The 144,179-nt window shown below is 39.7% G+C and overlaps 5 protein-coding genes across 5 annotated transcripts in view; 2 read left to right on the top strand and 3 right to left on the bottom strand.

Moving 5' to 3' along the window:
• GNL2 (GNOM-like 2) overlaps positions 1-5,121 on the bottom strand; it is a 6,220-nt gene extending 1,099 nt beyond the window's left edge. The window contains exons 1-3 of the mRNA XM_077374368.1: positions 4,452-5,121; positions 3,489-3,917; positions 1-2,119 (exon numbers count right to left, since the gene is read on the bottom strand). The exon at positions 1-2,119 is cut by the window's left edge and continues 1,099 nt beyond it. Of these exons, the coding sequence (XP_077230483.1) occupies positions 1-2,119; positions 3,489-3,917; positions 4,452-5,101 (3,198 nt within the window). The 5' untranslated portion in view covers positions 5,102-5,121. The remainder of the gene's footprint in view (positions 2,120-3,488; positions 3,918-4,451) is intronic.
• Positions 5,122-12,398: 7,277 nt separating this feature from the next.
• On the top strand, positions 12,399-105,500 carry LOC143856698 (U5 small nuclear ribonucleoprotein helicase). Its single transcript, XM_077366969.1, has 47 exons — positions 12,399-12,582; positions 15,033-15,420; positions 15,575-15,640; positions 16,028-16,132; positions 16,247-16,540; positions 22,296-22,412; positions 22,529-22,588; positions 22,765-22,836; positions 22,915-23,031; positions 23,128-23,289; positions 28,599-28,664; positions 28,781-28,933; positions 29,042-29,125; positions 30,475-30,552; positions 30,661-30,792; positions 30,877-30,942; positions 45,095-45,160; positions 45,283-45,405; positions 51,621-51,770; positions 56,243-56,455; positions 56,744-56,899; positions 56,995-57,219; positions 57,335-57,436; positions 57,555-57,635; positions 57,736-57,816; positions 63,689-63,892; positions 63,994-64,110; positions 64,229-64,351; positions 64,708-64,797; positions 64,879-65,004; positions 65,144-65,206; positions 78,307-78,395; positions 82,390-82,480; positions 84,023-84,172; positions 84,952-85,143; positions 85,474-85,539; positions 85,631-85,786; positions 85,866-86,009; positions 89,827-89,894; positions 89,997-90,162; positions 90,280-90,342; positions 93,200-93,295; positions 93,452-93,619; positions 96,468-96,638; positions 99,561-99,710; positions 99,779-99,910; positions 105,044-105,500. Exons 1-47 carry the CDS (start codon positions 12,476-12,478, stop codon positions 105,107-105,109), a joined length of 5,955 nt encoding a protein of 1,984 aa, XP_077223084.1. The 5' UTR covers positions 12,399-12,475; the 3' UTR covers positions 105,110-105,500.
• On the bottom strand, positions 36,729-38,123 carry LOC143858831 (uncharacterized). The gene is made up of 2 exons (XM_077369546.1): positions 37,358-38,123; positions 36,729-37,274 (listed from the first exon to the last, which is right to left on the bottom strand). Exons 1-2 carry the CDS (start codon positions 38,121-38,123, stop codon positions 36,805-36,807), a joined length of 1,236 nt encoding a protein of 411 aa, XP_077225661.1. The 3' UTR covers positions 36,729-36,804.
• A 611-nt stretch (positions 105,501-106,111) lies between the features above and the next one.
• LOC143856706 (protein CANDIDATE G-PROTEIN COUPLED RECEPTOR 2-like) lies at positions 106,112-120,133 on the bottom strand. The gene is made up of 6 exons (XM_077366979.1): positions 119,527-120,133; positions 108,436-108,627; positions 107,444-107,603; positions 107,232-107,334; positions 107,043-107,124; positions 106,112-106,320 (listed from the first exon to the last, which is right to left on the bottom strand). Exons 1-6 carry the CDS (start codon positions 119,803-119,805, stop codon positions 106,243-106,245), a joined length of 894 nt encoding a protein of 297 aa, XP_077223094.1. The 5' UTR covers positions 119,806-120,133; the 3' UTR covers positions 106,112-106,242.
• Positions 120,134-142,574: 22,441 nt separating this feature from the next.
• Positions 142,575-144,179, top strand: part of TT7 (Cytochrome P450 superfamily protein) — a 4,506-nt gene continuing 2,901 nt past the window's right edge. Inside the window, exons 1-2 of the mRNA XM_077366991.1 lie at positions 142,575-143,120; positions 144,037-144,179. The exon at positions 144,037-144,179 is cut by the window's right edge and continues 235 nt beyond it. Coding sequence (XP_077223106.1) covers positions 142,617-143,120; positions 144,037-144,179 — 647 coding nt within the window. The 5' untranslated portion in view covers positions 142,575-142,616. The remainder of the gene's footprint in view (positions 143,121-144,036) is intronic.

A 144,179-nucleotide genomic window follows, 5' to 3' on the forward strand; every position in this document is an offset into this window, starting at 1 on the left:
ACATGTATCGAGAATTTCTTTATCTAGCTTCCATGTCTGGTTTATGGACTTGAAGATCAGCTCCTCGGCGAACTTATCAGATTGGGGAGAAGAGAGAATTTTGAGGCTGATCTTGAAGAGTCCCACAATGGCCTTCTCTGCAAATGGGCATGGGGAGAAGAGTGGGAATTGAGCAACTATCACCAGATAATCATGGAAAGAAGGCCAAACGGTTAGAAATCTGTGAAGATTGGCACAAGTAATTGTGATAAGAAGCTCCCAACAGAACCCAACTGTTTCCTCTTCTTCAACGGGGGTGCTAAATTTTTGTCCCTTTCCCGCCGCCGCAAAGATCAGAGCCCTCCCAAGATTTAGCAATGATTCATCTGGCAAGTTTGAACTCTCACTAAAGATGTTCCCAATCTTACATTGCTGGATTATCTTTAGATTCTGCTCAAACTCACTTCCAACATGAGCCATGGAGTCGTCGCCACTGTCTAGTGATAGAAACTGCGAGAACCGTCCGATCATGCCCGAAATCTGTCGACCGCTGCTGAATCCAAGGTGAAAAGAAGGGAAGATAACACATGATTCTGACTTTGAGTGCTGAGATAAATCATTTAAAGAGGTGGACGTAGTATCTGGTTCAATTACGGACTGAGGCAATAGCTTGAGCCTCTTGAGTTTTAGCAAGCAGTCTACTATGTTCCTCCATCCCCCTCGGATTGAGTCTCCAAACTTGTTAGCAATGGTGAAAATTGCAAGTGTTGCCATTCTCGGCTTCAAGTCATTGCTAAATACAAAAAGGGTCTCTTCTGCGGTGGAATATGGATTTAAGAGAGTGGTAAATTTTGAGAATGAAGCAACAAGTTCATCCAGTACATCTTCCAATCCATACCGAGCGATTCTCGCAACTGAGAATAGCCCTTCAGTGCATTCATGGAGGATTTCTTCATCATCGGCATGTTCGAAAATTGCAGAGAGAGCTGAAACTGAAGGTCCAGAGATGACAGCGAATAGTTCTCGACAAAGGCGATGCTCAAAGTTGCATAGGATGAATGGCTCAATAACTTTGGCTCTCTTGATCAAATTCATCCATCTGTTTGGATTCATTTCAACAGGCGTGCCAGTTTGGCCAAAGAGTGTGATTGCATTATTCAAAATGGATTGAAAGAGTTCAGAAAGATATTCTCTAGGAAGATCATTTCCCCCATTAATGGCTCGATTGTTCCTTATAAACTCTTCTTCTGTCATCTTTTTCTTCACCTGCGGATTGTGTTGGTCAGTGTTGAGCATGATCAGAGAGTAGCAAAGAATGAACACAACATCCTTGCTGACAAAAATTTCAGATGACTGTTGTTCATAAAATTTCTCGGAGAATGCTTCGAGAATCCTTTGAATCTTTTGTGATTCTCCTGGCAGTCGGAAAGTCTCGAGGAAAGTTCGGAGAGCAGTGTCGAGGATTACACCAGAAAATTCAAATGCATCGGTAAACTCTTTGAGGACCTCAACGTGGAACTCGTCAGGATCACCGAGATAATCCCCAATCTTGTTCTTGTCCAAACCAGGCGTGTAACGGTAAAAGTATGCAATGCTCTTAGGATCTGGAGGATTAGGAACCAGATTTGAGAACTTTAAGAACTCTAGACCTTTCTTCTCATCTCTATTGTAATGGTTTGCCGCAATCATTATCTTTTTCTTCTGCAATTTTCTTGTTCTAATGAAGTCCACCCAAGTCTCTGGATCTTCATAATTATCACACTTCTCTACCCAAAAAGGTATGTACTCAGAAAGCTCAATTGGTTGGAACATTTGGTTTGGATTCTCATCATTGTCTATGTTATCTGCAATGTTATTGATTACAGCGACTAGGCCTTCAAAGGCCTGAACCTGCATACTAGATAATGGACTACTCGTCGGGAATGCATTCTTGCATAGCAACTTCCCAATCTCTTCAAACACATTTCTGCAAACTGGGTCACAGTCAAAGTTGACATACATTTCAATTATGAAAGTGGGTTGTCTGCAAAAACTTATAATTCCTTCGATTGCAACTTCCTGAAGCTGAGGTGAGCCCCCTCTCGCGGCAATTCTGAACAGCACAAAAGTGAAGAATGCTTCTAGTTGGAGCCGAATGGATCTGTTAAACAAAATAAACCATTTTGTTATTGATGAAGTATAAATGACTAAATAAAACCAACTCTAACAGCTTAAGCTTTTGGAGTCATTGGTTGTTTCACATGGCATCAAAAGTATTGACTTACCGCAGGCCTTGGGTTCAAAACCCAACAACTCCTTGATAATTAAAATCCACGTGTATGGCCATCCCAAAAAAAGGGGCTATCCAAAGGAGGGTCTACATGTGACACGTGTATGGCCAACCCAAAAAAAGAGGGGCCACGTGTGAGGAGTATTGAAGTATAAATGATCAAATAAAACCAACTCTAATAGCTTAAGCTTTAGGAGTAATTGGTTGTTTCACATGGTAACAGAGCTATTGCCTCACGGCAAGTCTTAGATTCGAAATCCAACAACTCCTTTATATTAAAAATCCACTTTGTATGGCCAACCCAGAAAGAGGGGCTACATGTGACACATGTATGGCCACTCCAAAAAAGGAGGGGCCACGCATGAGGGGGAGTGTTGAAGTATAATAGATTAAGTGCGTGAAACGCCGTTTGAAACACCGTTTTGAACGGAGTTTTTGTGCTGTGGGTTTTTACATGTTTGCCCTCACCAAAACCCATTTTTACATATATGCGTGCGACTTTATGCGTTACGTCAAATACCAAAAAAGTGGGGGTATTAGTATCATTCTTGAGGACACAAATTTGTTAAATTGTTAATATTTAATTCAAAACAATGGGGCTGCTGATATCATTATATGATCTCTTAATTTTGATTTTTTAAAGACAAAAGAATTAAAAGAAACCCTAGTTTCTTACTTTCTTCATCTACTTTACAAAGTTGCAAACCCACTCGTCTGCCTCACTGCCTCAGCGCCTCCACTCATCCTTCAAATCCGGCCGTTAAGAAGAAGAAGGAGAAGAACCCCAAAGGTATAGCCTTTTTTTTTTTTTTGGCAATGATGTTTAATTTTAATAGTGTTTGAATGAGATCCTAATGACCTTTTAATATTGGACCTAATGAGAGAGTAGTTGAGTTCCATTGAGGCCAACCAAACAATGCCCTTTTTGGTCATTTTACCACTAAAACTCCGTTTTGGGGCATTTGCAACCAAACACACAATACCTCCGTTTGCTGTTTAAAATGCCGTTTTGATCTGGCGAACCAAACATAAAAACGCCGTTTGGCAAAATGTCGTTTTGAACCAAAACACCGTTTTGCAAAACGGCGTTTTAAACGCTATTTCAAACGGTATGCCAAACACAACCTAAATAAAACCAACTCTAACAGCTTAAGCTTTTTGAGTAATTGGTTGTTTCACAGTTATCTTACTGTTCTTTATTCTTCTACTTATGATATAAGACTATAAGATTCAAGATTACCTGCGTAGAAAGTGATACAGGTTAAGAACAATACTGCAAATCATCGACAAAACGAGCAGGCTACAATACGTTCCGTAGTGGATTAAATGGTGGAAGAGATCATCTTGGATCATCCTTAGAAGCTTTCGATGCTTTCCAACTCCTTCTCCTCCCAATTCAATCGCGGAATTGATCAAGACCAAAGCAAAGAGCTGAACATCTTCGTCTGTATTTGTGGTCGTCAACCCCTCAGCATCAACCACCTCCACCACATTCAGCAAAGAACAGAGGAATTGAAAGATATCAACCATACAATGAGCCCCATAACCAGAGCCGACATTTTCTGTGATATCACAATCGTCGATATCGGATTCTGAAACTCCCCCATCTGAAGTTTCAATTTCTGGCAATCGGGTAAAGATCACTTGTATCAATTCGTGCATTGTGTACCTATTGAAGAATAAATGATTAAATAACACCAACTTTAACAGATTAAGCTTTTAGAGTAAATGGTTGTTTCACATGGTATCGACAGGTCCTAGCTTCAAAACCCAACAATTTCTTGATATTAAAATTCCATATGTACTGCCAACCATAGTTAGCAAAACATGATTAGGGAAACAAATGGGACGGGGAAAAATTCGAGTTTAACACTATTGGTGAAAAAAACGTAGTAACAAAATGGAAACACACAAAATGTGTTCAAAATTATTGGGGTAAGATTATAAAGTTGGCCAAAAAATGCATTTAATACGTCTAAAACGTGTTTAAAACGTTTTCTACAAAAAAAGAGAGTTTATTCACTGTGACAATAAAACAATTCTCTTTTATAAAAAAAATTGCTGTTTAAAACGACCTTCTGCTAACTAAGCTGCCAACTCAAAAGAGGGGCCACACGTGAGGGAGAGTGTTGAAGTATAAAAGATTAAATAACAACAACTCCAACAACTTAAGCTTTTGGACTAATTATTTGTTTCACAATACCGCGCAGTTCTCTGAAGCAAATCCCCTCTGCTCGCGGACTGTTGAACGACCTGAAAGCACGTATTCACGACAGTACAAACAGTATGATCAGTCAATAAAACCGAAGCCGGGTTCTTCATAATAGCCATTAAAACTTGCAAAATCCTCATCAAAACCGCATCTTCCGATACGGGGTCAGTCTTTTCGAGACGACAATTCATAATCCCAGACACAACTGAGTGTAATGCTTCGCCTGCCCCCGGAGTCTTTTCGTCAAATATTTCGAGTTTGATGATTTTGAGGATCGCCGAGAGGGCGACACCTGTCGCGGGGGCAGGGATCTCGTCACTCTGGATCACGTCGAGGAACGGAGAGAGGTATATTGAAGGGTCGATGGCTCGCCATTCTTGTTGAGGATTGAAGATGAGAGCGCGAAGAGATTTGAGGGAATTCAAGAGGGAGGCATCTAAATGCTCTTCTGGGGGAGGAAGGAATTGGGAATTGAGATATGGGATTCGTCGAATAACCGCCAAAACCGCACTCACTTCTGTGTTCAACATACAAGCTAAGCCTAAATCTTTTTGGAGTTTGGATTTTTTCTTCTTGGTCATTTGTCCACTTTGTTTAGTATCTTCTTCTTCTTCTTCTTTTTGTTCTATTTCTTTCGCCATTTTTTCTCTTCCTTTGAAAAGATAGTAGTAACTGTTTTTGTCATGTGTTTGAAAAACGGTTAGAGAAGGATAATAGACATGGGTTGCCGGGTAAAATGGCTAAACAAATGATGGGTCTTTTTTTAGTGTAAATTTTGACAACCTTTTTTTAAGTACTTTGACCATTTCTTCTCATTTCCTTTTCCATGGTAATAGTATTTCCAATCATAACTTAGGAACTCTCTCTCTCTCTCTCTCTCTCTCTGTCTGCATGAATCTCAGCCGTCCGTTTGCCACAATGAAAACATCCCATCCTTTTGGATCCTAATGCTGTGTTCATATACAAGGATAAACTGCCGGGACCTAACAATCTCTTATGGAGATTGGGGTTTCATCTCTATCACACAAAATTGGGGTTTTGTTCGTCTCTTCAATTTCTTGTTCCATGTGATCTCTCAATTGAAGGAGCCATCTCACTGACTATTTTTATTGAGTCTGTGAGTGTGTTGATATGATTCACCATGGAAATCATTTCATTCAGTTGATGATCCAACTGGTTTGGTAATTGACATTGCAAAAATTAAAATATCTGATGACAGAAGAGGAAGCTCCATTGATATGGAAGACCCACAATAATGGGAATGGGTGATTCTCTAAACCAAATTCAAAAGGCCCTGCTTTTCAATCTTAAGTTCTGTTTCAGAATTTTTCAGAATGGTTTGCAGATTTGATGGGCTCTGACCAAACCCAATAATGTTAAAAATTATAATCTTGATATGGAAAATATGATGGGTGAATTAAACGTTTTGTTTTTTGGTAAAAATATGGGATCTTCATCTATTGAAATTAGGATTTTTTTATTTTTTTTTTTGGGAAGATTTCCTCTAGAATCTGGGATATTTCTTTACATAAGAAAATGGAATTTTCATGGGCTGATGTTAGACTTTTTTTTTCAAACTCAAACCTATGTGGGTTACTCAGAAAAAATAAAAGACAGAATTTTATTGGGTTTTTTTTTTTTTTTTTTTTGCTTATAAAAATGGCATTTTTTTTTTGTTGGGCATTCGAGTCCTGTTGAAGAATAGGGCAATTGAAGAAATATGGGAAGAGATTCTATCAGAAAAGATGTTATTTTGAGAAATAGAGGAATAGAGAAGCCAAAGAAAGGGTAGAATTTCAATTTGAGTGCAAGTTAATGATCAGATGGCTAGGATTGATTGAATTGTAGGTACTTTAGACGGTTGAGATTGGAGCAAAATACTTGAATTTGTAGTCCTTGGACTACCAAATTGGGCCTCCCATTTAGATCAGTCTCTTCCACATCAAGGAAGAGTCTTAGATTTTTTCCTTCATTCCTGATATTTGATATTGATGTAACTTGGGCTTTGTCAGTAGGGAAAATAAGGGAGTGTCGATATCATTTTCCTATATAAAATGTATAATCCATGGAAAACAACATTTGAATTGGTGATATCGTTACAGGAATTCATACTATGCTGGAGTGGGAGGGCTGTGTGTGACAGAAATAAGGGCCTGTTTGGATGCCGAGAAGATTTTGATTTGGAATTCTCACATTTGCAGCCCTTTTTGTGTTGACATTTGGATCCCGATCAAATCCTTGAATTCCAATTCAGTGGCTGACAGTGAAAAAAAATCAGATTTCCAAATAAGTTGTGGAAATAAGTAATCGGAAATCTACAAATCTGGCACTTTCATTCAGCCTCTTTGCTCCTCAACTTCTCCCTGCAGTAGGAAGTACCTCCATCCCTCTGTCTCTTTCAACATGAGCTGGCGGATCTATTCATTTTATACTAAAAACTCAATTCCAAAATCAAATACAAAATATGAGGTATCCAAACAGGCCCTAAATGATCTTGAATTGAATTTCCTGTTTTTCAAGCTAATCTAGAGAGGGAAGTGGGCATGTGAGGAGGAGGCAGACTCAAAGATGATGGAATTGCAGAGATCAAACTATTGTTTTTTGCATAAATGGTGTGATCAGTAAAGGAGGGATTGGATTTCTGCCAATAACAAAACTGAATGAGGTTACAGTGGCAGAAGTAGGGGTGCAACTTGGGCTGGGTTGGGTTATGGTTGGGTCGGGGCTAAAAAAAAAGAAACAAAATATAGAAGGAGATTTTATATGGTGCCCGGCCATGAAGTCCAGTGTGGGCGATACCACTTTTTAAGAGTATGATGTTGGATCAGATATCAAGGGCAGAGCTTTTATCGTACTGCCCACATTGGACTTCACAGCCAGGCACCATATAATCTCTCAATTTCTTTTTTTTTGAAATGGCAAGATGAATTCAATAAAAAGGAAGGGGACCGAGGTGGGCCTCAACCAAAATTACAAAAAAAATAAAACAACAATAACAAGAAAGACAAATCTCAGGGAGGAAGGAAGTCAAACCACTCCAACTCCAACCTCCTAACCCCACTTCTAGCCAAGGAGTCCGCCTCCCCATTAGCAGATCGCCGAACATGATTGAAAACAATAGATGAGCCCGCAATTAAATCATCTATTTCATCAAAAATAGAAGAAAATCTCCAAGGAGGCGACACCAACCCCTTCAACCATTTAATCACATTCAAAGAATCTCCCTCCACAATAGTGATATCCATGCTATCTCTCTCAAGCCTTTTTATGCCATGATAAACCGCCCTCACCTCGGCCTCCGAGGCATCACAAACTCCAAGAGGGCCAGCAAAAGCCCATATAACTTCACCACAAGCATCCCGACACAACCCACCAACACCGGCCGGGCCCGGGTTCCCAATACTCGACCCATCAAAGTTAATTTTGAACATTTCAATAGGCGGAGCCTCCCATCTCTGAACAATCGGATGCCGGATCTTCCTACTAAAGCAAACAATCCTCCAACCCTCCCATAAGTCAAAGGCCGATACAAAACGGAAAGCCAGTAATCTCTCAATTTCTCATATATAAGTAACCATGAATCTAAGATTTTGAAAATCGCGATAAAATTGTGGTGTGTGTGTGTGTGGGGGGGGGGGGGGGGGGGGGGGTGTACACCAATACGCTTGACTCAGGCATCAGAGAGTTCCCCCGGAGTTGGCGCTTGACTTAGGCATGTGAGAGAGAGTCCCCATCGGAGTCCAACTCCGGCTCTCCTTCCAACGCATTTCTGTAAGGGGGGTAGCTGCCCTGTTGAGTTGGGCCAAACTCCTTAATAGGCCCAATTCATTGGGCTAAGCTCCCTTTAAAATTTCAGGCCTGCCCCCCTTATGTATAAAGCCTGGATCTGCCACTGCCTCCAAAGCCAGCTCAGCACATGTCCTCTCCCGAGAGTCGGTCCGGATTCCAGTGGTCGGTGGCAACATACCTTACGAAGAGTTACGTATGATCAATTTGCAGGGAAGAGAGAAATAATCAATAGTAAGAAAACTGGGAGTAAATGGCGTAAGTTGCAGCTCCAATTTTCGAAGAAGTTCATGTTACAAGGACTATAATAGGGAAAATAAAAGCAGCTCAAAAAATATATAGATATATTGGCCTTATTCCAATAGGCTTATGTTTCTTTCAACATAAAGTGAGTGTAAAACAAATTCTACGCCCATTTTTTCCCTTATAATTATTAGTAAAAATTATTTTACGCAGTTGAAAGTGAGTGTAAGAGGGCGAGGTGGTCACGAGTAGGGTTGCTCCATTTTTGACATAGTGGTCATGAGTTCGAGTCACGAAAACAGCCTCTCTGCAAAGCAGAGGAAAGGCTGCGTACATCTAGTCCTCTCCAGACTCCGCAATGGCGGAAGCCTCGTGTACTGGGCTGTCGTTGAAAGTGAGTGTAAAAACAAATTTTACGCCTATTTCCCCTTAAAAATGTCAGTAAAACTTATTTTACGCCCAAAAAGAAATGGAAGCCTTGAATGAAATGATGTTACTAGACATCATTAGTTGGTCCGTTTGGATGTACGCCATGTAGAAGTGGGAGGCGTGGGAAATAGATTCCCATTTCTTTACTTTCATTCTCTTCAATAGGGGATTTGCTAGCGTCCATCACGTAAGGCATTTTACGGATGGCCTGTTGTATCTCAGAGCAGCCACCTCATGAATGAAGACAAATCTGCTGAAAAGTGAGCCCATGCGGCTGCTCTGACATTCAACAGGCCATCCGTGAAATGCCTTATGCGATGGATGCTAGCAAATCCCATCTACTAGAGGGGGCTGTCCCAAGTTAAAAAAAAGGGGCAAAACTAACACTTCCCAACGAATATGTCTTTTTACTCAAATTTTCTAAATATTAGGTGCAACCAAAAAAAAACTTAGTGAAATTAAATATTTGCCCCCTATTCTTCCTCAAGTGCCTGACATCTTCAAGGATTTCCCAAGAAAAAAAAAGTACTTTCTTCTACTTTATAAAATGTACTTGTCTTCAACTTTATGGTGCGTGGTTGCTAATGTAGCATTGAAAACTTTGGAGACTACCAGATAAGTTCCAGAGGTAATAATTGCATGTTTGGTAATGTGACATCAATGTCTTCTCATACTTTCCAAGCCAAAATTCTCAAAAAAAAAGGAATTTGGCTTCGAAAATTTTGCCTTTTCGCGTTTTTTCTCTTTTGTCTCTCTTCTCTTTCTATATTGGTAATAACACCCCTCCCACTGCCCTACGAGGTTGGCAACCAAACACTACTTCTAATGGTGTAGCTACCTACCGGAATTTGGCTATGCTTTGTTGCAAGTAGTTACCTTGTAGAATAACGGTGTAAGCAGTCAACATGGAGGAGACAAGCCTTGTAGTTACCTGGAACTTACCTCGTAGAATAGTGGTAGAGAATGCCATTACCACTATAGAGAGAATAAAGAAAGAGAGAAAAAGCATCATTCAAATTCAAATCACAATCTGCTCTAAAATATTCCTTGGATCCTACCGTCGGTGTTTAGGTACAAGTTCATTTCATTGTAAGTAATTTTCTTGTTAGTTATTCCGGGATGTGTTGAAAGGTGATGTCTCCCTCTTGTACGTTTTAACCTATTAATAAAATTTTTAGGTGTTTCCCCCGATTTTGTAGATAATTTCGTGATTAAAAAACTTCATTCAGAATCGGACTGTTTGTCAGACCGTTTAGGATCCGACAACAAAATAAAAAACTATTATAGTTCCATTTCATAGATTATGAATGCATTTTAAGATACAATGCAACGAGTGAATATTTACATATTTGTTATGAAAATTACTAAATTAAAATCACTTTTAATTTATGTTGATCCATTACAAGGTTGTTTTTAAAAAATTTTGAAACCTAAGGGTGGGTTTGAGAAAACCTTTCTAGGTAGGGACCTTGTCGCCATATTCTTTGCCATCACTGAGAAGAGGGAAAGAATACTGTTTCCCCCAAAACTAGGGGTGTCCATGGTTTCAAATTTCGACCGAAATCCGAAATTTTGGATTTCGGTCAGCCCCGATACCGAAATGGCGAAATGGCTAATACCTGAAATGTTATTTTTTTCGGCTGAAATTTCGTCCAAAATTTAAGAAAAATCTGCCAAAAAAATCTTGAATTTTTTAATTAAATAATATTTTCTTGACATTTCGGCAAAAATTACCGAAATTTCAGTAATTTTGGTTGAAATTATGCATTGAAATAAAATATTACTTTTTAACTTTTCGTCGGATTTCGACCAAAATTTCAGTTTCGGTGAGGGCCGAAACACATAACTAGACTGAAATTTAACACCATGGGGGTGTCAACGGATCCACTTTGGTCCGGATCCACCTGTCATAGCCACGATCCATTAAAAATCTCTTATTGGTCGGATCATATTCGAAGTGTTATTCGGATCCTACTTCCTGTGTCTTGGTCACGATCCATTTCAAATCGGACTGTCCATCGGAGTCTCCTAGTAGGTCCTACTTACATTTTACATAGTTAAAATTCTTAGAAGACGGTGACTGCAGACTATGACCAAAATCTGCGAGGGTGAGCCACGACGACGTCAGAGCATTGGGCTGTCCATCGGAGTATCCTTGAGACTTGAGAGAGATGAATTGAAAAAAATACTAAAATTAGAAATCATTTTAAGAGGTGCATATGACTTATTTTTACTAGAATACCCCGAAAATAACACTTGTAGTTATAAACAATAAGAGGGCATTTTCATAAAATGGTAGAATAATATCGGATTAGGACTGCCCCATGGGCTTTTGTTGGCTGTTTGGATCGATAGCTAATAATTTTGGATCCTACGCTAGTGTCCCCTCCAGAAACATTAGGGTCATGAAGTTCTTGTTACATAAGAGTCTTTCATGGATCATCTGTGTCCGTTGTTTTCCATATCTAGCGTGTCTCAAGTATAGGGATGATGATTTTCAATCTTAAATGTATCATCTTCCTTTTCATTTAATAAACCCCCGAACCCCAACTTACCTACCGAAAAAAGGTCCAAAATATGTCCATAATGTGTCCAAATCATGTCCATTTAAGTTGTGATTCGGAGAGTCCATCGGATGGTCTGGGTCTATTGACACCCCCTACCAACATCTATTTTAATCTGATCGGATCCTAATAATTAGGGCTGCAACATGGGTTGGGTTTTACCCGACCCGCATCAATCCGGTTTAGAAATCATGGGTCTTGGGTAGGTTAGTGTTTTAAATTGGAAAACCCAGTTCAATCTTGAGTAGGGGCCGGGTTTAAGAAAAAAAAAAAAACCAAAAACTAGTAAATTATTAAGTATCTCTTGAATAACATAGTAAATTATTTTCCAATATATTGATACAATTGTTTTCACTGAGGTGATCTTGTCTATTATGTGAAAAATCTAGTATCCTTAAATTTATACACTTGATGAAATAAATTTAGAGATTTTTGGTGTTAAGATTTTTTTATTTTTTTTTCTTTTTTCTCTACATTCTTTAAAATTATTCACTACCCTACTATAAAAAAATAAAACCCGACCCGATAAACTATCCTGAGTAGGGTCGGGTTTACGAATCTCATGTTTTCCTCTAAAAAAATAGACCAGACCAAAAAACGACCTGAAATAATTCTCCCGGAAAATAAATCCTATAAACTTAGGGTAGCAATGGTTCGATTTCTGTTCGGTTCGACCCCCAAACCGAACCGAACCTAAATTTGAATCGGTTTGGTAAACGAAACTGAATTTTCGGTTCGGTTTTAGTTCGGTTCCGCCAATTTTGCCACCCCTTACTCATAATCATTGGAAATATTCGGTTTCGGTCGAACCGAAATTTGAATCGGTTTGGTTAAACCAAACCGAAACCGAATTTTCGATTCGGTTCCGGCTCGGTTCGGCCAATTTTGCCACCCCTATAATAAACGTCTCTCTGTCTCTCTCTCTCTCTCCTCGGAAGGTCTATTGCTGCTGAACCTTCTTCCCCAAGTTTAAGTTTTGTTAGGGTTTCAATAATGCTGGTTCCTCTCCCGCGCTTAGCCAGTTCTCTAAGAGATCCTTACGATATCGATGAGGCCTATCTTCAACGCAAAATCATACTCCAAAATCACAATACTCAAAGGTATTCTCCCCCCTCTTCCCTCTCTTTTTCATTTTTTTTTGTTAATTTTGTTTTATTTCTTGAATGGTTTTGGCTATTTTTTTTTGTGGGATTCTTTACTAAAATCGTCTGTTCCAATTCTGCAACTGGGTCGGTGTCCGTTCAGTTCCCCATACACGAATTCGAATTCTGTAAACTTGTTAATAAAGTATAAAAGATTAAATAACGTGTTACGAACCCGATCCGGTTTGCAACGGATTGATCTTCTTAGAGGGAAGATCGGCCTCTTGACTCTCTTCGAGGGAAGGGTCGTCCTCCTTTGTGCACAAACACAGTTTCTGGGATAAATTCTGCATGCCTTTATTGATATTTCCTTCTCTCTTTATACATTAAGCCACACTTGTATCTCACGTACGGAACACTTGCACAAAAGTAGGAGAAAGAATAGGCAAATCCTAACTTAATGGACTCTTGATAACTCCTAACTAATTGATCTTGATAGCTCCTAACTTAATGGACTCTAATTAATTGCTATTGATTAAAACGGCTAATATTATTCTAACGGAAAATCAGAAAAATCTGCGCGTAACATAACGCCTTCTCCAATGGCGTAAGCTTTTGGAGTAACTTGTTGTTTCATATGGTATCTGATACATATATGTTATGGTGTATGGGAAGAGTTGCGAGGTAGTTATTGTAAGGATTTGCATTTTAGGTTAGTGGGTATGTGGTTTTGAGTTATGGGTGTTAGTTTTTATGATGTGTCATGTTAGTGGTAAGTGGGTTGATGATATGGCATTCTCATTGTACTTGTATTTAAGTTTATGTATTTCAATGAAAGGGAGTGAATAAGAAATTTACAGCACAAAGGAAACTTTGTTCTAGGAGAGTCATGGTTCCTCTCAATTTGAGCCATTAGGAGGTCCCGTTGCCTCGAATCAACCGCTCTCCCCCCCTTTTCCACCTTTCCTTTTGGTTATTTGCGTTACGGCCGATTAGGCACGTAACAGTATCAGAGCGCGATGGTTCTGAGTTCAAAACTCCTTGATATTAAAATTCCACATGTAATGGCCAACCTAAGAGAGGGGCCACATGTGCCACGTGTAGGCCAACACTAAAATTAAATAATGCCTTCTCCAACTGCTTAAACTTTTGGAGAAGAGAAAAGAGAAGAGATGAAGAGGAAAAGAGAAGAGAGTAGAATAGCTCTCCTTCTCATAACATGTAATATACACATATATGTATATGTATATATATGTGTGTGTCACGAGGGTTACAATTACAATATCAGAAATACCCCTAATCGGGTATGCAATTGCACCGCTTCGGCTAACACTCTCCCTCAACCTGGAGTGTATATGTCATATAACTCTAGCTTGGTACACATATCATTTAACTACGCTTTGCCTAGTGGTTTGATAAATATGTCGGTTGCCTGATCTCATGATCTAGTGAACACAATACATATTTTTCCCCTTTTGAATCTTCTCACGAATGAATTGGCAATCCATCTCAATGTGTTTCGTTCTCTCTTGTAAGTTTGTTATTGATATACTATATTAATATGTGCTACATAATTATATTTAGGGATTTGCTGGCATCCATTGCAGAAGGCATTTCGTGGTGGCCTGTTGCATGTGAGAGCAGCCACCTCATGAATGACGACAAAATCTGCTGAAAAGTGAGCCTGTGTGGCTGCTCTCACTTGCAACGGGCCATCAACGAAATGTCTTCTGCGATGGACGCTAGCAAATCCCTTATATTTATATGAATTACATGTGAAATATGGTATATGTATTATGTATAAATATTTATATGAATTGCATGTGAACTGTGATATGTACTGAATTATTACACATGTGACAAGCATGTTACTACTTGGTGTTCGATGTTGTTAAACGGTTAAACCATTACGGATTTATATCTTGCTGATTTGTTGGTTTAGACGTGTGCATCTGTGCTTATTCTAGCTTTTCCTGAAGTTTCATCTTAAATTTCTATCATTTGCAAATGTTTCCATACATTTCCCCTATTTTTTCAAGATTTCCAATTTTCCACTGAAATTTACAACCAAAACCGAAACGTTTCTGTTTCCGTGCCAACCGAAACCAAAATCAAAACCAAAATTTAAAACCTTGGAGGACCATTGCCATCACCATCGCTTCGAGACCGAAGAAAACTGGATCCAATAAAAAACTCCTTCCACACATCTTCTCAATATTTTCATGGCCGATGGCTCACATTTGGACGTTTCTGGAGTGGGTACAATGTCCATTACCCCAAACGGGGGACAGACAAGGACTCTTTCAATTGGTATTGTGTGAGCTCTTAGATTTGAAGTTTCTGATTTTGCAACTTATGTGCAGTTCCAAATTGAGAATTTGCTTGAGCTCTTAGATTTGTAGTTTTCTGATTTTTGCAACTTATGCGCAGTTCCTAATTGTGATATTGTTTGGTAAATATGTAATCAGGGTAGAATTGCAGAGTTCTCTAGGTTACTCTGCTTCAGAGTCTAGTCTCCGCGAAAGTCAAACAAATGGATGTCTTGATAATTTGAGCGAATTTGGCACTGATCTCAATTTCCAAGAACCACCCCGGTTTCTTGTTGACATACCTCTTGAAAATTGTGTATCTCTGACTAATGAAACTTATCTGACATCCGCTTCACTACCTGACGAATGGTCTTATGACTCTGATTCTACACATCAACATTCTGGTGCCGAGAAAGGAGCTGTGAATTTGAGATGGCTAAAAGATGCGTGTGATCTGATAGTCAAGAAAGGCTGTTCACAGCTTTCTGGTGATGAACTTGCAATGGCCCTTTGTCGGGTTCTTGATTCGGACAAAGCGGGTGATGAGGTACTGTCGATCAGCTCTTTTATGCTGTATTTATTTTGCATAGCTTGTGTACGCCAATACCACCAAGTTACATCAGAAAAGGTGGTAACTGTGGTCATTATTTTGTTGATGTGTTCTTCGAATTCTTATTGCCTCCAAATTTTCTGTTTTTTAGATAGCCGGTGATTTGTTGGATCTTGTTGGGGATAGTGCCTTTGAGACAGTACAGGATCTCTTATCGGTAAGGATCATTGATCATTTTACTCATATGGTTATTTCCATTAAATAGACTACTAGTCTACTAGTAGTTTTTATTTCTTAATTGGTATTTTGCATATGTTTCCGTATCGCAGCCGTCTTGTTTTTTGGTTTGTTTTATGTTTTTCATCCATGCTTCAAGTCTCAGTAGTTTTTCCATACCAATTAGTGTATTGGAGAGTCCGGGCTTCCTATTTTGAGTCTCAAGTCATACTATACTTGAAGGCTACATTTTTACTCAGGTAAAATGATGGATTAAATTCAAATAGGCTGTAGTCATTGGTTCAAACCGTTAATAAAATGTGCCATGTGTACCGTTCTACTTGTTTGAGTTATTTGTGAAATTTTATTTTGTTGCATACTTTTGCAGAACCGTAAAGAACTTGTTGATGCCATTCGTCGTGGGTTGCTTGTTCTAAAATCTGAGAAAACGCCCTCAAACACCCAACCACGTATGCCTAGCTATGGCACTCAGGTATTAATGTATTAATGTGTTATAGGAGTACGTTTATTCTGTCAGACTTATTAAAATATCAACCATCATTGGACTTGACAGATCATCAATCAATTAGTTATACTCTTTATCCAGGTTACAATTCAAACAGAATCTGAACGGCAAATTGATAAAATTCGGCGCAAGGAAGAAAAAAGACATAAACGTGGGACAGAACATGGGGTTGATCAGGATATGTTTGCAGGAAACTTTTCATCATTACTTCAAGCAAGTGAGAAGAAACGTCCGTTTGATGATCTGATTGGGAGTGGCCAAGGGTTGTCAACGACTGCTCTCCCTCAAGGAACTCTCAGGAAGCATTTTAAGGGATATGAGGAAGTCAGTATCCCCGCCACACCAACAGCACAAATGAAACCTGGGGAGAAGCTGGTACATTTTAGTTTCATATTTCTTACTATCTAATTCCAGTTTTATATCCATATGGAAATATCATCACAAGACCTCTGCCTTTTACTGTAGTTTTTTTTCTTTTTCAATTTTTCAACAATTCCAAGTATTGATGATAGTTTATTTTAATAACCTGTTGGTATTAATAATTGTTTTTCTATCCTTGCTTTATTATACTATACAAGTTTACTAACAGTGACCTTTATTTTAATTGTAATTCTTATCATTCTTTTTTTTTTCCACATCCTTTACCACAAATCTTAGATCAAAACGCCTTAGTGTCGCACAACATTTACACTGGTAGCATTTATGCTGCTATGACATTTCATTTATCTCAGATCAAAACCCCTTTGCATCACACAACATTTACATCGGTACCCTTTATGCTTCCTTGGCATTTCATTTATTTGTTTAATTTCTTAAATCATTGCATTAGAATGCTGCAAATCAATGTCAAAGGTTTTTGGGAGCGTGTGATATAACCGGTTTCTCTTCCAACATCAACATTTTTTCATTACATCACCTAATGTTTCTGTATTGTGTAGTTGCACACTGCCATCATCACCGATGATTATTACTAATTTCATTGAGAGCCCTGATTTGTAGTCTTACTATTATCAATCATGATTTATCTTCCTTGTGTGAAGCTTATTGTTTCACATTCAGCCACCATGAGAAATCTTGGGGCTGTGGTAACATATATTCCTCTTAATTTTTTTACTGATTGTTTTTCCCTGATGTCAAGACAAGGTTTCTTAATTGAGTTTCTCTGATTGGCCAATGTTTAAACATGGACTTAACAAAACATTGGGGAGCTTTTCTCTTCTATATTGAGGCTTGTTCTTCTTGATAGTTATTTGATTCTTTTATGTTTCAAGTGGTTAGTAGACAACAACCATGTTTAGAAAACCATTACTGGAGCTTTTTTTTTTTTTTTTTTTCCATATTGTTGATTTGTGGGCACACTCTAGTAAGTTTGTGGGTGTACAGCTGTGTTGCATGGATTCTTTGGCCCCCCTCCCCCTCTCTGCCGAATCCGTGTTGACATGTTTCAACATGCGAATCAGACATGGATTCGCGTGGGACACACCCGGATTCTTTTTGTAGCCGTGTCCAGCATGAATCCTATTTTTTGGGTGAATTTGACACATTGTTGTCTCTTTTAAAATGTGAATCCTATATATTTTCACTTTAAATGTGTTTTCTTCTTAGTTTTTTTTTATATAAAAGCACAACCTGCCATCTCTTAGTAAAAACCCTATCGCCTTGACCCTCCACCCTCGAACGCCAATCCCCCTTCTCCCTGTTGTTTGACTCTCTTAATAAAAACTCTTAACACCTCTACCCTCCACTCTAAAAAATTTCATGAATACACACACACACACATATATATATATATATATATATATATATATATATATATATATATATGAGAACATTTCCTACACACTTGTGTAGGTAAGTTACCTACACACTACCTTAAAATACAGTGGGGGCCCACATTGTTTGGGTGATCCAAACAATTCATTTGAATGGTCCTCACATAGATAAGGTGTCCACAAAAAATCAGATCCATAGGATCATCCTAACCATTCAAACTATGGAGGCAAAAAATGGACTAATTTGTGAAGGTTTATACACGTCCATTTTACCTCCACAAATCGTAGGGTTGGGATGATCCTATGGATCTGATTTTTTGTGGACACCCTATCTATGTGAGGACCATTCAAATGAATTGTTTGGATCACCCAAGCAATGTGGGTCCCCACTGTATTTTAAGGTAGTGTGTAGGTAACTTACCTACACAAGTGTGTAGGAAATGTTCTATCTCTCTCTCTCTCTCTCTCTCTCTATATATATATATATATATATATATATATATATATATATATAGGGAAATGATATCTGCGCCAAGGTGTTTTGATAAACATGCACTCCACTTGTCTGTCGTGTAGTATTTAAAGGGATGTCCGAGGATATTACGGTTCTCAAAAAGCTCTTAAAGCCCTTTAAATACTACACGACAAACAAGTGGAGCGCATGTTTATCAAAACACTTTGGCGCAGATATCATTTCCCTATATATATAGGGATTTTGCAAGGGTCCATCGCAGAAGGCATTTCGCGGCTGGCCTGTTGCATGTCAGACCAGCCACCTTGTCTCCATGCACGAGGTGGCTGGTCTGTCGTGCTACAGACCAGCCGTGAAATGCCTTTTGCGATGGACACTAGCAATTCCCATATATATATATATATTTAAATTTTATTTTATTTAATAAAAATTACCGAATCCTCGAATCCCACTTTTTGGGATTAGCAGACTCCGACACTGCGAATCCGTGTTGGATCCCGACACGTAGATCCGAATCCATGCAACATACAGAAATAGAGAGGGGGAGCTGTGTGTTGGTAACTTGGTATCAGAGTATATAATGGAGGCTATTGTATGCGTCCACATCTCGTATTCTCCTTTTTTTTTGGGAGGCATATCGTGTACCTTCTCTTGGTGTATGTACTTTTTTCTATCAATCAGTAAGTACAAAACATGAGAATGCTATATTTTGGAATATCTGAATTGACTGAATTTAATCATTTGAATTAGAAATGTTGAAGTGTAGTTAGGGTAATTTAGTCATTACTGTGTACGTGAGGGGTATATGGTCATTGTACTTGGTTGCCCTAGCTTGGGCCTATATATACATCGTATGTGTGTGGAGCTCCCTAGTGGAGACTTCCCATCTTCTCTACTCTTCTTCTTCCTCTTTCTTACCCTATCTCATTTCTAACATGGTATCAGAGCAAGATCCAAGGGAAGACAGAGAAGGAAAAGAAGAGCTATCTCTCCACAGTCCACGCCATCATCTCTCTCTCTCTCTCTCTCTCTCTCTCTCTCTCTCTCTCGCTCATCTCTCCGTCTCAATCTCGCGTCTTTCTCTCTCTCATATCTTTCTCTCTCACTAATCTATCCCCTAGATTTTCTCTATTTCTTGCAATCTCTCTCACACATTTGTGGTTTGCGCAAATGTGCAAACCCTTTTTTTTCAAAACCTATTCTCCGGTTGCCGTAACCCACATCTCCACAATCTCTTTGTGGCTTGCACATCCTCTTCTCCTCATTTCTTTGCTGTAAACACTCACAACAAGAAAAAAAGGAAGCCATATGCCGTAAACCCATTTTCATGCGATTAACATTCTCAGCCCTCTCCTTGTGATTAATCTCAGATTTACCATCTTGCGATTAGATCATCTGTAGTCTCATTCTTCCAAAATCTCTCCTCCAAATTCTTTTTTTTCCATCCCCAAATCTCTCATATCTCAACCCAAATCCCCTTTTGGACCATACTTTCTCACCACCATCCCATTTGGGGAAGGCAAATGGCTCCCAAGAATCTCAATCTCAACTCACAATCCCAAATCCCCTTTTGAACCATACTTTCTCACCACCATCCCATTTGGGAAAGCCAAATGGCTCCTAATACACCCAAACTCCCTCCAAATCTCTTTATTTTCTCTTCCTTTTGGTTGTTATTCAAGACGCACCCCAAGTGTTTGATAAAAAAAAAAAAATCTCGTGAAACTCTTCTTTTCATTTCAACCGGCCTTCAACTTGAGGGGGAGTGTTGTCATCTTCTTCTTTCCATTGTTTTCTATATCATTTGTGTTGATGTCATCTCTTTCTTCCCATTGTCTAGTGTTGTTTGTGTTTTTCTAGGTCCTTTATGTTGTTCTTCAGGGCGCACACCAAGTGTTAGATGAAATGTCTGAGAGAAGTTTCGTTCCTTGTTTGTCTTCATTTTTCGTTGCAAGTTGAAGGGATCAACCTTCAGCTTAAAGGGGAGTGTTGTCATGTTTTTCTTGGAGTTGTTCCTTTCATCCTGTCTTTTCTTGTGATGTCTTTTCTTTTAAGGGAATGTTGTCTACTTTGTTGTCTTTTCGTTAGGGCGAGCGTGGTCCTCTTTGTTGTCCTCTACCGTCTTTGTCTTCTTGGGGAGTGCTGTCTTGTTTCCATGTCTTGTTTTTCATGTCTGTTCGTGTTGTCCAACTTTATGCCTTATCTCTTCATGTTGTCTTCTCCTTCATGTCTTCTCTTGGCGTAGTTTTACGCATTCATCATTCTTTCCGGCTTTATGCCTTATCGGAATCGAGCGATGGTTTATCCGTCGTTGGTCAATTATCTTCTTTTGTTTCTTCTTCTTATCTTCAGGTGACGGTTTCCCGGTTGACCTCTCATTAGGCGACGATGTTCATGCCGTCGACCTTCATTCCACACGATGGTGTCCCCATCGTTGGTTGGCTCTCTTTAGGCGACGGCTTTTCCATTGACCTCTCTTCAGGCGACGAGACCTCTCTTCCGGCGATGATGTTCATGCCGTCGACCTTGTCTCCAGACGATGGTTTCCCCTTTGTTGGTTGGTTATCCTTTATCTCTCCATCCCTTCTCTTTAAACGACGGTTTCCTATCGACTTTGTCTCCGATGGTTTCCCCATCGGTTGTTATCCTCTTCACTTAACGTTGTGCTACTTCGTCGATGTTCGCTGTGTGCACGCAGTTGTTCCTACCATGACGCCTCCATTGTTCGATGATATGCGGATTTGTTCACCATGCTCTCATTCAAGGGGAGGCCTTGTTTGATTGCTCTCGTCGTTGTGCTACTTCAGGGGAGCTGCTCTTTTTGATGGCCGTTGATCTCGATGTTGTTCACTGTGGCCGTTGCTGTCTTTTATTTTATTTTATTATGCTTTCATTATGTATTCACCACACCAGCTTGATGAGTGTTATACCAAGCTGGATGTGTGTATGGGCGTATTGTACTTTTTGATGTATGGTCTTTTGTTGTACCTTTTTGGTTGTTGTTGTAGTCTCCCTTGTAGCAAGCTGGAGTTCCGTAGTGTATACACTTCAGCTTGAGGGGGAGTGGTGAAGTGTAGTTAGGGTAGTTTAGTCATTACTGTGTATGTGAGGGGTATTATGGTCATTGTACTTGGTTACCCTAGTTTGGGCCTATTTATACATCGTATGTGTGTGGAGCTCCCTAGTGGAGACTTCCCATCTTCTCCACTCCTCCTCTTCTTCCTCTCTCTCTTACCTTCTAGCAAGAAACAATTCTGAAAATGATCTTTTTCCGTTGATAAGAAAAAATTCTAATGGGTTCCATTTGATTGACATTCTTGAGAATCATATAGCCATAGGAGCATACAACACTTCTTTTGACCATGGATGTTCTTACAAATCTTTCTTTGAATGACTATAAGCTTGTACACAGAAGAAAGAATAACAAATTTGGAAACTTTTTCGACTAATTTGGTATCTGGATTTGACAGCTGTTGATCTGAGTCTCACGTGAATGCAAGTATTGGTTAAAAATATTATTTACTTTCTAGATAGGATAGTTAGATTTGCCATGGGTATGTAATCATTGGCTACTGAAATCCAATGCATATACTGCAAGTCAAATACAAACATTGTATTAGATGTTGCAGAGTATTTTTGAATGAATATATGTAGTAGATGGTATATGTTCATATTATCTGGCTTAAAAACTTATACCCAATGGGTGATACACATCAGCATAGGATAATGCTTAAATACCATGGGATCTGGTTCGATTCATGTCATACTGACATCTTCAGTGGGTGCTGTTATGAATGACTAATAATTTCTGGCCTTATTTTTGAAGTAGTTGTTCATTGCTTGTTTTCATCATTAACAATTATGTCCTACTGCTTTCTGTTGTCAGATTGAGATAAAAGAGTTAGATGACTTTGCTCAGGCTGCTTTTCACGGCTACAAATCCCTTAACCGTATTCAGAGCCGTATATTTCAAGCCACATATCACACAAATGAGAATATACTTGTAACCCTTTTCCTTTTTATCTTTTTTTTTTTTTTTCAATTTATAATCGGTCGCTTTTTTTTTTCCAATTTATTATCCGTCACCGCCTGCTTAGTTATCCTCATTCATACTTGCAGGTTTGCGCACCAACTGGAGCTGGAAAGACAAATATTGCTATGATTGCTGTTTTGCATGAGGTGGGTAATTGAATATATGCTCTACTTTGTGGGATTGAGCCTTGCTAAGGTTCTTGGGAAAACCTTATGTTGCCATGCTATTTGAAATGCTCTTGTTTAAACTATGGATTTATTTCCACCTACTTTCTATAGTTCAACCTTTATTTGGTTCACTGAAGTAGAGTCATGTTTTGCAGATTGCACAACACTTTAAGGATGGTTTTCTTCACAAAGAAGAATTTAAAATTGTTTATGTTGCTCCAATGAAGGTATATGCTTTGATCCACATTTTATTCTAATATTTGATTATTTGGTGGATTGATTGTTCCTTTTATACTTCTTGGTAGGCATTAGCTGCAGAAGTCACATCAACCTTTGGTCATCGTTTGTCTCCGTTGAATTTGACTGTGAAAGAACTTACTGGGGACATGCAACTTTCTAGAAAAGAGCTTGAAGAGACTCAGGTTGTTTTATTTTCTTGTTACAACGGAGTATTCATTTGGTTGTGGAAACAAACAAGAGTTAATAATAATGGCTTCACGTTTTGGTATATCACTCAGATGATAGTGACAACACCGGAGAAATGGGATGTTATTACTCGCAAAAGCAGTGACATGTCTCTGTCAATGCTTGTCAAGCTCTTAATAATTGATGAAGTACACCTGCTGAATGATGATAGAGGCCCTGTAATAGAGGCATTAGTTGCTCGGACACTTCGTCAGGTAAGTTTCTAAAGAGGCATTATTTATTCTTCATCTTGATAAGTTTCTTCCTGTTTCTCAACATTGAAGGTTGATAGCAGCCATATTATGCAACATACATTTGTCTGATGGGTTTCCACAATCTGTTTTTCTCATTCTTTAATCCTTGGATATTGGTATGCCCATCCATGGTTTTAAATTTCGGTTGAAATCTGAAATTTCGGATTTCGGTTGGGACCGAAACCGAAATCCGAAATTTTGCGAAATCCAAAATTTCGGATTGAAAAATTGTTGTTTTTTTTTTTAAATTTAGCTGACCCCAACTGGTTTGGGACAAAGGCTTAGTTGAGTTGAGTTTTTTTAAATTTAGTATTATTCTGAAATTTCGGCCAAATTACCAAAATTTTGGCAATTTCGGCCAAAATTTGTGAATTAATAAAAGGGTTTTGTTAACGAGTGCCCCGGGGGCACTCGTTAAGGTGCATTGAAAATGTAAATTTACAATAAATTTACATAGGGATTAAGAGTTTTACATGGCTTTTGAGTCTTTTTTCTCAAACAATGTGTAGATTTACATTTTCAATGCACCTTAACGAGTGCCCCCGGGGCACTCGTTAACAAAACCCTTAATAAAAGTAATACTTTTTTTATTACCAGATTTCGGCCGAAACTGAAACCAAAATTTAAATCCATATGCCCATCTACAAAAAATCAGTGGTCAAAAGCAGCATAAGCATGCTCACTATTTTTTTACTGGATGGATTTTCACCTCTATGATTGAGTTGCTTTAGAAGTATAATTAGTAATCACCAAAAGCATGAACAAACTATGAGGCGCATAGAGGAAAAATCAAAACCCGCATTCATGAGTCTCGAATCTTGCTAACAAACTGGACAAAGGGAAGAGAAGAAGGAACTGCAATATTCTAGGGCACTCTTGCGAAAGAAGAGCTCCCAACTCCCGAGTGCTACAGCCGTTTCATCTCCAAAACAATTGCATTACTTTAAGAGGACAGCCAACCCCTTTTTATGGATGGGAGGGAGCAAGGAGGGGCTCTAAACACAGGTGCAATCATTGTCCACTAACTTCCCAATTAGGAAACATAAAACATAACAAAGGATATAAGACATGATATGAATCTTATTAAAATAAATATAGCTAAGTGTAAGACATCAAACATTACTAACTATGTTGGTTAACCCTATCAAAACATGATGAAAGTAGGGTATAGCCTAGAACCTGGAAGGGAAATTTTGTAACAACTCATTGACCTCCTGAGATGGACATCAATACTTAGTATATATAGGTCACAACACCTACTTTATTTCAAACATTTGTATGTGATCAATTTCCGTCCTTAGACTAACCTAAATAAAGCCCAAATTTCTATTTTAAAGCAACCTAAGTTAAAAAGGAAAGTGTTACATGCTCCTGTCCTAAAAGCACAATTCAACTTTTATCAGATAGGGCCCACCAAAACTTACTCTGTTAAAGTATAAAAGAATAAATAATGCCTTTCTCCAATAGGTTAAGCTTTTGTAGTAATTGATAGTTCCACATGATATCAGAGCAAAGGTCCTGAGTTCAAATCTCCTTGATGTAAAAAATAAAATAAAAATCCACATGCAATGGTCGACCTAAAAGTGGGGCCACATGTGCCACGTGTAGGCCAACCCAAAAAAAGAGGGCCCACATGTGAGGTTGAGTGTTAAAGTATAAAAGATTAAATAACGCCTTCTCCAACAGTTTAAGCTTTTGGAGTTACTGGTAGTTTAACATACTCAAACTTTGTTCAAAAAATAAATAAAAATTAGTGCAAATCATTATAAATGACCATAACTATGCTTGCCAATTTTTCATGATGAATGGGTCCCTGCAAGGCCCACTATTGATGTTTGCATAATATTGCGGATGCATCAAATCTTCATTTGAAGAATTTATGCAATGCCTGCTTCAATAATTCCTAGACGCCTCATCGTTTTGTATTACACATTCCTTTGTTGCTCACACACACACACACATGTGTGTGTGTGTGTATAAGGAAAGGGTTCCTCTTACCTGCTAACGTTAGCGTAAAACAAGGTGGGCCCACATTGTTGGGTGGATCCAAAGCATTCATTTGGAAGGCCCTTTCATGGATAGGGTCTCCACAAAAAATCAGCTCCATTGGATCATCTTAGGGTGTCCATTTGTGGGGTGAAAAATGGGCAGATTAGTGGACAAACGGTATCTGTCCATTTTCTCCCCCACAAATGGACATCATATGATGATCCAATGAAGCTGATTTTTGGTACACACCCCATCCATGATGTGGCCTTTCAAATGAATGCTTAGGATCAGCCCAACAATGTGGCCCACCCTTGTTTTATGCTAACGTTAGCAGCTAAGGTAGTTGCTAATGTAAGCAGGAACCCTTTCCTCTCTCTCTCTCTCTCTCTCTACACACACACACACACACACACACACACACTAGTAAAAAACCCCGTGCGATGCACGGGCCGACAAAGAGCTGTACGGACCACATCATAGGTTGATCCAAACCGTCCATGTGATGGAACACAACAGAAAGAGGTTGTGCCCGTAAAATCATTTCCATATGCTGATCCTAGCCCTCCAATCTATAGAGGTTTCCATAAGGTGCCCGGAATTCGTCAATATTTTGAAAGGCGTCTTGAATTTTTAGTATTATGTAATATGTACACAAAAATCCGTAGTATTATGTAACATATGTACCCAATCCGTAATTTTGCAAAGAAAAAACGTCCCTATGTTGACTTTGTCCACTTTTTTTATTACAAAAGCATAAAGGAGAGGGGTAGGATTGAAATTATGTGGCTTTAATGGGTGCCTTTGTTAAAAAGCATAAAGGAGGGGGTAGGATTGAAAATATGTGGGTTGAATGGGTGCCTTTGTTAAAAAAAGTAAAAAAAAGTGATGTGTAATTCTATTGGAATTTTGAGAGAAATTCAAATAATTCTCTCCTTTCTCTTCTGCTATATATATATACTAGTAAAAAACCCCGTGCGATGCACGGGCCTACAAAGAACTGTACGGACCACATCATAGGTTGATCCAAACCGTCCATGTGATGGAACACAACATCAATAGGTTGTGCCCGTGAAATCATTTCCATAGGCTTATCCTAGCCCTCCAATCTATAGTGGTTTCCATAATTTGTTGTTCATCTGAAGGTGCCCGGAATTTGTAAATATTTTTACAGGTGTGCCGAATTCGTAATATCGTCAAAAAATTAGTAAGGAAAAGTAGTTTTTCCGTAATTGTCATATTTTGATACATCTTTGTAGTTTTTTCCGTAATTGTCATATCCAGGTACCCGTTATCCATAATTTCCCTCCCAAACTTTACTACGTAATGATTATTATTGCTAGCTTCGTTCTTTACGTATTACTGCTAGCAACCTTTCAAGAAATAGTATTTCCGTGCAGTTTTTCATCACATCTAATATGACAAATCTCTGAATACATACAATTGCAAAGGATGGGCGAGACATAGCGTTTGGAGAAGGTGGCTAGCAAATTAAGATTCGAAATTACCACGTAATATCCTCAAAAAATTAATAAGGAAAAGTAGTTTTTCCGTAATTGTCATATTTTGATACATCTTCTTTGTAGTTTTTTCCGTAATTGTCATATCCAGGTACCCGTTGTCCATAATTTCCCTCCCAAACTTTACTACGTAATGATTATTATTGCTAGCTTCCTTCTTTACGTATTACTGCTAGCAACCTTTCAAGAAATAGTATTTCCGTTCAGTTTTTCATCACATCTAATAAGACAAATCTCTGAATACATACAATTGCAAAGGATGGGTGAGACATACCGTTTGGAGAACGTGGCTAGCAAATCAAGATTCGAAATTACCAGCGAGGTGTTAATGCCACAGATTTTGCAAATAATTCCGAACATTCATTCCTTTTTTACCCTCACATAGATAGTATGTACAGATATGTGGGAGGGCAAAAAACGGTAAAAATCATCCACATTAACTTGTTAAATGGACAAAATTCTCTCCTTTTCTCTTATATATATATATATATATATATATATATATATGAGGAAAGTGTTTATACTCGGTCCCCTAGATAAGCTTATCTACTCCTCCCTTTAAAAAAATACAGTGGGCCCACGCTGTTTGGATGATCCAAAGCATTCATTTGATAGGTCTTAACATAGATAGGGTGTGCCCAAAAAATCAGCACCAAAGGGTCATCCTAGCCCTTCGTTTTGTTGGGCACACCGTGTCCAAAATGGACGCATATAAACGTGGACGTTTATATGTGTCCATTCTGGGCACCACAAGGCACTACAAAACGAAGGGCTAGGATGACCCTTTGGTGCTGATTTTTTGGGCACACCCTATCTATGTTAAGACCTATCAAATGAATGCTTTGGATCATCCAAACAGCGTGGGCCCACTGTATTTTTTTAAAGGGAGGAGTAGATAAGCTTATCTAGGGGACCGAGTAGAAACACTTTCCTCTATATATATATATATATATATATATATATATATATATATATATATGAGAAAACTGTTGGTGCGCTTAAGCTCACCATTTTTTTGGTGCTCTTAAGTTGTTATAACGCCTCCCATTCATTTAAATGTTTGGGTCCCGCTGGTCCCGCTTAAGTGCACCAATGGGAGGCATTATAACAACTTAAGCGCACCAAAAAAATGGTGCGCTTAAGCTCACCAACAGTTTTCTCTATATATATGTGTGTGTGTGTGTGTGTGAGGAAATGAAGTATGTGCAGCTGCACAGATAAGCTACCTGTGCATGGCTGCACAAACCATAGTGGGGGCCACATTTTTGGGGGGATCCAAAGCATTCATTTGGAAGGCCCTTCCATGGATAGGGTGTGTACCAAAAATCAGCCTTTTAGGATCATCCTAACCCTGCCATTTGTGGAGGGAAAAAATGGGCAGAAACAGTGTCTGTCCATTTTCCCCTCCAACTTTGATTGGGTTAGGATGATCCTATAGGGCTGATTTTTGCTACACACCCTATCCATGGAAGGGCCTTCCAAATGAATGCTTTGGATCTCCCAAAAATGTGGCCCCCACTATGGTTTATGCAGCCATGCACAGATAGGTTATCTGTGCAGCTGCACATACTTCATTTCCTCTCTCTCTCTCTCTCTCTCTTTATATATATATATATATGACTCGAAAACATTATCTTACTCTTTTAGATATTAATGTGGTCTACCCTTGCTGATATTTTCTATTTTGTGGGTTTTACTGCTGTATGCCTGTTGGTCTTGTAATCATTTTTCATTTTTAAGATATTTTGTTCTACTTTCTGACAGGTTGAATCCACCCAGACTATGATCCGCATTGTGGGCCTTTCAGCCACTTTACCTAATTATTTGGAGGTTTTCTCTAATTAAATTGATTTCTTTGATATTGTTTTGAGATTAGCCTCACTTCCATTTCTTGCTCCTTTGCTGTTAACAATTTTAAAGTGCCAGGCTTCTTTGATAACATACAGGCGGCACACTTTTTGAGGGTGAACCCTGAAACTGGGCTATTCTTTTTTGATTCTAGCTACCGTCCAGTGCCTCTTGCACAACAATATATTGGAATAAGTGAGCAAAACTTTGCTGCTCGCAACACCCTGTTGAATGAGATATGCTATAATAAGGTCGTTTCTCTGACATTGATGTCGTTATTACGATGCTGTTTATTGTCATAATTGTTGATTGCACTTTTGTTTTCTCTTTCTCGGCAACTGATAGAACATTGACATCAGGTTGCAGAGTCATTAAAGCAAGGGCATCAGGCCATGGTTTTTGTTCATTCACGAAAGGATACAGGAAAAACAGCAAAAACATTGGTAATTGTTTTTAACTTATTTCTACGTGCGTGAGTGATTTGCTAGAAAGTTTCGCAAAATGCCATTTTGCGGCTGATTTTTGCGTGTGAGAGCAGCCACTCAGGCTCACTTTTTAGCAGATTTTTTCTTATCCATTTGATTCATTTAACTCACTTTTCAGCTGGCTCACTATATGAAAAAAATGTTTTTTCTTTTTTAAAATTATTTTTTAATATTTTATAAAAATTACAACGATACAACAGTGAGATGATCCAACGTAAATTTTATTTATAACAGAGCATGGCTGTTAAAATGTGCAAAGAAAGGTCGCTTTAAGCCCCATGTTTGTGATTGTACGTTACTGAATTTTTTAAAATGGTGGTGTCCACAACAAGTCTATTCCATTGCAGCTGGTTCCTCCAAATAGGATGCTCCTAGTCCTAGAACCTTGACCAATAAAGGGTCTTCAAGAGCCCTCCAAAAGAAGTTACTTATTGATTTTTGTTGACATTGATTTTACAAATGGGGGTGTGCATGTTTCATGAGACCAAGATCATGTAGGTCGCCTCATGTGGATGCCCATCCACCAATTCAGTGGTCTTGATCATACACGTGTACTACGTTGGACCCAAGCTTGATCATTGAGATCATATCTTAACATTGGTCTCTTGGATAATAAACACACATATTTTCTCTCTTGGTTCTTACCATTTCTATCTTTACCTCATAAAAATCTTGGTTACCTCATAAAAATTTTAGGTATAAAGCTCATATTTTTTGCCTAAATCATGTTCGCGCATAGCATGTGCTGTTTTCTTGTCAAATTCAAGCTAAAATTGGAGCTAGTGGTGATGCTTACCACTTCTACTTCCCAAGTGTATTTGGACAATTCAATATCTGCATTGACAACCATCTTTACAAGGACCACTCAGTAAGCACAACAAAAATATGTCAGTCCCTTTGGCTATCTTGTCACTAGACCATAAGGTCGACATGCACCATCAGATGAAGCCTATATTTGTCGATAGCGCAGTTTTACTTCTATCTTGCTTGATTCCGTTGCGGGCTCGGCTTTATGCCATTTTTGTTTTATCTACCTTTGTATTTTTTCCGCAATTTTCACATAGGATGTCTATTTATCTTAATTGAATTCTGCATGTACGGATGCATGCTTCCACAAGCACGTGGGCACACACCCGTTTTGTAATAAGTCTTGTCATTGCTCAATTAGCTCGAAGTTTACCTGGGAAATGGTTCTATTTAACAATTTAGGATGCTTTTTCCTAGTTAAAAAAAATTGTATTGCAATTTCTGTCGTGCATTCATGGAACATTTCATGATCATATTTATGATGTGACATGTTAAAGCAGATTGAAATTGCTCAAAGAGTGGATGAGGTGGAGTTATTTCAGAATGATGATACACATCCGCAATTGTCCCTGAAAAAAGTAAGCCACTTGCTGAATTCTTTTTTTTGAATGGCTACTGAAATCTTTATCATTTGTTTCATTTTTGACTAAATTTTTTTTTATGAATGACCATTTTTATATTTGCAGAAAGAAGTACAGAAGTCCAGAAACAAGGAACTTGTTGAGTTATTTGAATATGGCTTTGGTATTCACCATGCTGGGATGTTACGTGCTGACAGAGGCCTCACTGAGCGCCTTTTCTCTGATGGCCTCCTGAAAGTACACTCTTGTTTCCTTTTGTGCGTTGTTGTTTAATGAAATGTATGGAGGTTTAGTACAATTTTGTTACTACTGCACCTACAGGTCCTTGTGTGCACTGCAACCTTGGCATGGGGAGTTAATCTACCTGCTCACACTGTTGTGATTAAGGTTGGTGTAGTAAATTTACTTAGGCGTTGGTTTTGAATTTATTATTATGATTCTGTTCAAACAAATATGAATGACCTTGCATTTTCATTTATCTTGAAGCCTCAGATTTTAGGGACTATCGTATTTACCCCTGTTAAAGTATAAAGGATTAAATAACGCGGTCTCCAATAGCTTAAGCTTTTGGAGTTACTGGTAGTTTCACATGGTATCAGAGCAAATGCCTGGGTCTCCTTGACAGCGAAATCCACATGCAATAGCCAAACCCAAAAGTAGGGGCCACATGTGCCACGTGTAGGCCAACCCAAAGAAAGAGGGGCTACACGTGAGGGGGAGTGTTATAGTATAAAAGATTAAATAACGCCTTCTCCAACAGCTTAAGCTTTTGGAGTTACTGGTAGTTTCACAACCCCATTTCCCCTCGTTCATATTCTGTTAGCCTTGCCTTATCTATCTCTTGTTTTTAAGGCCTAGGTAAATATGTTTCTTAGTGATGACTGAACTTATTCATTTATTCAACATTCATTCCCTATTTGGCACATCAGATGCTGCTACGTATGGAAATTTTGGGTTCTCTGATAGAATCTCATTCAATCATCCTCTTCGCCCACGGACCTCGAAAAACACAATGGAGATGGGGTTATGCTCCAATTCAGTTTTTTTTGTTAACCTGTGCACATAATGAATGTAAGTTGACAAGTGAGGAACGTGCAAGATGGTTGGAAGGGAAAATGATAATGAACTAGGAATGATTCCCTTAATCGAGATTTGGTTAGGGTTCCGTTTGGTAGTTTTGCATTACCAACGCTGTTAGAATAAGCCTAGTAAGGGCAGTCTCGTCATTGTGCTTGTTCTCTTATTATATAAATGCTTTAGTGAGGGGGAGCCTAGCTCTAACTCACTTTTTCCTCTTCATCTTCTCTCCAACATGGTATCAAAGCCCTAGGGTTTTGACTTTTGATCCCTAGGGACCACCATCGTCACCCTTCTTCCCAACCTCTCTCCATCCCTCTCCCATCTTTCAGCCAAGGTTTAAAATTTCGGTTTCGGTAACCGTTTTGGACCCCACCAAAAACCCAAATTTCAAAATTTCGGACCGAAATTTTGTATCACTTTTTTTTTTAGTAAATATTGTCATTAAACCGAAATTTCGGACCGAAATTACCGAAATTTCGTAAAGGGCGAAAAATGGAATTTCGGAAAATTCCGGTTTCGGTCCCCACCGGTATCCGAAAGTTCGGATTTCGGTCAAAATTTTAAACCATGCTTTCAGCCATATCCCTCCCCTCCTCTCACCGTAACCCTCTCTCGTACCCATCCTGTAACCTACGGTAATACCCCCTCCCAGCCTCCCAGCCTCCCGTACCCTTCACCCAACTCCCAACCAGCTTCTTTCGTAACCTATTTCGTAACCTACGGTAATACCCCCTCCCCCGTATTAACCCCCCACGCCTTCCGCAACCTACCGTAATATCCCCTACCCCGTAACACACCCCCCACTCCCCACGCCTCTTCGGTAATACCCCCTAACCCCCAAACCTCCTGTGCCTACACCTCGCAACAGAATGGTGTAGTCGAGTGGAAATTGCGATATTTCCTCGAGGTGGCCCACACCGTGCTTTTTCAGGTGGGGTGCCTAAATCTTTTTGGGGTGAGGCTATTCTGACCGCGTGTTTTCTGGCGAATCGCCTTCCGTCCTTTGTACTGTGTGGTGATTCCCCGTATCACACCTTATATCCGCAGCTGGATCTTTTTCCCCTTTACGCCTTGTGTCTTTGGGTGCGTATGTCTTGTCCATCATTTACGTCCTGGTCGGGACAAACTCGATCCTCGGTCGGAACAATGTATCTTTTTGGGCTATTCTCGTACCCAGAAAGGCTACCGCTGTTACAATACCTGTCTGCGTAGGTGATTTGTGTCAGCCAATGTTACATTTTTTAAGTCAGAGCCCTTCTTTAGTCCTCTGTCAGTCCCTAGTTCCTCCAGGCTGGAGCCCGAGGTGTCGTTACTCTCCTTGTGCTTCCAGACATTGGTCCGGCCCCATTACCATCACTTTTTGATTGTCCTGTTGGTCAAGTTGACTCATGTGCTCCCCAATTGCATCCACCGGCTACTACAAAGCACTATCAGCGACGCCAGTGGCAGGATCGACCTCCTCCTTCTCGACCCGAGACATCACCTTCACAGGAAGAGATCTCTTTACCCTCTTCCAAGGTATCCTCTCTTCCCTCTCCTATATTTGTATCTGACTCGCCTATTTCCTCTCGTACTCGCTCTCATTCTACTGCATACCCTATATCTAATTTTGTTTCCTATGATCGTCTAACTCCATTCAAAAGTTTTGTGCTCTCTATGTCTTCTGCTGTGTTACCACAGTCTTTGGATGAGGCTCTAGATCACTCAGGGTGGTGTGCTGCCATAGACCTTGAGATGGGTGCTCTACATTCCAACCAGACGTGGGATCTGGTTTCACTTTCTTCTGGTGCTAGACCTGTTGGCTGCCGATGGGTATTCTCCATAAAATATTTGCCAGATGGTACTGTTGAGCGTTTGAAAGCTCGTCTCGTACATAAAGGCTATACTCAGACGCTTGGTGTTGATTACAATGAAACATTCTCTCTAGTTGCAAAGATACTATCTGTTTGCGTTCTCCTGTCACTTGCAGTCAATCATGGTTGGCATCTTCATCAATTAGATGTGAAAAATGCTTTTCTGCATGGCGACCTCCATAAAGAGGTGTATATGGAGCCAAGGTTTAAAATTTTGGTTTCGGTACCGGTTTCGGACCCTGAAATTTCGAAATTTCGACCGAAATTTCGGTCGAAATCTCGTACAAAAATGGAAACTAATATTTTATTCAATATTAAATTTCAGTAATTTCGGCCGAAATTTCGGTGAAATATTAAATTAATTAAAAAAAAAAACAGATTTTTTGGGTCAAATTTTGGAAAAACCGAAATTTCGGCCGAAATAAATGACTGTTTTGGGTTTTGGTGGTTTCGGTGTCGGTCTCCACCAAAATCCGAAATTTCGGATTTCGGTCGAAATTTAAAACCATGCATGGAGCAACTTGCAGGGTATGTTGCTCAGGAGGAGATGTCCTCTTCTGTCTGTCGCCTCAGGAAATCTCTATGGCTCTGTTTGGTTAGATGAGATTTTAGTGGAAGTAGTAGTCAACAAGGAGGTGACAAGGGTGGGATATGTGTAGACTTGTCAAGAGAAGATTAGAGGGAATTTTGGGGAATTTTGGTAGTGTGTTTGGTTAGATGTCAAAGCATGTGGGAGAATGGAGGGGTGTCATTAACAAAATAAATAGTAGAAGAGAGAGAAAGAGGAGAGAGAAAGAGAGAAAAAAGTAATGCTTACACATGGTATATCATATTCTACTCTTCTCCCCTCTAAAATTTACCAAAAACAAGGTTTGGCATTGGAAAAGTAGGGGAGGGGACAATCCCGCCACATAGGTGCCACCTAAGCAAAAAGCTAATAATTATGTCTCTCCCATGTCTAGAAGTCCAATGGGATTTGAGCTAAAAAATGACAACCAAACAACATTTGGTATTTCATATTCCTAGAAATGCTCAGCCGTCTTTCCTACTTTTTGCAACCAAACAGAGCCTATATGTCTTGAAGCAGTCTCCATGAGCATGGTTTGGCAGGTTCAGTGAGGCCGTTATGCGGTTTGGTTTGAGTCAGTGTCCTGTAGATCATTCGGTATTCAGTCATCAGTCCTCAGCAGGGTGCATTATATTGATTGCATATGTTGACGATATCATCATCACAGGTGGTAATTCAGGGGGAATCCAGAAACTGAAGACCTTCTTACACAGAGAGTTCACTACAAAAGACTTGGGACGCCTCAGATATTTTCTTGGGATAGAGGTAGCATACTCCTCTACCGCCTTCTCTATCATAGAGGAAGTATGTTTTTGATCTGTCGGAGGAGACAGGGAATCTTGGCGTAAAACCTGTGTCTGCACCTATGGATCCCAATGTAAAACTAGTTCCAGAAGAAGGAGACCTGTTGGAGGATCCTGGGAGGTATAGAAGACTTGTGGGCAAGCTCATATACCTTACCGTTATTTGTCCTGATATATCTTATGCTGTAGGGTAGTCAGTCATTACATGAGCTCACCATGTACCTCACATTGGAGTGTAGTGATTCAGATTCTTAAATACCTGAAGGGTGCACCAAAAAAAGGCCTATTATTTAAGAGACATGGTCATATGCGAATTGAGGGATTCTCTGATGCTGATTGGGCTGGATCTCCTGCAGACATGAGATCAACTACTGGATATTGTACCTTTGTAGGAAGTAACCTGGTGTCATGGAAAAGCAAGAAGCAGGACTTCATTGCAAAGTCAAGTGCTGAGGCAGAATACAGAGCGATGACACACATGAGTACAAAGATTATATGGTTGAGATCACTTCTGTTTGGGATTGGTATTGTATCTTCTTCGCCTTCACAGGTGTACTGTGACAACAAGGTCGCCGTCGATATTGCGACAAACCCAATCTTCCATGAGCGAACAAAGCACGTCGAAGTCGACTGCCACTTCATTCGTCAGAGAATTCAGAAGGGGGAGATATGCATTGTATTCACTCGTTTTGCAGATCAGTTGGCTGATATGTTCACAAAGCCATTGAATAATGCAAAGTTGAGCGATATTTGTAACAAGCTAGGAATGTGTATAATTTATACATTCCAGCTTGAGGGGGAGTGTTAGAATAAGCCTAGTAGGGGCAATCTCATCATTGTACTTGTTCTCTTATTATATAAATGCTTTAGTGAGGGGGAGCCTAGCTCTAACTCACTTTTTCCTCTTCATCTTTTTTTTTTGAAATGGCAGAAGTATATTCTGAAAGGGAAGGGGACCGAGATGGACCGCACCCAAAATTACACGAAAAAACAACAACAAAGAAACAAAAAAACATAAAAATAAAAATAAAAAACGAAAACAGCATAATCTACTACGGAGGGAGAAAATCGAACCACTCCAACTCCAAACGGTCAACCCCACTTCTAGCCAACCCATCCGCCTCCCCATTAGCACTCCTCCCCACGTGATCGAAAGTAACAGACGAACCGGATATTAGATCCTCAATTTCATCAAAAAAGGATAAAAATCTCCAAGGAGGCAACACTACTCTTTTCAACCATCGAATCACATTGAAGGAATCACTCTCCACAATGGTATTATCCAAACACTCACTATCTAATCGCTTAATACCATGATACGCCGCCATCACTTCTGCCTCCGAGGCATCACATCTCCCCAAAGGGCCGGAGTAGGCCCACACAATTCCAGCACTTTCATTACGAAGTAACTCGCCAACCCCAGCCGGACCCAAGTTTCCAAAACTCGAACCATCAAAATTCAATTTCCATTTCCCAAAAGGAGGAGCCTCCCAACGCTGAATAATCCGAGCCCGATTTTCCTTACTGAAGCAAACTACCCTCCATCCCTCCCATAGATCAAATGCCGATACAAATCGGAAGGATGGAAGACATTTCACCCAAGATATCGATAGGGCAATAAGGGTGTGTTGGCGTACCGTTTGAAATAGCGTTTGAAACGGCGTTTTGGTGTTTGGTTGGCCAGATCAAAACGGCGTTTTAAACGGCAAACGGAGGTATTGTGTGTTTGGTTGCAAATGCCCCAAATCGGAGTTTTAGTGGTAAAATGACCAAAAAGGGTATTGTTTGGTTGGCCTCAATGTAACTCAACTACTCTCTCATTAGGCCCAATATTAGAAGGTCATTAGGATCTCATTCAATACAATTAAAATTAAACATCATTGTCATAAATAGTTATACTATTGTTCACAAAAAAATAAATTTAAAAAGTGGCACAATGAGTAATTTATATAGAACATAATTCATCACGAATGCGGTCCCGAACCGAACCCATGAAAGCATCATCATGTGCATAGTCAAATGTATCATTCTGATCCATAGCATGATCATAACCCAAACCAACATTAACAGTAGGCATATATGTATCATCATGGTCAGCTCTATCGAACTCCTCATCACGACTTGCATGCTTTCTGATGTAGTTGTGCAGTGACATTGATGCTACAATTAGTTGTATCTGGGTTTTTAAATCGAATTTAGGCATTCTGGATAGCAAGGCCCATCTATTTTTCCATACACCAAATGTGCGCTCTATAATGTTCCTAAGAGAGGCGTGTGCTTGATTAAATTGCTCATTTGAACCACTTATTGGTTGAGTACCATGTCGAAAAGCTGGAACATGTGACCTTTCTCCCTTGTACGGGGCCAAGTATCCCTTCATATTGGGGTAGCCGGCATCAACCACATAATATTTATCTACATCAAAATTTGAAAAGAAAGTTATGTAAGATATTATATATTATATTATATTAAATTTATAGTATTATTTGTGCACTTACCTCCCCTTGGGTGAGGAAAATTAAGATCCGGCGTACGCAGTGCCTCTGAAAAAATCCTTGTGTCATGAGCAGCACCTTCCCATCCTGCCCATGTAAAGGTGAAGCACATGTCAAAGTCACAGCATGCCATGACATTTGTTGAGGTGTAACCTTTCCTTCCTCGATATGGAATTTGCTCTGCTTGAGGCACAATCACTTGAATGTGGGTGCCATCAATAGCTCCAATACAATCTTTGAAGTATGGATAAAATTTTACCCTATTTTGGATGTATGCAGGAATAATATCATTGTAATTAGGCTCTGGCTTAATCATATCAGACGAAAATCGCATTGCACAAGTTAAGATTTTATGAAATTGCCGGCTAATTGTCTCTCCAGAATGTTGGAACCGCTCCTGCATATACCTATTAGAAACGCCATGTCCTAATGTCATCAGAAACATTGCCATTATCTCCTCAATAGACATTGCTTTCGTTGGTGTTAACCCATATCTTGTTTTGAATAAATTACACAAGTTCCTAAATACATGTTTCTCCATACGAAGTTGCTCATAGCATCGGTTTGGTGCACCATCTAATAGGTCCATGATAAATTTATGCCCAGTGTATTTACTTGTTCGGCAAGGTGTCTTGCAAAAATACATAGAATAATACCTAATTGCATCTTGCACACCTTCAACAACCATGGCCATCAAATCTTCATCATCATAATCTTCGTCACTGTCAATTGATTCAATTGATGCATCTGACCCATCTCCTGAATCCATATTCTCTGCAAATAAAAAACCAACAAGTAGCATATTCAAATCCCGTATGGCACACCAAGGGAAGATGTTACTGGTATGCTCCAGGCCTCTATAGTGTAAAAACAGTTCAAAATAAATTGTATACGAATGAAAAAGTTATACATTGTCTTGAGCTTGTTCAACTAACATATAAAAACCAACCAGTTCAAAATAAAAGTAACAACCAACAAGTTGCAATACCCAAAAAACTATCAGAAGTTCACAACCATCGATCACAAGATAAAAAATAACGTCACTTGTCAACATCCAAGTAACACAAGTTCACAACCAACAGATAGAAAACTAATCAATGGGCTGGGGATAGTAAACATCGTCATCATCGAATGACGGTTGCAATGGGACTCCCAATTCATAATGTAGCCAACCAATCTTTGTTTTGTCATCTCCCATAGCCACCCACAATGCACGATTCTCTTTCACCTTGAACAATTTGCAAGCGGCATAAAAATTTAGTGACCCCCTCTCATAACCTGGCAACAAGGCTAATTGCCTCACGATTTTAGTCATGTCAGCATCAAACTTCTCCATACGGACAGATGTAGTCGTGCTCCTGCTTTCCACTGCAGTCGCGAGACGCTCTAAGTTTTTGGAAATATGATTTGCAACCGATCTTCTTTTTGCAACCCTTTCTTTTACTTTAGGCTCTTTCTTCCTTGCTACTACATCTGGTTCCGTCTCATCTTCACCATAAACAGGCTCATTCGAAGATACTGGTGTGCCTACATCTTCATCTCCCTCTTCCTCTATATCAAATGGGGTAGATGGTTTGCTATTTTGCGTCTCAACATGGCTTGCAGAAGGAGAAAATGCAAGTCTTCCAGTTGCAGAAACATCTAAGAACAACTCCTCAAGATCCCAGCACCTTTCCAAGGCTCGACTCCTAAAGCACGCATACTTTTTATTTCTCTACACAAAACAAAAAAAGAAACATTATCGTTTTACTGAAATGGAAAAAAAACTTATAATAAAAATAAATTAAGTTTAAGTTTATTGATTACCTTAATTTGAGTATCCCACCAATCGTCTGATGCATCTATGCAATGCTTCGCATGATCAAAACCCAAACCAGTTGCACCGGTCAACAAAGAATGCCACAACTGCCACTCCTTTTTAGTCGAGTCCCAATGATTTTTCATTTGTTCCTTAGTGAATCCCTTGCCCGTCTTCTCATTAAAACCATCAGTTGCTAGCGCCCACCCTTCCTTAATCAAGTGTGAACCGGGTCTAAATCCCCTCCTAACTAAGTCCTTACATATGTCAATCCAAGCATAATGGCTATCAGTGTCCCATTGAGCTTTCTTAATAATCTCTTTTCCATTTGCCTTCCCTTTTGTAGTCTGGGAAGATTTTTTTGCTTGATCACTTTCCATCTAAAAAATTCAAAGCGTAAGCAAGAAATTCTCTACACAACTCTACAAGGTCAAGCAACAATAGAGAGTATAAACACAAAAAGCTAAATATAGCAGGTATCCTGGATTTGTTATTTTTGTTGGCTAGTGCTAATAGTTAGACACATTGAGATTACTTATAAGCAATGATATCGCATAGTATCCATTTTGGCCATAGGCATGAACTTGGGGTGCTTATCTATTACAGAAGTTGTCAAGGAGAGAAATGCAATGACATTTTATTCAGTGTATATGATGTCTACTTGTGATTAATCTTTCAAAATCATTGCTTCTTACACACAAAAGTAGTATGTGGACTGTGGCTTAGTATGTGGGGTTGTGTGTGGACTGTGGCTTAGTATGACAGGTTTTAGGTGCAGTGAACCTGCGACAGTCAAGAAGGGTTGGTCGATGGGTTTCTAAGGGGATTAGGGACTGGTGTAGGGGAGTAGGAGCAGGGCAGACGTGGAGGGATGGTTTTAAAACAGGTTTCTGGGGTCTGTAATAGGCCAAGAAAGGTACTGGCGTATGGGTTATAATCTCTGGGCAGTTGGGTATTCGAAGGATGCATTAGGGTATATGGAGAGGTTTAGGACAGGTTAACCCGTAGCATGTCAAGAATGTGGGTTAGTGTTGGGATTTAAACTTGGTAATGTTGCAGGGCTATAGCTGGTTGTTGAAATAGAGTGGAGTTTCAAGGATGCAGGCCGGAGTTTTGAGAACAGATCTTGAATCTGTAACAGATTTAGGGCAGTTCAAACTAGGAAATTGTAAGGTAGGCTGACGGTAGTATGGGTTTATGAAAAGTGGGTTGTGGAGGGGGTAAGGGGTGGCAGGTTAGGGAACAAAGGTTCAATCTTGGGATGTATTTCTCAAACAAAATTAATGGATGGAGAGCTGAGATCGGAAATTGAAATTAAAATAAATTAAGCAAGAAAGATATAGGAAAGTAAAACCTATAATCACTTTGTGTTCTAGGCATCTCACCTAGGATTTTGAAGCATCACACCTCAAGAGTAATCAATCTCAAGTTTATTCAAATCATCATTCCATAGGTTCAATGGCCAAATGCCTTGAAAAACAGAACATGTGCAGTAGAAAGCTTGAAATCCCAAAACTCCTTCAAAGCAAGCAAAATAAAACCTAAAAATCCATAAAATTAAAAAAATAATAATGTGTTGTATAAGTCCACTGAGGGCTTTTATCAAACAGAACATGTGCAATACAAACCTTCAAATCCCAAAAATTCTTCTCAAAGTAAGCAAACTAAAACCTAAAAATCCATAAAATTAAAAAAATACCTCTGCAGAGCAAAACCCAAGAACCAGACGTGTGCCTAGGATCAAATGATGCCATTTTTCTCTTCACAACAGAATTTCATAAACTCATCCACTAAAATCTGAAACTACCCACAAAATCCAATTTTCGGTTTTTAGAAACCCTATTTTCTGAGATTTAACAAGATTAAAAAAAGGAAAAATGAGTGGAAAGGAGAGAGAGAGATCCGTACCTGCTATGAAGCTTGGAGATTCGTTGCTTGGGAGATGTCTGGAGGTTGAAGACAAGTATCGTGTCTTCTTTTTTTGGAGCACAGCAAGAGTCGGGAAAGAATGGTGAAAATTGTCGTTTTAACTTCTGTCAAAAAAACAAAGGTGTAATAATGGGTTTCGTGAGGGTAAACATGTAAAATTCCACAACCTAAAAACTCCGTTCAAAACGGCGTTTTGCAAACGGACCTCCCCCCCTCCGTTTGCAAAACGCCGTTTTGAGGGTTCAAAACGGTGTTTCAAACGGCGTTTCAAACGGTGGCTGCGCACCCAAACACTCCCAAACGGCCGTTTGGCCCCAAAACGGTGTTTCAAACGCCAAACGGAGTTTTAAACGGTACCCCAAACACGCACTAAAGCCAATGAGGCGATTTAGCAATCCCTTAAAAAACTCTAGAATTTCTTTCTTTCCAAATCACCCACCACACCGCAAGCAAACATATATTCCACAAAGTTTTTCCTTTCTTACTCCATGGCACACAACCCCATTGCTGCAACATACTTGGAATAGAGAATGGGAACACCCAAGCAATACCAAACCTCATAAATAGGAAAGCCCATATCTAACGCGTGAATGAACAATGCATGAAAAGATGAGCCACAGATTCCCCATCTTCCAAGCATAGAGGGCAATGGTCAATAAGCAACATACCACGCTTTCGAAGGAAGTTAACTGTTTGAATCCGATCACGGCTTACTGCCCACCCGAAGAAACAAACTCTTGGTGGACATTGAAATTTCCATACCTTGGATGAGATGGAGGATACACCATTAGGCATTAAGATAAGATAGAAAGATTTGACGGAGAAGATGCCCGAAGATTCCGCGGTCCATATTCTTTTATCCAAACCGTTCCTCTTAATGTAACACCCATCAAGAAGCTCAAGAAAACGGGATGCCGACTCTAACTCCCTATCAAAGAAATTCCTCCTGAAAACCAGTGTCCAAACAACTACACCCCCAATAAGGGCAAAACAGTCCCTCACTAAAGCCTCTTTATCGGAAGCAACTCTATACAAATCTGGGAACAAATCCATAAGAGGCTTCTCCGCACACCACACATCATTCCAAAATTTTATCCTATCCCCTGAATAGACCCTAAATCTAATGTTCAAATTAAAAGAATGAGCCATTTTCAAAATATCCCGCCACACTGTCAAACCTTTCTTCTTAAAGCAATCATCTGATTCCCATGACCCGGCAACCAACCATATTTACTCCCAATCACTCTTACCCACAATTGAGAGCGTTCATTGCCAAACCTCTATAACCATTTACCCAACAGAGCATGGTTAAATTCTTTAACTCTCCTAATACCCAAACCACCATTTTTAATGGGAAGGCAAACTTTATTCCAACTCACTAATGGAATACCTTTTTTTTCATCATTTCCTCCCCATAAAAATCTCCTTTGAATTTGTTCAATCCTCAATGCTACACTAATTGGGCACTTGAATAGAGACAAAAAATAAATTGGGATATTGGCCAACACCGCCTTGACCAACACAAGCCTTCCCCCTCTAGAAACCAGATTCCTTTTCCATGTGTCCAACCTCCTATCAATTCTTTCAACAATTGGTTCCCATAAGAATTTATTAGTTCTACTAACCCCCAAAGGAAGACCCAAATATGAGGACGGTAACTGATCCAACTTACATCCGAGAATTTTTGCCAATTTAACAGCATACATCCTGTAGAATGTTAACAGCATACTTTTTCCTCTTCATCTTCTCTCCAACAAACGCAATTTAAGCTCTCAAAGGAAGGAAAACGTGGGACTTACCACACTTGATTGGCAGTGATAGTCCGCTACCCCATGGGATATGAGAGGGATAGATGAGCATTATGAGCTGATGAAGTACCTGATTTTGCGAGAGAGGCGGCTTGGGCAGTGGAGATACCCCTAAGGCGTTTCATTTCTTGGACCGTATAATTGTAATCAGCTTGGGACATGTTGATCATATCACCATCTCTAGGCCTTAAAGAGCATCTGGAGTCGTATTGATCTGAAAAGTACTAGACACACTAGAATATGTAGATATACTGTGGTCCATAGAGGACAACTTCTCATAGAGATCTCAACATGTCTCTCTAGTATGTTTATTCCTGCTACAAAAGGAATACTTTTTTGTCTCCAGAAGACTTGTCACTTCCTCTACCCCTTCACCATCACTATAGGTCCCACCACTCTCCCTTCCTTCTGGATCACCACTATGCCCCTCTCTGCCTCTTCCAACCAGTCCCTTAAAGTTAAAAATGAAAACAGATATGTCTATTAAGAGGAAGTTTGCATTGCAAGTCTTCTACATTTATGTCTCTCTGTAAATTAGCATACATATCATTTAATGAAGGATCTGATTTTTTTTGGTAGCTAAGCTGTGATCGAACCTCCGACCTCTAGGTTGGAAAGCAAAGCCTTTACCATTGAGCTAGAGGCCCAATCCCAAAGGGTCTGATTTCCCAGTATGTGAGCTCTTATTGGCTCAACTCTGCATTTAAACTCACCTACAACTTGAAAACTCTTTTATTTTCATTTCCTTTTTTAGTTGTTAGCATCCTGTGAACATTGAAACTTAATGTCCCCAAAGAATGCTTACTCTTTCCATAGCTCTCTTTATTCAGTGCAATACTTATGTAGGATGTAGCAACCTGTCTTGTTGAAGTAATGGACCAATCTTCTGATGCTGCTGAAATATGATCAATACTCTATTGGTTGGTGTATAGATCATGAGACGTATCCCAGATTTCCGAGGAAAAAGTAAGAAAGTACATACTACGACTAACTAGCCATATGATTCAACAAACATGAAATTACTTATAAATTATTAGATTCCCAATCACCATAGTTGGGATCATCATATTTTAGAGGTTTAATGGATCCATTAATGTATCCATATTTTTTACCTCTAACAAAAAATTTCACTACCTGAGACCATTGTAAAAAATTACACTTTTAGCTGTTGTATCCTCCTATCCAGCGTTTGCAAGAAGTTTTAAACTTTAATCGGCACCTCTATAAATCCCCTGGAGATATTTGAAGACTGTTCATTGGTCGAGGTGGTTACATCTGATTGAGGGACTCAACGTCTTCAGTGAAGGTATAGAAATTTCGCACTTATAGTACGCAGGTAACATGCTAATATTCTGCTAGATGGATGAGTAGAAAGCTAAAAATCTAAAGGTGGTTCTCAGATGTTATGAAGTAGTCTTAGATCAACATATGGAACTTATCAAAATCTGTCTTGCTAGCTATTCATTTGAGCGAGGAGGAGGCATTCGCTAGAACCTCGGGGTGTCGGTTTCCCTCCCGAATAGATATTTGTGTCTCCATTTGTGTTTTGGTCTGCCATCATTGAGTATGTGAGATCCAGTTATCGAAAGGGTTGAAAGGAAGATGGCCTCCTGGAGAAAGCAGTTGCCTTCTTATGGAGGAAGGGCCACCCTTGTCAAAGTCGTGCTTTCAAACCTCCCATTATATTATGTCTTTATTCAGGTGCCCCAGTTCATACTTGTCTGTTTGGTCTTCAGTCTAGCATTAGAAGCAGTTGTCAGCAGGTTATCAATTAACATCTGATCTCATATCATACACAGGCATCAAAAGTATCTAGGTGTCCTATCTATGACTATGGTATTAGGTGCGAATATGAGATAATGATTTGATGCCGGCATGTTTGTGGCTTATGCACTTTATAATTTAGAAAGTCAGGATGCTGTTGCCTGTTGCAACGACTTGCCATTGGGTGCAAGTGCTTCTGGAGGATGACCTCTCTACCCTGTAATTTTATCTAATAAAGGAACAATTTAAAAAGCTACACACATTGATTTCTAACCTGTCTTAGTAAGGCTCTTTAGATTATTCCTAAAATATGCATTTTTTTGTTGGTTGAGTAGTTCATAACTTCATATCATATCTTAATGAATATCATTTCATATTATTTTCATGGGCTGGAACTATAATCTTTGGTCCATGTTATCTGTCTCCATGTGATTGCTCTAGGGAACTCAGTTATATGATCCAAAAGCTGGTGGGTGGCGAGACCTAGGCATGCTCGATGTTATGCAGGTAAGATGTGAACTCCCATAATGAATAGCAAACACAGGGACCCATATTACTGCTGACTGTACTGTATTGTCTGACATAGCTTTTGCATTTTTGCACTTCTCCTACCAATCTGGTTGTTTCAGATCTTTGGACGTGCTGGAAGACCACAGTTTGACAAGAGTGGTGAAGGCATTATAATCACATCTCATGACAAGTTGGCCTACTATTTACGATTATTGACAAGTCAACTACCCATAGAAAGCCAGGTATTTAATTCCATTGTTTCTGTGGCAGATTAATTTATTGGGCATGCCATTGTTTTAAATTCAACTGAAATCCGAAATTTCGGATTTCGGTCGGGTCCGAAATCAGTTCAATTTTGGTTTCGGATTCAATTTTGGCTGAAATTTGGTCGTTTTGACCGAAATTTGTACTTTCGGCCAAAATGACCGAAATTGGGAAAAAATGGCCGAAATGACCGAAATTTCAATTTTTGCAGAAATGACCGAAATTGGTAAAAAATTTCAGTTTCTGTGTGAAGACCGAAACATTTCGGTTTCGGGGACCGAAACTGAAACTGAAATTTAAATCTGTGGGTATGACAAAACCTTCTGTACTTTCTCTTTGGACCTAATGCTGCGATGTGAAGATCCAAAATAATGTAGACAGTAATGTTAATCTCAAACACTCATCGATTGTTACTCTGTTAGTTCGCATAGTTGCAATATATCTTTCTTTTTATAAATATTCTGCAGCTGATGTATTCCTATGTGGTCTTTTACACTTATATGATTACTTCTTTTAAAATTTCAGCAAACTTGCTTTCATCTCAATCTTTTATATACTACTTCATAATTATAAAAGTGCCCTGCAATTTTTTAATTTAATAATAGTTGTACCACCCGAAATGTTCAGCACATTCATCTTAGTTTGTTGCTATGGAATAATTCCGTAGATTGTCGCCAATGCAGACATCTTTTGGCAGAGCAGGGGATGCATGTTGAATAGCTGGACTCAAATCATCCCTAGGCCTTGTCTTGGGTGTTTTGGATTCTTGCCAATGAAATGGGAAACTATTTACACCCTAGAAAGGGTGAAAAATGTCCCTTTTGTCTCATCAAAGGAAAAAAGTCCTTAGGTTTTTAGCCTCTGTGAACCTTGGGAACATGTCTTCTCCCCCTTTTAACAAATTGGCACTGAAGAGATTTTTAGCTCTTTTTTTCCTCGATAAAACATCGAAAACCGATTTTGTTTCGAAATGTTTTTCCAAGAAAATTTTTTCTTGGAAAGAAAAACCTGTGTCTATCTATTTTCTAAGACGTTTGACCACTAGTTCCATTCAGTTGACTCTTTGTTTGTCGAGGACAATCTCTCCTTAATGGCATCACGACTCTTCATCTGAATTCTCAAAGATGAACCTGATCTTAAGCCAAACTTTTGTAACAAATCTACTTAGAATCTTACATTATAGGAGAGTTGTGCAGCAATTTTAACAGTTCCACAAGGAATGTGAACTAAATCAATAAAAGTTTTGCTAGAAATCAGATCAAAAGTATATAAATGGCACAAAACTTGTACTCAACAATCCATCATAGTCGATAATCAATCCAAAATTAAGTCAAACTACACATACCGACCCTGAATTCTTTTTCATTCTTAACATTTGATCTCTTCTAATTTTAGCCACAGGAAAACCTAACAGAATTTTCTAAACCTGTACTTATACACCCATAAAATTAACATTGAAACCAAGACACATAAGGCTGCCGTCTGAAAACCATGTCGACCTTTTCCCCTTGGAGATTTCTCAAAACCATAGTCACACATATTTCGAACTTTTCCGAAAATATTGTGATTTTCCACGACAATTTGATAAAAAGACAAAAACCTGAAATTATCCGGAGATTTTGAAATATATGACTCAACTCAACTCAACTAAGCCTTTGTCCCAAACTAGTTGGGGTCGGCTGAAATATATGACTATATCTTCATATTTTATTTTTTATCATGAAGTTAACACAAAAATGCTCTATAAATTCTTGATATCTCTGTTCTTATTTTTTCTTAACTTTATTTTTATCTATTTTATTTTGCAATTTTCCCCAATATAAATCCAATAATAACAAAATGAATTTAAAAAATTTAGAGACACGCGCCATTTAATAAAATATCCTGAGATACACCCTTCCTGATGCTTGAGACATTTATTCACTGTGGTCAAAACCAATTAAATTATTTCTAAATTTCCTCAACTTGTTTTGAACATGTTTCTTCTTACACTTAAATCGTACCTAAGAACAAATTCTCTCAAATCTAAAAGCCTGAGACATTTCCATGTTCTGAAAGGTAATTTTAGAATGACCAATATAATTATTTAAACAGAAAGTCCCATCCTGTGAATTTTTATCCCAAATCAACATGTGTGGACCCTCTTCTGATGTCACAATGATTTCATTGTAATGTCATCAGTGCAACTCCTTTGGTTCCCACTTTTGGTTCCTTTCTTCAACCCTTTTCTTTGTTCTTTTTCCTTCATTGCGTGCCAATTTACAAGGCTTCTTGGGCTTTCGTTGCATCAACAAGTACCATTTTGGTCACAACCAAGAGGTCGGGGGCTCGATCCCGGCTTACCTAAAAAAAAAAGGGTACCTTTTTGGCCCCGTCTACAGCCACCTTATATGTCTAAGAGAGTGCTTCTGATATTGTTCTCACTAGACACATTCAGAATAACTGATTATCATGCTAATCTCCAAGGATGCACAATTTTTTAAATTAAGAGACCTACAAAGAGCTGACTTGGCACTGGTTTAGAAAAATTTTCAACCCTTTCAGTAGTGCTTTTCTTGACTATATTTGGATATTTGACTTCAATAAGCTCCGTAAAATGCTACTTTGACTTTCATTTATTGCCTTTGATCACTCCTTTAGTGTAGTCATCATTTATTATTGCTACTTGACTTCCCATTAAAGTTAAGTTTGTGAAAGCCACAAGTTTCCAATTGCATTCAAATTTTACACCTTAAAAGGCCAAATTTTCCATATAGTCAATGCCCAAAGAATAACTAGGTTATGGATTCTCCCCAGTAGCTTTGGTATGGGTGCAGCATATCTATAGATTGAAGGACTACCCAAGTCATAGCAAAAATGGGTTACCCCTAAGAGCATCAGGAAAAAGACATTTACGAGAACAAACCTTGACAGCCCTAACACCAAACACTTATTTCTATAATAAGCTTCTGTGTAAATCTCATCCAACCAACCAATTGAGTCCGGGAGTGGAACCACCTCTTCATCCTTTGATTCTCCCCAAATTGCTATGACTGGGGCAGGTCAAAATGCATTTTGATTAGGCGTAAGTAATCACTTATTCGGACCCGATATCTAACTAAATTGGGTTAACTCAAATGAATCTGGGCAAATTTTGATGGAAGGGTTTTCTGTTTTGTTTTTGTTCCTAGTAGCCATGATGGTAAATTGCTGATCTTGAATGTGGACTACGAAAACTGATGTACTTTGCTGTGTGGAATACTTTTGATGTTTCATTGTTTTGCTGTGAAGTTCAGGTTTATATGCCAAGTATTTCTATTTATATGAATATTTAGATAGAAATGAATTATCTTTTTGCTGCTAGTTGTTGAGATCTATTAATTCTTCCTTGGAAGAATTGTGTTGGTATTCATTTTTCTGTGGTTGAGACATTTTTGCAGAATAAGTAAATCGTTTCTCAAATCATGAACTATGTACCCCGTGATTTCTACAATTAAAATTGAAGTGCTTGATGCGGAACATTGCCGACTTATATACACCAGTATTGGTTGTTGTAGACACCCAATTTTGTCAAGGTGGAGCTAATGATAGGTTGTTGCGAGGAAGAGTCTCATGACGAGTCCCAGAGCACTATTCTTTTCTCAATCTCTCTCTAGGTTATTGAAACAGGAAAGTGCTTTTCAAAAATGATTTCTATCCCAGAGATGCGACAAAGCTTGTCTTTACACAGCACCCGCCTTTTACGGCACAACCAAAAAGCCCGTTTTCACATAGCATTTCAGCCAACAAGTTAACTTTGAGTCAAAAACATCCGTTTTTACCCAAAAACGCTTTATGTCCCGAAAGCTAGCGATATTAGACTCGTTGGAATCTCCCTGGAACGAGGAATCCAACGGACCTGACCGCGTGCGATTTGGAGTCCAAACTAAGGAGTTACGGCCCCCCGAAATTCCCCGAAAATCATAAAAAAAGACAAATATCACATTTTCCAAAATGTTCAGGTTCAATTTTGCAACTTGCGAAATTGAATTTTCCCAATTTCGCAAGTTGCGAAATTCCCCTGGATTCTTATAAAAGGGAGGGGGGGGGGGGGTAAGAGTAAAATCAGATTATAGCTTCAGAAGAATGTTCACTTGTTTTTTAGTTTAAAAACCCCTTCCGACTTTCAGAAAACCTTAGTTTCTGTACTCTAGAAGAAAGAAAGTAGAGAAATTCTTAGGTACCTTACACTGTGCGTCGGCACTCTGCCGAATTTCCGAAGGCTCGGAACGACATCCTTCAAATAGCGTCGTTCTCTCAAATTTCGTAGAACTTTGTGCTATTTTTCCATAATAGCGCTGTTGTTCTACCGAATTTTCGGAGATATCGAAGCCCCTTTATCCGAATAGCGTCTTTGTTATGCCGAAATCTCGGTAAACTCGAGGTCCCTTCGTTTAGATAGCGCCGTTGTTTTGCCGAAATCTCGGCAAACTCGAGGCCACTTCGTCCAGATAGCGCCTTTGTTCTGCCAAAATCTTGGCAAACTCAAAGCCCCTTTCATACAAATAGCGTTGTTGTTTTGCCGCATTTTCGGGAAGACACGAGGCTACATCGTCCAACTAGCATCATTACGCTGCCGATTTCTTGGAAGAAATCCTCGCACCTTTTTTGGTAAAATTACATTTATTTCCCTGCTTTCTGCACTTCTGTTACAAAAAACTAGTGCAGGGTAGTTATCGGATTTAGGGTACCTGTTACCCTAGATCTTGCAACGTAAATCCCTCTCATCTCTTTGTAAATAAGGCTACGTCACCTCTCCTTATCCCGCCGCTCTGTCTCCGGTCCTAATATAGACAAAAGAGACAGAGATGAGAGCCCTGGTGCTCTACGGTGTTGGACAAACGGAGGGAATCATAAACCCATAGTTTTTTTCTTTCTCTTACGTATTGTCTTTTCCGTTTTATTTAGTTATCCTGATTGTGGTCAGCTGCGAGATCCTTTCGGGACTCATACTACAGCATAAGACTTCAATCCGGATAACGACTTGAACCGCTAATTTTATTTTCTTTGTAAATTCATTCAATTTGCATTATGGAATTAAAGCCTAATCCAAATAAAGGATAAAAAGAGAAGTTTTCTGATTAAATTCTTCAAAAATGCCAAATCAAGTCATGAGACCGGGTTTACCCGGGCATGAGGGGTGCCTAACACCTTCCCCGAATGTAACCATAACCCTTACCCAGATATCTGTAAGGACCATGCCTTAACAACCAAAGCAAAATTACGGGTTCTAGGCCCTAAGGAAGAGAACCCCTTTGGTTATTGCTCCTCCAATGAAACTCAGGTATCCATCTCTGTTTCATTGGAAGAGCAGACATGGGTCCTAGGCCCTAACCTAGGTGGCGACTCTGAGTTTCTCTTTCTTGTGAAATCCGGACCACGATCCCGAATTAACAAGAAACACAGATCAACAAATACTCCCAGAAAACCCGATGTGGTGATCCCCTACCGTGCCCAGCGCACGCGGGAAAAAACCGGCTCCCACAGTTGTACACATGGATTACCCTGTAAACATGCATATACACACAATTATGTAGGATGTTACCTTTAGGCCACATAGTAATTGTACTATGCAAATAGTGGTATTATTGTAACTGACACATATTGTTATCATAAAGGCAATAGGAGGCAAGTAGTGGGCATGGGATTCTCCCACTTTCTCCAATACATGGGTGTTATTATCCCCTTTTCTCTTCATGCTGTTTTGAGTTTGATAATTAAGTTAAGATTGTTGCTTGGCACAGGTGTGAAACCTATTTTGGAGTGAGTGAGACAAGCTGGAAGCCCTTGAGTAGCCATTAGCTGCTTTGTGTCCACTCTGTTGCATTCTTTTTGTCTTTATTCAATTGTTTTGTTTGACTATGGGTGGATCATCAACTTATTCCCGAGTATGATACTTCACAGTTATTTTGTTATTTGTTTCAAGTTCGAATTCGTGCTAAATCGGACATCGGAGGATTTCCTTGATCTGTATTCTGTTGACATTGATTAGCGATTTTGTGTAAGTTGTAACACATAAGATTTATAGCATGCATTATATGGTATGGTATGACATGGCTCTCTTAGTTGGCTCTCTACTTTAATGTTATTTGTCTTGATTAGTTTCCCTTACGTACTGCAAGTTATATTTCCATCACAGGCATTGTTACTTATTTGTCTTTCTTTCTTTGGGCAGTTCATTACCTCCTTGAAAGATAATCTGAATGCAGAGGTTGCCTTGGGCACTGTGACCAATGTTAAGGAAGGTTGTGCTTGGCTTGGATATACCTATCTTTTCATAAGGATGAAGGCTAATCCTCTGGCTTACGGGATAGGATGGGATGAGGTATACAAAAGTTCAAAAAAACTATTGCACTCTTCAAGTTTCTTACCAACTTCATGTGGAATAGTTGGGTCATCATGAATGAAATTTGATATCCTGGAATACAACACTGTTGCTTGCACTTGGATGTTCGTATCAAAAAAATTATTTCAAACAGCGACAAGAGTGCATCTCGTGTAATTTGTGCTTGGCCTCTTTTTTGGTTCCCAATTATATGACACTCATAGTTTTTGTTATGTTTAGGTATTGTGGCTAATTATGAAGGAAATCTGATTTCTATACATTTAGGAGCGATTTCCTAATGTTAAAATTGACAGTCAGTGTCTTTCATGATATTTTTCTCTTCTGCAGAGGTTGATTTCAAAATTCAATGGTCTTCTAAAATACAAGCCTTTGGTATACATTAAAATACTATTGCATCTGGCCAACCTCCACTGTTAAACATTATGTAGAATCCAATGGGAATGACATTGAACATGGAAAATCACATTCCCATCCCTCCCTAGTCTGTCATTTGTAACCAAGATTTCTGATTTTGGTTTCTGTATGTATTTAGGTCATGACAAATATAGAAGCATGTCGGTTTCGGATGGAAATTTCATTGGAAATCTAGTAAAATCACGGAAACATAGAGAAACAAATGCAGATGATAGGCATTTAAGATGAAACTTCAGAAACTGCACGAATAAGCGCAATTATATACTCAAAACCCATCACATAAGTGAAAAAACCCCATAATGGTTTGATAATATCGAAAACCTTGTGACATGGATTGATTACATACTACATACCACATATTTAGAACCATCACATGAGTTATAAAACACCTATAATGGTTTTACTACATCAAACACCTAGTGACATGCATTGAGTAGATTCCTCATTTGACACGTAATTCATACAAATTCTCAACTCAACTCAACAAAAGCCTTTGTCCCAAACTAGTTGGGGTCGGCGAATCCTTTAGAAAATTTTCATGAAGATATATATATATATATATATGTATGTATGTATGTATAATCTCAACTCAACTCAACTCAACTAAGCCTTTGTCCCAAACTAGTTGGGGTTGGGTAATGAATCCCTTAAAATTTTTTCATAAAGAAGCTGAAAGAATCTACCCGGATCAAATTGACCAAGTCTAATCCTGACACTAGTTGCGTTAGTCTACATGGATCATTTTCTTCCATTCTCTCCTATCCAAGGCCATGTTCTCTGTTATGTTCCTAGCCATCATGTCTTTCCTCACTGCTTCTACCCAAGTTGTTTTCGGTCTGCCCCTTCCTCTTTTTACTCCATCAACTTGGCACGAATCACTTCTTCTCACTGGAGCATCCAAAGGCCTACGTTGGATATGCCGTAACCATCTTAAGCAGTGCTCTCTCATCTTCTCCTCAGTGGTGCCACCCTCATCCTTTTACGGATGTCTTCATTTTTAATTCTATCTAACCTTGTGTGGCCGCACATCCATCTAAGCATTCACATCTCCGCTACACTCATCTTATGCACATGCTGCTTCTTGGTGGCCCAAACCATCTAGCCACCTTAACAACCCCCAATGGCTCGAATCGCTGGTGATTGTGGCTCCATTGAATGAATCAACTTCTCCCCGCTGAACTATAACTAGACATCTCATTCCATTTAATATTAGTCCCTTCGTCATGACTCCAAGGTCCTTCTTTAAGCAGTCTATCCTTAAACATATTTAGTTTTTTCTTTTTGAGATCCCACCACCTTGTCCTCGGATGTCTAACATCTCTATCTTTTCTCTTCCAACGTTTAATGCATATATCCAACATCACCAGCCTATGTTGTGTGACTAAACACTCCCGGGTATGACTTTACAATCTTTACACGCAGCTCTGTCCTCTCTCATAGTGAAGATAAAATCTATCTGGCTACAGTTGGTGCCACTGCTAAAGGTTATCAAGTGTGAATATCTTTTCTTAAAAAAAGTATTTGTTAACATCAAATCATATGCAACACTCCAAAATCTAGTCCTCCACGAACCCTCTCAAAACCTCCACTAGTTCTTCCCACATGCATGTTTAAATCTCCTCCTATAAATAACTTCTCTCCATGTGGTATTCCTTGGACTACTTCATCAATATCCTCCCAAAATTGCCTCTTAACAGAGTCATTTAATCCTATTTGAGGGGCATAAACACTAATAACATTAATCGTCTCTTCACCTAATATTAATTTAATTAGAATAATTCTATCACCCTTCCTTTTAACATCTACAACTTCATTTCTTAGGCTCTTATCTATTATAATCCCTACACCATTTTTATTCCTCTCTTTCCCATTATATCATAACTTGAAACCCGTATTTTCTATTTCCCTAGATTTCTCTCCTACCCATTTAGTCTCTTGAAGGCAAGCTATATTAACTCTCCTTCACTCAGCGTATCAACTAATTCCCTCAGCTTACCTGTTAGTGAACCTATGTTCCAACTGGCTAAACGAATCCTACTCTCTTGGACTAGCTTCCTCGCACCCGTCCAGTAAAGTGCGAGGATCCTTACTCATTTTTCACCACACTCGGACGCCGATGTGGCGTGTCACTAAGGGAGTGATGGCCCAGGACTAGCCTCCTCACCCCACCCCCCGCACCCGCTCATGAAGGTGCAAGGACCCTTGCTCATTTAACACTACATCCAGGCATTGATGCAGCGCGTCGCTAAGAGGGTTACGCCCCAACGAATTTTCTACAAGATTCTTTTCATAGTGGCAAAGTTTACGACAGGCTGCCAACTTGACGCCAACCCTCCTCCTTTATCTTGGCTTGGGATAGGATGTGAAAAACACGGGTGGAGTTCGTAATTCATACAAATATTTATACAAAATACATAGACCTCATTTCTCATGCAATTCATATAAATATATTTACGCAACACATGTTGGTATAGCATACTACTAATACACTTACGATTTTGTTTGCGGTATATGTTTCGGATTCGGTATGCATTTCAGTGGGGATGGGAATGGAAACATTTTGCGGTTTCCTGTAAGTTTCATTGGAAATTTAAAACAATTTCTATATATATTGAAATGCACACATCCCATACATTGCATATTCTATCATCAGAATGCGCTGCATATTTGTTTATCACATGCTTTCGTCTTATGAGTTAAAACTTAAAAGTCTCATCACAAACGCTTGCAATGCATGTAAGTCTATCCGTGTTGTATAGATGTTTACACATGCTTTCACAATTGTTACTTCTTATTATACACTTAGCTGTGTTTTTGTTTATATTTCTGATTGCAGCTTTTCTTCTGAATTGCATGCATAACATATTCAAGATTATTAATGTTTCCATTCTTTTTGTATGTTATCAAATATTATACGCCATTAAAAAAAAATGTTATAAAATATTATTTAGTAATTTATAACTTATATAAGATCTTGTCGTAATTTTTTTTTGAAATATGACATATTTTCATTGATACTATGAAAATTACATTGGGGACCAGGAGTCCCAACTGGCATTACATAGTATCGAATAAAGCTGGCCAGGGCATACCCTGAGCCAGAAAGACCTGAACAAAAACAACAAAAATCTGGGTCCTTTCTTCCTGGACCATGCCATGGGCGGGTCACTACAATCAATCCAAAAAGAAGCTTTCCCCGACCATGCCCAGCCATTTGCCTTGCACTACGATCATTCTAACCTACATCCATCGTCTTCCTCAACCAACCTCAAGAAACCCCAACACTTCTTTAGAGCAACACCACCACATTCCTTTCCTAATAGCAGAGTAGAAGCACTTCCAGGCGGCATTGCCTCGACAAGCGAAAGGCCATGGTCTCTCAGGTTATTGAGGATCTAATACTTTCCTCGGCGCACCTGGAATCTGACATCATATGGGACAATTACTCCTGCTATCTCTCCAATCCACCATTCTAAAACACCACCTTAACACCAACCAAATGAACTAAACCCAACTTTATGGATTCCACAAACTAAACAACAAAACACCCGACTTCCCCTTTGAACATCCATTTTTCCTTCCCCACTCCACTAATAGTAAATAATGACAAACATAACCATATCTAAACTCAGCACTTCATTGGAGACAAATGTTTGTAACCCTCAGTACCCCCACTTCCTCTTAACAAAATACCTCTCCCACCCTGGAAGTCTTGTGAGCCAGATTAGCCTCCTCGACCACCAATTCTGCCATATTTTCCTTCCAACATGGCGATTGAAGTTTCAATTTCTTTTGTCCAACTCCCTTTCAAGATCTTGTCGTAAATACATTTATTCTTTTTCTAGTCTTGATTAAAGTTCATGTTTCTGGAATATCCAGTAATGTTCCTAGTGATCTTGTAACATGGAATTGTCATTCCATTTGATTCTCTCGAGACTGACTTTCTGATCTTGTTTTCAACAGTTTTAAATGAACCAGGCAGTGTAGTTTCTGTTGACATCTGTATTTCAACATTTATTTTTTTGTCTTGTTGTCAGGTCATTGGTGATCCTTCACTGATTTCCAAACAGAGATCTCTCATAATAGATGCGGCACGTGCCCTCGACAAAGCAAAAATGATGCGTTTTGATGAAAAAAGTGGCAATTTTTACTGTACAGAGCTTGGTCGTATTGCTAGTCATTATTATATTCAATACTCCAGTGTTGAAACTTACAATGAAATGCTTAAGCGACACATGAATGAAAGTGAGGTACTTTCTAGTCTTTTTGTACTTGCTCTGTTTTGCTATTTCATATTCAGTTTCTTACATCCATGGTTTTAAATTTCAGCTGAAATCTGAAATTTTGGATTTCGGTTGGGGCCAAAACCGAAATTTCGACAAATTGATTTTTTTTTCAATGAAATAATTAATTAATACTTTTTAACCGGATTTCGGGATTTCGGCTGAAATTTTGGTTTCGAAACCGAAACCAAAATTTAAATCCATGATGTAGCTTACATCCATAATGGTTTTTTTTTGTTCTGTTATTTGCTACAGCTGATTAATATGGTCGCCCATTCTTCTGAATTTGAAAATATTGCTGTTAGAGAAGAGGAGCAGAATGAGCTAGAAACCTTGGCTCGTACATCGTGCCCAGTAGAAGTCAAGGGTGGTCCTACTAATAAACATGGGAAAATTTCTATCCTCATTCAGGTAGATGCTTACTAACCTTGAAAATTAATATCATCGCTCTGTTGGCATTTTTTATTTGCATTTGTGTAAAGGAAGTGTTATTTTGCATTCTGCAGCTTTACATTTCTCGGGGAACAATAGAAAGCTTTTCTTTAATATCTGATGCATCATACATCAGTGCAAGCCTGGCCCGCATCATGCGTGCTTTATTTGAAATTTGTCTGCGCAGAGGGTGGTGTGAAATGACTTCTTTCATGTTGGAATATTGTAAGGCTGTAGATCGCCAAATCTGGCCTCATCAGCATCCTCTCAGACAGTTTGACAAAGATCTTTCATTAGACGTTTGTCTTGCATCTTTATTTTCTTCCACTTTTGATTATTCTAATTTGTTTTTTAATAGCATTGACTATTTTAATTTGTTATTGCTAAATCTTATATGATATTGATTTGTTTTAGATACTGAGGAAGCTTGAAGATAAAGGAGTTGACTTAGACCGGCTTATCGAGATGGAGGAGAAAGACATTGGTGCCCTGATTCGTTATTATCCTGCAGGGAAGGTGCATTTCTATTTGTAATATGGTGTTCTGAATGTGTGTGTGTGTGTGTGTATATTTTTTTTTTTTGGGTTTTAATGGGTTAGATGCATGATATTTCCCACTTACATTTGTGTTGAAGTTGATCAAACAATACCTAGGATATTTTCCGTGGATCCAGTTGTCTGCTAATGTAAGTCCAATCACAAGAACTGTTCTCAAGGTAACCTTATTGTTCTTGAGAGTTGTTTCTCTAAGCTTTTGAGATATCTGAGACTGTAGCATGAAATCCTTAGTGTTAGATATTTGCCTCATATTTCCAGGTGGATTTGCTCATAACACCGGATTTCACTTGGAAGGATCGTTATCATGGTGCAGCTGAGCGTTGGTGGATTCTAGTTGAGGTGTTAACTTTTTATCCTTATTTCAATAATGTTATTTTTGCTATCAAATGCTAGCATCACATAAGAAAATCCCTGGATTTTATCTTTTGCTGTTCAGTGTATCCTGAATATATGCAGTGTTCTACAAGAGCTGACTTTCTTTGGATATCATCTTTACCCTTAAAACACTATGATTGGAAATTGTAATGGTGCTTAATCTTTGTTAACACCTTCAGCAAATATGTAATTTCCACTATTGTGCAAAGCATTGTTTTGAAAATCTTACAATTTGCGATTCGATTTTACGATTCAAATCAAATCTTATGCATAACGATTTGAGTATCATGATTGAATATTAATTTATATGAATCTTACGATTTACGATCGAATCTTGAGTATCATGATTGAATATTAATTTATATGAATCTTACAATTTTCGATTGAATCTTACGATTCGATCGTAAATCGTACGATTTATATGATTCTTGCGATTTACCCGAATTAAGTTTTGTATAAGAGAAAGTTCATAAAGATTGTAAGGAAGGGGGATGACCATTCAAGATGTTTTCAGAAGCCGCCAGATTCTCCCTCTGGTGGCCCCTGTCTCTGGGTTCCCGTCGGACTGTCTTACCTGCCCTTGCGGTCTTAATCTTGACCGTCTAGCGGGGCATTTTCTAGACTTTGTTGAGTATGGTTATCATGCTTTGGAAGTATTTGAATCCCTGGGGATCTTTAATATTTGTTGCCGGCAATCTTTGAGCTTGTTTGGGCAAGGAGACAATCTGATCAGACCCCATTGGGCTCACCCCAAGATCTGACTTTGGATCTCTGGGAAGCATTGAGGATAGGGACACTAGAGTGAGAAGATTGGATTTTGGGGCCAGAAGAGCCCCCGACCGCAGAGCTTCTGAGTTTAACCAATGTGTGCCATCGAATGGCAACGATTAGATGTGTGCGAAGTGCCGTTATAAGAACTTTGGCTCGTGTAATGTCTGTTGGAAATGTTCAGGGCCTAAGAATAAGCTGGCTCCATCCATGGTTTGGAGACCTAAAGATGGTCCTCCTCAGGTCTCTGTTCATGACGACCTCCCGACTATGAATATCCCAATTAGTCTGGTGGAGGAAAGGAAAAAGAATCTTAAGAGTTGCCTCATTGGGAGCTTGAAGTCTGGATCCTGGTTGCTGGAAGATGTTTGGGCTAGAAGTGTTTGGGGTCTCCCCGACCTGCAAAAACCTTATTCCATCAATTTAGTGGACATCCTGTTTTGCTTTGATTCGGAGTCCCAGGCCACTTCTATTCTCATGCGTGGAGGTGACGCCCTGGGGGGATACTCTCTTCTCTTCAGCCTTGGTTCCAGCATATAATACGGGTGCTAGAACCATAAGAATTAGATTTTATGATATCCCCCTCCACGCTTGGGCCACGTCGACTTTGGAGATCCTTGGTCAATACCTGGGCCAGGTGATCTAGACCCACCTTTTTGGCAACCATGACCATTGCATGGATTTTGCTTTGGCTCTGATCATGACACCCCTTTGGAAAACCATCCCCTCCTTTATTAACCTAAGAATAGAGTCTAACAATTACCCAGTAGGAGTTAAGGTAATTTCCAAGGATAGTATTAAATATTAATAGCCTGGTGATGTCGGCAGTGGGGGAATCAAGCAGTAAAGATCTATCAGCTTCTTTTGAGGGCCCCGGCATGTAGGTCTCCGGCAAGGAATCGCCGGCGATCCCACCAGAAAAGGTGGCAGATACTAATCCCGAGGGTAGTGACAGTGGCAGGGAGCCGTTGGTGGGACCCTCTTTGAATTTTGAATTATCCAGATCTTCGCTTGCTCCAGCAGACATCTTTTCGCCTAGATTGTCAGAGAGTAGAACCGTTGCTGTGAGTGGGAAGTGGGGCCAGCCTGGAGAAAGGGCGATGCTGAAATCATTAAATGTAGCAGCACCTGGCGAGAAAGGTAAGGCCCTTCGAAAAGATCTTGCTGACAGTTGTACGCTGAAGTCTGCAAAAGAGAAAAAAGCCTTAGAAATAAAAAATAGATTTATAGGAGAGTAAAAATTCTAAGCAGAAGCATATACGTATTGGGAAAAGTAAGATACCACGTAAAGGTACTAACTCAGAGGCACAGTTGCTAGCTACTCGAGGTAGCCTTTCTGTCTTTAAAAAAAGACTCAAGAGGCATTTTTAGAAAAGAGGACCACAAGAAGAGAAAACTTATACCTGAATCACAACATCTTCTTCGAGACTTCGATAACTTTCTCGATCCAGCTATGCCAGGGAAGAAAGGGAACCGGTATAGCAAGACATGAAATGTCCAGGAATTTACATTTGAAGCTGGAGATCTAGACCTCCTGAAAAACCTCAGTTACAACGAGAAGTTAGCGAGGAAGGAATCACCCACTCCATGTGAGGTCTCTTTGAGCCCGCTAAAAAAGCGCTGGGTCCAACTGATAAATGAGTCTAGTAGTAGTAAGGGCAACCTCCATAGTTCATCCGAGACGACAAATGACAAGGAACTGCATATAACCCCTACTTGAACTCTCCATCTTTAGTAAAATGTTAGAGAAGGAAAGGCGATCCCGTAGAGGTCGTTGGGAGGAGGAGAAGAGGTCTGTAATTAGGGATCTGGAGAAAATGCAGGCTGGCACGGTTGAAGAGCCCATTGTTTCCAGGGACTCTTTAGGGTTGGAAGTAAGTCATCTAATTGGGGAGTGTTTAGGGCCTAGCGTGGACACTAAAAGTAAGGGTGTAATGATATTAGATAACTCAGGAGATACTAATGATTGAGGGTCATTCTTGGAAGAGTCTCATGATTTGTTATCGGTGGGGGACATCTTTGGGATTGGATATGAGGAGGATTTAGGGGTGACTAAAGAAATGTTCCGGGCTATGTCGGCAAGAGATTTGGAAGAAAAAAGGAAAGAGAAAAGAGGCTGAAATTAAGGCTGGGGAGGAGGCTTCTTGATAAGCAGCAAGTTCCCTCGTTACATTAGCCAGTAGGTGCGAGCTCAGGAATTAGATATTTGGATGATTAGGGGAGGTAGACTCTTGGCATTGGGACACTTGAGTCGAGAAGGTTTCTTCTAAGCTATGATTAGGGGAGATAGCCTCTTGGCATTGGGACACTTGAGTCGAGAAGGTTTCTTCTAAGCTATATAGTAGTTTCGTTAGATGTGTAATTTTGGGTGTGAATTGGGGAGAATGGTTATAGTTTTGACTATAGAGAGACGAGTGTTATGGTCACATGGCAAAAGAGAATGTATTCGACCTATATCCAGAGGAACTGCAACTTCAAAGGTTTTTGCTTGAAAGGCTTTGTCTTTCGCTTAAACCAGCATCAATCTGGATTCTCTCACCCTGCTTCTGTATTTCTTGGGGTATGGTGTTTACTCAAGCGCTTCAGAATCTGAACTCCTGTTATGATTATCTGTCTTATGAGGGTATGCGTTAAGGAGAGGTTTTACGAGACAGGAGGTTGCACTTTGAGCTATCAAAGTTAGGATGTCAGTGGTAGGTAGGAAGGAAGGAAAAGACTTGTAATTGTAATTGCCTAATTTGAAGGGGACATTTGAAGGTGTATAGAAAATCCTTTTGAATTTGTAAAGAAAGCGTGCTAATAGAATGAAGAAAGGCAGGAGTGGCAGGTTACTATATTTTGCTTTGGTTTGATGTAGTTTCTTTCTGCTTTCGGGTTTGCCCGTGCCTGTGCTTTCTGATTTCTTGTAACACAGGATGGGACTCCTGGTCCCGAATGCTACTTTAATATTAATAAAAAACGTCATCTTTCAAAAAAAAAAAAAAACATTTTGTATAAAAGAAAATATGACCTTCTTTTGAATGCCCAATCTCCTTTCAACATTACAAGAAGTCTTCGAAATCCCTCTCATTAGAAGGAAGAAGACAGAGGAGTAGGAGTTCGAACGAATTGAACCAGTCAAGCACAATGCATGTTCTTGAGGGCATTACTTATATCGAGGTTGGAGAAGACTATAATGAGGACAACACCGAAGACTTAGTCTTTTATGATTGATATTTTCATTTGATGATTAAGACTTTGAGAATTGATATGATCTTGTGTCTTTTTAATTTTTAAGATTATTATTCAATATTCATGGGTTTGGATGAGAAATAGATGATAAGTATGTGTGAAGTTCGTATTATGATATTGAATTAATGACATGTACAAACATATGCATTAATATACGCATGGATAATATATGTATATATATGCGCGTGCGTGCGAGACTAAGCTAATGCACTTACGCCTTTGGTTTCAGTATGCCTTTCTATTTCAGTGCTGTTTTGGTGGGGATGGAAAAGGAAACATTTTCGTCGTTTCGATCTGGTTTCCGTAGAAATTTAAAACCATGCGAGAGATTAAGTTTTCTTTGACTACTAATCTTCCTCTAAGGTTTTCACAGAAATTCTAAAATCCTTCCAAAAGGGCTCAGTCTCTGCTTTCGACCGTTGCTGATCCTAAGGGGACACACAAATGCCAACTTGATATCAACTCTACAGTTCCCTGAGACACTACAATTATCCCAGATCATCCCGGATTTCCCTTTTAACTGCCATCAAATTTTTCTTGAAATCTGCGGACATCTTTTAGGTTCTTAATATCTCAATCTGTCTTATGAGTAGGTCATATTCATTGAGTCACACATGATGGCTGGTGGTTTAGTTTGAAAGGTTGCAGCATGCTCTACCTGTGTGTTTTGGATGCATAGCCTCTTAGTTGCGTGCATTATACTTTAACTGAATCTTTGGTTCTTCCATTATCTTTCTTTACCAGTCAAATGTGAACTGTGAATATTCTATTCTTAATGGTTGGAGGTCTCACATCATATTTCATGGTAATGTGTTCCATAGGGGCAACAATAGGGAGCTATAAATGATGTTTCACCTACTCTAAATTGATTGACTCTCATTTTTCTGTTAACATGCCGATAGTTTCAAATGGAGATGTTTCTGTTTTGCGGAGCTTCTTATTCATATTAGTTGGATAACCAATCCATGAGGATGATATAGGCAATCCATTTGAGAAAAAATCCATCATATGGGAATGGTCTTCGTCGTGACCATGGTTTTAAGATGATATAGGCAATCCATTTGAGAAAAAAATCCATCATATGGGAATGGTCTTCGTTGTGACCATGGTTTTAAATTTCGGCCGAAATTTTGGATTTCTGTTGGGACTATGGTTTTAAATTTCTGCCGAAATCCGAATTTCGGATTTCGGCTGAGACCGAAACGGCCGAAATTTATTGATTTCGACCAAAATTTCAGTTTCGGCAAGGGCCGAAATACATACCAAAACTGAAATTTAAAACCATGGTTACAAAACCCGAAATTTCAGCCAGAGTACCAAATTTGGGCTGAATGTGATTCTGTAAGTTTGTTTCCAAGATTTTGGCCGAAGCCGAAATTTCCAAAATTTCGGTACATCAATGAAATTTGCTTTTTTTTTTTTACCGAATTTCGGTTTTGGCTATGTCCAATACCGAAACCGAAATTTAAATCCATGCATGGTTTAAAATTTCGACCGAAGTTCGAAATTTCGGATACCGGTGGGGACCGAAACCGAAAATTTCCGGAATTCAATTTTTCGCCATTTACCAAATTTCGGTAATTTCGGTTTAAAGACATTACTGATTAAAAAAAAAAGTGTTACAAAATTTCGGCCAAAATTTAGGCGAGATCCGAAATTTTGGTTTTTGGTAGGGTCCGATACGGTTACCGAAACCGAAATTTTAAACCTTGAATCCATGTTCGTGACATATATTACTTTCTTAGAAAGATACATGTGCATGTGCACATACAGTTTGCTACAGCCTACATCTGAACCGAGGCCTTAGATTGATAGATCATGTTTCCTTTTGGAGCAGGATACTGAAAATGACCACATCTACCATTCAGAGCAGTTTACACTGAACAAGCGGATGGCAAGGGGAGAATCTCAGAAGCTTTCTTTTACTGTGCCGATATTTGAACCACATCCACCCCAGTACTATATCCGTGCTGTTTCTGATTCTTGGTTGAGTGCAGAGTCTTTTCACATTATTTCTTTCCAAAATCTCACCTTGCCTGAGGTGAGGATAAAAAAAAGTTCTCTTACTAGAATTCTGTTCGATGATTGTGTTTGCATTTTTTGGGACACCCTTATAAAATGATAATTTGGTGGTTTATTCAGATGCATATGTCACACACAGAACTTCTTGACTTGAAACCTCTTCCTGTGACTTCACTTGGCAATAAGGACTACGAAGACCTGTACAAATTTTCACATTTCAACCCAATTCAAACGCAGGTCTGAATCTTTCTTAGTCTATTGCTTCTTTGAAAGGCCTTTGGATATGTTGCTCTTTTGGTTCTTTACTGTCCTTCCATGGCTGAAGATAGACTCAGTGCCTGTTTTGACTTCGCAGACTTTCCACGTGCTATATCACACAGACAACAGTGTTCTCTTAGGAGCTCCAACCGGAAGTGGAAAAACTATATCAGCTGAACTTGCAATGCTTCATCTCTTCAAGACTCAGCCTGATTTGAAGGTATAATTTCTCGTTTCCTTGTTAAAATCATGGTTTTAGATTTCGGCCAAAATTTCAGATTTCGGTTGGGACCGAAACCAAAACCACCAAAATCCAAAATTTTGTCTAGTCCCAAATTTCAGCCGTGGGTAATTTCGGCCTAAATTTCGGGAAAATGTGGTTTTTTAAGTTTTAATGAAATTTGTTTTTTTTTACTGATTTTTGGCTCAAATTTTCGTATTTCGGCTATGTCCGAAACTGAAACCGAAAACAATATTTAAATCCTTGGTTAAAATAGATTGACACAACTGTATGGTTGAATGATCATTTTTTTTAATGGTCGATGGTTGATTGGCTGAATGATCATGTACATGCAGGTTATTTACATTGCACCTATGAAGGCCATTGTACGAGAAAGAATGAATGACTGGAGAAAGCGGCTAGTTTCTCAGCTTGGAAAGAAGATGGTAGCGTCTAGCTCTGATCTAGTGCCATGGAAAAAATGATATGAACTTATCTTAAAGGACTAAAAATGATGTTGCTTTCAGGTTGAGATGACTGGGGATTTTACTCCAGATTTAATGTCACTGTTGTCAGCAGATATTATAATTTCCACTCCTGAGAAGTGGGATGGTATCAGTCGTAATTGGCATAGTCGAAGCTATGTGATGAAGGTAGTTTTCTTTTAATGTTTATTTTTCTCTGTTGTTTCTTACTAGTTATGCACTCCATCCCTATTTCCTCTGATGTCTATGCAACTAGATGGCAGTATCTTAAATGGGTTATCTTTAACGCATGCAATTTAATTCATAGGTAGGGCTCGTGATTTTGGATGAGATTCACTTGCTTGGAGCTGATCGAGGACCAATTCTTGAGGTATTTCTGTGTGACACTCTCTTTAGTTTTGTATTTTTATTAATGTTGCAGTTAGTTTTTTCTAGGATAAAATATATGCTTCCTAATGTTGCTACCATTAGAGAGATCCATGCTTTCTATTCCTGCTTGCATGGATATAGCACGAAGAATGCATTTTAATGCAGGACCAATGTGGAAGGAAGAACTAATACTTGTTCTTGAAACTCTGATAACAATTGATGTAGGACAAACTAGAGAAGACAACTAGGTAGGCTAACTTTATTACAGCTAAAATTAAGGGTAATAGGATAAAGGGTTTTGTCTAATTGGATGGGTTTTAGGGTAAAGGAATAGGAAGCAATTCAGGAAGGAATTATAGACAGTTTGAAAGTTTGGATATGCTAGGATGGGTCAGGGACTGTTATGGCAGATCTTGGACTGTCTAACAGATCTGGACTGTTTTACAAATCTGGATAGATATGAAAATTTTAGGACTGTTTGGACTGATTAGGGGTTTAAGGGCAGGTTTAGATGTTATGGTGCAAGAGAGAGGCTGACAGGTTTCTTAAGGATCAAGGAATAGATTAGTTCGACTGTTGGAAGGAATAGGAGGGAATGCAGGGAGTGTTTGGGCTGTAAAATAGGACTGTTTTGGTGTCTGATTAGGCTAGGGTTGGACTGTAGATAATAGTTGATGTAGGGTTGGGTAGTGTCACGCCCCTGTCCCGCTGTGTAGATATTGTCCGATTCTGGGTCATCTACCCTCCCCGGTTTTGTTTTCCAGCAGCACTAACCGTGCCCAACCCACTGGCAGGACCCGCCCCTTGGAGATGCTGGAAAACAAAACCGGGGAGGGTAGATGACCCAGAACCGGACAATATCTACACAGCGGGGCAGGGGCGTGACATAATTTGGACAAAATGGCTGAGGTGTATGTAGCTTAGATTATCAGATTGCATGGGGTACCTGCTTCTATAGTATCATACAAGGACACCGGGTTCACTTCTGGGTTTTGACATGGTTTGTAAGAGGCTTTGGGATCGAAGCTAAATTTTAGTACTGCCTATCATCCTCAGACGGATGGTCAGACCAAGAGGGTCAATTAGATTGTGGAGGACCTATTGAGAGCATGTATTCTCGACTTTGGGGGAGACTGGGAACGACACTTGCCCCTAGTCGAATTTGCTTATAACAATAGTTATCAGCAAAGTATCCAGATGGCTCCCTTCGAAGCTCTTTATGGTCGTGCTTGCAGATCAACATTGTGCTGGGTTGAAGTTGATGAAAGGCAGTTGCTTGGGCCGAAATTGGTGGAAGAAACTTCTGAGAAAGTAATTCTGATCAGAGAGAGGCTAAAGGCAGCTCAGAGTAAGCAGAAGAGCTATGCCGATCAGCGACGTAGAGAGCTCGAGTTCGCTGAGGTAGATATGGTGTTTGTTAAAATCTCGCCTTTCAAAGCGGTTATGCGGTTCGGCAGGAAGGGTAAGTTGAGTCCTCGTTACATCGGGCCTTATCGCATCTCTAGGCGAGTTGGATCTCGAGCTTATGAGTTGGAATTACCTCCAAACCTTGAGTGGATGCATAACGTATTTCATGTATCTATGCTCCGTCTATATCATCCCGACCCTTCTCATGTGCTAGAGGAGGACGAGGTGGAGCTTCAGGGTGATTGGTCCTTTTTGGAAGGACCCGTGTGCATTCTGGAGCGCAAGGAAAGAGTTTTGCGGAACAAATCGATTCCCCTTGTCAAAGTACTTTGGCGCCACCATGGCGTCGAGGAGGCTACTTGGGACCGAGAATCCGATATTCAGAAAAAATTTCCTGTGTTATTTGGAGGTAAGCTCTTGGTTAATTAGTGTTACCGTTTGTGTTTTACAATCATTATTAGGTATTATCATATCAAAATTAGTTGTGTAACCCTTGATGTTATTACTCTTATCATGGAATTGAGAGAGGAATTTCGGGGATGAAATTCTTTTTAAGGGGGGTAGAATGTAATGCCCAACCCCACTAAGGATCGGCATTGCCTATATTTGATAATTTATTTAGACAGTAGATCACCCTATCAACGATCTTGATCGAAAAGATCTCAATGTTCGGTAATCATCTGTACAAATTTATGATTTAGAGCCTTTTGGACCGTTGGATCAACCACCGGATTTTCTCCAATCATTGTTCAAGCTCAAGTGGATAACTAATCATACCACTTGAGCATCTAAATCCTTTGATTCGCAAGAGATCAAGGAAATTGGGGAAATCGATGGCTCATGTTATATTTTCATCACTTTTCTTATAGCTTATTTTTTGGGCATCAAATCTTGTCCGTTTGACCTAATTTTGGTTCCGTTAGATGGGTATTTCGATTATCTATCCAACGTACCTAAGATTTCGCGATTTGGACATGATTTGAGAAAGTTATGAGCTATTTACTATTAGGGTATGGCCTTATGACATGATTTGTCTTATTAGGCAAGTTTTGTGCTTTTCTTTTGATCTAATGGCTCTTGTTTAACCTTTTGTAAAACTTAAAAGGGACTTATAACTTTAAAGATTTTATCCAGAATTTGTTTTTCATGAAAAGGAATTTAATTCGTGGAAAAATCTGTAATTGTAATCAGATTTATGCATAGGAAAGGAATTCACGTTTTCCACCCTAGAGAAAACATGCGCACAATTCCCAATACCTTGTGGGCCCACTTAGATTTAATTAAGATCTCAAAAGATCTCCTCACCTTATTAATAATATTATAAAGTGTATGATATGATTATAGATGGCAATAGCTAAATCAAATATAACAGATAACAATGAAAGGAGGAAAAATAGGAGTTTAAATTTCAAAAGGGGAAGGGAATTACAATTTTTCCTTTGGGGAGAATCGTGCTCATCCTTTTTTGGTGGTACCAATTAGTTTTTAGTAAAATTTAATCCCTAATTTATAGCAAACTTACTTTATGGATAGGAATAAGAAGTTTTGAAGTTTTGGCAACTTACTATGTCTTTTGACTGTCATCTATTAACTAATAGAAAATAAGGAAAGAAATAAAAGAAAAAGGAATTACGTGAACTTCTCCCATTCACATCCAAATCGTGAATTGAGAGAGAGAGAGAGAGTGGAAAAAAAGGGGGAAGAGAAAAGAAGCGAAAAGAGGAAGAAAGGGAAGAAGAAACCTCGTATTTCACTTGTTTTCGGCCTTATGGAGCGTCTTTTCGGAAAATCTTCATCTATACAAGTAAGTACCCTCTTTACCTTCTCTGCTTTTTCAAAAAAGGTGGATATGATGCAATTTCTAGCAGTTTTTTATGTTTAAAACTGTTGTTTTTCAAGTATAAAAACAGAAGTTTTCATATACAAAACTGCAGATTTTTCAAGTGTATAAACAACAGTTTTCATAGCAGTTTTCAAGTTTAAAATTGCAGTTTTCAAGTATAAAAACAGCAGTTTTCATATATAAAACTGCAGCTTTATATATATAAAACAACAGTTTTCATAGCAGTTTTTATATATATAAAACAACAGTTTTCATAGATAAAACTGTCGTTTTCATGTATATAAAGTAGCAGTTTTCATATACTAAATGGCAGTTTTCATATATAAATAAACAACAGTTTTTCACAGCAGTTTTTCATATATAAAACAGTAGTTTTCTCATATAAAATAACAGTTTTCATATATAAAATACATACTTATTTTTGTCCTCCACAAATGGAGGGGTTAGGATGATCCTATGGAGCTGATTTTTGGTACACCCCCATCTATGTAAGGGACTTTCAAATGAATGCTTTGGATCATCCTAACAAAGTGGGCCCCCATGTGATTGGGCAAGCTAGCTCACCATAAGTTTGGTGAGCTTAAGCTCACCAACAGTTTCCTCATATATATATATATATATATATATATCAAGACTTTTTATATATCCTAAGTCCCATCTTCTCTTTTTCCAACAAGGGAATAAACATATGTATTAAGCACTTAGGGGTTCGATAGAATAACTCTTATATATATATATATATATATATATAATCAACGCTATGCGTAAGCCATTAGTATGTTGCTTTCCTTGTGTATGCCGGCCCAAAACCGGACAGCACATAGTTGGTTCCTTACTAATTTCAGCACCCAAATCTGGACAGCAATAGTGCTGTCCGTGTTGTGATTATACCTTAGAAAATGGGCAGCAGTTAGAGTCCTTTATGTATATATTTATGCCAAAAAACAGGGCAGCAAATTGGTTGTATAGTGATGGGGACAACAACAACGGGCGTGGATTCAAAGTTTACAAGCGCAGACGTGGACAAGAATGATGAGCATGGGCCACGGACATTGCCTTTTTTTTAATTATTTACTTTCTATTTTCGTCATTTTATTTGTAGCCTACTTTTTAGGCATCAAATCTCACCCGTTTGGTGTGTTTTTAGTATTATTAGAAAGGTTTTTCAATTACCTATCTAATGAGCCCAAGATCACATGATTTGGATGTGATTTGAGCAAGTTATGAGTGTTTTTAGGAAGGGGTATAGGTCAATTACGGGATTACTATTTTTGGTAAGTTTATATCTTTATTTAGCTTTGCTTTAGATTAGATGAATGGTTGAGATCAGTTCTTAATTTTAGGTTATCTTCTAGGGTTTCTTTTCTTATATATACATCTTATGAAAACAATGTAAAGGATTTTGGAATATTGAATAGAATTAAGATTTTCTTTTCTGAGAGCTATTGTGGCTTGGAGTTCTTCTTCTCTTCTCCTCTTGGTGGTTTGGAACCATCTTCTCTCATCTCCTCTCCTCTATTATCTTCTATTTCTTCAATCAAATCAGCACAAAGAAGGTTAGTAAATCAAATTTTCTTATTTTCTTTTTTCTTGAACCCTAAAATACAAAAACTCAAAATCCATAGATCTCTCTCGTTTTTCAAGATCTCGTTTTCAGACTTTGAAGGATTGTTTTTATGATTAAACCTCATACTAAACACCCAAGAACTATAGCTTTAAATCCCTTTTGAGCCTTATTGGAAATTTGCACCATTTTCAAGCCTGAAAACCCTATTTAAATATCCATAGCCTAAACCTACCATCAAATCAAAGCCTAAACCTTCAATTAACCTTTCTTTTACTTTCTAAACATTAACCTAAGATTTGGACAGCAGTTTCCTTCAAGTTCCAAATCTGTCCAAATTACCAAAAAGGCCCTTTTGGCCTAAGTTGAGCTAATTTGACCCCGTTTTCCGCTGCCCGTAAAATAATCACGTGTTAATTCGACCATAGGTTAGTTGTTTAGTGCTCTTTTAATTTTCCGCGTAAGCCCTAAATTTTCCTAAAGTCTTAATCCCATTAGGAGTGTAGGATCTTCCTTATTCTAGGTATTGTCCTGCATCAACTTGGTATCAAAGCCTAGAGTTAGTCGTAGGAAACTTTTTAGGGTGTCAGAGTCCAAATTTGTGTTTAGTTCCCCTTTGCATGCCCACAAGGAGTGGTAAGGATTACCACACAATGACATCCGATGGTCTAATGTCGAATGAGGAGTTGGCCCAACTTGTTAGAGACAACCGTGAAGAGATACGGCTTAGTAAAGTGGACCGTGAAGCTCGCAGTTAGGAATTACAAGCCATTAGCACTCAAATCCAAGCCGTGCAAGTAAGGCTTGCTGCGTTAGAAGGCCTTAGGCAAACTTATCCTGAACAACCAACTGTCAAGAATAATCATCTTAGGCAAGGGGAATCCACCACCTAATCCTGAAATTGCAGTCAATCAAAATCAAGGTGGCCAGGATCGGAATAGTATAGGGGACAACTTCGAGAATGACCGGCAACTTGGTCATTATAGGATTGGGAACTGGAATGCTCGAGGTGGCCGATGAAGATACCGAGAGGGTCATCAGGGATATAGGGCTCCCTATCGCCAACAGCATGGCGACGATTATGATGATGATCAAGAATATGATCCTGAGATTGATGGAATCGATTATGCTGGAGACATTACCAAGAAGGTTAAAATTGATGTTCCAGACTTTGATGGACAATACAACCCTCATGTATTTTCTGATTGGCTAGTGGCCATGGAACAATATTTTGATTGGTATAACATGTCCCAATCCCGAAGAGTTAGGTTTGCTAAAATAAAGTTGACAGGTCCAGCTCGAACCTATTGGATTGATTTTGAACATCTACTTACTAGGAGAGGTGAGGATAGCATCCGGACATGGGATGAGATGAAGGCCAAGCTCAAAGAAAAGTATTTGCCAATGACCTATAAACAACAGTTGATAAGCCACATGCATAGGCTTAAACAAAACAACTTATCTGTTGGCGAATACATGAATCAATTCGATGAGGCTAAAATACGTAGCGGAGTCCGAGAAGAACCTGAGCAAACTCTCACCAGCAAACTCTCACCAGATTCCTGGATGGACTTAAACCAGAAATCAGAAGGGAAATGAGAGCGCATCTTTTGGGTGATGTTGATCAAGCTTTTCAAGAGGTCTGCGAAATTGAGAAGCACCAAAAGATGTTCTTCCCCAAAAAGTTTAGCAACCAAGCTGGGGAGGCTTCTTACAAGAAACCTCAACAATCAAATCCCAATTATCCTATGTCCAACAACAACTACCAACCTCCAAAGGACTTTAAGAGTAAAGGAGTTTTGGAACAGGTCCTAAGAAGGGGCAGTGCTTTAAATGTAAGGGTTATGGACATTATGCACGTGATTGTCCGAACCGTGTTGCATTTATAGAGCCCCAACAAGATGAAGGAGAGGACTATGATGATCAAGCCAATGAAGCCGAGAATGATGAGGAAAAGTATGTGGTTGATGGCTATATTACTGAGGATGAAGAATTAGAGGAGGAAGAAAATCCAAACCAGATTAGCGTGATGAGATGTATGATCGCGCAATCGAAAGTAGATGAAGACGGGAGAAGGAACAACATTTTTTTCACTTTCACTAAATATCAAGGCAAGAACTGCTGCGTTATTATTGATAGTGGAAGTTGCATGAATGTGGTTTCTACCAGTGGAGTTAGCCAAATGGGACTTAAACCCGAGCCACATCCAAATCCCTATAAAGCTGCTTGGGTTGATCAGTCAACCATTCCGGTTACCTAGAGATGTCGTGTGCCTCTTCAATTTTTATCATACACCGACACAATTTGGTGCGATGTCGTTGAGATGAATGTTGCTCACATTTTACTAGGACGACCGTGGTTATATGACAGAGATGTTGTGCACTATGGGAAATCCAACACGTATTCGTTTGAGCATAAAGGGAAGAAAATTACCTTACAGCCATGCCCATTGCAACCATTCAAGGTGGCTGAAAAGAAGGACGTTGTTTCCACCAGCAAGTCCAAGAAACCCTTAGGTATTCTTAATCAAAAGGATTTTGAAAGAGAGTGTAAAGAGTTTGAAAAGATTTACGCTCTAGTGGCAAAAGAGGATTTTGTCCTCCAGAATGAGGCCGTTATTGAAATTCCTACTGAGGTGAAACCGTTAATGAAAGAATATGAGGAATTATTTCCTGAGGAACTACCTCCTATGCGAGACATTCAGCATGCCATTGATCCAGTTCCTGGATCCTCTTTGCCGAACTTGCCCCACTATCGCATGAACCCCAAAGAACATGCCGAGTTAAAGAGGCAAGTAGATGAACTTTTGAGCAAATGCTTGATTCGAGAAATCATGAGTCCATGTGCGGTACCCGCATTGCTTAGGCAAAAAAAGGATGGAAGTTGGCGCATGTGCGTCGATAGTCGAGCCATAAATAAGATCACTGTCAAGTATCGATTTCCAATTCCTAGACTTGATGATATGCTTGACATGATGGCTGGCTCTGTCATCTTTTCAAAAATAGATCTTAAAAGTGGGTATCACCAAATTAGAGTTCGAGTTGGTGACGAGTGGAAGACCGCCTTTAAGACAAAGGATGGTTTATATGAATGGTTAGTTATGCCTTTTGGCTTAACAAATGCACCAAGCACATTCATGAGAATAATGACACAAGTGCTTAGGCCATTCATTGGCAAGTTTTTGGTTGTTTACTTTGATGCTATCTTAATTTATAGTAAAACCAAAACTGCCCACTTGTCTCATCTTCGACAAGTATTTGAGACACTCTAGAGAGAGAAACTATACGCAAACCTGAAGAAATGCACGTTCTTCAGCAATCAAGTTATATTTCTTGGGTTTATTGTCTCAGTTGAGGGTGTGGAAGTTGATCCTGAGAAGGTTAGGGCTATTGTTGAGTGGCCAGAATCCACTAATATTCATGAGGTTCGAAGCTTCCATGGATTGGCAACATTCTATCGGAGGTTCGTTAAAGGGTTCAGTTCCATTATAGCTCCCGTGACGGATTGCATAAAAAAAGGAGAGTTCAAGTGGACCAAGAATGCCACGAAAGCATTTCAAGAAGTTAAGAAGCTCATGACTGAGGCTCCAGTATTGCGTCTACCAGACTTTTCTAAGGTATTTGAGGTTGCATGTGACGCATCTGGTGTCAGAATTGGCGATGTTCTAAGTCAAGAGGGACACCCAGTTGCCTATTTTAGTGAAAAACTTAATGAGGCTCGGCAAAAGTATACCATTTACGAGAAAGAATTTATGCAATAGTCTAGGCTTTGCGCCATTGGAGACACTATCTGCTACCACAAGAGTTTCTGTTATACTCCGACCATCAAGCACTCAGATATCTTAACTCGCAGAAGAAATTGAAATCAATACATGCGAGATGGGTAGAGTATCTGCAAGAGTACACTTTTGTCCTCAAACATCGTCCAGGTGTTGAGAATACAGCTGCAGATGCCCCTCAGTCGTGTCACACTTCTCATGACTTCTAGCCTTCCAGAAGATCAATGCCTCATGTGAATTTCAAGCGTGGAGTCATGTTAAGAACTTATTGAATTCCATGAGTGTAGAAGTCATTGGGTTTGACAAGATAAAAGATGAATATGTCAAATGCCTAGACTTTGGAGTTGTGTATGCTAGCTTGAACGATGGACATTCCGATTTACGTTCTGATTATTTAATACGGGATGGTTATTTGTTCAAGGGAACTATGTTGTGTCTGCCTCGTACCTCCTTACGAGATTTTATGGTATGGGAATTACATGCTGGATGAACTGCAGGACACTTTGGTCAAGATAAGACCATATCATTGGTTGAAGATAGGTTCTATTGGCCTGGATTAAAGAGAGATGTTGCTAGGATTGTTAGCCATTGTCGAACTTGTCAGACAGCCAAGATGCATAAACAAAACATGGGATTTTATACTCCATTGCCAGTAGTACCATATGCCCCATGGGAGGATGTGAGTATGGATTTTGTTTTAGGCCTTCCGAGAACTCAAAGAAGACATGATTCGATATTTGTAGTGGTAGATAGGTTCTCAAAGATGACTCATTTTATCCCTTGTTCTAAGACATCCGATGCTTCTGCCATTGCTCGGATATTCTTTTCTGAGGTTGTGAAACACCATGGTCTCCTAAAGACAATTGTGTCTGATCGTGATGTTAAGTTCACCAGTCACTTCTGGAGAACCTTGTGGGGTATGATGGGAACCGAGTTGAAATTTTCTAGTGCGTACCACCCACAAACAGATGGTCAGACAAAGGTCATTAATAGGAATCTAGGGAATCTCCTTAGGTGTCTTGTTGGTGACAACCTTTCTAGTTGGGATAGAGTTCTACCTCAAGCAGAGTTTTCCTATAATAGTTCTGTGAACCGTAGTACAGGTCTTTCCCCTTTTCAGATGATCACAGGCTATTCCCTTACGAAACCAGTTGACCTTATTCCTGCTGTAGCTAGTGCTAGTTCTAGAGTTTCCGAGTCTGCCGAGTCTTTTGTGCAGCATATTCGAGACTTACATGCAGAGATAAGAAGAAAGATAATAATTAGTAATGAATCTTACAAATCTTGTGCAGATGTACATCGAAGGTTACAAGAATTTAAAGAAGGTGATATGGTAATGGTAAGAATTAGGCCTGAATGTTATGGTAAACGTGTAGTTTGCAAACTACATGCTCGTGGCGCAAGACCTTTTAAAATAATTAAAAAGATTAGTGCTAATGCCTATGTTTTAGATTTACTACCTGACATGGGAATTAGTAATACTTTCAATGTTGAAGACCCTGCACCATACTATGAACCCTTTTCTGCCGTTGAAAATTCCAAATATGTTTCATCACCGCCCATCCCAGTACTACCTTCTTCTAGTTCACCATTACCCAGATTTGACAAAAGAAAAGAGGTAGTAGAAGACATATTGGATGAGAAGATTGTCTCCACTCACACTGACGGAGTCAGAAAGTTCCTAGTTCGATGGCAAGGACGACCACAGATCGATGATTCCTGGATCACAGTTGACGAGCTTTAGGAGCTTGATCCAGATTGTATGTGTGTGTTTTTGTGCCAAAAAACGGGGCAGCAGAAATGATTTCATAAGCGTGAGTTGCTGCCCTCCAATAGGGCAGTAGACACGTTATTTTGGTGTTTAGTTTTCGTACCCCAAAACGGGACAGCAAGGGTACTGTGTTGTTGTGTGTGGGTTGGGGGGGGGGGGGGGGGGGGGGGGCTCCCAAATCGAGACAAAGATCTAGACCTTGTGTTGTGTTCTTTTATGACCCTTTTCATAAACAAAATTTTTTTGACACAAGTTACACTTTATTACTTCAGGATCGCTGCACCTATCTCCCTAGTGGAATCCATCTGCCTTTGGATCACTGCACCTATCTCCCTAGTGCATCACTGCACCTATCTCCCTAGTGGATTTTATCCCTTTGGAAGGTTTGCCAATGAAAGGCTGTACACGCTTCTCGCGTTGGCCTTTGGACCTTAGGTCCCAGGATGATACCACCACACCCTTAATTTTCCCTTCACTCTCCCCCATGTATGATATGCAAATGGGGATTTTGAAGTACATTACCTTTGCCTTCTTTTCCTGCATTCTTTCGCATAAGGGTTAGAAACAATTTATTTTTCATTTCATTTCAGGTAAGCATTTAAAGTAAGCTACACAGGTATCATTAAGACAAAATTGTATACGTAGAACTACATTGCATATGACAAATTATATTGGAAACCATTACAAAACAAGGTCTAGCTGTCACCTGCCTTGTACCGTTCGAGTGTGAAAGACAGAGATGGATTCCACTAGGGAGATAGGTGCAGTGATCCTGAAGTAATAAAGTGTAACTTGTGTCAATTAGGGATTAAATTTTACTAAAAACTAATTAAATTTTACTAAAAACTAATTGGTCCCACCAAAAGAGGATGCGCACGATTCTCCCCAAAGGAAAAATCGTGATTCCCTTCCCCTTTTGAAATTTAAACTCCTATTTTTCCTCCTTTCATTGTTATTTCTTATATTTGATTTAGCTATTGCCATCTATAATCATATCGTACACTGTATAATACTATTAATAGGGTTAGGAGATCTTTTGAGATCTTAATTAAATCTAAGTGGGCCCACAAGGTATTGGGAATTGTGCGCATGTTTTCTCTAGGGTGGAAAACGTGAATTCCTTTCTTGGGCATAAATCTGATTACAGATTTTTCCACGAATTAAATTCCTTTTCATGAAAAACAAATTCTGGATAAAATCTTTAAAGTTATAAGCCCTTTTAAGTTTTACAAAAGGTTAAACAAGAGCCATTAGAACAAAAGAAAAGCACAAAACTTGCCTAATAAGACAAATCCCGTCATAAGGCCATACCCTAATAGGAAATGGCCCATAACTTTCTCAAATCATGTCCAAATCGCGAAATCTTGGGCACGTTGGATAGATAATCGAAATACCCATTTAACGGAACCAAAATGAGGTCAAACGGACAAGATTTGATGCCCCAAAAGTAAGCTATAAGAAAAGTGACGAAAATATAACATGAACCATCGATTTCCCCAATTTCCTTAATCTCTTGCGGATCAAAGGATTTAGATGCTCAAGTGGTATGATTAGTTATTCACTTGAGCTCGATCGATGATTGGAGGAAATCCGGTGGTTGATCCAACGGTCCAAAAGGCTCTAAATCATAAATTGTACAGATGATTACCGAAGATTGAGATCTTTTCGATCAAGATCGTTGATCGAGTGATCTACTGTCTAAATAAATTATCAAATATAGGCAATGCCGATCCTTAATGGGGTCGGGCATTACAGGTGGTAGATGCACTCATGAATGATCCGAATTTAAAATAGGTTTTCTTCGATTCGACGATAGGGTTTTGGACTCTTTTCAGGTTTGTAGCAGTTCAAGAAAGGTGTCAGTTAAGGGTTTTCTGTGGAGTTAAGGGCTCGGTTTTGGACTGTATTCAGGCTCTATAGCAGTTCAAGAAAAGTGTCAGTTTAAGGGTTTTCTGTCGAGTCGAGGGACTGTTGTGTAGTGGTGTGGACTTGTTTAGGTTATAGGGTGGGAATAACGTGGTAGGGTAGATCTGAGAGGGGTTCTTGAATCTGTATCAGGCCAAGGAAGGGGACTGGTTCTCGGGTTTTAACAAGGTGAGGTAGTTGGAGTATAGGAGGGTGTTCGATGGTGGAAAGAGGGTTTAAACTTTTAAAGGTTGCAGGTAGGGATATTAGAACAGTTCTTGAATCTTTAGCAGATCAAGGACTGTTCACAATAAAGAAAATTGGGTTAGGGCTGTCGGCGGGGGAGGTTTTGGTTTGGGGGAAAAGGTACTGGTGTTCTGCACAGAATTTACAGATTTGGTGCTTGGATTAGGCGAAGGATGCAGGGATTAGGACTTGAAAGTAATGAAAATTAAAGCAAGAAGAAATAGAATAAAACCCAGAACCACCCTAGGGTTTCCTTATTTAGAGCAGCCCTTGATCTGTCACATATTCAAGAACTGTTTCAAAACCTAACCTGTAGTTCATTAAACCCCTTTTCCCTCCATTGATCACCTTCTTATACACACTATTGCCCATTGGACCTGTCCTGCATCACATTCTTATATACTAACATGGCAGATTCTACTTTTGGTATTAGCCATTGTTACTTTTGTGGCACTATTGAATTTTCTTAGGTCTAGATGTTGTCTTTCATTATCAGTTAATCACAATTATTATAGACAGGTGGGATTAAATTTTACTTTCCTGTATCTTGCTTAGAATCCTTCATAACAGAAGCTCCTTTTTTACAGGTAATTGTCTCCAGGATGAGATATATATCATCACAAACAGATCGTGCAGTACGATTTGTAGGTCTTTCAACAGCATTAGCAAATGCCCGGTATGTTATACATCAAGTGTTCCTATGAACTTTTCTCATGAAGTTCTACCATGCAAAAAGAAATTCATCTAGTCAAAACTGCGTAATTCTTTATAGTGTCAGCATATTCCCCAAATGCCCTAAATGATTTTGGATGGGTCCAAGATATGAGTGAACACTGCCATTCAAAAAAAAAAGAAAGATATGAGTGAATACATCTTTGCACCTAATAAATCTCCTTAGAAGTCGCCGTTTTCACATTGTTTATGAGAACCAGTCAAAAGTTAAGACAGATACATTAAAATATATGACATCTATGTTCATCTTGCATAGTTATTTCGCCAAGGACCATTCTTTCTTCGCTGAGTATTGCTATGTTGAAGCCACCTACGATGACGAAATTCCATTTGTTGGGAGTTGGGACCATCTCTTAAAGGAAGTCTAACTCGCAAGGTCATATTTCATATACACGGTTGGTCTCACATCAATGACAGACTGATACTCAGATACCTGTGGTGGCTAAATATATTGTGTTGGACATGATATGATACCAATACTTGTACGGGATACTTCATAATACTTATGTTGGTCAAAATATGTTTCTAACATATGCCACTCTAAATTAACTATTATACTTTTCTTTTTAGTGCTGCATATCTTCCCTTATAATTTTTAGTATGAGGGTCTTATAGATCTGATTTTAAATTCATTATTAATTCCATCTTCTAAGCTAAATCTCGCTAAGATTTATGTATTTTAGTTATACATGTTTTTTGAGTATTTTTGTGGAGCATTGTAGACTTATATACACATTTATTGGGTGTATTTAAGAAATAAGGAAATGTCTTTGTTAGCAAGATACATAAAATATCTCTAGGAACCATTATCAAGGCAGTTTTGGCAAACATCCCCATTTACCACTTATTGCTGTTCAAATGCCCTATCAGCATTGTCAATCGCATGGAAGCCATCCAAAGGAGATTCCTGTGGGGAGGACCTAGTGGAAAGAAGGGTATTCCCCTAGTAGCATGCAAGGATGTTTGCAAGCCCATAAAGAGCGGGGGTTTGGGTATCAGGAAAATTAAGGAAGTTAATCACTCTCTTCTAGGGAAGTGGATATGGAGGTTTAGGGAGGATCAATCACAGCTTTGGGCTAAGGTAATTGTAAGTATGGGGCTCTCCCTGGGTTTTGGGAATCTAATGACATTTATGGTAAAAAGCCCCTTACAGTTTGGCGAGATATCATGCGCTTAAAACACAGCTTTAACCAGGGAATCTGGTTCAGAGTATACTTGGGGGACATAATTGGTTTCTGGTACACTTCATGGTGTGCACCCTCTCCTTTGAAGGATCTGTTTCCAGCTCTGTTTTTAGTTGCTGATGATAAGGAGGCCTTGGTGAAAGATTGTTTTGAGAGAAGGTGAAATACTAAAACAGGGTTATCTGGAAACCCGGTTTTAGGAGAAATTTCTTTGATAGAGAACTCCCTGTGGTGGCCAGATTGCTAGAGATGCTAGAAGGTTACTTTATCTGTCGATCTGGCGAGGGCAAGCGGGTTTGGATCTAGGACTCCACTGGGGTATTTACTGTCAAATCGTTTTACAATCAATTGGTACCTGGCTCTGTTTCCCTTATTGAAGCAAAAGTGTGGAAGATTCAAGCTCCTCCAAGGGTTCTCATATTTAGTTGGGCTGCTATCCGGGATAGGATTCAAACAGGACATCCTCAGAAAGTGAAATATGATTATAGTGGATCATTGTGCTTTGTGTTTAGCGGCACGGGAGTCCATTGATCACATTTTTATCCATTGCAGAGTAGCTAGGGAAGTTGCTCAAGTGGGCTGTTGGGCATAATCGTAAGAAACACTTTAAGTTATTTCGTCCCTTCACGTTGTTCCGCTTTCTTTCTAGGTTTGGGATATCTTGGGTATTTCCCTCTAAGCTCTCTGAGTTGTTTGGAAGTTGGTCGTTGATCCCTTGGGAGAAAAAAGGGAAAGTTCTTTGGTCTTTATGTCTCTTAGCTACCTTATGGGTCCTATGGAAGGAAAGGAATGTTAGAGTTTTTTATGGAGTCACCAAATCGCCCGATTTCCTTTTCATTCGAGTTATTGTGCTAACTATAGCTTGGGTGAGAAGCCTTCCTTTATTTCGTTTTGTCTCAGCATATGACCTTTAGGAAGGATGAAGGGTAATATGTCTTAGCAAGGAACACAGAGGTACTATTGTTCAAGTTTGGTAGCCCCCTTCAAATGAGATGGAAATTGAACTTTGATGGATCTAGCATAGGAAATCCAGGTCCAGGTGGTACTGGGTGGTCCTAAGTAGGGGAGCAACTTGGGCGGGCTCAACCCGAACCCGTCGAGTTCAACCCGGGAAAAGGTCGGGTTGGGTTGAGTTCGGGTCGGGTTTGGGTTCGGGTTCGGGTCGAGTTTTCTCAACCCGGGTTGAGTTCGGGTCAGTTTGAGGGCTTGGACAACCCAACCCGAGTTCAACCCGACATATTTAATATTTTTTATATTTTTTAAGCTTAAAATCTCGGATTGGGTCGGGTTCGGGTTGGCAAAAAGGGTTCCTCGGGTGGGGTCGGGTTGGAACTCAGGTTGGGTCAGGTTCGGGTTGAGTAAATGGTTGGTCGGGTCGGGCCGGGTTCGGGTTGAGGCCAACCCGAACCCGACCCGCCTGAGTTGCACCCCTATTCCTAAGGGACCAATGGGGAGCTGTTTTATGGGTGTTTTTAGCCCAATGGATTGATGCTAGGGAGGCAGAAGTCAGAGTGGTTCATCAAGGAATTATGCGGTTGGAAAAGGAAGTTCTTAATCGAGTGATTGTGGAGGGAGGCTCTTTTAATACCATTAGGTGGCTAAGAGGCTCTACTGTTTCTCCATGGTGGTTTGCTCGTTACTTTGATGAAATCCTTGATAAAATTGAAGGTTCCACAATAACTTTCAATCATGTCAAGAGATTAGCTAACGGTGTAGCAGATGGTTTGGCTAGAGATGGAGTAGGTAGGCAAGCTTTGGAGTGGTTTGATTTTTTGCTTCCTTAATTTAGGAATCTATATTGTACTTGGTTTTTTTTTTTTGGCTCGCCTTTCCTCCTCTTTAATAAAATTTTGCTACCATTCAAAAAAAAAATCTTTTGTGTATATGATTAGATAGGATATACCATTTGTGCTAATGTACTATATACAAGAGGGGTGTACTTGTGATTGGCTAAAGTTGTGGTTATAACTACAAGCAGAGACAAGTCGTGGGGGTTGATTTGGCTTCTCCTATCCTCTCATTTTTGTATTTATGCCTTGGGATTTTCTTCATTTCTCTTCTCTCTTCTTAAAAAGATTTTGGCTGTATTTTTCATGGTATCAAAGCCAAGGGTGATCCAACACGTGAAGCAATTTTGGCCCTCTATTTTCTCTATTTGAAACTCCAGACATGCCCTATATTCTATTCGCAAAATAAAGTGGTGTGTGCGCGTCATGGCGTGTGTGTGCCCGAGAACACATATTTCTCAAAGAGATTCCTCTTTTTTCATATTTAGTGAACAAGTGTGTGCCATGATCTTATGCAAGCACATTGGAACTCGCTCTCTTCATTTTTCTCAAAATAAAGTGGCGCGTGTGTTTCTTTTTTATGTAAACATGATTAAAAGCATTTCAATGGCACATTTCTGCCATCGTAATTTGGGATAAAATTACACTCAAGTAAGAAAGCATTTCATAATCTGCCAGTCCTTTTCTGTGCTCCATATTCTGCTAAGGTTATTCTATAAATCTCTAGGTGTTGACTTGTTCTCTTCCTGTAAGCACATCAACATAACCCAGTTAAGCCTCCCTCAAGATGCTGATAAAGTTAATAGTTTCTAATGGTGGTTCCATTCACATATTTATTTTCCATTCCACATTGCAGTAGTGTTACATCTCTCATATTCAAATATTAACCGAAATTGGGTGCATGCTAACATGTGTTTGATTATATGCTTCTTTTTAGAAGTTTCTTATAGTGTCCTGTTTATTTCAGTGATTTAGCTGACTGGTTGGGAGTTGGGGACATTGGGTTATTCAATTTCAAGCCTAGTGTGAGGCCTGTACCTCTTGAAGTTCACATCCAGGCAAGTGAATGCATGTTTCTATTGGCTTTCTTTCTTTTTCTTGTTCTTTTTTGAAAATGGGTTTCTATTGGCTTTCTATTTTGTAATTAAGGTAATCCAAGGTTTCTTTGAATGCAAAAGCTAGTTACAGTTGTATATAGTTTGATGATTGGACAAATGCTATGATTTGTGGACACGGACACGAGTGTCGCGTGTCGACACGGACACGAAGTGTCGGACACGGCAAACTCCCAAAATTTAGAAATGGGGACACGGCTATAATAGAAAGTACATATAATCATAATTTGTGGATACGGATTCGTGTGCCGAGTTTTGACACGGATATGAGGTATCTGACACGGAAACCCTTAAAAATCTAGAAATAGTGGCACACTCATACACGTGCATAGATATAAAGTTACTAAAACTTAAGCAATACATTTAAAGGTGTCTAAAGGAGTGTCGACATGTGTGGACACGAGTGTCGTGTCAGACACGACACGACACGTGTGTCAACAAGAAATTCAAAGTGTCGGCCAAATGATAGGACAAATCTCTCCGTTGACCTTAGATTGAAAGCACATTATCCATGATACTTTTGTTGCGTCTATACTGTAGTTAAATTTCATCTCTACGAAAACCTAAAAGCAGTGTTTTAAAAGGCAGAGTCATTGAGTGAGGATATACCTCACAACTTCTCTGATTTTAAAATTGCAAAACTCAAAATAAAGGGGGGCTGAAAAAATTATGGAAAGACAAGGAATTCTTTAAAAAACCATCTTTCACTTTTAAAGCATAAATCATCATTCAATTACGAAGAAAAATGAAACCTCAAGCATCTGCTACGTCTAAAAAGAAAATAAGCCCCATAAGGTAATGTAATTGTCCAACATATTTCCATGCAACCACTTCATCTAACTGTCACAGTATGCTTCAAACAATTCCAATACGCTTTAAAGAAATTCAAAGCACTACAAGAAATTGAAAAAAAATGAATTTCTCTAAAGAGATTGAAAGTAGAAAGAATAAAAATCATGATTGTACTATGTGCTTATCTCCACAAACTTTGCACCCAAATGGTTGATCTTGGATTCTTTGTGAGAGAAATCACCCTGAAAGAGACGGATTTGATTCCACTGAACAGTTGCAGACTTGCAGCATAATTATGAAAATACTGGTTCTCTAAAACCTAGCCTCAAAGCCCCAAATCTAGTACTTTTCTCATATAAGGGGTGTTTTTATTCATAGAAATAGCCTTTATACCCCCACCCCACAATAAGTAGCTAAACCTTTACAATAAGTTTGTTAACATACTCAACTCAACTCAACTAAGCCTTTGTCCCAAACTAGTTGGGGTCGGCTAAACCTTTACAATAAGTTTATGTTAAAATGAAAAAAAAAAGACAATTAAAATTCAGCTACTTTTGGAACGATGCATTCTCTCAATCTCCCATTTCTTTGATTGCCCATGTTGCTTATATGTTTTCCAATTCAATGAGCTGGGAATCTTACACATTTGGATTCTGAGATCCTAATTCAGAACATATTACATTGTTTGAACAGGGATATCCAGGGAAATTCTACTGCCCAAGAATGAATAGCATGAATAAACCTGCATATGCTGCCATATGTACCCATTCTCCTACAAAACCGGTTCTTATTTTTGTTTCATCTCGCCGCCAAACAAGACTTACTGCACTAGACCTTATTCAGGTGAGTTGTTTCATCAGTGAAGCAACAAAAACTATTTGATTGGTGTTAACTTACCAACTTCTCCAATAGCTTAAGCTGTTGGAGAAAGGCGTTATTTATGCTTTTATACTTTAACACTCTCCAATGGCTTAAGCTTTTGGAGAAGTTGGTAAGTTAACATGGTATCAGAGCCAAAGGACTCAAGTTCAAACCTCCCGGATAGCAAAAATCCACATGCGATGGTCAGCCCAAAGTGGGACCACGTGTTTGCCAAGTGGGCCACACGTGCGGGGGAGGGTTAAAGTATAAAAGATAAATAACACCTTTCTCCAACAGCTTAAGCTTTTGGAGAAGTTGGTAAGTTAACATGGTATCAGAGCCAAAGGTCTCGAGTTCAAACCTCCCGGATAGCAAAAATCCACATGCGATGGTCGGCCCAAAGTGGGACCACATGTGCCACGTGTGTGCCAACTTCTCCAAAGTTAACATGGCTCTGATACCATGTTAACTAACCAACTTCTCCAAAAAGCTTAAGCTATTGGAGAAGTTGGTAAGTTAACATGGTATCAGAGCCAAAGGTCTCGAGTTCAAACCTCCTAAATAGCAAAATCCACATGTGATGGTCAGCCCAAAGTGGGACCACATGTGCCACGTGTTTGCCAAGTGGACCACACGTGCCAGGGAGTGTTAAAGTATAAAAGATAAATAACGCCTTTCTCCAACAGCTTAAGCTTTTGGAGAAGTTGGTAAGTTAACAATTGGTATTAACGGTTCCTTATTGATGTAAAATATAATTTCAGTTTGCAGCGTCAGATGAACATTCGAGGCAATTTTTGAATATGGAAGAAGATGTGTTGGAAATGGTCCTTTCTCAAGTCACTGAACAGAACCTGAGGCACACCTTGCAATTTGGCATCGGGTTGCACCATGCAGGATTGAATGATAGAGATAGGTCTTTGGTTGAGGAACTCTTTGCAAACAATAAAATCCAGGTACCTTTTCTACCATGGCAGAACACAAGTTTCTTAGCATGGTTTTAAATTTCATCCGGTAATTCGGGTGGGACCGAAATTTTGCGAAATCCGAAATTTAGGATTTCCCAAATTTCGACTGAAAGAAATTCAAATTTTTTTTCAAAAAATTATTCTTTTTTCCGAAATTTTGGCCAGTAAATAATTAATTAATTCTTTTTTACCAGATTTCAGCTGAAATTTCAGTTTCAGCCGAGGCCGAAACCGAAATTTAAATCCATGTTTCTTAGTAAGTCGCATTTTTTTTTTTTTTTGCTTATTGACTGTGAGCTTTATCCTTACTTCATATAGGTTTTGGTATGTACCAGCACATTAGCTTGGGGTGTAAACCTTCCAGCTCATCTAGTTATTATTAAGGTGCGTGTGCCCTGCATTTTTGGTTTCTATATATTCATGTATGATCCTTTTTGTGTGATCTTGTATAACAAATCTTCCACTGCTGATGCAGGGAACAGAATATTATGATGGGAAAGCAAAAAGATATGTTGATTTTCCAATTACCGATATCTTGCAAATGATGGGTCGGGCAGGTCGGCCACAATATGACCAGCATGGGAAAGCAGTTATACTTGTCCATGAACCCAAAAAGAGCTTCTACAAGAAGGTTGAATTAGCAGCTAAATAATCAAAGCATAACTTTTTATTAAGTTGTTGTAATCACCTTTTATAATTCTTGTTTGCAGTTTCTTTATGAACCATTCCCGGTTGAAAGTAGCCTGCGGGAGCAGTTACATAATCATTTCAATGCAGAGATTGTTTCTGGTACAATTTGTCATAAAGAGGATGCGGTGCATTATCTCACTTGGACTTACTTATTTCGTCGATTGGTGAGGATTTTTTATTGCTTCGCAATTTTATGCAACACAATTTTATTACCATTTCATGTTTGTTTGCTCAGCCTGAACCATATAGCCTCCAATGTCATGTTACACAATTTTTTTACCATTTCATGTGCCACATATAGCCTCTAATGTTATTTCTGCCTGTTTAGTTTTTTTTAGTTCTAATCACGGTTTTCTCAAACTAAACTTTGATGGATCTAGCTTGGGCAATCCTAGCCCAGCCGGGATTGGACGAGTATTGAGAAATGAAATAGGGGAGGTAATTTGGGTTTTTGCCAGTCCCATTGGTGAGGCGGATGCCTCAAAAGCAGAGGTGTGTGCAGTTCACCAAGGATTAAAACTATTGGCTAGAGATGGTATTAGAGAATGTGGTAATAGAAGGGGACTCCATGAATGTGATCCGTCAGTTAGGCAAAACGGAGAAACATCCGTGGATATTTGATAGGTTTTTCGATTAAAACTATTGGCTAGAGATGGTATAGAGAATGTGGTGGTAGAAGGGGACTCCATGAATGTGATCCATTGGTTAGGCAAAACGGAGAAACATCCGTGGAGATTTGACAGGTTTTTCGATGAGATGTTTGATTGGGTGAGATCCTCTTCTATGATCTTCCATCGTATGTGGCGATCCACAAATTTGGTTGTGGATGGGTTAGCTAGGGAAGGTGTCTCTAAGGAGTCTTTGGCCCTTTTACTCTCTTCCTCCGTGATTATTTAACCATATCTTGTAGTTTCTTGTATTTTTTCTTTCTTTCTAAGTTGTACTCCGACCATCTCGGTCTTTTCATCTGCAATAAATTTGGCTACCATTAGAGGCGAAAAAGTATACACTGGAGGTTTGGAACCCAGAGAAAAATCCGATATAACATCTGAATCTTGAAACCGGATATTCAGTTGTTCAATCTGCGGGTGCTTTGAAAAGCTTTATTCCCGTGTAGACATGATTTGACGGGTCTTTTAGCGGGTTCAGTTTCAGCGGGTAAGGTGCTTATGAGTAGGTGCGTGCGGGTTAGGAGCTTGAGGTACAGGAAGGCTTTCTGGTTCTATTACTGAAAACAAAAAACATAAAAAAAAAGTTCTAATCATGGTTTTAAATTTTTACCGGAATTGATTTGAAATGATTCCACCCTACCGAAACGCATACCAAAACTGAAATGCCTACCGAAACAAAAACTGAAAGTATATATGTTATTATGTTACATTGTTTCTGTCAAAACTTGGAAAAATATTGGTTTTAGTTGGAAATTTCAGTAAAAATCCTATGAAGTCAGACAAATATATGCAAATGAAGGAAATTTATGATGAAACTTCAGTAAATGCTAGAAAATTTAAATTGTTTATTTTATTTAAAATAGATAATATAATTAATTCTTTATTAAAAATATTTAAAAATCATATAAAATTGAACGGACAAGGAAATTATATAAATAACTCAATTCATACTATCGTAGTATTATACTATAATTTATAATTTTATAGCTATTTTTGTATTTTTCTTTTAAAAAAAACCATTTTTTTATATTTTAATGAAAATTAAAAAAAAATGATTAAACTATTAGAAAAACTAAAATATCAAGGCATGTGCAGATTTAGCGATGTCCTATTATACATAATCTTTATGTTGTATTTCTCACTATTTTCGTTTTTTGTTATAATTTTTATACAATATTAAAACTGTTTTGAAAAGGAAAAGCATATTTCTTTGTTGTTAGTGTATTAGTGATATATTAAACCAATATGTGTTACATTATTATATTTATTTGAATTGCATGTGAAATGTAGTGTATGAATTCTGTATAAATATCTTTATGAATTGCATGCGAAATGTGATATGTATTGAATTATCAGACATAGGTGACGGCACTCCACTTGGTGTTTGATGTTGTTCAACCATTATGGGTCAGGTTTTTTCTTATGTGGGGTTTTTGTTTAGTGCTATTTGTGCTTTTTCTAGCACTTCCTAAATTTCCATCATAAATGCCCATCATTTACATATGTTTTCATGTGTTTCCGTGATTTTACAGGGTTTACACTGAAATTTCTATTTGAAACTGACATGTTTTCATTTCCATCGCTATAGAAATGCATCCCGCAACCGAAATCTGAAACCTTGGTTCTAATTACTGATGAATTTCTATTAATTAAGAAAAACCAATGGTGAATGCAAGTATTATCTACCAAGAAGATAATTTGTGCCTTTTCAAATGTTTTTCTCATGCCTTCCCTGGCTTCGACATTGCCCATTTCATTATGTTCGAAATGTTGCATTATCTCACAAATCTTCGTATTTGATGAAACACTCTCTTCTCATTATTCATTAATAGTGCTTCTTTTTACCAACTCCTCTGCATTGGTGAATAAGTCTAGTTGCTCGTTTATTAAGATTTTTTTCTTGGTACCTACATGCATTCTATCAAGACAATCACATGGACCCTCTTTATTTTAAGTGTATTTTGATGGATTCATCGTAATGAAAATGAGGATTCAAGTAAAGTTCCTTGGCAGTGAAGAGTGAGTGTTTTTCTAATTCTGACTTCCGTCTATGATTTTCAGAAATGTTAAAGTTAGAAATTGGTTATTCATTTTTTTGTAAGATGCTCTCCTACTTAAATTTGGAGCCCCACCTGTCCTTTTGTGCAAAATTTATCACAGTTATCAATTAGGCTCTGGTAGACATTCGTGTCTCAGAGAATTGCTTTAATTGTGAGAAGAGTTAGGTAACTGCTGAGGGTCATCTCCTTTAGTGAGACCCATCAAAGCATTTGAGACAATTGTGTGGCTTATAAGTTACTTGTGTAGCAATTTCCTCTATGAAGGTAAAAATGTGCATGAGGCAGAAGAACTGGTGGTGGGATTGGGTGTATGGTCACCCTCACCCCTCCCCCCCCAACAACAACAACAAAAAAAGGAAAAAACCATCTCTGATGGGTACCGGTTCTGTAGGGTGTGTGCATGTTGTTCGCTGCCTTAAGCACTTTATGGTGTTTTATATATACATGTCTTGTGTCTTGTCTCATGTCTGATGTCCTACATATTTTCAAAAATGCTGAGGCATTTCTCTGTTCCCATGTCCATGTCTTTTGTCTTATCTCATCATGTCCGACATATTTTCAAAAATGCTGAGCTATATCTCTGTTCCTATGTCCGTGTCCATATATATTTCTTCTTTTTTTCTTTTTTGGTGTTTGTATCTAGGTATCAGATATTATGCTCCCTTATCAATATGTGTTAGTTAATGCTTACATTCTATCTGTTGGATTTTGTCTCCCTTATCAATATGTGTTAGTTAATGCCTAAATTCTGTCTATTAGATTTTGCTTGACTTTGTTTCACATATCATAGATTGATTCATCTGGCTTGACTTCTGACACTGTCCAATGCTGACAATAAAAACATTGATATAGAGACATGACTAAACTCTTATGGAAGTATACAGAAAAAATATGTTGACATAAACCTGTAAAATTTGTAAAAATATCCTTTGAATTAGAACAGGCAATGTTAGCTGTGTAATTTTATTACAATATTTTTGAAGCTGCGATGTGAACATTCATAGACATAGTTGTAACGATTTTGCAGTAAACTTGAATCATAGCCATAGTTTCTTTTTGCTCAGAGTTCAAGCTAAAGGCTAAATTTTGAAGTATTGTATGATGCACCCATGACTAAAGGCACTTTGTTTTTATCAAATTATTTTGACACCATAATGCATCTTCCTTTCATAATGTGTTGTTGGCATTTATCTGCTGTAGTGCATGCCTATCTCAGAAAGATCATAACTGTAAACCTTCCCATTTGGCAGGCTGTGAATCCAGCTTACTATGGACTGGAAGATACTGAAACCAAAACTCTAGATTCATATTTGTCAAGGTAGTAATATAATTAGTTGATCCTTGGGATTTTCTTATGTAAGTGTGCTGCTAGTCATCCCTTAGTTGATAACTATACATTCTTGACCTTTTCTTCAAGCAGGTTAGTGCAAGATACATTCGAAGATCTAGAAGATAGTGGATGCATCAAGATGAATGAAAACAGTGTTGAACCTCTGATGTTGGGTTCAATAGCATCTCAATATTACCTTAGTTACATGACAGTATCAATGTTTGGTTCAAATATAGGCCCTGATACTTCACTTGAAGTAAGTTTAGACCCTGTGCTAGACCTTGAATGGTTCATTTTTTATTTACTGTTTTATTAATAGCTAATGGTCTTCATTTTCTTATGCCCCTTGTTGTTTTCTCCTTATAAATCCCAGGTTTTTCTGCACATTCTTTCTGGTGCTTCCGAGTATGATGAGCTTCCTGTGCGGCATAATGAGGTGAGTTTATGCCCCTTAATCTTCCAAGCTTTTAAATGTTAACAAGTCAAATGTTAGATGACTGTGAATCATAAGATTGTTAGATGACTGTGGGCCCATATTTTTGCGGTGATCCAAAGCATTCATTTGAAAGGACCTTACTTAGATATGGTGTCCACAAAAAATCAGGTGGTTAGGATCATCCTAACCCTTCCATTTGTGGAGGGAAAATGGGCAGATTTGTGGAGAAACAGTATCTGTCCATTTTGCCATCCACTTTTGGATGGGTTATCATGATCCTATGGATCTGATTTTTGTTGGGGTGCAACTTGGGTCGGGCTCAACCCGAACCCGACGGGTGGTTCAACCCAATTTTGGCTCGGGTTGGGTTGGCATTTTCTTGGGTTGGGTTGGGTTAGGGTTGGGAAAAGCCAACCCGATTTAATTTCAGGTTGGGATAGGGTTGAGGCCTGGCAACCCGACCCAAACCCGAACCCGAACCCGGCCTCCGTCATCTAATTTTATCATGATATTCTTAGGATTATGTTTTTTTTTTTCTTGTAGTTTTTTTGTTTGGCCCTATATGAACCTGACTCAACCCGACCCGATTTGGAGGCGGGTTGGGTTAGGGTTGACCATCCTCAACCCGACACTCGGGTTGGGTCGGGTTAGGGTTGAGGGAATGCTATCTCGGGTTGGGTTAGGGTTGGCCTCAACCCGACCCGCGTTGCACTCCTAGATTTTTGGTACACACCCTATTTATGTAAGGACCTGTCAAATGAATGCTTTGGATCACCCCAAAAATGGAGGCCCACATGAGTTTTTGACGCTCGAGCTCAGATAGCTTATCTGAGCTTGAGCTTGGAAACAGTTTTCCCTATATGTGTGTGTGTGTGTGTGTGTGTGTGTGTGTGCGCGCGGGCGTGCGCACATGAGAGAGAGAGAGAGAGAGAGAGAGAGAGAGAGAGAGAGAGAGAGAGAGAGAGAGAGAGAGAGAGAGAGAGAGAGAGAAGAAATTGACATCCTTTCAAGATAGATATGAGGAAGAGGTTCTGGTTGATGCTTTCTGAAGTAGATGAAGCCAGTATGAAAACAAACAATCCATGGGTAGTATTTGGACCCAAGGATCCAAGGAAAGGCAGAATATTCGATGGAAGAACATCAGCTCCTTTGAACAACCTGTTATAATTGGAATGCCATCTATCCTGAAATTCTCATTAAGTTGATGATAAAATCCATGGATATATGATGTTGGGAGAGAAAAGTTAAATACAATGTTTACATTCTGAAAATACAGAGGTGCAACTCCTATTTTCATGTGTCCCGATAATGTTACTTCCTTGCTCCTTGTAGGAAGGTACCCTAGTTGTGAATTTTTTGGTTTTTTTTTTATATGTTTATCTTGCTTTCCCTTTTTACATTGATTTTTAAAGACATCAATAATTAAGAATGATGGATCCTTAGTGTATGCTGCTTATCATTAGACTTGAACAGTTGAATCCAATGTGATGTTATGTCAGAACTGAACTCATGCGCAATATGATAGATTTGGTTTTCGTATCTGCATTTTCAGTTCAAATTCCAACTTTGAGGCTCATCAGTATTTTTCAAAGATGGCAGTACAGTATTCCTTTGGTGATCAAGAGTACTTTCCTTTGGTAATGTAAAGTAATCCTCTGGTGATCAATTCAAGAGTACTTTCCTTCGATGGCCTTTTATAAGACATTATATTTCATAGATAGGCACGTCCATGCTGATAGAAGCATTCCACATATGAAATTTCAAAAAGTAAAAGGCATCAACTTGGTAGGATATTAATGATGTTACATATATACTATGATTTGTAGACATGGATTTGCACACTTTATTCCTGTGTCGACACATGTCGACATGGACACGGCTGTGGACTCTTATCGAAACAGACTTAGATACAGCATCACATCCCTTGCCTAAACCTACACTCCTAACCTTCGTTATGGTGATAACTAGGCGGATGTTTATTTTTGTTCTTGTCCTTCTCTCTTTGACTTTTCAACGGGGCTTCTTCTTTTCTGTCTCTGTTTTAATTTATTGCTATGGTTTCGAGCTCTGAGAAACCTTCGTTAATGGCCGCGGATGTAAGCTTTCTGATTCAGATCTTGAACGGATACAAGGAAGAGCAGGTGAAGGGAGGAGGGGGGAATGGAAAGCAGAGCTTTGGATAATCTCATAGCTTCATTCGAATACCAGTGTTTGCACGCTAGAGAAGGTAAAACCGACTCCAGAGGGAGTGGAGGGAGATTTGGGAAAAAAGCGCGTGCAGTGCAGCGACGGATCATTGTCGTTGCCTCTCAACATCAGCCCGTCCCCATCATCGTTTTCTATCAGAGGCTGTGTAGAGGAGAAGAGAAATTGTCGAGGCTCTCAAGTTTGCCCATGACGGCTTGCATCGCTCTTCGATGAGATTCGGGATAATGTAGGTTCCTCGTCGATCTGTTTTCCCCACATTAAAAGATCACCCAATGGGGCGGCGGATAGTCTAGCTAGGAGATGAGTTCGGTTGGAGGTTTTAGAGTATTTTGATTTCCTTCCACCTTGAGTTTCTTTTAACCTGTCTTTTCTATATTATGTGCTTATCTTTTGCATTTTATTTGATTCCTGTCTTTGTACTTCTATCAGACCACCTCAGTCTATATTAATGGAGTTCTGAACCATTCAAAAAAAAAAAAAGAATACTTTATATATATATATATATATATATATATATATATATATATATAAGCTACTATATGCTATCAGTATCAAATCTCAAGATGTTAAATTCTTTTCACTGGAATTTCACTGGGGCACAAGCCCATCTTTTTTTCTCCGTAGTTATTTATCTATTTAATGCTCTTAGGAAAACATCAACGAGGCATTATCTGAAAAAGTTCCATATCTGGTGGATATGCATAACCTCGATGACCCGCATGTGAAAGCAAATTTACTTTTCCAGGTCAGCATCCTACTCACCTTCATTTTCCAATTTGACATAATAAAATACCATCAGTTTCAGTATTGTTTGAGTCATTATTTCCTTGGTCTCCATTAAATATGCAATATTTTAGCTTGCTCTTTCAATTTTACATATCAGTAAGCTTTGGCATTTCAGGCACACTTTTCACAGTTACAATTGCCAATCAGCGATTATGTAACAGACTTAAAATCAGTTCTGGATCAAAGTATACGTATAATCCAGGCTATGATTGACATATCTGCCAACAGTGGATGGCTTTCAAGCACAATAACTTGTATGCATCTTCTGCAAATGGTCATGCAGGTAATTCTTTTTATGCCTGTCATCCAACATTTACATGTTAGCATTAACCATAAACTTGAATGTGTAATGCTGAAATAAGTTCCTATATTTGATTAATTGTTGCCTGGGGGCTGAAATTGCCTATGAATCTTGTGTTTTTGGGAGGGGTTTTAGGGCTTTATGAGCAGGGGTTCTTTTAATCCGTTTGGATGCCAGAATTATTTTGGTTCTTGGGACTTTTGTGGAACAAAAAACTTCCTGAGAGATTGGTGGGGAAAAAAACTCCCTGGAAGTACCCTGGTAAAATAAAAATCCCATGTTTGGTTGACCGGACAATGGTGGGAAAATAAAAATCCTGGTAAAATAAAAATCCCATGCTTTGTTTGGTTGCTTGAACTGTTGGGAAGACAAAAGTTCTTCTTTTGGTTATTTTGGTTCCTTGGATTTCGTGCGGGATTATTTTGGTTCATGGGATTTTTTTTTCCAGCTTTGGGTTTCGTGCGGGGTTATTTTGGTTTGTGGGATTCTTTTTTGCCCACTATATAACTAGCAATCAAACATGGGTTTCCTGCGGAAATTCCACAAAAGTCCCAAGAACCAAAAAAATTCTGGCATCCAAACGGAGCTTAGGTTAAGTGGGGGGCCCAAAGGCTAGGGGATTTAAGAGAGGGTACAGGGGAATGAGTCGTGGGCCATGGTATTGGCTAATAGGATATATATGATAGTTCTAAAGGGTTCAGTCATGGGTAATTGGGCTTGGGTAATGGGTCTTGGGTTACAACGGGCCATAAATTGATATGGACATCCCCCACATGTAAGCTTTTTTTTTTGTAAATTAAAAAAAATAAAAAGGACGATCCCCCACATGTAAGCTAACTAAAATGCAATAAAAATATTAAAATAAATCGTAAACAAAAGAAATAAGACATGCCCGTCTTATTAGTAACGTAAAAGCCAAATCATAATTATGTCATTTAACTGAATAAGGCATTAACTAAATTCCAAACCACAGCAAAAAAAAAAAAAAACAGGGCGGCCAGTGCAAGAGGCTCCCGCCATTGTGGGTATGGGGAGGGCTAGATGTATGCAGCCTTACCCCTGCTTTGCAGAAAGGCTGTTTCCGTGACTCGAACCCGTGACCACCAGGCATTAACTAAATACCAAACAAAAGCAAATATGACAAAATTGCCCCCTCTCAAAGTACAAGATATTAACTAAATACTAAACAAATTAAAACCGCTAACTCTTAACAATATCATATCTATACATATTATAATATATAATACCATTCAATATATATATATATATATATAGAGAGAGAGAGAGAGAGAGAGAGAGAGAGGAAACTGTTGGTGAGCTTAAGCTCACCAAACTTATGGTGAGCTAGCTTGCCCAATCACATGGGTCCCACATTTTGGGGAGTGATCCAAACCATTCATTTGCAAGGCCTTATCATAGATAGGGGGTGTACCAAAAATCAGCTCCATAGGATCATCCTAACCCCTCCATTTGTGGAGGACAAAAATGGGGCAGATTTGTGTCTGTCCATTTTTGTCCTCCACAAATGGAGGGGTTAGGATGATCCTATGGAGCTGATTTTTGGTACACCCCCCATCTATGTAAGGGACTTTCAAATGAATGGTTTGGATCATCCTAACAAAGTGGGCCCCCATGTGATTGGGCAAGCTAGCTCACCATAAGTTTGGTGAGCTTAAGCTCACCAACAGTTTCCTCTCTCTCTCTCTCTCTCTCTCTCTCTATATATATATATATATATATATATATATATATATAGAGGACTCCCAATCACTACATTGACTTCCAATTATTTATTGTAGCCAGATGTCGCCCGTGAAGTAAATCATCGCACCTACGATCCAACCAATTGGGAAAATCTTTTTCAAAGATTCTATATGAATTTCTATATGAAACCGAGATAGTTACCAGAGGTTTTCCCTTACTTTGTCCGCGTCAACAAACAATTCGAAATACCAGAGGGTTGCCCAAAAGCGGTATATAAGGCGTACCCAGTAAAGCTTACAAGTGAACCAGATATGGAGATGGCGACTAGGGTTGCTGTTTCCATTATTAGATAATTTCAAGAATGATGCCATGTGAATCGCTAGAAACATGTGAAGTGTACATATATATATATATATATATATATATATATATATATATATATATATAAAATGCTGGGAAATCATTATGAAAAATAGACATATATCCATTACTTAGCATATGAGAATGTATATGTGGCAAAATGCAATAAAGAAAAGGATAGCATATGAGAACCATTCCAAAAAAAAAGAAAAAAGGATTGCATGTGAGAATGTAAATGTGGCAAAATGTAATATAGAAAAGGATTCCACAAGCTATGTTTCACTGGTGGCTTCATTGGACTTGACCATACAAGATATGTATTGAAATCGGCAAACCTTGAGTCAAGATGTAGTTGAGTGAAGACGTAAAAATTGTATAAATATCTGAGAAATTTTTGTAGAAACAAATCCACGCCTGTAGTGTCAATGTTATTAGGAGTTAAGCATCATAGCCCATTGGTTATCAATTTTTAACCATAAAATCTGAAAAAGAAGTCATTGTTTAGTTGTTCTGATTTAAGTTTTATCCTGCATAAACTATCTTTCAATGAAATGAATTTCTATTAATTAGTTCCCTACTGTATCCAGCAGCTCTGATTGTTCTCCACAGGAAATATGTCTTTCTTGATTGTTCATCTATGATGTATTACTGTATCAGTGTTTTTGCTTATATTTGCTACTGGTATCCAGCAGCTCTGGTTGTTATCCGCTAGAAAAATGTCTTTCTTTATTGTTCATCCATGATATATTACTGTATTTGCTTGCAGGGATTATGGTTTGATAAAGATTCTTCCCTATGGATGTTGCCATGCATGAATGATGATCTTCTTAGTTTCCTTGGCACAAAAGGCATCTCAAATATGCAACAGCTCTTGGGTCTCTCTAGGATGAAGTTACAGATGTTACTCCAAAATTTCCCTGCTCCCCAGTTGTATCAGGTATTGCTTGGTTTTTCTGTCAAGTAAATCTAGCTGCTGTGTTTTTCTATGTGGATGAATTTCAATTTGGATTTGCTTGTTGGGCAAATTACCATCTGTTTATATGGTAGTTTCTTTAGTTTTCACAAATTTGCATGTTGGGTACGATTGCCTTTTGCAAGACATATTACCAGGTACAGGTAACAGCTGACAATCTAGAAGCAGTGGATTTATAATTTTTACTTGATAATACCTGTAATTCTGAATTTAAAGTGGCATCTTCTAAAAGTTTGTACCAAAGAGATTGTTCCCCTATTATTTGGCAGCTTCACTCTTCCATCCATGTTCTTTTGGCCAAATTTTCCCTTGGAGAGTCAGTTAAACCACGGCATTAACTTGTTAATTTCTTTAATTCTTGAACCATGTTCATCATAACCATCCAGGAGAGATTAGGCATATCCGAGTATCTGAAACTGACACACTGTACCTGGGAAGAATTTGCAGACCATCTGCACTATCTACATTACATAACTTGCAATGAATTGCTTTGGTATACTGGCTTCATGTGAATTTCCAATTATCTGTTTTTTTTGTTCACTATTCTGTATCTTTTTGTCTTTTTGAAGGTTGGTAAAACTGTCGGTATTTGTTATCAGGAAGCTTGAATTGAGCAACCTGCATCGTGGATTCCATATTTGGTCTTGTAATTCTGTAAACATTTGCCTATTTGTCCATGTTTTGGCCATAGCTATTTCAAAGCTAGTCATGGGAAACTGCTCCATTGTGATGCACTTTGGAGGCAGATAGAAGTGACATTGCCCAAAAATAGCAGCAGCAGAATTGTGTTGGAAGCTAGTTATCCGGAAGCTCAGTTAAACAAAAAAAGAGCCCACTTTGTAAGCTCTAAGAAAATAGGAAATGCAATTCCAAGATAATATGGAACTTATATTTTCTTTTCTTAAAAAAGTGGCTAATAGGAATGCATTGCACCATGCTTCTTTTAGCACCAAATGCTTGAAACTTCTACTAGAGGAACTTCTAATCCTCATGATGCTCTTTGGATTCTAATAGCTTTTTTTTTTTTTTTTTGGTTCTTTTTGCTGCTTCCTCTAGTTCTCGATGTGGTTGGAAACTCAGTAATAAGCCAATCAAGTCACAGGGAACATATTTTTTGATGTCATGGAATAATGCTGTTTTCCTATGATTTAGCTAATACTTTGAATTTATTGCCGACCCATATGTCATGTCGTGTCCGACACGACACCCGTGTCCACACGTGTCGGCACTCCTTTGGACACTTTTAAAGGTATTGCTAGAAGTGTATGTGGACACATTTTTGTACATTGTCAACTGTGACATTCAGTTTTATTATTGAATATTTTGTTTACCTCTTTTCTTATTAGGTCTTCTTTTATTATAAACTCTTCTTTTAGCTCTTCTTTAAGAATATTTGTTGCTATATCCCCTCCCATAAACCTAAAACCCTGATCAAATTCTTATTCCAATACTATATTCATTGTATCAAATCGTGGGGATGGAAGAGAACTAGATTAAAATGATGAATGCGTTGTTATTTGTTTATCTCATATTTGTTTTAGATTATAGTTGATTAATTCTAACATTTATTAGTTTGTTAAATGGCTATCATATTTATACTGTTACAACTCATGATAGCAATAAGGAGTTTTATATGTATGTATGTGTCACCATTTCTAGATTTTTAGATGTTGCCATGTCAAACAACTCGTATCTGTGTTGAAACTCAACACATGAATCAATATCTATAAATCATGATTATATACTCAACTCAACTCAACTCAACTAAGCCTTTGTCCCAAAGTAGTTGGGGTCGGCTAATGAATCCTTTAGAAAATTTTCATGAAGAAGGTGAAAGGATCTGCCTAGCTCAAATTGACTAAATTTTGTATACTTTGTATTTTAGCCATGTCCCCGTTTCTAAATTTTGGGGGTTTGCCGTGTCCGACACTCCGGGTCCGTGTCGACATGCGACACTCGTGTCCGTGTCCACAAATCATAGCTGTTTTCTCATTCATTCACTGGCACCTTTGAGAGTTGAAGGGAAGGTTTTTTTGGTAATCAGCTAGACATTCTAGCTTTGAAGACCACTGGTCTCTATATATCCAAGCAATTTACTGTCCGTTTGTTTTTCTTTTGCCCTTATTTTGTTTCTCTTTTCCTTGCTTTGCTTCTTAACTTGATGGTGTGGCACTAGACAATGCCCAAGTTTCCTTGGGGTCCCAATTCCAATAGAACAGGGATGGAGATTGCTAGAGGGCGAAGGCAATGGAAGCCCCACCGGAGAATCTGGAATCCAATCAATTAAGAAAAATAATGCCATCTTCCCAGTGGAGGCCCTCTTCTTAGCATGATGCTGTGGCACTAGAGATTGCTCATGTTTCTTCCACAAGCAATCCACAGACCTGTCTCTTGTTTCTTTGTTTGGCTTTTTTTTCTTCAAAATTCTGCATTAGCAAGTTAATGATGCCTTCGATCATTCATTGTTTTCTTATACTTTTTGCTTCAAATAGTGTGTTGACTATTTTTATAATTAAACATCAATCTACATTTCGATATAAAAATGCATGCCTCTTCAATATAAAGTATACAATTTCTGTACGATATTTTTTATTAATACTTAATTTTTTGCAAGCGTGCATAAGATATGTTTTCAATGATTTGTCATGATTTGGGTAGCAGGAGTCAGAATGCCCAAAAATGTGTATCTGTCCACTTATTTTTCTTATATAAGTTAAATCAAAATCAGAAATTTTGTGGGAAAATAAAAGCATTCTTCTATGCATGAGTGTAAGATGTATTTTTCTCCTTCATCTGCAAGTTTGTGAGCTTGATTTGCCTCTTGTGATAGACAGATAAGTTTTTGTTGATATCAGTAATCTAACGCCTAATGTTCTGTTTCCACAGGATCTGCAGCATTTTCCACATGTTCAAGTCAAATTACAGGTTCAAAAAAGAGACAAGGGAGGGTCAAACTCATCTATTCTAAACATTAAGCTGGAAAAAATGAACTCTCGGAGCACAAAATCTAGAGCCTTTGTCCCTAGATTTCCAAAGGTAGAAGATTGACCTAGTCCACTTTACCCTTTAAGTAACAACTTTCTGATTTGAACATATTCCTGCAGGTAAAAGAGGAAGCGTGGTGGTTGGTTCTCGGAAATGTCTCCACCTCAGAACTATATGCTCTGAAGAGAGTGAGCTTCTCCCAGAGCTTGGTTACTCACATGGAGTTACCATCAACACCAAGCATTCTCCAGGTGAGCATGCATACTGGCATTTTATTCTCATCATCACTTAGCTATTATATGGTTATTTTTTCCATATTACCGGAAATGTCCTAGTTGGATGGGAAATTCACTTCTGAAGCTAAGTGAATCTTAACCAAAGTGTGAGTTAGAGAATGGTGTAGCTGAAGTATATTAAGCGCGAGTTAGAGAATGATGCTGCTGAAGTAAATTAACCGTTCTATCTCCCTAATATGGAGTAGAATATATATATATATATATATATATATATATATATATATATATATATATATATATATATATAGAGAGAGAGAGAGAGAGAGAGGATTTCAAATCTAATTAATAGGGAATAGTTCTATGTATTACAAGTTGGGATCTCTGGTCCCCAATGTAAATTTCATAGTATCAATAAAATCGTCATCTTTCAAAACAAAATTAATAGGGAGTAGAATAGAGAGAGAGAGAGAGAGAGAGAGAGAGAGAGAGAGAGAGAGAGAGAGAGAGAGAGAGAGAGAGATCATGAAGAGAGAAAATTTCAAATCTAATTAATGATGAAGATTCAAAAGTATGGAAAAAGAGATTTCTTATGAGTCTTAATTCTATTAGATTCAATCAATTAATTGAGCATGGTTGCAGAAAAATAAATATGAATTGATGTCGTAATAATCAAAACACCCCTAACAATGGTTTTTGCCACTTTTAACACTTATTCTCAAGCTAAGATGTTCCTTGGAACATGTCCATCTTGTGTTATAAGTAACGATGATGGTATGTCGTGAACCCTTTTGTGATAACATCTACAATTTGCTCCACTGTAACATAGCATGGGTAGACTTCTCCATTCCCAACTTTTTCCTGGATAAAGTGATTGGCAATCTCAACATGCTTTTTTTCATGGCATGGAAACAAGGCTTTGTTAAACTTGATGGCATTTTTCGTATCGCAATCTTTGATCTCAATGTAGCTCCTACAGAAAGCAATGTTTCAAAACTCGGGCATGGGTTTTTAAGTTAAAATAGGAACTTGATGGAACTATTGACAGGTACAAGGCCATATTAATGGCTTGATGTTGATCGTCCTGTATCGTGTTAAATCTAGCAAGAAAATTATGAAGATGCGAAGGTAATGAAGAGAGTTCATATGGGAGTCTTAACTCGGTTCAACCCAATCAATCAATAGAACATGCTACAAGTCATATATGAGGTTTTAACAACCAAAAATTCCCTTAACTTGGGTCTTGATTACTTCTAACAGAAGTGTTGTCCACTCGAAAACAAAAACTTTTCTTCTATCGAAGTAATGGGAAAAATTGTTTGCCAATATAAGTAAAAGCTAGACTCCTAAAAAGGCTTAAATTTCCCAACAACTCAAGAGTACGTGTGATACAGGACTACAGCATAAACTAAAATTTTCTAATCACAAACTTACTTATGCTTGAGAAAACTCCTTGTCAAATTCGAAACCTCAATTCTTTGAAGAACCCTAATTAACATGGAAACATTTTGAAACCACTTTCCTAATTCTATTAAACTTCCAAAGCAAATATTAGAGCAGGAGAACCATTTAAACTAAAATTTTCTAATAGCAAACTTATGCTTGAGAAAACTCCTTATCAAATTATAAACCTCTACTCTTTGAAGAACCCTAATTAACATGGAAACATTTAGAAACTACTTTCCTAACTCTATTAAACTTTCAAAGCAAATATAGAGAGTTTCTAGAAAAGTCCTCAAGTGATACTATCGCTTGGTCACCATGCAAGTGTCATGTTACCATGTCTTCTTTCTGGTTTATTTCCTCTAGTTGGAAGAACTCAATCCTACTAAGTAACATCCTTTGATTTTTTTTTCCCCATAATAAACCCTTTGACCTTTGTATTCGTTCGCCAAATCTTGTTCAGTTCCATCCAAGCTCTGTCTTGTCTGATTCTTCATGGAAGAAGAAGCGGTTCAAAATTTTGACCCAACACTTTGTTGCCACACCTTTTTCATTCCATTGCTAGATTGCTGCCCTAAACTCATACTTGTCACTGGCTGGTGATTTTGCCTGGTAACACCATGGTGAAGTTATCATTTCATGAATCATGTTACAACTTGAAAGTTTAGAAACTTCTTCCTGAAACCCCTCAATCCCTCTTGCTGACGCATCTTGACTATGAGACTTCTTGTTACTATGATGACTACATTTGACTGGCATTGACTATATTGGGCCACAACTTTTGTGATGAGGATCGTAGACGCTACTTTAAGCGAGATCACACCCGTGGCGTCCAATAAGTGGGAGTTTATTTTTATTTTAGTTTCCCCTTTAGATTTTAGTTTTTTTTATTATTTAGGGAATTTATTTTTATTTGTTTTATTTTATATTATTTTATTTTGTTTTATTTGTTGCCTATATATAGGTTGATGTCTTGAACTTTAATAGTTTTGTTGGAATAATATTATTGGAAATTTCTCCCCTTAGATTTCTCTTCCCTCTTCCTTCTCCTTCCCCTCTTCCTTCTTGACTTCTCTTCGTCCTTCTTCTTTCCCCTACCTCTATTTCCCTTTCTTCCCCCCCTTCTATTCTTCTTCACTCAATACTATGTCATTCCCTTTTAGCACTTAGTTCTCTTCTTCCATAAGAAACTGCCAAAAGTATTGTAGACATCATTATAAGCTCTTCGAGGTCCAGAGCCTCCAATGCATCTCCAAGAGACAGCAGAGGAGGGAGGTGGGTGGACATGATTTTGAAGAACCGTAGATTTGGCTTGTGTGATTTGAGAGCAACTGTTGGGACGATCTAGCTTCTCTGCAGCAAATAATCTTCCCTCAGGATTCCTCTGATTGAATCACCATGTCGCATCATACCCCACCCACCTCTATCTTTTTCTTGGTCCATCTCAAAATCACAGTGTTTCTCGGACACTTCTTTTTAGGTTTCTATCTTGCTGACACTTTGTCGCATGCCACACACTCCAGTACAAGGAGAGACAATTTATCATGACAAATGTCACTATGTCAAACCTAAGTCAAAAACATCGTTCTCAGGAATTTCTTGTAAAGGGAAAATCTTGGGGTATATTAATTTTTATTTTATTTTTCATTTTATATCGGGAAAAATGATAAAAATAAAATTATTTAAAATAAATAAATATATATATATATATAAATTAAGAAAATAAATATAAAATAAAAATATCATGATATTATCGTGGTAAATGAAAATATCGCAATATTTTTTAAATTCTTAGGATTATTTTTCGGGATTTGGTCGTTTTCTCAAAATGTGGCGATAAAATCGCTATATTTTGAAAATATCAGAGATATGTGTGACAGTGTCCCACGTTATGGAATATGTTTCCTTAATTGATTATGTATTAGTTTGATTTTTTTGTAATTGATTTAAGATTGGAAGTTGGGAACTATATTAGTATTTCTTCAAATACCTTCACCATGTGTTATACTCATCTTTCTTAAGGTTTATTTCATTAATTTATTTGGTTTTGTGTGGAAGTGTCTCTTTGTCTAGACTTTAAGAAATAGTCATGTCAAACACTGTGTACAGAATTTGAAATTTTGGTACCCATGTCATGTGTCCAAGTCACAGTGCAAAATGACAATCCAATCGACTAAATCTAAATCAGCTAATGGACGTAACACTTATCTAAGCATTGAACTCAAGCCACATAAGTCTAGCACTTTATGTATTTTTTTTTCAAATTCTCCTAATTTTTTAATTTAACTGGCTGTTTGGCTATTTACTCAACTCATCTCAACTAAGCCTATGTCCCAAACTAGTTGGGGTTGGCTAATGAATCCTTTAGAAAATTTTCATGAGTAAGGTGAAAGAATCTACCCAGCTCAAATTGACTAAGTCTAATCCTAACACTAGTTGGGTTCGTCTACATGGATCATTTTCTTCCATTCTCTCCTTCCAAGGTCATGTTCTCTGTTATGTTCCTAGCCATCAAGTCTTTCCTCACTGTTTCTACCCAAGTTGTTTTCGGTCTGCCCCTTCCTCTTTTTACTCCATCAACTTGTCACGAGTCACTTCTTGTCAGTGGAGCATCCACAGGCCTACGTTGGCTGTGCCCAAACCATCTTAAGCGGTGTTTGGCTATTTACCTTCCCTATTCTCTGTTCTGTTTGGCTATTGACTGTGATACATATATAATTTTAGGGATTTGCTTGCGTCCATCGCAGAAGGCATTTCTCAGTGTCTGTTGCATGAGGGAGCAGCCACATAGGCTCAGATTTTGTCTTATTCATTTAATTCATCTGAGGTGGCTGCTCCCTCATGCAACAGACGCTCCACGAAATGCCTTCTGCAATGGACGCTAAATGGGATCATAGAAGGCCCTTACATATCCCAATTTTACAAAGCTTCCAAGAAAATTGAATTTCTCGTCTTTGTTATTAATAAAGTATATATGACAACTTGCACTTAAAATGTTAAACACCCTCAGTAAATACTTCCTTGACCATTTTAAACGGAAACCAAGAAAAAGGACGAAATATAAACAGTTCCGTTTCGTGGAGTGAATACCTGAAGAATATTTTAGTAAGTGATTGTTCATAGAAAGTCCAGAAAAATATTTTTGATGAACAAGAAGAATTTTTGTCTGATCTGCCTTAAAATCGTGCATCGCAAGAATATGTATATGTAATTGCTATTCTAAAAGAAATTAAAGAATTTGAGCATTAAAGGGGGGTACTGTATGTTAAAAGGGTAATTGGAGAAAAGTAATCCTTAATTTTTTAAGTGTTGAGTCTAATCTGTTGAGAAATCTGCAACTAAACTATAGAAGAAATGGTGTCTGTGGGATAAGAGGAACATGATGAGGTTGGAGGAGACCTAAAGTGTTATTTGGAAGTTATTTTGGTCAAACAAAAAGTCTTTTAAACTCCAAATGTAAATCATCATAGATATGAATATAGGTAAATACTTATCGACAAAACTTCATTTTCTTCGAAGAACAGAACAACTTAATAGTCTGGTTTTCTTTTTCTGTAGAGTTTGATCTTCTCCCCCCATTGCATCCAAGTCTTTGGCCTACATGGATTATTATTGTTACAGATTTTACTGACATGTGCATTTTTTTTTCTTGGTGAGAGGACTGCAAACAATTTAACTTCTTTCCTTACTGGTGCTGTTTTCTTTCAGGATATGAAGCTGATTCTAGTTTCAGATTGCTATCTTGGATTTGAGCAAGAACACTCCATTGGATAATTTTTTAAATCTTAGATACCAACAATGCAACCAGATGCTGAAAATAAGCTATTTAAAGCCCTGAAACAGTGTGGAATCACAAAATTAGGAAGAGGGAGATGGCCTAGAAAATCTGCGCCGCCATAATCCGAAGCTCAGTTGACAGATCAAACATGGAAGAGAATTTTAAAGTTGGTTTTGAAGGCAAGAAATAGTAGAGAGCACCCTTTGGTGAGGGATGAATTTGTAGGGTCAAGAAGTGAGCAGTTCATCTGAATATTCTGGTCACTAGTTTGTGATAATTTTTATTTATTTTTCCACTGTAAAAAAGTTTTGATCAATCGTGGGAAAAATGTAGTACGACAAACTTAGTAGCGGATATTTAACAAAATTTATTGAAATTGTTAATATTTATTGGGAGTTATCAAAATTATAATAGGAACGATCATTTATGGACAAAACACCTATAATCAATGTTCCAAAATCATGGAATCAGATAGTGGGTGTGGGGCCAAACAGCAAAATCAACGGTCCAGATCTGCTAACGGAGTGACAGATCAGATCTGTGGCACCCAAGAATTATAAGCAACCACGCCTGGGCCAACCAAAACTCCTTGATTTTTGTTCTCTGAGGCATGAAGTGCAGTATTTTTCAAAAAGTACAGTGGGCCCTTCTTCTGTGGATGATCCAAACCGTTCATTTGATGGGCCAAAACACAAACATGCCGTATCTGGATGATCCTAATCCTCTGATCAGTAGAGGTTTCTATAATATGCAATCCCTTTTCAGATTAAGATGGGTTGGGATCATCCCATGGAGATGATTTTTAAGTTGCTGCCTATTTAGTAGAAATTTACACATCAATGGTACTATATATAGGTTCATACTCATTAACTCTTTGTGTTTTGGATTTTGCGAACCAATTGCAAGACCAAAACAATAAATTTGGGTCCAATAATCAGTTTCTAATCAGTTTCTGACTTGCAATCGGTTCTCAAAATCCAAAACAAAACAAATAGAGATCAAGGGCCAAGTTTTCTTTTATATTTTTGTATAAATTTACACATCAAACCAGTGTGGTGAGTGTTACTAGTAGAAAGCTATTCACAGGTTATAAGGATAGTATAGTACACACATGCCCGTATACATAAAACTAATCCCAATCTTCATCGAAAAACCCTGCATCTTTCATCTCTGAGTAGTAAGCATTCTCCAAATGCAAATCCTCCTCCTACAGATTGCAAGCAGGGTAAATAACTTAGAGAACATTTAATATCACAAAATAATTGAGCATTATATTTATTTTTTTATTTTTATGGAATAATTGAGCATTGTTAAAAAATCCATAATATTGAAAAAGAAAAATTGTTAGATAAAAAATTAACATTTCACATATATTTGAAGACCATAAAAGAAAGGAAAATGATATTTCGCCCCTTTTTTCCTTTTTTTTGTACACAAGAAGAAAGTGCATATTTTCCTCTTTTTTTACATAAGAAGAGCATATTTTCATGCGAAGAAGATTGGCTAAAATTTAGCGAGAACAGCAGATTTTTTTTTTTTTTATCGGTTAAATTTTTTTGAAGATATGATAGTTATAAAGAAATTTAAGTGGAGATGTGTCGCAGCGAATAAGTATGGTGGGGATAGTGGAAACTTCAGGTCTAATTTTGTTCAGGTCTAAATTTTTATGCCTGCATGTATTAATCAACTCAACCCAACACATATCAACCTGAATTAGTGGGGATGTAGTTGAGTTCATGTTGGAGTAAGAAACCATGAGTTGAGCAAGATTTTAAAGATTGGACTGGAATTCTGGTTGGATTAGGTTAGGTTTAAGTTCGGTTCATTGGATTGAAATGACTTTTCAGGGGTGCTTCAGTCATTCTAGGAAAGGTGTCTAAAGATTATTAGATAAGATGCTAACCAAAGTAGGAGAGAGAGGAACCTGACCTGAAAAAAGTCTGCCAGAAATATCACATACAGAAAAGGAAGATAGAGAGAGTGATAGCAGATAGTTGTAAGATTGTACAACCTGTAAATGAAAAAGGAAACATTTAGGCATACTGAGAAGTATAATTTGTTTGTTTTTAAATGCTAGCCAAATTGATGATGTTTTGTAAAAGAACTTTAATTAGATACCAGAAGCCGAATCCAGCTCCAGTTACTATGAGCATGCATGCAAATAATGCTATTGCATTCAATAAGAACATCACGGAGATGTAGTTGTAAAATACAGGTCTTGCTGCACAGAAGGAAAAAAAAAAATTTAAAAGGAGCAAGTTAATCATAATAGATATTTAGACAGTATTAGCTGATTAGAAGAGAGTGTAGAACAAAATTATGAATATTACCAGGCAGCCTCTCTCGCCATCTCGTATGGTGCATGAACAAGATGAGGCCATAGACTATAGTTAGCAGTAGTTTGTGGACAACCCACAAGCCCCACTTAACCCCATTTGTTTCGTCACCATCAATGAACAAGGGGACCCCAAAACCAAATAAACTGATTGCCTGAAAAATAGACAATATGAAGTGTAGCTCGAAGTCATTGAAAGCATGAGAGTTGAGAACAAATGCATCAGCACTGGAAAAAGAGACAAAAAAAAAAAAAAACAGATGATTATCTAGTTAAGAATAAGTTGAAAGTTTGATGAGAAGCTTTAAAATGTTGAGATAATTTACAAAATCTACACAGCTATTCCATAACTTGCAGTATTATGTCTCATGATACCAATCACAAAGTACAAACAGTTTGCAAATGCATCTAAAATCAGTCCGGGTTTGTATGGTACTGAAGCAGAGTGGATGAAAAGGAAAGGGTGATTCATTTGTATGCAGGGCTGGCATGACAGATTGAACGTGGCCATGGAGTTATTGTACAAGCAGTTAGGAGTATGAGCAGGAGGATGTCCAAAAAAGAAGGGGAAACAATGCTTTGGGTAGAAGAAACCTACAGAACAATTGGTTGGCTATACAATCGTCAATAAGAGTGTTATGAGGTTCAGAAGAGGAAACGGGAGCAGCAGCTTAGACAGAAGATTCCTGCTACTAAGACATAATAACAGCTGTGGGCTTCTCATACAAAACAATGGAGACGGAAATGTTTGATAGAGATGCTGCAATCAACAACATAAAGGACACAATCAAAATCAGATCTGGAGGTTATGAAGACAAATCTCCTCAAACTATAATGATTTATCCCAACCTTGCTATAACAAACTCCTCTGATACATTTGCAATTCACTTAATACACCCACCAAAGCCATACATTATCTTTCGAGAGAAAAAATATATACTTGACAAAGGAGTACAAAATGTTTTGACAGCCATAGGGAAAGATTACCTTAAGAAGAAGATCCGCACCAACAATAATGCCAGAGATAACAAAGGTCCGTGTTAAAGCTTCCAATCCACTGGCATGGTTTCCTTGAAGTAAAAAGGCCAGCAAGCTAACTTCTAAAAATAGCATTCCAGATGTTGTAAACAATGATAAAATATTCCATGCCAATTCCTTCCCAGGAGTGCACTGCCATGCCTGTGCCCAAACAAATAAAAGAACATAAAATAAGACAAATGGAAATTGGTATACATTTAAAGGAGCCCTAAATATAGCATTTCAACATCATTCAAGTCAAACTCTCTAATTTCTAATCAACAGACTAGGAACCTGATTATCAAGAATCAATTTCTACTCTTTCTTTTTTTTTTCTTCTTTTTTTTTTTTTGAATGGTATCAGAAGCAATGTCTTGAGACTCTAAAGTTACTGCATGCTTTATCCTAGGCTTCTATTTTTATTTTTATTTTGATTAGTAACACAAGAAAACATGTTCACCATAGTCGCATTGAGTTCTGATTATGCAGTGGACAAATTTTATGCTAAAGATGAAAAGATGATGCAGAACATGTGGCAATGAATAAGTCTTTTATTTTTTATTTTCTATTTTCGTCATTTTATTCGTAGCATAATTTTTGGGTGTCAAAACTTGGCTGATTGGCTTGATCTTTAAAAAGATTTTTCGATTTTGTAATACCCGGTAAAAATAACAGTTATTATGCACAAAAACTATTCACATGTTACTATTCCCTTCAGTTTTTTCTATAAATAGAGCAGGCAGGCAGAGAAAAGGAAGAAAGAAAAAGAAAAAGGGAAGAAGAGAGGGAGAAAAAGGAAAAGGCTAGGAGAATCAATTCTCCGTGATCGTTGTCATCTTCAAGGTCAAGCATCTTCAAATTCCCACTTCTCAGGTTTGATAAGGCAGGTGATAGCTAGACTCGACTGGTATCTTTTCTCAATGAAAGTGATAGGGATATGATTATATGTTGTTTTATTCAGATATTTCTTATCCGTTTTACTTCAAATATTCACTGTTTACATTTGAGAAATATCAAATTATATTTGTTTCAAAATGATGAAATGTGTTTCATTCTGGAAAATAAAATGAAATGTTAGATTTCATATGCACTAAAAGTTTGAACGAAAATGAGAAATGAAATAAATGGAAGAGGTAAATGTACGATAGTCTCTCTCGTGTGCAGTGTTTGTACCTCTGAGCCGTCGACTTACCCAAAAGCGGAAGCGGGCCAAGTCCAAAGCGGTCAATACGAGGGTGGGGTGGGCCGTTACGGAAACTTCAAAAATAGAAACCGTTGGAAACTATTGGGCTTTAAATGGTTTACTTTACTATCTGGTTAAATTGTTTTAAAAAAATCATATTAGTATTAGTTTTAAATTCACATTATTTTCTATACAAAATACTGCATATTTTTATAAAACTGTCTCTTATTATTGATTTCAGTTACTTGTCGAAGCTTCTATATACCTCCTCTCCTAACCCACTTTTTTCCCCTAGGATTTGAAATTTTGGATGCGGGAGAATTTGTCAATGAGGAACCTTAGTTATGAGAAGTGTGAAAGCAACTTGAGGAAATATGGAAATGATGAACCTAGTCAATCTCCTCAGATGTAAAAAGGTCTTAAATATGTCATACTTGGGATTTTTGTAAATTTAGGATGTACTTTAACCTTCCGCTGTGTAATTACAGGAATAAATATGTTTTGTTGCCCGTAGCGATCCGTGCAGTAAAAATCAGGGTCGTTACAGTTGGTATCAGAGCTGTATCTCCTCTAGTAAGGTGTGTTGGTCCCACACCGGAAGCAGAGAAAAAAAGTTCTCTGGCTATTTGTGTAGATCCCGATCCCCACCTTCCCTGTGTAGAGGCGTCTTCTGCGGAAAAACAAAATCAGGATGGCTGCAATCTAGAACCAGACAATATCAGAGCCACCAGACTTAGTCTGTGAGGAACCTGGTTGCACGAGTGTTGGGTATGTCTTAGGAAAGGGGTTAGATAAATGAAACATAGACAATAGACCGAGCTTGAAATATATCTAATCCTCCGTGTGTTCGTCTTACAGATGCAGAATGTAACCATTACTTGTTGTTACGATTAGGGTAGAACCATTTTCTCCTGAGAGTATAGAGAGGAATTTTGGGGACAAAATTCTTTTAAGGGGGGTAGAATGTAATACCCGGTAAAAATAACAGTTATTATGTATAAAAACTATTCATATGTTACCATTCCCCTCAGTTTTTCCTATAAATAGAGCAGCCAGGCAGAGGAAGAAAGAAAAAGAAAAGGAAGGAAGAGAGGGAGAAAAAGGAAAAGGCTAGGAGAATCACTTCTTCCTGATCGTTGTCATCTTCAAGGTCAAGCATCTTCAAATTCCCACTTCTCAAGTTTGATAAGGCAGGTGATAGCTATACTCGACTGGTATCTTTTCTCAATGAAAGTGATAGGGATATGATTATATGCTGTTTTATTCAGATATTTCTTATCTGTTTTACTTCAAATATTCATTGTTTACATTTGGGAAATATCAAATCATATTTGTTTCAAAATGATGAAATGTGTTTCATTCTGGAAAATCAAATGAAATGTTAGATCTCATATGCACGAAAAGTTTGAACGAAAATGAAAAATGAAAGAAATGGAAGAGGTAAATGTACGATAGTCTCTCTCGTGTGACGTGTTTGTACTTCTAAGCCGTCGATTTACCCAACAGCGAAAGCGGGCCAAGTCCAAAGCGGACAATACGAGGGTGAGGTGGATCGTTACAGGAAACTTCAGAAATGGAAACAGTTAGAAATTATTGGACTTTAACTGGTTTACTTTACTATCTGGTTAAATTGTTTAAAAAAAATTCATATTAGTATTAGTTTTAAATTCACATTATGTTCTATACAAAATACTGCATATTTTTATAAAACTGTCTCTTATTATTGATTTCAGCTACTTGTCAAAGCTTCTATATACCTGCTCTACTAACTCACTCCCCCCCCCCCCAGGATTTGAAAATTTGGATGCGGGAGTATTTGTCAATGAGGAACCTTAGTTATGAGAAGTGTGAAAGCAACATGAGGAAATATGGAAATGATGAACCTAGTCAATCTCCTTGATGTAAAAAGGTCTTAAATATGTCATACTTGGGATTTTTGTAAATTCAAGATGTACTTTAACCTTCCGCTATGTAATTACAGGAATAAATATGTTTTGTTGCAAGCAGCGATCCGTGCAGTAAAAATCAAGGTCGTTACAGTTGGTATCAGAGCTGTATCTCCTCTAGTAGGGTGTGTTGGTCCCACACTGGAAGCGGGGAGAAAAAGTTCTCTGGCTATTTGTGTACATCCCCACCTTCCCTGTGTAGAGGCGTCTTCAGCGGAAAAACAAAATCAGGATGGCTGCAATCTAGAACCAGACAATATCAAAGCCACCGGATTTAGTCTGTGAGGAAACTGGTTGCACGAGTCTTGGGTATGTCTTAGGAAATGAGTTAGATAGACGAAACCCAGACAATAGATCGAGCTTGAAATATATCTAATCCTCCGTGTGTTCGTCTTACAGATGCAGAATGTAACCATTACTTGTTGTTACGATTAGGGTAGAACCATTTTCTCCTGAGAGTATAGAGAGGAATTTCGGGGAAGAAATTCTTTTAAGGGAGGTAGAATGTAATACCTGGTAAAAATAACAGTTATTATGCATAAAAACTATTCACATGTTACTATTCCCCTCAGTTTTTCCTATAAAATAGAGCAGCCAGGCAGAGAAAAGGAAGAAAGAGAAAGAAAATGGAGGAAGAGAGGTAGAAAAAGGAAAAGGCTAGGAGAATCATTTCTCCCTGATCGTTGTCATCTTCAAGGTCAAGCATCTTCAAATTCCCACTTCTCAGGTTTGATAAGGCAGGTGATAGCTAGACTCAACTGGTATCTTTTCTCAATGAAAGTGATAGGGATATGATTATATGTTGTTTTATTCAGATATTTCTTATCTGTTTTACTTCAAATATTCATTGGTAACATTTGGGAAATATCAAATCATATTTATTTCAAAATGATGAAATGTGTTTCATTCTGGAAAATAAAATGAAATGTTAGATTTCATATGCACGAAAAATTTGAACGAAAATGAGAAATGAAAGAAATGGAAGAGGTAAATGTACGATAGTCTCTCTCGTGTGACGTGTTTGTACCCCTGAGCCGTCGACTTACCCAAAAGCGGAAGCGGGCCAAGTCCAAAGCGGACAATACGAGGGTGAGGCGGATCGTTACAGAAAACTTCAGAAATAGAAACAGTTGGAGACTATTGGGCTTTAAATGGTTTACTTTACTATCTGGTTAAATTGTTTAAACAAAATCATATTAGTATTATGTTTTAAATTCACATTATGTTCTATACAAAATACTGCATATTTTTATAAAACTGTCTCTTATTATTGATTTCAGTTATTTGTCGAAACTTCTATATACATGCTCTCCTAACCCACTTTTTCCCCCCCAGGATTTGAAAATTTGGATGCGGGAGTATCTGTCAATGAGGAACCTTAGTTATGAGAAGTGTGAAAGCAACTTGAGGAAATATGTAAATGATGAACCTAGTCAATCTCCTCAGATGTAAAAAGGTTTTAAATATGTCATACTAGGGATTTTTGTAAATTCAGGATGTACTTTAACCTTCTACTGTGTAATTACAAGAATAAATATGTTTTGTTGCCCGTAGCGATCCATAGAGTAAAAATCCGGGTCGTTACAGATTTCCTATCTAACGAGCCCAAGATCACGCTATTTGGACTTGATTTGGCAAAGTTATAAGCGTTTTACGGATATGGTATAGGTCCCTATTACGGGATTACTATTTTAGGAATATTTTAGTCATGTTTCTAATTCTTATTTATGTGCTTTTTTTTTTGAAATAGCAATATATTAAGAGAAAAGAGGACCGAGAAGGGCCTCAAGATATTACAAAATATCATGAGGTGGGACCCGCGATTTCGAGTAGATGGTGTGGTTGACGTAAATATTGCATCTTCCCCATCCGAATTGTTTGGTTCTGCTAGTTTTTTGAAGAGGAATTCTTATTTATGTGCTTTAGATAGAAGATTGAGAATAATTCTTAGGCAAGCTTTTCGGGTTTTTATTTTTTGGTTTTGGCTATCTATATACTGTAATGATGTGAGGAAAGAAAGATAGATTTGAATAAAGAAGATTTTTGGGATATCTTTTGTGAAGAGCCTTGGCTCGTTCACGTGGGTGAAGAAGCTTGGCTCCTTTTGCTTGTTATATTGGAGTTTTTCTCCAAATCATGGTATGGATTTTGAAATCTCCACGAGTTATTTTAGTTGCTGCTTGTGTTGATCTTTTATCTTGGTGTTGCTGCACCATGCTCCCTGCATCAAAAAAGATTTGGAAAACAGAACTTCCCATAGACATTTCAAAGATTGATACTGGTCAGCAAATTGGCAGTGTCCAAACTGGAGTAGCGATTGATATGCTATGATTTCTTTTGTGGTTCTTCATTGATGAATGCCAAAAGAGATGTGAAGAAATAGGAATTGATTACACATGCATATGTACTTAATTTTGCAATGACTTTAGTCAGCAGTATATTTTACGAGACAACAATATATATTGTGAGACTAAAAGGAACTAATGTTACGATATGATATTGGGGTTAGAGAAAAGAAAACAGAAGAAGAGTAGATGGGAGAAGAACTCATGAATATGGAAAAATAGATCATGACGTCCCATGGTGGACATCACCTTTTAGGTTAGTAAATTCTTATATTTACAAGTATAGACTTAAGTACCTAATAAAAATTATGTAATACAAAAGTACATTGTTTTGAAAATCTCACGATTTACGATCTGATTTTACGATTCAAATCAAATCTTATGCATAACGAATTGAATCCCATGATTGAATCTTAATTTGTATGAATCTTACGATTTTCAATTGAATCTTACGATTCGATCGTAAATCGTACGATTCATGCGATGTATCCAAATTAAATTTCGTATAAAAGAAAATTGGACTTTCTTTCAAAAGGCCTCATTTCCTTTCTACATTAAAAGAGGCCTTCAAAATTCCTCTCATTAGAAGGAAGAAGACAAAGGAGTAGGAGATCGAACGAATCGAACCAGTCAAGCACAATGCATATGCCTGAAGGCATTATTCAAGTCTTTATGATTGATATTTGTCATTTGATGTTTGAGACTTCGAGAATTCATACGATCTTGTCTTTTTTCTTTTATTTTTAAGATCATTATCCAATATGCATGGGTTTGGATGAGAAATAAATAATTAGTGTACCAAGTTTGTTAGCAAACTACTTGTATTACGATATTAAATGACTAATCACTGCAATTTCTATTTGAATTAATGAATACAACACAACTCAACTCAACTAAGCCTTTGTCCCAAACTAGTTGGGGTCGGCTAAATCCTTTCAAAAAATTTCATGAAGGTGAAAGGATCTACCCGGCTCAAATTGGATTCTGGTGGCTCTTCCCGAATGAGTGGCCTGTACATTTCTTTCGAATAGTTTTGGGTGGATATCTCTGGCAATGAGGAGGCTGGGTGATGGAAGGGTGTCGGAGTTGTTACCTGGTGGGTACCGAGTCGTCGGATGGGATATTTGTGGTGTGGCCACCGGTGCTAATTCAATCCCCTTAGGAGGAGATCATGATTTTTGTGGAGTGGCCACAAGGGCCAATATGATCCCATTAGGAGGAGAACTTGCCAACATTAATTTTCCTGTCAACTCTTGGTCGCTTGTCAAGAATAAAAGATAAAAAAGAATCGAAAGGATATCAACTCGTAGAAGGGAGGGTGGTTTGGGTGATTGGAGGTGCTGCAAATGTGGGTTTAAAAATTTCAAAAGAAGGAAGGTTTGTTGGGAGTGCAAGAAAATCTGGTCAAGCTTGGATTATAATTTTCCACCTTATCAAAGTAGGTTTGTTCAGGATAATGGGCGACAGCAGGAGGTTTGTCTGGTGGAGGAGATTCGGGCCGAGGCCCTCCCATCAGTGAGATCCGTAAGCTTTGAGCCTCAGATTTTCGAAGGAGTGAGCTTCAATGTGGAAGTCGTCTCTCTGCAATCTATTAGTAATGCTGAGTTAGGTATTTGGGGTAGAATTACCCCTGGGTGGTCAGGGGATTTAAAGGGTATGGAAAGGTGGTTGAGAAGTAGGAGGGGTATTAACTGTGAAGTTATTGTGTACAAACTTGCAGATTTTGAGATTTTGATTTCTTCTCAGATGGAAAGGTGGTTGAGAAGTAGGAGGGGTATTAACTGTGAAGTTATTATGTACAAACTTGCAGATTTTGAGATTCTGATTTCTTCTCAGATGGGTGTGGATAGACATCAGCTTATAAATGCATGGAAGAATGCAATAAATTCTCCTTTTTTGGAGCTTTTACTATGGGATCAGAAGTTTCAGTCGGAGGGGTGCATCTATTGGTGGAACATAGAAGGGGTTCCACCTCAAGCATGGTGTGAGGAGAATTTTCGAAGGATTGGGGAAAAAATTGGCACAGTGGTTGAATTGGATTCATCCTGTCAAGCTGGAAAGGGTTATTCCCTTGCAAAGGTGTGCATTTCCGTAGTAGGGTGTCTAGGACAGGAGTTGCCTATCCAAGTTTCTCTGGATGGGGCAGTCAGATGGGTGAGAGCTTGGAAGGTAGAGGCGCTTGAAATGGCGGATTTTGAAGGGTTGAGCTCTGGTAGCGAGGGTTTAGAAGAGGCAGCGAAGGCGGTGGGAGATCTGAGGGAGAAAGAAACAAATTCTGGTAGTAAGGTCTCTAGGGAGGAGGAGGTATTTCTGACCGGAAATTTTTTTGCTGATACTGAGGCAGTTCCGGTGGAAGTGATGGCGCATGACTTCCACCGAAATTACAAAAGGAAGCACTACTTTGATACGGTCAGCTAAAACCTTGGCCAAAACCTTGTACAAACATCCAACCAGACTGATCGGACGAATGAAGTTATTGACTAATATGCTAGAAGTGGATATGGGGGTGTGTTGTGTAAGCTAGATATGGAGAAAGCCTATGATAGAGTGGATTGGAATTGTCTGGATTACCTTTTGGGGAGGATGGGATTCGGAAATAGGTGGAGAGGTTGGGTGAAGAGATGCATCTCCTCGGCATGGTTTTTCGTGCTGGTAAATGGGTCGCCAAAAGGATTCTTCAAGTCCTCCAGAGGGTTAAGACAAGGAGATCCCCTCTCCCCCTTTCTCTTCGTGATTATGGCGGAAACTCTCAATCGGTTAATGGTGAAAGGAAGTCGTAAGGGGCTGTTTGAGGGCTTTATCATTGGTAGTGATAGAGTGGAAGTGTCGCTTTTGCAATTTGCTGACGACACCATTCTGTTCTGTGCACTTGATAAGTCGAAGATTTTAAATTTAAAGGCTGCGCTAAGATGCTATGAGCTGATTACGGGTCAAAGATCAAATTTTCAGAAATCCAACTTGTTTGCCATCAATGTTCCTCCCTCAGAAGCTTTAGGTTTTGCCAATGTGATGGGCTGCAGGTTGGAGTCTCTGCCTTCATCGTATTTAGGGCTCCCTTTGGGGGTTGGAAAACCGGGAAAAGAGCTCTGGACCCCTATTGTAGAAAGAATAGAGCGTCGGCTAGAAACCTGGAAAAGAAACCTTGTCTCGAAGGGTGGTAGACTGGTTTTAGTAAAAGCAGTTTTGGCTAACATACCCGTTTACTATCTGTCTATATTTAACTGTCCGGTGAGTGTTGTCTTGAGTATCAGCAAAATCTTTTCCGGTCAGAAATACCTCCTCCTCCCAGAGACCTTACTACCAGAATTTGTTTCTTTCTCCCTCAGATTCCCCACCGCATTCGCTACCTCTTCTAAACCCGCGCTACCAGAGCTCAACCCTTCAAAATCCACCATTTCAAGCGCCTCCACCTTCCAAGCTCTCACCCATCTGATTGCCCCATCCAGAGAAACTTGGATAGGCAACTCCTGTCCTAGACACCTTACTACAGAAATGCTCACCTTTGCAAGGGAATAACCCTTTCCAGCTTGACAGGATGAATCCAATTCAACCACTGTGCCAATTGTTTCCCCAATCCTTCGAAAATTCTCCTCACACCATGCCTGAGGTGGAACCCCTTCTATGTTCCACCAATAGATGCACCCCTCCGACTGAAAATTCTGATCCCATAGTAAAAGCTCCAAAAAAGGAGAATTTATTGCATTCTTCCATGCATTTATAAGCTGATGTCTATCCACACCCATCTGAGAAGAAATTAGAATCTCAAAATCTGCAAGTTTGTACACAATAACTTCACAGTTAATACCCCTCCTACTTCTCAACCACCTTTCCATACCCTTTAAATCCCCTGACCACCCAGGGGTAATTCTACCCCAAATACCTAACTCAGCATTACTAATAGATTGCAGAGGGACGACTTCCACATTGAAGCTCACTCCTTCGGAAATCTGAGGCTCAAAGCTTACGGATCTCACTGATGGGAGGGCCTCGGCCTGAATCTCCTCCACCAGACGAACCTCCTGCTGTCGCCCATTATCCTGAACAAACCTACTTTGATAAGGTGGAAAATTATAATCCAAGCTTGACCAGATTTTCTTGCACTCCCAACAAACCTTCCTTCTTTTGAAATTTTTAAACCCACATTTGCAGCACCTCCAATCACCCAAACCACCCTCCCTTCTACGAGTTGATATCCTTTCTATTCTTTTATTCTTGACAAGCGACCAAGAGTCGACAGGAAAATTAATGTTAGCAAGTTCTCTTCCTAATGGGATCATATTGGCCCCTGTGGCCACTCCACAAAAATCATGATCTCCTCCTAAGGGGATTGAATTAGCACTGGTGGCCACACCACAAATATCCCATCCGACGACTCGGTACCCACCATGCAACAACTCTGACACCCTTCCGTCACCCAGCCTCCTCATTGCCAGAGATATCCACCCAAAACTATTCGAAAGAAATGTGCAGGCACTCATTCGGGAAGAGCCACCAGAATCCAGTTCAGAAAATAGTGAAGACTCAGGAACCGAGACAGAATTCGGAGAAAGCACAGATGAAACAGACGAAGAGCTCGATGAACCTAACGTGTACGAAGTTGAAGACAATGCAACAGAAACTTCAGAATCCGATTCTGAATGGGAAGAGATAATGGCCGAACTGGATGAAACACGAAGCGAAGAAGCACAGAGCACCACAGCCTGGAGAGGACCTTTCCGGCAGCAAAACCCCACTCCTCCACAGCCCAACTCAGAAACACTTCAAACCAGCTACGAATCACCCGAAAGACATCCGAGAGAGCCGCTATCATCTTCCGGCGAAGAAAGAACCCCATGAACCACGGCGACTTCGATCTTCATTTTCCGACCTTCTTCACGTACCCTCTTATTCATTGTATGTTCCATTTCTTTGTACTCTACCTCAACACTGGATCTCGCAACCATACTATGTTTCTTACTTTTCCATGATACCAGGTTTCCACCCATAAACATGTAGTAGCTTGTAGTCGATCGCCAATCGGAATTAGATCCTACCCATAAACATGTAGTGCACTTCTAAGCTTTTTTCTTAGTTAATTGTATCTCTTTTCAAAAAAAAAAAAATGCAAACTCGTAGGCCAAGGCATCACCAGAAGAACATCAAATTCGCTCAAAATTTAACCCGAAGAAACCCTAATTACAAGAAAGAAGACAAAATCCCTAGATTTGCAAGAACAGCTGATAAAAGAATGAAGATGAAATCCAATTGCTCAAAATGTAACCCAAAGAAACCCTAATTACGAGAAGAAGAAGATATCCCAAGATTTGCAAGAACAGCTGATAAAAGAAACTCGCATACCTAAAGAATGCACTACGCAAGATTCAGAACACTAATGATAAAGAGAATTATAACATGTGTATCGCCAAATACCCCATGAAGTACACTTGTAATTTTTTTTTGTTCATTAATCATATTTCAAAAAGAAAAACTAAATGAAAACTTAGAGGCCAAGACATCAAAAGATAATCATCAATTTCACTCAAAATTTAACCCTACAAAACCCTAATTACGAAAATGAAGACAAAATCCCTAGATTTTCAACACATACCTGAAAAACGCACCACGCGAGATTCAAAACACTTACGATCCATACAATCCCGTAGTAAGAGATCATAATATAAGACCAGCCATTAACGAGCTTCGAGAAGCTCTTCTTCGCCCGCAAGGTCAAGAACGCTATGAAGAGAGCTGAAGAAAAGATGAGAGCTAGGTTATACCACAAACCATGGCATTCAAAAATCCACGAAGAAGATAATCTCGCAGAAAAATCCGATGCAGGAGAGAGGGAAAGGGAAATATTTTCCCCGATTTCCTCGAGTTTTCTCATCTTTGTATAGCTAGATCACGGAATTCATTACGGAGAGGGTAAATCTAGTGTGATGAAACAGAGAGATATGGATCTGATTGAGATAAGGAGTAGAGAAATCAAGGAAGTAAAACCCTAAGTTGAGGGGGAAGCACGGAGAAATGTGAGATTGTTGAAAAAATCCATCTGATCACTAACCCTAACCCTAACACTAACCCTAGCTTTGATTATTTTCCTTTTCACGTTTTTTTTTTCCTTTTTCTGGTTCTGAAACTTTGGATAATTGGATTTCTGTCAAATAAAGGGAGAGGAAGAAGATCAGATGATCGCGTGTTCTCTCAGTTTATAAAAAGAGGAAGAGCTGTGATATTTGGGGGAGAAATGATATAGTCGCCCCCCTTTTTTTACTTAGAACAGGCCGCCTCTAGTGTAAAAAAGTAAGGGAGATAATAAATTCGCGCCCCCTTTGAGATAATTCGCACTCTTATAACATTTTAATGCTTTTTGATGTCAGATCATGTTAAAGGGGAGCGAATTATCCTACGGGGATTCGAATTTATCATCTCCCAAAAGGAATCTTAATACGGGTGCAACTTGGGTTGGCTTTTACCCGACCCGAAAATAACCCTGGTCGGGTTTAGAAATCATGGGTCTTGGGTTGGGTAGGGTTTTAGGTTGAAAAGCCCGACTCAATCTTGGGTGGGTAGGGTTTTAGGTTGAAAAGCCTAACTCAATCTTGGGTCGGTGGGGTTTAAAGAAAAAAAACCCGAAACCCGACCCGACTCTTATAGGTGTACTGTGACTTTCTTAAATATCTCTTGATTAAGAAGGTGAATTATTTTTTAAAATATTGATATAATTATTTTCATTGGGCTGATCATGTTTATGATGTGAAAAAATAGTTTCTTTCTTAAATTTATACCTTTGATTATATAAATTTACCGTTTTATATAAATCTACCCTTGATTATATAAATCTACCGTTTGGTGTGAAAATTTACCGTTTCTACAATCTTTGAAATTAGTCATTAGCCTACGCTAAATAATAAAAACCCGATACGACCCGAACCAACCCGAGAAACTATCTTGGGTAGGGTTGGGTTTATGAATCTTAGGTTTTCCCAAAGAAAACCCACTCGAGATAATTAGGGTAGGGTTCTAGAAAACCCGACCCGCCTGACCTGAGTTGCAGCCCTACTAGAAAAGGCAGTCTAAAGTAAAAAGGGGGGAGAATGTATCTCTTCCCTAATATTTCCACCCTCTAAATTAAAATAGGAAATAAAGAAGGGAGGTTATATGACGTACAAGTGGGGTTAGAATCGTTTAATAGGAGTAGATTTGATAGATAATCCATCCACAGCAAGGACTTCCAGATGAACAGTTAGGATCATTGAACAAGGATGCCCCACTTGTACTTCTACACGCTCATATGGCCCATCAATATACCCACTTAGACTTCTACCTGCTCACATCCTGCATCAATATAAGGATGGACAGAGAAACAGTGTAATTCAGAGGGCCATCATATGGTTAAAAAGACTTTCCATTTTCATCTACTTTAATTTCTTACTGTTGGGATATTGGAATAAGGGCTCCAATGAATTTTCTAATAAATATTCATTATATGGTGTATGCACGGAGGTGCACGTATTCTTTTAAAAATATAGTGTGGCCCACCTTGTTCAAAGATCTAAACCATTTAGTTGGCAGGCCCAACGTAAATACACGTTGTGCCACGATATCCATAGGATGATCCTACCTCTTCGATCAATAGAGATTTCTAAATAGTTTGTCTATAGACTAGAGGGTTAGGACTTAGGATCATTCAATGGAGCTGATTTTTGATACACAATCTAATAACATTAAGGCCCAACAACGAAATGCTTTAGTTCTTGGAACAAGTTGGGCTTCCTTGTTTTTTTCGAAATACATGCTCACTTACAAAGAGACGCAATATGTACTTGGCCCACCTCACCTTTTCTTGGTAGGTGTGATCCGTTGGACATAGATCTAATTTTTTTATTCCTTAGAATTTTTTTTCCCGTTGTACCCGTAATCACAACGACCCAATTGCAAGAGTGGAGCTCTACCAACTGAGATATATCCCCCGAGCCAAGTGGAGCATGCATGAAGGAGTTAGATCATTTGATTGAATAATTGCCTCAGCTGCTTGTTGTTTGAAGAAACCATCCACTTCAATTGGAAAAGTGTTGATTTTCAAGAACGGGAATCTTATGATATGTTGGGAATCTCTTATGAAAATCATCCACGCTTGAAACGTATCTTGATGGCTGAACCTCGCCATTCACGTTAATGCTATGCCATCCTAAGGTGCTGCTAAATGGAAGGACCATATTTGTGCAGGGGCCAGGTACTCAGGAAGATTCCAATGTATACATCATACAACACCTATTTTGTAGAAAATACATTGTGCCACTTTTTTCGAAGATCCAAACGGTTCATTTGTTGGGCTTCAACATAAATAGGCTATGTCCCAAACTCCGATCTAATACGATGATGACACCGTACATGAATCTCCACAGATCGAAGAGTTAGGATCATCCTAGCGAAATGTTTTTAGGGGCAAGGCCTATTTTGGATCTTTGAAATGGTTTAATTTTACTATTTGCATTGGGGCCTACCTTGTTCAAAGATTTAAATAAATCAATAGCTGGGCTTACACCAACGGTTTATGTTGGAGACAGGGATAGGGGTACTGGTTGTACAAAAGTGTCCAACCAGAGAGAGAGAGAGAGAGAGAGAGAGAGAGAGAGAGAGAGAGAGAGAGAGAGAGAGAGAGAGAGAGAGAGAGAGAGAGAGAGAGAGAGAGAGAGAGAGAGAGAGAGAGTAAAGGGGTGAATTTATCACCGACCTTTAATAAATCAAATATGTTCATTTCAATGGTTACACAAACAAATACATTACAATCATGCATGTCACTTTTATTTTTCATCTACATACAATTCTCTAGTACACTGTCCAAAAAATTATATGTATATACACCATGATTCATATGTGTATACACCATGAACAATAAGCAATCAACACAAAAAAAATATAAGTACATGACAATTTAATTTGGGAAATGATATCCCCCGCAACTGTTTCTGTGAGAATGGTTCATTGCTTGAGGATAAATTCACCTCCTTTAACGTTTTTCTCTGCCTTTAAAACTTAACGGATAACGTTAAAGGGGGGATTTTATCCATCAGAAGGAGGGGGGGCATATCATTCCCCTTAAATTTCTTAAGTTCGACTCACCATCTAATTGCAATAGCCGATTTTTCATGTAATTTACTAGCCATTTTCCGATAACCAGACCTCGTTGTTTGATATATTTCTTCTAAAATTATACCTACGGATCAAGGAATAAAATTGAAGTAAAGAAAATAGGGAACATGCATAAAACAATAAAGATGTAATTATAATGCTTACAATGGGTCCTACTTTTTTTAACATGATGCATCCATTGAGTCGTAGATATTGAAGCATTCCTCCCTCATATCTACTAGTACTAGAAATCAATGTTCCCGACTACAAATAGGGACAAGAATTTAGTTGATTTCTTTGATATTAAGACCATTAAGACATTTTAGAAGCCCATGTCTGTAGGAATTTTGTCCTGTATTTTTATTCAATGTATATCCCTACACAAGCAAAATGTAAAAGTAAATCACATATACAACTTAAGAGTTCTAAATTTAATTAGGACTTCCTTTTTTATCTGAGGAATGCTAAACTGAGGGGCGCCCTTGCAAAAATGAGGTGAAAGGACGCCCTCATTGGCTTCATGTCCCATCTTGCATTAATGATGGCTGGAAAGTCAAATGGTATGGTGAAGTGCAGCCAATAAGGGCACCCTTTCACCCCATTTTTACGAGGGCGCCTTTCAGTCTAGAATTCCTCTTTTTTTCTTTTTCTTTTTGGAATTTGTTTTGGACGAATTTCATCTAGAGTTGATCATCCAAGTAGAGAGAGATTTTAGGTTTAATACAACTAGAAAAGTGGATTTGGACGAATTTTGATATTTTTTAGAGATTTTTTTTAATGATATTTTAGGAGTTTAATTGAGTTTTAGTAGGAGTGGAAGTTTTTCTCATTCTTTTAGTTGATTTAGGATTTCTAAAGAAAAGTCTATAAATATAATTCATCAGAAGTTCTCATGAGTAAAATTTTGTTTTAGTCCTGATAGGGTCCGGACTCAGCACTGAGGGAATCCGGACTCAGCAATCCGGACTCAGCACTGAGGGGTCCGAACTCAGCATCCAATTAGCTTCTGGCACGTGGCCCTCACAAGGACCGTTGGAAGGCCAACACCTGTCTCCACTAGGTGTGACACCTGGACCAATCAGGGACCTCCACCTGCCCTCCTTAGGTATGAAACCTGGTCCATACAGAGGCCACCACCTGGCTCAGAACTACCACCTGTCCTAGACAGGTGGCTCAGAACCACTATAAATAGCCTTCACTTGTGCTAAGGTGAGGGTCCTGAAAAATCTGAGAACCAAAACTCTAAGCTTTTTGCTCTGACATTGCTCTGCGCTCCTGCTCATACTGACTTGAGTGTCGAAGCGCCCGTCCGGAGTATCACTCCGGGTTGGTCCTCTGACCCTTTTCTTTCTTGTCTGTACTCTGTGCAGCGCAGGACTCAACCAGCCATTCAGTCGTGGCTCGTTAGCTCGGACCACCCAGCCCTACCATAACCTGTTACCGATTTTAGGCCTAACAGATTTGGCGCCATCCGTGGGACCACGCAACAAAAAGCTGTTCGAAATCTCACCCAGATAAAAATGGTAGGACAGACCGGCAAGCGAGCACCTCCGACTTCTCGGGCTACCCGGGCTACGGCCCCCCGTGAAGGACGAAGTGAGCGTCTGGCCTCACAGGTGGAGGTCGGGGCGGCCGTGGAGCGGACTTCGCCCCACTCGGACCGTTCAGACCCCACCCCGACCCCGAGGGAGATGAGGGCCCTTTTTCAGGAAATGACCGCTGTAGTTGCGCAGTTCAGGAATGCGGCTCCCGCACTCCAGCAAAACCTCGTCGAGGTTTCTCGACCCGTTCAGAGGGGAGAAAGCTCCCGCAGAGAACGCGCGTCTCCACCCCGCGACCAAACTCGTCACTCCACTCGAAGAGACCACCACTCGCGGGACAGGAACGTGCGCCCTGAGCCTCGTCGACAGCATCACCGGTCACGATCTCCCTCCGTGCAGAAGCGGGGCAGCAAGAGAGACCCTACGCACGGAGAGGGATCGCGGCACCGGCGAAGTAGTCCCCTCAGCCAGTCCGGATCCGCAAGGAGCCCATCAGCCGTAAGGAGTAGACCTGCCCGTCTGGCCGAACAGAGGGATGATCCGATGTTACTGAGAATCCAGAAGATCGATAGCAGAATCGAGGAGCTGGCTAGAGATCATGGCCGCCCTGCTTCAAGGATCTTCAGTAGCAATCCCCCTTTCACAGACAGGGTACTCGGTGCGGCAGTCCCCTTGGGCTTCAAGATGCCGCAGATCCCGCTGTATGATGGGACCACCGATCCCGTGGATCATCTGCAGACCTTCAGGACCACGATGCTTCTCCACGGGGCGTCGGACGGGTTCCTTTGCAGGGCACTCCCCACCACATTAACTGGAGCCGCGAGAGACTGGTACTCACGGCTGAAGCCCAAGTCCGTTGACAATTTCGACGACTTCGGGGACGACCTGGCCCGGCATTTCATGAGCAGCAGAAGGCCTCGAAAGACGACGGCTTCACTGATGGCCCTGAGGCAGGAAGACGGTGAGGCCTTAAAAGCGTTCGTTGGCCGGTTCAACAGGGAGGCCCTTCAGGTACCCAACCTGGATCCCTCCGCGGCAACGAATGCTCTTCTGGCCGGAGCCCGGTCCACCGACTTCCGAAGAGCAGTCGCCCGGCGAAATCCGCAGTCCTTGGCAGATCTGATGACCGGGGCGGAAGAGTACATCTCCGTCGAGGAGACTCTCGCTGCCCTGGATTCCGTCAGCAAGAGAAGACCAGAGGAGAAGAACCCCGCCAAGCAGCGTAGGGATGACAGACCCCAGAGGAAGGAGAGCAGTCCGTCCCGGAAGGAAAGGAGCTCCCCCCGGCCTCGAAAGGAGAGGAGCCCCCCGACGAGGGAGCGCTATACGCCCCTCACCGCATCTAGGGCTCAAATTTTGGCAGCCATCCGGAAAGAAGACTTCATCCGGTGGCCGAAGAAGCAGACGCCGGAGCCAGGAGAAGAGCTGATTCTGTACCTCTCAGTGGGACCCTTAGCAGTTGCAGCAGTACTGATCAAAGAAGAGTCTAACCAGCAAAAGCCGATCTACTATGTGAGTAAGGTCCTCCACGATGCAGAGACCAGATATCAACGAGTAGAGAAGCTCGTGTGCGCCCTCATTATGGCGGCCCGGAAGCTAAGGCCGTACTTCCAGGCGCACACAATCAAGGTCTTGACAGGGCAGCCTCTCAGACAGATCCTCCACCGGCCAGACACTTCGGGCCGACTTGTCAAGTGGGCCGTGGAGCTCAGTGAGTTTGATATCAAGTACCTACCCAGGCCGGCGATCAAAGCTCAGATTCTCGCTGACTTCATAGCCGAGTGCACAGTTCCGGACCCAGACCCCGGGCTGGTAGCAGTTCCATCTCCAGAAGCAGAGCTGGCCGTACCAGAGCCTCGAGTCGTTTCCAGAGCATCACCGCCCCCCGGGACTGAGTCCGTCATCGCGCACCCAGTTTTTGATAAAGAGCCGCTCTGGGAAGTTTATGTGGACGGGTCATCGAACAAGACAGGGTGTGGTGCAGGACTAGTTCTCACTGGACCAGAGGACTTCGTCCTGAACTATGCCCTGAGGTTCGGTTTCCGTGCGTCCAACAATGAAGCAGAATATGAAGCGCTCATAGCCGGGATGAATCTTGCTGTGCATACCCGTGCTCAGAGGCTAAAGGCGTACTGCGATTCACAGCTGGTCGTCTGTCAGATCCAGGGAGTATATGAAGCCCGTGAAGAGCGAATGATCAAGTACCTGGGGAGGGTTCGCAGTCTGGCCGTTCATTTCAAGAGCTTTGAGGTCGTCAGAATCCCCCGAGCAGAGAATGTAAAGGCAGATGTGCTATCAAAACTTGCAGCCTCAGGTTACACCGCCCTCAGAGAAATTCGTATGGAGTTTCTGAAGAGGTCCAGTATCGACGCCCAGTCCGCCGTGGTGATGCAGATTGACGATGAGCCGTGCTGGATGGATGAGATAATCAGGTATCTGCGCAGCGGAGAGCTCCCTGGAGAGAGAAAGGAGGCCCGTAAGGTCACGCAGAGGGCAGCGAGGTTTTCACTGGATGGCGAGACTCTATACAAGAGGTCGTATACCCTCCCTTATCTGAAGTGTCTTCGCCCCAGTGATGCCTTGTTAGCCCTGCAGGAAACCCATGAAGGAATCTGCGGAGAGCACCTCGGGGGCAAGGCCCTCGCCATTAAAATCCTCCTGAGAGGTCTGTACTGGCCTACATTGAGGAAGGACGCGCTGAGCCTTGTAAAAAAGTGTGAGAAGTGCCAGAAGTTCTCTCCGACCGTCCACCAGCCACCCGTTCCGATGGCCCCGATCATCAGTCCTCTTCCCTTCGCTGTATGGGGAATGGATATCCTAGGCCCCTTCCCGCCGGCCTCAGGAGGCCGTGAGTTCGTCGTTGTCGCTATTGATTATTTCACCAAGTGGGTAGAGGCAGAGCCTCTGGCCAAGATCACAGAGCAGAATGTGCAGAACTTCTTCTGGAAATCAGTGGTGTGCAGGTTCGGAATCCCTCGGGTCCTCATAACGGACAATGGCAAGCAGTTCGACTCGAGGAACTTCCGAAAGTTTTGTTCTGACCTGCACATAGAGCAGAGATTCACATCTGTGGCACATCCTCAGACGAATGGGCAAACAGAGGTGACGAACAGGACCCTCTTGCAGGGGATAAAGAAGAGACTGGATGGCAAGGCCGGGCGTTGGGCAGACGAGCTGTATCATGTGCTCTGGGCGTATCGGACTACTCCGCGTACGGCCACAGGCGAGTCGCCTTTTAATCTCTCCTTCGGAACAGAAGCAGTGATCCCGGTTGACATCGGCGTCCCCTCCCCAAGGATCGTCCTTTTCAGTGAGCAGCTCAACGGGGACGGACTCCGTGCCAACCTTGACTTGCTTGAAGAAGTCCGTGAGGAATCTCAGATCAGGTCGGCGGCCTATAAGCAGAAAGTATCCAGATATCATGACGTCAAGATCCGACCAAGAGAATTCCGTGCAGGCCACCTAGTCCTGAGGAAAGCCTCCGTTTCCCAGCCAAGAAGCGTGGGCAAGCTCTCTCCGACCTGGGAAGGACCGTACCGAGTCAAGGAAGTCATCCGCCCAGGAAGCTATCGGTTAGAGTCCCTCGACGAACAGATGCTACCACATGCCTGGAATTCTATAAATCTTCAGATCTACTATCAGTAATTTTGTTTGCCTTCATAGGCTTGTAAAGAACTGCTGTAATCATCCAAATTCCGGAATGAATAAAATAAGTTTCCCAAATAATTGTCCCTCTTTGAGTAACTCATTTAGACATCAGTATATAGCAGCAGTGGTGCACTCCGGCTCATCCTAGTGGCTTGGAGATCAGTTCCAGCCAGGACGCCCGCAGTGGAAACCACCTTCAAATATTTCCTAAGTGTTTGAGTACCAAGCTTCCAGCTCGGTTCTCGCAGACTTAGGACGAGCAGCAGTGGTGCACTCCGGCTCATCCTAGCGGCTTGGAGATCAGTTCCAGCCAGGACGCCCGCAGTGGAAACCACCTTCAAATATTTCCTAAGTGTTTGAGTACCAAGCTTCCAGCTCGGTTCTCGCAGACTTAGGACGAGCAGCAGTGGTGCACTCCGGCTCATCCTAGTGGCTTGGAGATCAGTTCCAGCCAGGACGCCCGCAGTGGAAACCACCTTCAAATATTTCCTAAGTGTTTGAGTACCAAGCTTCCAGCTCGGTTCTCGCAGACTTAGGACGAGCAGCAGTGGTGCACTCCGGCTCATCCTAGCGGCTTGGAGATCAGTTCCAGCCAGGACGCCCGCAGTGGAAACCACCTTCAAATATTTCCTAAGTGTTTGAGTACCAAGCTTCCAGCTCGGTTCTCGCAGACTTAGGACGAGCAGCAGTGGTGCACTCCGGCTCATCCTAGTGGCTTGGAGATCAGTTCCAGCCAGGACGCCCGCAGTGGAAACCACCTTCAAATATGTCCTAAGTGTTTGAGTACCAAGCTTCCAGCTCGGTTCTCGCAGACTTAGGACGAGCAGCAGTGGTGCACTCCGGCTCATCTTAGCGGCTTGGAGATCAGTTCCAGCCAGGACGCCCGCAGTGGAAACCACCTTCAAATATTTCCTAAGTGTTTGAGTACCAAGCTTCCAGCTCGGTTCTCGCAGACTTAGGACGAGCAGCAGTGGTGCACTCCGGCTCATCCTAGCGGCTTGGAGATCAGTTCCAGCCAGGACGCCCGCAGTGGAAACCACCTTCAAATATTTCCTAAGTGTTTGAGTACCAAGCTTCCAGCTCGGTTCTCGCAGACTTAGGACGAGCAGCAGTGGTGCACTCCGGCTCATCCTAGTGGCTTGGAGATCAGTTCCAGTCAGGACGCCCGCAGTGGAAACCACCTTCAAATATTTCCTAAGTGTTTGAGTACCAAGCTTCCAGCTCGGTTCTCGCAGACTTAGGACGAGCAGCAGTGGTGCACTCCGGCTCATCCTAGCGGTTTGGAGATCAGTTCCAGCCAGGACGCCCGCAGTGGAAACCGCCTTCAAACATTCCCTAAGTGTTTGAGTACCAAGCTTCCAGCTCGGTTCTCGCAGACTTAGGACGAGCAGCAGTGGTGCACTCCGGCTCATCCTAGTGGCTTGGAGATCAGTTCCAGCCAGGACGCCCGCAGTGGTAACCACCTTCAAACATTCCCTAAGTGTTTGAGTACCAAGCTTCCAGCTCGGTTCTCGCAGACTTAGGACGAGCAGCAGTGGTGCACTCCGGCTCATCCTAGTGGCTTGGAGATCAGTTCCAGCCAGGAAGCCCGCAGTGGAAACCAACTTCAAATATTTCCAGCTCGGTTCTCGATGCAGCACAGAAATAATACGTATAAAAAATAAGAATGCTGTACAGACAGTTGAACAAAAATGTATTTGTATTCAGTATTCGTATTCGTATTACAAAATTGCTCTCTTCGCCGAGCTGGCTTACAAAGAATAGGCGTTACCAACTGTGCAAACAAAAAACGTATCATCAAAAAAGAAAGAAGGCTGCTGCTCAGGCCTCCTCGTCGGCCACCACCTCGGTGACGACCTCTGCGGGAGTGAGGGCTGCGAGCTCGCCACCCTCCGCCGAGGAGACGGCGGCCACAGTCACCTCCGCATCTACCTCAATAGGCCGGGAGGAGTCCGGTTTGTCTTCCTCCTCATCTTCCTCATCCTCCGGAGGTGCATACGGGACGGTTAGCCCGTCCAAGGAGATGTCGGGGTGAAGCTTCTTCACCTGCTCGGAGCAGAGAAGGAAACCCGCCCTGTAAGCCTGGAGGCCTAAGTCGAAGTGCTGGGCCTCCTTCCTCTCCTCAGTTTCCTTCACGGCCTTCTCCACGGCCGCCTTCTCCTTCCTTCCGGCCCTCTCTGCCGAACTTAGGAGATCCTGCACGGCCTGGTTTTTGACCCTCTGCAGTTCGTCCTGTAAGCTGTTGAGTTCAGCTTCTTTGATCTGGACGGCTTCAGTGAGCTCGCCGTTCTCCTTCTGGAGCTGGGCCTTTTCGGACTCGATCCTTGTGATCGTCTCAGAGAAGAGATATCACTTCTTGGCCATATCCCTTGAGTAGACCTGGAGTTGATAGAGGGCGGAGCTGATTGCCGCTTCGCAGGTCTCCGGCACCTCCTTTTCGACCTCTAACCGGTCGCGTGGGAGGACGCCCTTGTACATCAACTCTGTGGCCACCCGGGTATCCCCCAGGCCGGTGTCCGTTTTCTGCACGGCCCAGTTCGGGCGGAAGACGTTGTCGCCTCCAACCGATGCAGTAGCCGGCATACCCAGTACTGCCCCGCCGTGCTTTGACCCTGTCGCCGCCCCGGACTTGGAGCTCTGACCCGTGGTGTCTGCCCGGCTCGATAGGGCAAGCTTATGCGTCGCCCAGCTGCTTTTCAGAGGCTTAGCCAGCGCGACCATCGGCGGAGTCGACTCCGGCACCTTCCTCTTCTTGCCCTTTGTTTGGGGCTGCTCCTGCGCTGGGGACGCGCCAGAGGACTGCTTGATTCTGTCCAAGAGGGACATCTGCTTCACCATTTCTGCAAAAGAGAACGGAGCGCAGTCAGAAATATGAAAATTGGAGAACACTTCAGAAAAACAAAATGTTATCCTAAAAGATCTACGTACGTGCCGGCGTCGCACGACTGACCCCGAGTGCGACCAGCTCGGCCTCTTCTTCGAACTCTGAGCAGTGTACCGGACCTCGCTTGAGCTCTTCTTTAATCAGAGCGAAGGTCATATGGTCATAGTCCTCGAGGGCTGGTTTCTTACTAAGGCGGCGAGTGTCCGGCGTTCTCCATTGTAATGAGAACGGCCACTGCGAGCCCGGCGCGGTGTCCCTTACATAGAAGAACCTGTTCTTCCATGTGTGAATGGAAGAAGGTATCCCAGTGATCATTTTCATTTCAGGCCTCTGGCTAATGTAGATCCAGCCGCCGTCCTTATGCCTCTTCAGGTGCGCACACATCCTGAAGACGGGCACGGTGGGGTTCCTACGGAGCCGGACTTCAAGAAGGTACAAGAAGCCGATCAGTGTCCTCCAAGAGTTCGGGACGACCTGTGTAACTGCCAGCCCGTAGTAATTCAGTGCGTCCGCAAAGAAGGGGTGGAAGGGGAGCCTAAGCCCGGCCCGAAAGGCCTCCTCATATACGCAGAGGTCTGCGCTATCGTTACTGGCTCGATCCCCTTCGACAGCCGCCCTCAGAATATACCGGCTAGGAATACAGTATTTGTCCCTGACGATCTGAAGCCTGTTCGGCCACAGATGGTTCACCTCGTATAGGGCCCCGATGTTATACTGCGGGTTGGCTTCCATCTGTGCCTCCGCTATCACCTCGACTGGCATGCGCGACGATTGAGGGACTGCCGCTTCGACGTCCTCATCATCGTCGCTGGTTTCTACCCGGTCCGGTCCGTCCCCACAGGCCGGGATTGTGTCTAAGTCCACACTCATTTCCTCACCGCTCTCCTCGTCTATTATGATCACTAGCTCTTCGCCCTCAACACCGGCCTCCTCTATAGGTGAGGCCGGAACCGCCCTCTCCGATGCCTCGGACCCAGATGCGGTACTGGTCGAACCGGACTCCTTTGAACTGGAGTCCGTCTCCGAACTAGTGCTAGACATAAAAAGAAAAAAAAAAGAAAAGAAAGGCTAAAAGCTAAAAAAAATTACCGAACTGGAGTGTTGGACGAGGACCTCCGCTCTCACTGATCCGAAGCGGGCAGAAAACTTGAGCAGCCGAACAGAAGAGGAGGAGAGTAAAAGATGAAAAGTAAGAAATGAAGAGTAAACTCCTGTATTTATAGAGAAGCTGGGAAGAGCGGGAAAAATCCCGCCCATTTCCGCCAGCCGGAGTGCGCCACGTCGCCTTCCGCATTAAATGCGCCGCTCGCATTAAATGCGCCGTCCGCATTAAATACGCCGCCTGCATTAAATACAAGGCACAGGTCCCAAAGCGTTAGGCGACAAAAGACCTGTCCGGCTGTCCGGACAGGATATGGCGCATTCAGGCGACAAAAGACCTGTCCGGCTGTCCGGACAGGATAATTCAAAAGACCAAAGACCTGTCCGGCTGTCCGGACAGGATAATTCAGAGACAAAGACCTGTCCGGCTGTCCGGACAGGATATGGCGCGTTCGCTAGGCGACAAAAGTGCTAGACGACAAAAGCGCTAGACGACAAAAGACCTGTCCGGCTGTCCGGACAGGATATGGCGCGTTCGCTAGACGACAAAAGCGCTAGGCGACAAAAGACCTGTCCGGCTGTCCGGACAGGATAATTCAAAAGACCAAAGACCTGTCCGGCTGTCCGGACAGGATAATTCAGAGCAAAAGACCTGTCCGGCTGTCCGGACAGGATATGGCGCGTTCGCTAGACGACAAAAGCGCTAGGCGACAAAAGACCTGTCCGGCTGTCCGGACAGGATAATTCAAAAGACCAAAGACCTGTCCGGCTGTCCGGACAGGATAATTCAGAGACAAAGACCTGTCCGGCTGTCCGGACAGGATATGGCGCGTTCGCTAGGCGACAAAAGTGCTAGACGACAAAAGTGCTAGACGACAAAAGCGCTAGACGACAAAAGACCTGTCCGGCTGTCCGGACAGGATACGGCGCGTTCGCTAGACGACAAAAGCGCTAGACGACAAAAGACCTGTCCGGCTGTCCGGACAGGATATGGCGCGTTCGCTAGACGACAAAAGCGCTAGGCGACAAAAAGTTTTACCAGCAAAGACCTGCCCGGCTGGCCGTTCACAGCCTTAGCCGAGCAGGACCACATGACTTCCTGAACCAAGGACCCCTGGCCGCCCAGGCCTCTGGTCAAAAATTCAGCCGTGCTGGATAGTCGAATGCCTTCTGCCCGGCCGTACTCCTTCAGGCCAAACGCCAAGGCCAGGCCAGGGCGCCAGGAGTCTCCTGTCCAGCCACTATTTCTCCTAGCTGAGTCTGAGCCCGGCCTCAGCTGCCTGGAGGTCTTAAGGCTGGCCCGACGCTGTCTTTACCTTCTCTTGCTTCTTCTAGCCACTTTCATGGCTTGAAGAACCAGGGGGCAACTGATAGGGTCCGGACTCAGCACTGAGGGAATCCGGACTCAGCAATCCGGACTCAGCACTGAGGGGTCCGAACTCAGCATCCAATTAGCTTCTGGCACGTGGCCCTCACAAGGACCGTTGGAAGGCCAACACCTGTCTCCACTAGGTGTGACACCTGGACCAATCAGGGACCTCCACCTGCCCTCCTTAGGTATGAAACCTGGTCCATACAGAGGCCACCACCTGGCTCAGAACTACCACCTGTCCTAGACAGGTGGCTCAGAACCACTATAAATAGCCTTCACTTGTGCTAAGGTGAGGGTCCTGAAAAATCTGAGAACCAAAACTCTAAGCTTTTTGCTCTGACATTGCTCTGCACTCCTGCTCATACTGACTTGAGTGTCGAAGCGCCCGTCCGGAGTATCACTCCGGGTTGGTCCTCTGACCCTTTTCTTTCTTGTCTGTACTCTGTGCAGCGCAGGACTCAACCAGCCATTCAGCCGTGGCTCGTTAGCTCGGACCACCCAGCCCTACCATAACCTGTTACCGATTTTAGGCCTAACAAGTCCCTTGATTTGTTCATCGGAAGTCGCCAAAGAAAAACTCAAGCCATCTGCTGTTTGCAAATCGACCAACAGAAAACTTATTATTTGTACTCACACGAGATCCCCTTCCATTCTCATATTTCCCTTGTGCTCCACTGCTCCACCCTTGCACCCCCTCCTAGCCGATCTTGCTATCTTGAGAAAACCAATCACAACTCCTAGTTATATCCAAATGACCATACCCCTTCACCCCTTGGTGGTTCGTTTGCAACCAGCCAATACCCTTTTTTATTGGTCCCACACCATCCTTACAAACTTGAGAAACTACCACCCAAAGATCTCTTAATTCTCCAACTGATTCCATCTTCTCATAATCATAAGTTCATAACCACTGTCATGTTTCAACCCCATTTACCATCAACCGATTAACCTTTTAACGACCCAAATCTTGATTCTTGATTCCTAGTTACCCAACAACTGTCCACCATAGATAGCTGATCCTAGCACCTCCACAATTCCCCTCCTAATTAAAGTTACCAACTACCCTCCATCTTAAAATCAAGGTTTAAAATTTCAGTTTCGGACCCCACCAAAAACCGAAATTTCGGATTTCGCCGAAATTTGGTAATTTGGTTCGAAATTTTGTAACACTTTTTTTTTAAATAAATAATGTCATAAAACAGGTCCGAAATTTGGTAAATGGCGAAAATTGAATTTCGGAAAATTTCGGTTACGGTCCCCACCGGTATCCGAAATTTCGGATTTCGGTCAAAATTTTAAACCATGCTTATAACCTTATTGCTTCAGCCCCCTTAACATTATTCTTAAACCATACATCCTTATTAGATCAGCATTCGGCTACGCTACATTGATTGGATATTAGAGCTTTTGCTATCCGCCACTGCGTCAGCACTAAGAAGCCAATTTAAAAAGAAAAGACAAGCTGAGCTCGTGCAATTATTAACACATGGCAGTTAACCAAAATATATACGAAAATTGTATTGTCCGTGCGCGTGACTACCAGTATTTTTCAAAAAGTACAGTGGGCCCACTTCATAAAATGATATAAACAGTTAATTTGTTGGCCCACAATGTAAATAAACTGTACCCTGTAAATCCTTACCATAGTATGATCCTAACCCTACGATCTATAAAGGGACTGCAGATTATAGAAACCTCTATACATCAGAGGATTAGGATCATCATATAGATATGATATACGATTTACGTGGTACAACCTATCTATGTTGCAGGCCAACAGATGAATGGTTTGGATAACCCTATGAAGTGGGCCTCACTGTACCTTTTTGAAAAGAGTTTTGAGGGCACTCTTCATTAAAGTGCATTGGAAACATAATTTTACACCCATTTTGAAAATGTTTTGAGAGTTTTATAAATGTTTTAAAACTTTGTTATTGGGAATGGGTGTAAAATTATGTTTTCAATGCACCTCACACATCATACAATTAAACTCCTACAACATATAGTTCAAGACATGGCATAATGGGGAAAGCTTCTAGAATGATCCCTCAGAAGAGGGGAGAGGGTGTGTTTTTCTAGCGGCTATCAAGGGGAATATCAGAGGTTGACAATGCTGCCCAAGTAGGTGTACATATTTCAAGCTGCTTTAAAGTCAAAATATTAATGAGGTTTTTGACAATGAAACCAAAAACTCTCTCTCCCTCTCTCTCTCACACACACACTCTTATTAGAGTTTATTTGGTTGGCTAATCCAATATCTTTTTCTAGCTTTCTCACGGATTTGTGTAGGCAATTTCTCAAAAGCAATCTTTCAGCCTCTCTTTTTTAGGGGAGAAGTGCCACCTCATATGAATTAAATGAATAAGACAAATTCAGCCTTGAGGTGGCTCTTTTCTCTTGCAAAAGAAGGGCTTTGTCCAAAATCACTTTGACATTCCTCTCTCATTAGGTTCTTGTGACTAAGCCAATATCAATTGAATAATGGTTTTTAAAGACCCACATAATTTTTAGACTCTTTCGTGAAAACATAACTAAAAAAGGAGTATATTTCTCATATTTCTATAGCTCTCGAAGTCAGCTAATAATGGCATTGAGAATGAGGGTCAAGCACTCCATTGACCCTCACGAGCGTGTATTTCAAGCTGCTCTAACATTGGCATATTGAAGAGGTCATTGACAATGAGAACCAAGTACTCTCTCTCTAACCCGGAAGGGTGTGGCTCTTTGGCGTAAAGTCATGGGTTTGCCCACAGTGACGAGCGTTCGCATCCCCCCTTGCTTACCCGATGCATGTGGTTTGATAATTGCACTAATCCTTCTTGTCTTTTATTATTTAAACAACTGTCAAAGGTTATTACATTTCCCAAAAAGCTCTAAGAAGCCAATTAAAAAAAAGAAAAGACAAGCTGAGTTTGTGTGATTATGAAAACATGGCTGTGTAGCCTTAATGAAGCTACTAATATACCAAGTTTTTTGGTCAAAAGAATTAAGATTAGAGGAAGCTCTCTCTCTCTCTCTCTCTCTCTCTCTCTCTCTCTCTCTCTCTCTCTCTCTCTCTCTCTCTCTCTCTCTCTCTCTCTCTCTCTCTCTCTCTCTCTCTGAGCAAGAATGTGGGATCTATGAAAAAACCAATTACTCCAAAAGATTAGAGGAAGCTCTAATATCCAATTATGTAGGGTAGTCAAATGGTGATCTAATGAGGATGTAATTGAGGTGTAAAGGATCAGGTTTTGGGTTAGTTTCAAGAATTATGTTAAGGGGTTGAACTTTGAAGCAATAATAACCTTTGTTGGAATGAAACCAACGATGTTGGAGGGAGAAGATGAGTTTCAAGAGAAGAAGATTGTTCTCTTGATGTCAAAACACACAAATAAAGTAACCCAAGTTGTTGTACTACTCAGAAACCCTTCAAATTTCACTAAAAAAACATACATATGAAGAAGATACATGGTCTAAAATATGGCCTACATTCCAAATTCGGGATTAACTTTTCTTAATTATTATTAGCTTTCATAAGCACAACTAACACATATCACATGAAAAATAAAAGCATTACATAATTCCAAAGTGGTCAAGACTTATCTTCCAAGTTTCCAAGAAAGTAAGTAACTTAAGTCCCAAGAAAGTAACTTTAGTCCCTAGAAAGTGAGAGAATAGATGATCAAGATTTAGTGGTCAAGATTAATTTCCAACAGCCCCCCCCTTAAGCTAGACCACTACCATGCCTAGTTTTGTCTTCATCATGATGAATGTATCGGTCTTCAAAGCCTTTGTAAAGATATCTGCAACTTGATCTTTAGTTTTGCAGAAGTGAACATTGACAACTCTATCATTTACCAAGTTTCGAATGAAATGATACTTGATCCTTATGTGCTTGCTTTTGCCATGAAAAACTGGATTCTTTGTGAATGAGATCACCGAACTATTATCACAAAATAAACTTGTACCACGATCTTGCGGATGTTTGAGTTCTAATATCCATGATAGCCAAAGAGCTTGACAACCCACCGAAGATAATGAAATATACTCTTCTTCCGCCGTAGAAAGAGCAACAATCGATTGCTTCTTTGATGCCCATGAAATTGCATCCGAACCAATGTTAAAAACATAGCCAGAAGCACTCTTGCTATCATCAACACTTCCGCCCCAATCACTATCACAATAACCAACCAAACTTGAATCTTCAGCTCTTCCATAGCGTATCCCATGATCAACTGTTCCACTTACATATGTTAGAATTCTTTTACTGGCTTCCTAATGACTTCTTTTTAGTGATTCCATAAATCTACTAATCATACTCACTGCAAACATAAGATCCAGTCTTGTGGTCGTCAAGTACATGAGACTACCAACAAGACTTCTATAAAGAGTTGCATCAACTCCTTTCTCATCCTCATTCTTGCTAAGTTTCAAGCCAACTTCCTTAGGTGTGCTAATATGTGTAGCACCTTCCATTCTAAACCTCTTTAGCAAATCTTTTGCATACTTCTTTAGAGAAATAAAAATTCCATCATTTCTTTGGTTGACCTCAACACCAAAAAAGAAATGGAGAAGACCCATATCCGTCATCTCAAATTCTTGCATCATATTTCTTTTGAATTCTTCACACATGCTTGAACAATTATCGGTAAAAATCTAATCATCAACATATAGGCAAACAACCAAAAACTCACATTGGGTATTCTCTTTGATACAAAGGGTGTGTTCATAAGGACACATTTTGAAATTGTTCTTCATGAAATATCCGTCAATGCGACTATACCATGCCCTTGGTGCTTGCTTCAAGCCATACAAAGCCTTCTTCAATCGGCACACTTTGCTTTCTGCACCTTTCTTCACAATCCGGGAGGTTGATCAACATACACCTCCTCTTCAAGAAACCCATTCAAAATGATGATTTGACATCCATTTGATAAACTTTCCAACTATTTTGTGCCACCAAAGCTAGAACCATACGAATTGTCTCAAGACGAGCAACGGGAGCAAACACTTATTTGTAATCAATGCCATACCTTTGCTTGTAGTCTTTTACTACTAAGCGAGCTTTATACTTTTCAACTTTACCACTTGCATTCAACTTTGTCTTGTATACCCACTTCACACCAATAGTCTTTTGCCCATTTGGAAGCTAAGTTAGCTCCCATGTATTTTCCTTTGGATTGAGCACATTTCTTGATCCATTGTTTGCTTCCACTTTTCTTCTTGACAAGCTTCTTCAAAAATAATCAAATCGGCATCGGCAAACAAAGCAAAATTTGCTAACTCTTCACCGGTAATTTTTCTAGACTTTTCATAAATTTCTCTTATGCTTTTTGTCTTCCTTGGATGAGAGTCGGGGCTTGTTGAAGACGATGAAGATGATGGAGCCGAAGAAGATGTAGAAGAATATGGAGTAATAGGAGGAGCCATATCCTCTTCATTTTCTTCAATTCCACCTTCATGAGTATCTTTGCTTTCATTCATATCTACCAAAACTTCTTTCTTTTTTTCACTTTGATTCCAATTCTAAGACTCTTCTTCATTGGACTTCACATCCCTACTTATGACAATCTTCTTGGTCATGGGATTGAACAACCTGTATGCTTTTGAACTTTCACTATACCCAACAATGATGCATTTTTCAGATTTATCATCCAACTTTCTTCTTGTTTCATCTGGCAAATGAGAGTAGGCAATACTACCAAAAATTCTCAAGTGAGCAACACAAGGCTTATGACCACTCCAAGCTTCTTGATGAGTCATACCTTGAATACTTTTTTATGATGCCCGGTACAAGAGATAGATGGCACATGCAACGGCTTCCGCCCAAAACATATTAGGCATCCCTTTTGCTTTCAACATACTTCTAGCCAATTCCACAATCGTCTAATTCTTCCTTTCGGCAACCCCGTTTTGTTTAGGTGTGTACCGAGTGGTAAGTTGATGCCGAATCCCATTCTCTTTCAAGAAATTCTCAAACTCATGAGAAACATATTCACCACCTCTATCGGAACGCAAAGTTTTTAACATGAAACCACTTTGCTTTTCAACCAAGCTCTTGAAAATTTTAAAGCATCCAAAGACTTTCGATTTTTCTTTAAGAAAATAAACCCATGTCTTTCTACTATAATCATCAATGAAGGTGAGAAAATATCAATTACCTCCAATTGATGTTGTTTGCATAGGCAGGCATAAATCCGAATGTACTAGCTCAAGAAGATTTGATGCCCTTCAAGCCTTTCCAATGGGAAAAGATTCTCTTTGATGCTTTCTAAGTGCACATCATTCACATACTTGATCTTGACGGTCAATGTTCGGCATGTTTCTCACCATATGCTTCTAGTTCATGAGAGATAAAGTGTTAAAGCTCAAGTGACTATAGCAAAGATGTCATAGCCATGACATATCTTTGACAATGGTGTTGAAACAAGGAAGACCTTCACTTTGAAACTTTAGAGGAAACATCTTGTTTTGAGTCATTCTCATCTTGGCTATGAGAACATGATTCTAGTCTTTGATTTCACATACATCTTCCTTGAAATGAACATCGTGCCCTTTCATTAGAAGTTGCCCAATACTCAAGAGATTGTGCTTTAGACCGAGAACATAGAAAATATTGGAGATGCGCTTGACGCCTTTCTATTTTTGAACAAGAATATCACTACTTCCCCTTATGGAAAGCCTCTTGTCATCACCGGTTCGAACTTTACTTTGGAGAGACTTGTCCAAGTTTGCAAACACGCCTTTGTTGCCGGTCATGTGGTTACTACAACCACTATCAAGATACCACGTCTCATCTAGAGCAACTTCTTGCACATTACAAGCAAGAAAAAGAGTGTCTTCTTCATTACTCATATATGAAGGTATATGCTTTCTTGCTTTCTTCAGTTGTCTTCTTTCTACAATACTTTATGGTATGACCAAACTTTTGACAATGATAGTATTGAATTTGGGATAGAGGTCTTCCTCTCTCTCTTCCTCTTGTAGAAGAACCACCTTCATCTTTTTCATATTCTTGATTTCTTTCTCCACCATTTCTCTCTCTTCCACGAAAATAATTTCTCCATCTTTCTCTTCCTCTAGAGCCTCCCCTAAAAGAGACTTGAGTTTGAAAAGCTTGTTCTAGAGGAGAAGAATCAAATTGCTTCATTCGTAGTTTATGGGATTGGAGCGATCCCAACAAACTTTCTAAGGATAAAGCAGCTAAGTCCTTTGATTCTTCAATTGCAACAACACTATACTCAAATTTTCGAGTCAAACTTCTAAGTATTTTTTCAACAATCCTTCGATCTTGAATATCTTCACCATTTACTCTCAATTGATTCACAAGAGAAATAGCACGATTGTAAAAATCTTCAACCGATTCTGAATCCTTCATCCTTAATGCGTCAAACTCACATCTAAGAGTTTGTAATCTTACCAACTTTACTTTGTCTTCTCCTTTGTATGATGTATAGAGTGTATCACATGCTTCTTTTACCGAAGTCATCGATGAAATTCGTTCAAAGATGACTTCGTCCACCGCTTAATAGATAAAAAACAAAGCCTTCTTGTCCTTCTTTTGATTGTCCTTCAACTCATTGAGTTGTTGTGGAGTGAGAGCCGATTGATCCTTCGGTTCTTCAACGCCATTCTCAACAATATCCCATAGATCTTGAGATCCATACAAAACCTTCATTTGAATGCTCCATTGGTTGTAGTTATTTCCATTGAATTGAGGAAGTTGAGGTTCCACCATACTGGAAGCCATGATCAACCTTCAACCTATGCTTTGATACCATTTTGTTGGAATGAAACCAACAAGGTTGGAGGGAGTAGATGAGTTTCAAGAGAAGAAGAATGTTCTCTTGATATCAAAACACACAAAGAAAGTAACCTAAGTTGTTGTACTACTCAGAAACCCTTCAAATTTCACTAAAAAAACTTACATATGAAGAAGATACATGGTATAAAATATGGCCTACATTCCAAAACCGCGATTAACTTTTCTTAATTACTATTAGCTTTCCTAAGCACAACCAACACACTATCACATGAAAAATAAAAGCATTACATAATTCCAAAGTGGTCAAGACTTATCTTCCAAGCTTCCAAGAAAGTAAGTAACTTAAATCCCAAGAAAGTGAGAGGATAGATGATCAAGATCTAGTGGTCAAGATTAATTTCCAACACCTCCGACAACTGTTTAGATAATAAAAGACAACTGTTAGATAATAAAAGACAGAGATAAGTCATTGCGGTGCCAACATCAGTTGCCTATATTTTTCAAAGATCTTATAGTGTCTTTAAAAAATATATATATAGTGGATGGTTTGGATCATCCAACCATGCAGGCCCCACTGCATCCTATAAAACATACGACCAAATATTACTGACACTATATAAAAATTCATTTTTTCATGACAACAATACCCTTGTCATTTTGCTAAAATGACAAACATACCCTTTTTCATGTGTACAACGTACATGGGTCATGTCTCTAAAATACGCCATGGTGTGTTGATAACTTGATATGACTCTCCTTTTGACGAAGTGACAGTTTCATTTTCTCAACCTCAAATTCAACCTAACATTTGCATGGCTATAATAAAATGACTCGTCTTCCTAATTGACAATCTACGACAAATAAAGATAACACCCACTTGTTTGATAATGACACTTTTATCTTAATTTACCAATTACCATGCTTTGGAAGACTAATACAATCCCCAAAATGCTACGATACTGATATTCACACTACCAGGTTTTGATAATTGCACTAACTCATGCTCTTTTACTATTTAACAAGAAGTCAAAGGTTGTTAACATTCCCAAAAAGCTCCAATAAGCCAATTCAAAAGGAAAAGACAAGGTGGGTTAGGGTATTATCAAAACATGGTAGTGCCAATATCAATAGCCAAATGTTATTATCATTTCCCAAAACACTTCAATTACTCACCCAAATAACTAATAATACCCAACAAACCACTAGTATTTCTCTTTAAATAGAGGATTCTATGTAAACTCTCTCACACTATTATTCTCACCAAAAAGAAGCCATGACTCCATTCAACCTTCTCCTCTCTTCCCTCTTCATTGCCATCCTCGTCTACTTACTCCTTAACGTGCTCACCCTCTTCCTTAACCGTCACCCCCTCCCTCTCCCTCCAGGCCCCAAAGGTTGGCCTATTCTAGGCAACCTCCCTCAATTGGGGCCCAAGCCCCACCACTCTCTCGCGGCTCTCGCAAAGATCTATGGGCCCCTCTTCCATCTACAGTTGGGATCGATCCATGTCATCGTGGCCGCCTCATCAACGGTGGCATCTCTCTTCCTCAAGACCCATGATGCGAATTTCTCAAACCGCCCACCAAACTCCGGCGCGAAGCACATTGCTTATAATTACCAAGACCTCGTGTTCGCACCATACGGGCCCAGGTGGCGCACCTTAAGGAAGATATGCTCAGTGCACCTCTTCTCGTCCAAGGCTTTGGAGGACTTCCGGCACGTGAGGGAGGGGGAGGTGTGGGCCCTGGCACGTGCGGTGGCGAGAGCCGGTGTGGAGGTGATTTTGGATTTTTTTTAATATTTTATTTTAAAATACAAAAAAATTAAAATTGAAAAAGTAGTTTTTTCAAAGAGCTAGACACTCCTTTTATGTGAAATAATATTTCCATTCAAAAGACACTTGTGTTGTAAAAAGGTGTTATGAAATGGTGCCATTTTATTTTCTTAGATTTTACATGGTGTAAGCCCGTGTAGCTCAGTATTATACAAAAAGTACCGTATGACTTACACCATGATCTAAACGGCCCATTTGATGGGCCAGAACGTAAATAGGTTGTGCCCAAAAATCATATCCACAGGATGATCCTAGCCCTCTTTAGGGAACTGCCCAAAACAATCATTTCCATAGGATGTTCCCAACCAAACGGTCCATTTGATGGTCCAGAATGTAAATAGATTGAGCCCAAAAAATCATTTCCACAGGATGATCCTAGCCCTCTATAGGGGAACGGCCCAAAAAATCATTTCCATAGGATGTACCCAACCCTCCAATTTAGAGGTTTCCATAATATGCGGTTCCTCTATAAGATGATCATCCCGTGGAAATGATTTTTTGGGCACAACCTATTTACTTCCTGGCCCATCACATGGACTATTTGGATCATCTTATGGTGTAAGCTGTACAATACTTTTTGAAAAATGCTGGACTAATGCTTACACCATATAAAAACTCTTTCAAAAAAAGTCCTAGGATCTAATTTTCAAATAAGATTTCTCTCCTATTTCATCTCACCATTTTTTCTCCAAGTGCCGGTATACTGGTTATCTTAACAGATGATGCCAGGAGTTCTATAGTAACTTCTTGGGATGCTAAAAAAATGACTTGATTTTGTTTTCTTTCATCTAAGAAATACCCATACTATTCTTCCTCCAGTGATTATTTTCAATATAGATCCCAATATCTTTCTTCTCAGGTTAACGTCGGGGAGATGCTGAACATTTGCACCACCAACGCATTGGCTAGGGTGATGTTAGGGAGGAGGGTTTTTGAGGAGAAGAAGGAGGCCGGAGAGTTTAAGGAGATGGTGGTGGAATTGATGGTTTTGGGTGGGGTTTT

This window comes from Tasmannia lanceolata, unplaced genomic scaffold (genome assembly GCF_043159265.1).
Source record: "Tasmannia lanceolata isolate RefF3 unplaced genomic scaffold, GAP_Taslan_0.1 ptg000003l, whole genome shotgun sequence".
In the NCBI taxonomy this organism is placed as follows: domain Eukaryota; kingdom Viridiplantae; phylum Streptophyta; class Magnoliopsida; order Canellales; family Winteraceae; genus Tasmannia; species Tasmannia lanceolata.

Excerpts from the sequence above, each read along its gene's own strand:
- LOC143856698 (XM_077366969.1), top strand. The coding sequence starts at position 12,476 with ATGCTGGTTCCTCTCCCGCGCTTAGCCAGTTCTCTAAGAGATCCTTAC. Across the intron at positions 64,111-64,228 it reads TCAACCCAATTCAAACGCAG|ACTTTCCACGTGCTATATCA; the intron begins GTCTGAATCTTT and ends TTGACTTCGCAG. Across the intron at positions 85,540-85,630 it reads CTCATCTAGTTATTATTAAG|GGAACAGAATATTATGATGG; the intron begins GTGCGTGTGCCC and ends CTGCTGATGCAG.
- LOC143858831 (XM_077369546.1), bottom strand. The coding sequence starts at position 38,123 with ATGGATTCAGGAGATGGGTCAGATGCATCAATTGAATCAATTGACAGT. Across the intron at positions 37,275-37,357 it reads TTTTCCTCACCCAAGGGGAG|ATAAATATTATGTGGTTGAT; the intron begins GTAAGTGCACAA and ends ATTTTGATGTAG.
- LOC143856706 (XM_077366979.1), bottom strand. The coding sequence starts at position 119,805 with ATGAGAAAACTCGAGGAAATCGGGGAAAATATTTCCCTTTCCCTCTCT. Across the intron at positions 108,628-119,526 it reads TCGCGTGGTGCGTTTTTCAG|GCATGGCAGTGCACTCCTGG; the intron begins GTATGTGTTGAA and ends GTTTGGGCACAG. Across the intron at positions 106,321-107,042 it reads TTCTGGCAGACTTTTTTCAG|GAGGAGGATTTGCATTTGGA; the intron begins GTCAGGTTCCTC and ends TGCAATCTGTAG.